The sequence below is a fragment of the Microtus pennsylvanicus genome, chromosome 16, assembly GCF_037038515.1.
Source record: "Microtus pennsylvanicus isolate mMicPen1 chromosome 16, mMicPen1.hap1, whole genome shotgun sequence".
NCBI classification, from domain to species: Eukaryota; Metazoa; Chordata; class Mammalia; order Rodentia; family Cricetidae; genus Microtus; species Microtus pennsylvanicus.
Window position 1 is genome coordinate 30881968 of NC_134594.1, and position 144179 is coordinate 31026146.

General features: G+C 39.1%; 3 protein-coding genes and 1 pseudogene across 3 annotated transcripts; 1 reads left to right on the plus strand and 3 right to left on the minus strand.

Annotated features, from left to right (window-relative positions):
* Nucleotides 1–576: 576 nt before the first annotated feature.
* Nucleotides 577–18717, minus strand: LOC142836461 (arylacetamide deacetylase-like 2). Its single transcript, XM_075950737.1, has 5 exons — nt 18580–18717; nt 17024–17246; nt 15783–15852; nt 13374–13545; nt 577–1419 (listed from the first exon to the last, which is right to left on the minus strand). The coding sequence occupies exons 1-5, from the start codon at nt 18715–18717 to the stop codon at nt 817–819; spliced, it is 1206 nt and encodes a 401-aa protein (XP_075806852.1). The 3' UTR covers nt 577–816.
* Nucleotides 18718–25488: 6771 nt separating this feature from the next.
* LOC142836539 (arylacetamide deacetylase-like 2) lies at nt 25489–37283 on the minus strand. Its single transcript, XM_075950828.1, has 5 exons — nt 37146–37283; nt 31547–31769; nt 30281–30350; nt 28076–28247; nt 25489–26091 (listed from the first exon to the last, which is right to left on the minus strand). The coding sequence occupies exons 1-5, from the start codon at nt 37281–37283 to the stop codon at nt 25489–25491; spliced, it is 1206 nt and encodes a 401-aa protein (XP_075806943.1).
* A 6598-nt stretch (nt 37284–43881) lies between these two features.
* On the minus strand, nt 43882–64725 carry LOC142836493 (arylacetamide deacetylase-like 2). The gene is made up of 5 exons (XM_075950787.1): nt 64588–64725; nt 57475–57697; nt 53052–53121; nt 51559–51730; nt 43882–44484 (listed from the first exon to the last, which is right to left on the minus strand). The coding sequence occupies exons 1-5, from the start codon at nt 64723–64725 to the stop codon at nt 43882–43884; spliced, it is 1206 nt and encodes a 401-aa protein (XP_075806902.1).
* Nucleotides 64726–137537: 72812 nt separating this feature from the next.
* LOC142836425 (arylacetamide deacetylase-like 2) overlaps nt 137538–144179 on the plus strand; it is a 7043-nt pseudogene continuing 401 nt past the window's right edge.

Here is a 144179-nt window from a genome sequence, read left to right on the forward strand (position 1 = left end):
GACAGAGAGGAAGCAGGAAGTAGGACTTACAGAATTTAAGAAATTTAAAAATCCTCTAGGCAAAATATAGATGAAGAATAATGTTTTAACTAGTAACAAGACTTAGTGGTAGAAGCATAAAATAAGGTCAAGAATTCATGAGTGATAACAAGTCTCCATGTTATGATTTGGGGGCTGGCAGTCCAAGAAAGCCTGCTACACATACATGGCTTGATCTTACTAAAGTTTAAATAAGGTTCAAATATTTAAGCTTTGGGACATCTGTGGTGAAGACGTTAACCTTGGTGCCCAATACACAGAAAAGTATATTAGTAAGTAATAAGCAATAAATAGACTTCATGCACAGTGAATGTATTAAATACTGATCTAATTTACAAGGACAAAATTGATTTTTTGTATAAACAACACACAACTAAAACTTGTGACTGAAATACAGTTTAATGATCGCTGCAAACAAATGCCACTACAATATTCTACCTCCTCATTCATCACCGCATTCTTGTCACTGCCTTGAATCTCCTGCCCTTTTAAATATAACAGTACTTACATTTTAGTAATGAACTATTCAGTTTGATTTCTCAAAGAGTATCTCTACTCATGGTGTTAAAGATGGCAACAAAATGAATATCTCCATTTTATTGAATTGAAAATTATCAAAATTAAGTAGCTTCCCAAATATACTAACCATATTTATTCCAATTAGGTTTTTCCAAAGATTAAGTCATGTTTATACTCTTTAATTTTGAAATACTTTAACTTATAACCTTTAGGTGAATTTGTTAGCTAACTGACTGCCTAGCTATATGTACAATTGATTTATAGATTTTCTTGTAGCCAACTTATATACTTATCTATTATTCTCAAACCTGAATGTAAATACATTGGTGCTGTGACAAAAGATATGGCTCCATGAATTGTATCCTCTATGTGTTCATGTGTAACTGGAACTCCTACATTTCTGAGTCGGGTGACATAAATAAGTCCATCATCTCTTAGGATGTCATGTTCACATGTGATGATATAAGTTAATGGCAAATTTTGTAACTGGGAGTCATTGACTAACAAAGGTGACAGTCTACTATCCAGAAGTGCTGGATAGGAAGCATTCAGCTTCCCAAGAACAGGCTCCCTATAAACATGGTTCTTCTTATACTTCTCAGGAAGGAAGTGACTCCAGTTCACAAACTTGAACAAGTCTCTTGATCCTTCAGGCATGTGCTCATTTCTCAGTACTGCCTCTGGCAGTTCTTCATCTTCTGTTACATATGTGGTTGCCAACTTAATTGCTAACTTCCTTGACAAAAAGGGACCGTTTTCATTTTCCTGATAAGATGGTGTCCAGGTATCAATCACCTGTAGGTAAGGGTATATTATGGCTTGTGCCTTAATTTTGTTTCTGTATTCTGGATCATTCCGTAGCTGTAAAGAAAATACATGGTGAGTGTTAATGAGTCAACAGCTTTAACGAAAAAGAATTGGTAACTTTGTTTTAATGTCCTGAGGTAAATAAATTTATTAAACTGAAATAGTGTCTGAGTATTGCTCTCATAATATTTACTCATGGTTTGAAAAATGAGACTCTCATTCCACCTTCTTCATACTTGGCAGCCAAACAAGACCTTGAGCTGGAGAATTCTACTAGAGTTGGCAGAAGGCTATATTCTAAAATACTTTTCGTTTTTGGTGACAAGTTGTTTTTATCTATCTATCACAGACTGTCCTCCTGTGTTAGCCTCCCATGTGGTTTTAAGCGAGGCGTGTGTCATCATGCCCAGCTTGTTTATGTTGACATACAGGAATCTACAATAGCAGAAACAATGAATATAGTAAAACAGCATATTGAAAACCCATTCAGATGGAGCATGAACATTTGTTGTTGCAAACAATTCTATCATATGCCTCACCTTTAGCTACTAGTGTTATAATATGACAGAAAACACAAAGAATCATTTACTAAAGTCAGATAAGAAAATGAAAGTAATGGATTGTTTCATGTGTAATCTGTCTCTGTCGGAAACGGGAAGAGTCCTGAGTTTGCAGTCATAAGAAGATCCTTCCTTTCATTTCCTAGTTAGCAAGCTGAAAAAGAGACCTTGCAGTAGGTCCCTGCAGCACATATGCTTTTATAGCAGACTGCAGCATCCCCAACTGTGTCTGCATCCCTCCACAGGAAGTTCAGGATGTGCTGAGCACAAGGTCATGCCCTCATTAGAAAGTGAATTTATATGAAATGAGAGGGCTAGTTGAAATCTCAACAGCACATCACAAGGAAAGTATCTGACCAACTTCAAAATGCACAACACATCATAGGTACAAAGTTCTTAGCCCGGCCGTGGTAGCACACACCATCACTCCCAGCACTTGGGAGGAAAAGACCAGTGAATCTCTGTGGGTTCAAGGCCAACCTGCTCTACAGCGCAAGTTCCAGTACAGGTTCAAAACTACAGAGAAACCCTGTTTTGAAACGTTCCCCCCAGCACACCCCAAAGTAGAAAAAGAAGAAGAGGAGGAGGTGGACGAGGAGATGGAGGAGGAGGATGAGGAGAGAGTGGAGTACTTGTATGAAAAATTATGATTTTCAAGGCCAAACTGACACACATATACTCCCATGAACATGGATCCACACAGAAACAAAAAAAGACAAGAAAAAAATGAATTAAATTGAATTAAGAAATTAAGAGACACTAGTGGCTTTCTCGGGAATACTTCAAGCTCCACAGACTTTAAATCAAAAGAAACAAAGACACACCAGTGTGTTTATGGGTTAGAAAATAGAAAAGAGCCAAGGTAGAGACAAGTGTCGGGGAATTGGAGGTATCTCTAACACTACTCTGATCCACACAGTTACTTCTTCAAATGCAAAGATATGAGTAAGTTTGTCCTTATCTCTAATTCCTTCCTAAAACTGCTGTTCTTTATTATTATAAACCCCAAAATAGCCCCCCCTCCCTTCCTTGGTGGCAGAGCGCCTCCTTGCTCTGCCTGCTTGGGCACTGGGTCCTAACCCAAAGCTGAGGGTAAAGGGGAGCTCGGTAGCTCCTTTGTCCCCATAGCCTGCCTGCAGCAAGCAGGGTGGGCCCTTTGTTTGGAGTGAACCAAGCAGCAGGAAGTTTCTATCCGGGCACCTAGTGAAACATCATTGTGGTGAGTGAGTGCTGCCGCACCTGAGAACAGCCCGCCTACACTTCCTGGTCATCCTACAGGGGCTATACTGCCCGGTACCTCCTCTCTCTTCCTATCTCATCCACCTTACATCTAGAATCCCCCCACCCCCTGTCTCCCTCCATTCCTCCCTTCTTGGGGCAGAGCGCCTCCATGCTCTGCCTGCCTGGGCGCTGGGACTGAACCCGAAGGTGAGTGCAAAGGGGAAGGTGGTAGCTCCTTTGTCTCCATAACCTGCCTGCAGCAAGCAGGGTGGGCCCTTTGTTTGCGAGCTAACCAAGCAGCAAGGAGATCCGAACTGGACTCCAGGAGAAACATCACTGGGGAGTGACATCACTGGGAAGGTACATCAGTCAGCAAGAAGACCTGATCCTGTAAAAGAAGATCCATAGGAGAATTTTGGGAGGTAGAGATGGGGAGACACCAATGCAAGAATTCACCCAACAATCTGAAAAACAACACGAAACCACCAGAAGCCAGCGACCTCACAACAGGAGGACATGAACACCTTAATCAAGAAGAAGTAGAAAAAACTGACTTCATGACAGTGATTGACACCCTTAAACAGCATATAAAAAACGCCCTTATAGAAATGGATGAGAAGTACAACAGAAAGTTCGAGGAATTGAGTAAATCAGTGAATGATACCCTAGGAAAGCAAGGAAAAACAATCAAGCAGATAATGGAAACAGTTCATGACTTGAAAACTGAAATGGAGGCAAAGAAGAAAACACAAACAGAGGGCCGGCTGGACATGGAAAATCTAGGTAAACGAATAGAGACTACAGAAACAAGCATAACCAGCAGAATACAAGAGATAGAAGAAAGAATCTCAGATTCTGAAGATAACATAGAGAAAATAAACGCACTGATCAAAGAAAACAGCAAGTCCAACAAACTCTCATCACAAAACATTCAGGAAATATGGGACACAATAAAAAGACCAAACCTAAGAATAATTGGAGTAGAGAAAGGAGAAGAAGTACAGCTCAACGGTCCAGAAAATATACTTAATAAAATTATAGAAGAAAACTTTCCCAACCTGAAGAAGGACGTACCTATGAAGGTTCAAGAAGCATACACAACCCCAAATAGGCTGGATCAAAAAAAAACCATCCCCTCGCCATATAATAATCAAAACACAAAGTATACAGAATAAAGAAAGAATATTAAGAGCCGCAAAGGAAAAAGGCCAACTTACTTATAAAGGTAAACCTATCAGACTTACACCTGACTTCTCTATGGAAACCATGAAAGCCAGAAGGTCCTGGATAGATGTACTGCAAAAACTAAGAGACCAGGGATGCAAGCCCAGACTACTATATCCAGCCAAGCTTTCGTTCACTATAAATGGAGAAAACAAAATTTTCCAGGATAAAAACAAATTTAAGCATTACGTAGCCACAAATCCAGCCTTACAGAAAATAATAGAAGGAAAATCACTAACCAAGGAGTCCAACAAAGACCTCAATAACTCAGACATCTAGAGACCCTTCACCAGCGCAACTCAAAGAAGGGAAACACACAAACCCTACTACTAAAAAAGTGACCGGAGTTAACAACCACTGGTCATTAATATCACTTAATGTCAATGGGCTCAACTCACCTATAAAAAGGCACAGGTTAAGAGATTGGGTACGAAAACAGGATCCAACATTCTGCTGTCTACAAGAAACACACCTCAACCACAAAGACAGGCACCTACTCAGAGTAAAGGGCTGGGAAAAGGCTTATCAAGCAAATGGACCTAAAAAACAAGCAGGTGTGGCCATACTAATTTCTAACAAAGTTGACTTCAAACTTAAATCTATCAGAAGAGATGGAGAGGGACATTTTATACTCATAACAGGAACAATTCATCAGGAAGAAGTCTCAATCCTGAATATCTATGCCCCTAATATAAAGGCACCCACGTATGTAAAAGAAACATTGCTAAAATTCAAGGCAGCCATCAAACCGCACACACTAATAGTAGGAGACTTCAACACTCCTCTCTCACCAATGGACAGGTCAATCAGACAGAAACCTAACAGAGAAATTAGAGAATTAATGGAGGTAATGAAGCAAATGGACTTAACAGACATCTATAGATTATTCCACCCAAAGAGGAAAAAATATACCTTCTTCTCTGCAGCTCATGGAACCTTCTCGAAAATTGACCACATACTCGGTAACAAAGCTAACTTACACAGCTACAAAAAAATATTACTAACCACCTGTGTCTTATCAGACCACCATGGATTAAAGTTAGAATTCAACAACAATGCTACCCCCAGAAAGCCTACAAACTCATGGAAACTGAACAGTCAACTACTGAACCATACCTGGATTAAGGAAGAAATAAAGAAAGAAATTAAAGTCTTCCTTGAATTCAATGAAAATAAAGAAACAACATACTCGAACTTATGGGACACTGTGAAATCAGTCCTAAGAGGAAAGTTCATAGCACTAAGTGCCCACTTAAAGAAAACAGAGAAAGCTCACATTGGAGACTTAACAGCGCACCTGAAAGCTCTAGAAAAAAAAGAAGCAGACTAACCTAGGAGGAGTAGAAGAATGGAAATAATCAAACTGAGGGCTGAAATCAACAAAATAGAAACACAGAAAACAATCCAAAGAATCAATGAATCAAGAAGCTGGTTCCTGGAGAAAATCAACAAGATTGACAAACCCCTATCCAAACTAGTCAAACGGCAGAGAGAAAATTTGCAAATTAATAAGATCAGAAATGAAAAGGGGGACATAACCACAAACACAGAGGAAATTCAGAGAGTCATTAGATCTTACTACAAAAGCCTATATGCCACTAAACTGGAAAATGTAAAAGAAATGGACACTTTTTTAGATAAATACCATTTACCAAAATTAAACCAGGACCAGGTGAACAATCTAAACAGACCTGTCAGTCGCAAAGAATTAGAAGCTGTTATCAAAAACCTCCCTACCAAAAAAAGCCCAGGGCCAGATGGGTTCAATGCGGAATTCTACCAGAACTTCCAAGAAGACCTAATACCTATACTCCTCAATGTATTCCACAATATAAAAACAGAAGGGTCATTACCAAATTCCTTTTATGAAGCTACAGTTACTCTGATACCAAAACCACACAAAGACTCAACCAGGAAAGAGAATTACAGGCCGATCTCACTCATGAATATCGACGCAAAAATCCTCAACAAAATACTGGCAAACCGACTCCAAGAACACATCCGAAAAATTATCCATTATGATCAAGTAGGCTTCATTCCTGAGATGCAGGGCTGGTTCAACATATGAAAATCTATCAATGTAATCCAGCATATAAATAAACTGAAAGAAAAAAAGCATATGATCATTTCATTAGATGCTGAAAAAGCATTTGACAAAATTCATCCGTTTATGTTAAAAGTCTTGGAGAGATTAGGGATACAAGGGTCATACCTAAATATAATAAAAGCTATATACAGCAAACCGACAACTAACATCAAATTAAACGGAGAGAAACTCAAAGCCATCCCGCTTAACTCAGGAAAACGACAAGGCTGTCCACTTTCGCCATACCTCTTCAATATAGTGCTGGAAGATCTAGCAATAGCAATAAGACAACATAATGGGATCAAGGGGATTCAAATTGGAAAGGAAGAAGTTAAACTTTCGTTATTCGCAGATGATATGATAGTGTACATAAGCGACCCCCAAAACTCCACCAAAGAACTTTTACAGCTGATAAACAGCTTTAGTAATGTGGCAGGATACAAGATCAACTCCAAAAAATCAGTCGCCCTCTTATACACAAAGGATATGGAAGCAGAGAGGGAAATCAGAGAAGCTTCTCCATTCACGATAGCCACAAACAGCATAAAATATCTTGGGGTAAATCTAACCAAGGAAGTGAAAGATCTATTTGACAAGAACTTTAAGGCATTGAAGAAAGAAATTGAAGAGGATACCAAAAAATGGATGGACATCCCTTGCTCTTGGATTGGGAGGATCAACATAGTAAAAATGGCAATTCTACCAAAGGCAATTTATAGATTCAATGCAATCCCCATCAAGATCCCATCAAAATTCTTCACAGATCTGGAGAGGACAATAATCAACTTTATATGGAAAAACAAAAAACCCAGGATAGCCAAAACAATCCTATACAATAAAGGATTGTCTGGAGGCATTACCATCCCTGACTTCAAACTCTATTACAGAGCTACAGTAATGAAAACAGGGTGGTACTGGCATAAAAACAGAGAAGACGACCAATGGAATCGTATAGAAGACCCGGATTTTATCCCACAAACCTATGAACACCTCATTTTCGATAAAGGAGCTAAAAGTATACAATGGAAGAAAGAAAGCATCTTCAACAAATGGTGCTGGCACAACTGGATGTCAACCTGTAGAAGAATGAAAATAGACCCATATCTATCACCGTGCACAAAACTCAAGTCCAAATGGATTAAAGACCTCAATATCAGCCCGAAAACACTGAACCTGATAGAAGAGAAAGTGGGAAATACCCTACAACAGATGGGCACAGGTGATCGCTTCTTAGGTATAACCCCAGACATTATTCTTAGGTATAAGCACAGACATTAAGGGCAACATTGAATAAATGGGACCTACTAAAACTGAGAAGCTTCTGTAAAGCAAAGGACACTGTCACTAAGACACAAAGGCAACCTACTGACTGGGAGAAGATCTTCACCAACCCCGCAACAGACAAAGGTCTGATCTCCAAAATATATAGAGAACTCAAGAAACTAGACTTTAAAATGCTAATTAACCCAATTAAAAAATGGGGCACTGAACTGAACAGAGAATTCTCAACAGAAGAAGTTCAAATGGCCAAAAGACACTTAAGGTCGTGCTCAATTTCCTTAGCAATCAGGGAAATGCAAATCAAAACAACTTTGAGATATCATCTTACACCTGTCAGAATGGTTAAAGTCAAAAACACCAAGGATAGCCTTTGCTGGAGAGGCTGTGGAGGAAGGGGTACCCTCATCCATTGCTGGTGGGAATGCAATCTTGTGCAACCACTGTGGAAGTCAGTGTTTCGGTTTCTCAGGAAATTCGGGATCAACCTACCCCTGGACCCAGCAATACCACTCTTGGGAATTTACCCAAGAGATGCTCTATCACATGTCAAAAGCATTTGTTCAACTATGTTCATAGCAATATTATTTGTAGTAGCCAGAACCTGGAAACAACCTAGATGCCCTTCAATGGAAGAATGGATGAAGAAAGTATGGAATATATACACACTAGAGTACTACGCTGCGGTAAAAAACAATGACTTCTCAAATTTTGCATGCAAATGGATGGAAATAGAAAACACTATCCTGAGTGAGGTATCCCAGACCCAAAAAGATAAACATGGGATGTACTCACTCATAATTGGTTTCTAGCCATAAATAGGGGTCACGGAGTCTACAATAGGCAAATCTAAAGAAGCTAAGTAAGAACGTGAACCCAAGGAAAAACATATAGTTATCCTCTTGAATAAGGGAAGTAGACAAAATTGCCGGGGAGAAAAGTAGGATGTTCGGGGTGGGGTGGGATGGGGGTAAGGGGAGATGGGGAGAGAAAAGGTTGAAGGGAAGGAGGGGGGACTTGGGGAAACAGGAGGATCGGGATAAAGGAAGGTTGGATAGAGGAGCACGGAACCACAATTCTTAGTTAAGGGACCCACTTTAGGGTGGGCAGGAGACTTGACCCTAGAGGGGCTCCCAGGTACCCAAGCTGAGGTCCCCAGTTAGTTCCTTGGGCAGCTGAGGATAGGGAACCTGAAATGACCCTATCCTAAAGCAATACTGACGAATATCTTGCATATCATCCTAGAACTTTCCTCTGGTGATGGATGGAGATAGAGACAGAGACCCACACTGGAGCACTGGACTGAGCTCCCAAGGTCCCAACGAGGAGCAGAAGGAGGGAGAACATGAGCAAAGAAGTCGGGACCACGAGGGGTGCACCCACCCACTGAGACAGTGGAGCTGATCTACTGGGAGCTCACCAAGGCCAGCTGGACTGTTACCAAAAAAGCATGGGATAAAACTGGACTCTCTGAACATGGCGAACAATGAGGGCTGATGAGACGCCAAGGACAATGGCACATGGTTTTGATCCTACGCAATGTGCAGGCTTGGTGGGAGCCTAGCCAGTTTGGATGTTCACCTTCCTAGATATGGACGGAGGGGGGAGGACCTAGGACTTACCACAGGGCAGGGAACCCTGACTGCTCTTTGGACTGGAGAGGGAGGGGGAGAAAAGTGGGGGAAAGGGGAGAGGGGTGGGAGGAGGGGGAGAAGAGTGGGAGGAGGGGAAGAAGAGTGGGAGAAGGGGGAGGTAAATGGGAGGCTGGGAGGAGGTGGAAATTTGTTTTTTTTTCTTTTCTTTATTCTCCTATTATCAATAAAAAAAGAAAAATAATAATAAATAAATAAATAAATAATAAAAAAATTAACCCCAAAATAGTGGCTCCGAGTGTACTAAAACACTCCCAGAATATCACCTGCCAGATCCCCCAAAAGCTCTGGTGAACAGACTTAAGGGTCCTTCTTAAGCAAGAGAAGAGTACTGGAAGACGTCTCACTGCCTGGTCTTATCAGCTCTGTGGAGTACAACAAATGTTTCATACCTTGAGAAGCCAGAGAGACCGTGGGCTCTGCCTTGGTCAAAGGGGTCCAGATCGGAGACATCTTAGCAAAACCATTGCCTTTTCCAACCTTTCACATCTCACAGCCGCATTTATAACAAATCTTTTGGCTGCTGTTGCTCCTTCCTCAGCATTCAAACAATTCAAAGAGAACATAATAACATACAGTATCCAGACTCTCTGTTTATTTTTCAACTTTACAAGGCTTTAGTTTATAACCTCTATTTTTTATTTTTATTTTTAATTGTTGGCTTTTTGAGACAGTTTCTCTGTGTATATCTGGCTGTCCTGGAACTCCCTCTGTAGACCAGGGTGTCCTTGAACTCACAGAGACCTGTGAGCCTCAGCCTCCCTAAGTGTTGTGATTAAAGGAGTGCCACCACACTGTGAACTCACGGAGGTCTGCCTGCTGGTCTTCTAAGTGTTGGGATAAAAAGTGTGTGCCACCATACCCAACTACTCTCTCTCTCTGTCTCTCTCTCTGTCTCTCTCTGTCTCTGTCTCTCTCTGTCTCTCTCTGTCTCTCTGTCTCTCTGTCTCTCTCTCTCTCTCTCTCCTCTTTAAGGCCTTTTCCCTTTTTCTTTTCTCTCCCAAGCCTGCATACGTTTTTAACACACTGTAAATATTTAGAGGTTTTCTTCATCTTTGAATCTCTCTTTACTGTATATCTCCCTTTTTCTCCACCATGTGAGTCTTTAATTTGCTAAGCAATATGGAGAGCATTAAAGCCATGCCTTTGACGGCTGGATCCAGCCCATTCCTTAGCTTTCTATTGCCACAACTCTATGGTGTTTCAAGGTCCCTGCCACCAAGCAAGCTGCAACAGTCTGCTCGAAAACCACATTAAAATGCTCTGTAGCCAGGCCTCCTGCCTGAAAGAGTCAGAGTTTGTGCTAGCCAGGTGGTCCAGAAAGCCAGCATTTTAAAATGGCACAGACTTTTTCCTGCTATGGCTGAAAACCAAAAAAGCATGCAGTCAGCTTCTCATCAACACCATTTAAAAGTTTCATAGCAGGGCTCTTTAAAAGAGCTACAAGGTTTTACAGCTAAAGCTTAATAAGGAAGCCTCTCTTAAAAGAGAGGCATTTGTGTCTAGGAAACAGAGCCCACCTTAGAAAATGTTGCTATCAATAAGCTGTGTTTAACTCTATTCTTTTTTGTCTAGAATTAATTCCCAAGCTCTCTCAGGCTTTATGTGGGTGCAGTTGTCCATGTCACACCCATGCTTTGGGGGGGGGAGTGGTCACTCTTACCCCAGAGTCAATGTGGTGTTAAATTTTGTATAAACATGGAGACCCTCTCTCCCACTGCCCTTGCCCTAGAACCTCAGAAGGAAAACCACTGCAGTTAGATTGCTATCCTCTGCCTCCTCAGTTAGAATAGTCAGCTCAGGCAAAGAGGTGTATAGTAACCACTGTGTCATAAATTGCTTCAATTATTTCTAGACTTTTCATGAAGATGCCCTTATAAATTGTAGGAGATTCCCCAAAGGATTGGAGATGCAGGAGAGGCAATGGTTTAGCAGAGATTCCTCATGCCTCCCACTGTGACTGACAAAGCAGGATATACAGGATGACAGCAGGCCAGGAGAGGGCCTGCTGGTAGGCACTATCAGAGCAGGTCTTAGCAAGCCAGAACCAGCATAGAATCGTTTCTGTGGTAACATAGAGCAATGGAAGGAAACACGGAGGATGGAGGGAGGGAGAGATTAATGTAAAATATCCCATTATCCTTAATTGTTGCTGGTGTGCAACTTAACATGTTTTGTCACAAATATATTAATACTAATAGCCATACATCTATCCCTATACTGCCTGCTAATATAGAATCCTATGTCTTCACCTATCTTGTTTCAAGATTTAAGTAAAATTTAATCTTCTTTAGTTACATGCGATATAAAATGTCCAATGAAAATTATTACATGTGCTGTGGCAAGACCTTTGGAGCCTATATAGTGACCTTGCAGTGTCTAACCCCAAGTTATCCTATTTTGGACTTTTATTTCACTTTGTTCTGATTGAGACATTGCTCTAATTCTTCCTTCTTGGAATATGAAAGTATTTAATTCATTTACTATCTTTTGGGAACCCACAGTAATAGACTTTGAAATTTTAGAGAAACTGGGTATTTTAGAGTGAAAACCATCAACATCTTTGAATTTGTAAAGATTGTGGGACTTTCAAAGTTGCAATATGTTTCATATTGATATAATGATATTAATATGAGATGTTGGGCATAAACAAGAAAGGGTAGGTTGCAGTTAAATAATGGTGTGTTTGTGCGTTAAGTTGACAAGCATTCAGTAGCTCTGGCTGGTTTGTCTTTCATTTTGTTTTGTCAGTTTGACACAGGCTAGATTTATTTGAGAGGGAAAAAAAAAGGAAATGTCTTTGTAGGTTTACTCTGTGGGTGAGACTGTGAAGATTTTCTAAACAAGTAATTGATGTGCCCAGCCCACTGTAGAAGGTTCTACCTCTGTACAGGTAATCCTCGATGATACAAGCAAGCAGGCTGAATAAGCCACCAGGAATAAGTCACTGGGCACCATTCCTCCATTGCTTCTGCTTCATGACTCTTGCTGTATATCCTCACAAAATGTATTAAAACAGCTTCACTTGTCTGCTCCACAGAGATAAACTCCTCCCACTGCCATGGATTTTCTGCCTTCAGTTTCTGTACCATGTTAAACCATAAGCCAAATAACTCATTTTCCATCTACCTTTTTCTTATTAGGTCTTCTAGTCAGAAAGACAAAAAACTAATCAATTTGCATCAATACAATGACACCAAATTCAAATTTATCTTTGAAAAGCTAGCAATAAAACTTATACTAAACAATTTTTTTATTCATTGATATATATATATATATATATATATATATATATATATATATATATATATATATATGTTTTTTCGAGACAGGGTTTCTCTGTGGTTTTGGAGCCTATCCTGGAACTAGCTCTTGTAGAGCAGGCTGGTCTCGAACTCACAGAGATCTGCCTGCCTCTGCCTCCCAAGTGCTGGGATCAAAGGCATGCGCCACCACCATCAGGCTGCTATATATATATATATGTATATATATATATATATATATTTTTTTAATTAGTATGATAAGGTAGGCTGGATGGTGTGACTCTATTCCAAGTAGCTGGGGGCTGATGAAAAGAGATTGCAAGTTTAAGGTATATTACAGTACAGATTCAAATTCAGCCTGGGATGCTTAACAAGAAACCAACTCAAGAAGAGCTTAAAAAGAGGTAGTTCCGTAGTTCCATGGTAGATCATTTGTCTGGGGAACATATATCCTTAGATTCAGTACACACTAAGCACACGTGCACACACACACACACACACACACACACAGAATAGGATTATGAAATTCTTATGCAACATCACCTAATTTCTTGACTAAAGCCACACCTAAATCCAAAATCATTAAAAAGTATAAACTGATTTGGTTATGTTACATTTTGTAGATTACAATAAAAACATCATTCAGACACAATAACTAAAGTACCTCCTTTGAGTTAGGAGTAAATTGTGCTGGTTCCAATCATACATAACACACATAACATACCAGTTGAGTCACTGATCCTACCAAGGCACCCCCAGAGCTCTCTCCTGAAATACAGATGTGAGCAGGATCCACTCCATATTTTTCCAGAACTTTATCCTGGAGAAAGAACTTGATCGCAAAAATACAATCTTCAAGGGCAGCTGGGAATAGATACTGCGGAGGAAGCCTGAAGCTTTAGAGGTAAATCAAACAAACAAAAAAAAAAAAAGAAACAATGAAATTAAGATACTTATGATTAGGCTAAAGTATCTAATTATCTCTAAAATATACTAGCAGATATACAAATAAATTTTGGCCCTACTTTGAACCTTTAAACCTATCAAATAAACCTAGTCTTAAAATAAATAATTTCTATTTTAAATAAGACACTGGTTTAGAAGTGTTTTTTTTTATATTAGTGCAATGAGGAGAAGAATAAGATAGCACGTATTTTCACCCTCATGAAGCCTGTAACTTCACCAAGCCCTGAAAATGCAGTTGGTGACTCAAAAGCAATTCATGATCATGGATGAGATTATTCAAGAAATTTAAAATCACAAAATCTGAGAGCAAAGTGTTGGTAGTTGTCTTCAATTAGAAATTTATTTGGCCAAAATTTCATAGAATTGTAGAATTTCATTTCCTAAGCATGAGGATTTGAATTAAAACAAGCAGATTGATATGTGGATATGTAAGCTATTTCAATGAGCATTATTAATATACTGTGATTCATTAGACAAAATATATAATATCTTCACTTCCTCACTCTTAATCCCATCTCCCTGTGCATTCTTTTATGGAATCATGTCCTAAATGCTCTATTTTATTTATTCTTACAATTTGCATTAGAATTTTTGAATTATTTATAGTTCTATAATAAACAATATTATTCAGATAGTCCTTGTGAATTTTTAAATTTTAAGGTGTGTCTAAATGTTTAAAAATAGCATAATATCAACCATGAAACATCAAAATACAATTTTAAATAATGGTGAAGAACAAAGGTTGCCTGCAATATTTTAGAATCCTTAAACTAGATATAATTTTACTCTCTTAAAATCTTATGTGAATTGGGCTGGAGAGATGGCTCAGTGGTTAAGAACATTGCCTGCTCTTCCAAAGGTCCTGAGTTCAATTCCCAGCAACCACATGGTGGCTCACAACCATCTGTAATGAGGTCTGGTGCCCTCTTCTGGCCTGCAGACATACACATGGACAGAATATTGTATACATAATAAATAAATAAGTATTCTTAAAAAATCTTATGTAAATTATAACGTGATAAAGTTGGTTAAATTATAATGATAAAGGCACACTTACGTTACAACTATACATTAAAAATTTCTTAAACATAACTGATTCCACTTGCTTTAAAGCATTGGCTATGAGCACGACAGTACTGAACCTGCTAGTTCATGCTACCTGATTTATTATACTGTCAGAAAAAATTCTTTCTAATGTTTCTGCAAAACTCTACAATTTTGTAAATCCATTCCTATGTTATAAAATTCGGAGGGAAAAGCCAATTTTCTCCAACCTCATAATGAGGCATAAGAAGTATAGAATATACCCAAAAGGTCATAAAACAATTGCAGGTAATCAACTTTCTAGTATATTGTTGAACATAGGAATAAAAGTCATGAATTAATAAGAGTTGTCATTGAAAAGGTTCTTGAGATGTTTGAGTGGTTTCCAACATTTGTTCTAATTGATATTACTTGGCCCAAAAATGACTATACAATATATTGATTGCTTCTACCCCTCATGATGTGGGATTTTCCTCTGTATGCTGTCATCATCATTAATGAATAGAATTGCTTTGGAACTATAGCAGGGCAGAACTTAGGTAGGCATGGAAAACTAAACTAAATGCTAGGAGAAAGAAGGGCAGAGTCAGAGAGAAGCCATGTAGACCTGCCAGAGACAGACAGCCTAACTTCAGCTGGTAAGCCACAGCCACATGGCAATACACAGATGAATAGAAATGGGTTAAATTAATATGTGAGAGTTAGCCAATAAGAAGCTAGAGCTAATGGGCCAAGCAGTGATTTAATTAATACAGTTTCTTTATGATTATTTTGGGGCTTAGCAGCCAGGAACTAACAAGCATCTTTCTTATTATCCCCTTAGGTATGATGAATATGCACTATAGGCGTATTACCTAAGTAGGATTTATGTTCTTAAAGCTGCCACTGCTCTATTGGCAAAGATGTTCGCATCTCTGCTTCTCATAAGAGTCTACCATGGCAGAGATGAATGCAAAATGGAGGTTTGTTGAGGAAATTTTGATATTATAAGGTTAAGAAAACAATTTTAACCCCAAATTTCCTAGCAGCAATCCAGCCACCACTGAGGGTTTTGCAACTTGTACTGTAAACTAGCTTAGGTGGGAGGGCAAGGGCACAATACTAAAAATAGCCAGTCTCTTACTCTGGGGCCACCACAACAGCATCAAGTCTGCTGGCTGTTATTCGGTTCATGAAATCATAGGGCCGCATCTCTGAAATGACAGACATAAATACAGACAGAGCTTTGTAAATGCCAGGCAATGGAAACCCAGACACATCTATGAATCCTAAGAGAAATCAGAATTGTGATTACTTAATTAAAATCTTGCAGTCTACACTTTGGCCAGCACATGTAAAAAAATCTCCACTGGAGTTAGAAAACCTTCCTTAACTCCTACGCACTAAATCCCTCCTAACCCAGGCCAGAAGAGAAGACTCTTGCTAGTTCACAATGAAAGAAGCTTGCTGTGCCTTGATGACCTGTTTGGGATTCTCAAAAAACTTGCTCTGTCTTCCTGTGTTGCCAGCTTCACCTGACTCCAGTTTCACAGCCTGGTGCGCTGTGACTGCTCTCCTGCCTCTCATTTCTGCGGTCAGTTCCATCTGGAGGAGGCTGTGGCTGAGCAATGCTGAAGGACCACACCAGGCATTGCCTCACAGACAGTGACTGACGAGCAGTGGTGATGATCACAGTCCCCAAGCTTAAATAGTAGCAAGCTATTGTATTATAGAGAGAAAAACGTTTATGACTTGACTCTCTCAAAGTAACCATGTCTATACCATAAAATTGGCTATAAATCAGGACTCTAGAAGTAAGTTGAAGATAATATTATAATCATTTTTATAATATTCATAAATTTAGGTAGTCACCTTAATTCATCTATCTTTAACTATTTTTAGAGTTCTCAGACTTTGTAATAAAGGGACTTTAATTTACCTAAAGCCTAATATAGTTTGCAGGATAATATTTTAAATGATTTTTTTCATAATAAGAAGTTTAGGCTTTAAAATACACTTTAAATTGCATTTTTGAACGTAATTGAAAATTTTAATTGTAGTTAAAATCAATCAGCATATTCTTGTTTACCATATTTTTTACATGAATTAACTATGGATTGAATTTAGTTGTTATATCAAGAGGTAGGGACAAAATAAGCTTATTATGATTAAAATCTTAGCAGATATCCATGCAAAATTTGTAAGTAACAACCAATTAATTTAAAAGGGAATTTATTATATAAAACATAATAGCTTCTGTTAAAAGCTCAATGGAAAAATTAACTCATTGCAGGAGAAGGTGTAACAAGATCATGAGATGCAGAGAATTGCATTTCATATAGCAATTGCAATCAAATTAAAACACAGATTAAAAAAGACACTTACTGCAGCTTCCCGTTACATAAGCACCACCATGAATGTAAACGACAGCTGGTCTCGGTCTTTCAGACTTTCTTTTTGGCAAATACAGACGAACAGGAATGTTACTGAAGTCTGTGTCAATCACTGTAAGGTTTTCATCTGAAATTGCCTCTATATTTTGAGTTCTCATTAATATGAAGAAAAAATCTTCAAATTTCATTAGACCCATATTTTCAAATAATGTGGCCTATCAAAACAAAATTCAAATGCATGCATTTTTTTTGTTTTAGTAACACTAAATTCACATAAAGATGCAATGTGAAAGAGAGTAAGTACTGCAACAATGCCATAGTGTGTATAGCACATCCTTCTCCAAAGGAGAAACGCACATCTCAGAAGATGGAGAAGAAAGGTGTGGAAACACAGAAGGGAAAGAAAGATGGCTGAAATACAATGTCTTCCTAACACGACAAGGCACTTGCACGTATCACCTCATAGATGCTCCTGTTATCTGTATGAGATGTGCACATGACCAAATCAAATAATTTGGAAGCATTCATTGGGGCTTTGAAACACAAGATCATTCACTGTTTTGTGTATGTGTTCTCCCTAAACCTTCCTCTTCCCAGAGTACCTATAAGACTTCCAGACAGAAGTACATTTTGGTAAAAAATAACATGGTGTACTCTTGAGTTCAGTTATTGAATTTGTCATTATAAAATCTGTATTCTAGCAACACAGACCTAATATAGAAAACAGCAGTAGCAAGTGCCAAGATGTGGCCCTTGAGCGTCAGAATGCCTCTGAGACATGTTAGGAAGCACATGTGTCACACAGCACACTCTCTGCCCATGAAGATGCAGTGCAGCTTGCCAGTGAGCTTCCTAGATGGGCTCCCACAGCAGACTAATTCAAAAGAAGATATGACAGCCAGATAGCTCCCACAAATAATTATAAAGTGATATGAAAAAATCAGAAATAAATTCCACTCTCGTGATGTTTTTTGATTATTAAAAGATACTTTATTTTAACATTAACACAGAACTTATATAAACCTGTATTGAAATCATCATCACCATTTGACTAACTATTAACACACTTAAAATTGGTCAATGTAAATCAAATATAAACTTTTTTGATATGAGAGTGTACAATTTTGAATATAGGAAGCCTAAGAACTACTTAAAAAGAAAAAAAGATACTAAAACAGTAGAAGGAGAAAAATAAATCAAAATTTTATGATATGAATGATTTTACATGTGAGCTTAAGAAGACATACGAGCCTTTCTGAGAGCCATCAAATATATTCAAGCATCTGAACAATTACTCAAATATTCCTTTAGTAATACTGGTTATTTTTGCTGTCAATATATACTTAACTTTAGAAGTACACATTTTCAAACATTGCATCTTCAGTAGATAATAAAGAATGTTAGCAATTAACTCAAATGTTAACTACATGAACTATAATATTATTTGTTAGGTAAAGCATTAGAAAAAGCAAAGTCTCTCTCAAAATACTGACTCAATACACTTCATTTGTAACAAGGCCTCCCAATTTCCCAGGAAAAATATATTACCGTAAGCGTTGCTATTTTCGTAAGAATGTCTATGAGTCTCACTTTCCAGGGTTCTTCAATGTTTTCTGGTATGGGTATATAAGTATAATAAGCAAGAAGGATGCAAGATAATCCAAAGAGCAGCGTTTTATTCCCCATGATAAAACTCCAAACCTCTCTCTGCTTATAGTCAAATTGCTACCTCATATATAAATCGCTAAACAGTCAGACAAAGGTAGCAGGCCAAGTCTTCCAGACAACACGGCAATAAAGCAACTCATTTACTATTCAGTTCTAAGATCAGGCCACTGTTGTAACAGATAATGCAGCTTTGCTTCTTTGTGTAACACAAAGTACCTTAAATAATCTATTGAAAATTGGGTCAAGAGTAAAACCATCACGAGAAGATCAATTTCTTTCACATCAGTGAAACACATCTTAGTGAGACTCACAGCACAGGAAAGATTAAAATCCACTTTCTGGCGTCATTTTAAAAAAAGTAGTGACAAGAATTTAAAAATAATTCATGAGTAACATTTAAACAACGCAAAGGCAAAAGCCTATAGAACAGATTATTTTATAAAAATAAAACCTACTATGTCAAGTAAGCACTAGGAGAGCACTAGAAGGCAGGAAACTAAATGCTGGACAAAATTATATAAATTATTCACTTAATGAAGAAATATGTGGGCAATATTAATCACACATTGAAGTTAAGCTTAGGGATACATAAGCTACTTGCATAATAATGAGAATATTATATTATATTATATTATATTAAGCAAACATTTGTAGCAGCATTGTAATATGTTCTGCATTAAGCAAGAAATAAATATTTGAATAAACCTGACATATATCTGTTCTTTTATGAAATTTCCTTGCTTTTCTTTTCATTGTTCTAAGCTCTGTCTATGAATATTCTCAAAGAATAAACTTCCTATTTGAGGCCACTTCCATGTTACTATAAGAAATTTGAGGCAGAAACTGTTAGTGGCATGATTAATTGTTCCATGTTGTTTTTTGCTATTCTTCCCAAAACTGTTTTCATATCTGCCAGAACAAAAACATGTGCAGGCCAAAAATGCCTTGTGCAAATAGAGAATTGTGCACTGGAGAAACCAGGAAAATTAAACACACAGCTTACCACTCTCCCTGGAATGCTAGGAATGATGTATTCTTACAATTAGGTGATCCATTACTTTTTGATGAGATAGACTCTGCCTGTATTTTCCAGAATTAGTTTTTCTTCAAGCCCTTTCTCCCTAAACCTGGAGCATCATTTACAGACCATAAACCCCACCCTTATGAATGATGTCACTTGTGTTTTACATAGGCTAAGTGACCCCTATGTTATCTTGAGACCACGCCAGTCTTAACACACATCAGTACTATGTTTACCTTAACACAAGCTTTCTACACACTAAATCATGGGTAGTATCTCTGAGACAAGAGTTTCCAGTCTTGTGAAAGAAATCTGATGTACTTTCGAATCTCAGTGTTAATGTCTTAAAAGTTGTTATTCAAAATAACAGTTGTTAAAAATGTTAAAAGTTGTGCATTGTGGACTGAATTAATTGTTATTGAAATACCTTATTAAAAAATTATACTATGCTTAAACATGGCTAAAACAAAATGATCTGGACCAGACGCTAGAAGTCCTGGTTTCAGCACAGGTTACAACAAAATCAGACTAAGTCATTCTTATCTCTTTGTGGACCATTTTCCCCCTACCTGCTATAAAGCCGGAAAGATAAACACTACAAAAAAAAATCAGAAAAAGTCATTCTTCCTCAGCATTTGGGCATAAATATATGACTGCTGGATAGAATATGCTGAGAAGAGCAGGGTATAATTATGCATTCCGGAGTATATATGCCTAGTTATTGGTTGTTCAGCTCTTTATTAGACCAACCAGGTGCTTTGGGCAGACAAAGTAACACAGCTTCACAGAGTTAAACAAATGCAGCATAAAATATTGCAGCACATCTTTGCATCATTAAACAAATATTCCACAACATAAGTAAAAGTAAAACATTTTAAATTAATATTTCACACTATTTTCCCCTTTTCATTTAAATTGAAACAAAAAGTTTTAAACTTTAATATAGTAAAACTAAATACAACAAAAACAACTATTACCTTTACATTATTTTGTCCATTTTATTTAGCAAATTCAGAGAAAATATTGCATTATCTATCTCATCTTAGTCATTCTAGCCGTTTTTAAAATTCATTATATTTAATTTTGAATCAGACACCCTATATGACATTTAAATACAAGTTAATATCCACATACTTATGGAATGAAATTATTTTTATATTATGCCTAGAAATGGACTGTTAATATGATAATATTTCCACTATCTATCTATCTATCTATCTATCTATCTATCTATCTATCTATCTATATGGCAGGATTGGTTACTGTGAACATGATTCCAACATTTTATACCTAATATATATTCTATCATTACTAAAGAAAACTATACCTCTAATTATTTAGTTTTTAACTCCATCAAAGATCCCAGAAGGAAGATGTAATGTTACCTAACAATGTAGATATCTGGTTGCTTGGACAATCACATGAGCTGTTTGGCAACATTGAAGCACTCATCTTTGACCTACAAGCCTAGAATATCTGGCAGACTTTTCAGTGAACCAGGAAATCTGAAGGGAAGGACAGTCACACGTTGTATTGACAAAGGTCATCAGTTGCTTTCCTCTGTTTCCTACAGAATGTAAGGCAGACTACTCTGTGAAATGGGAATCTCCAAGGACTGCCCTGCCATGTCTTGGTGAAGTGCAAGTCTTTTTTTTTCTGTCTTGCCTATACAGTCTGTATAACATACTTTCAAACAGTCAAGGCAAAAGCAATTTTTTGCCGAAATGGCTAGTGTTGCCTCACTGAAAGCAAATTCTATGCAGATTTTCGTTGATGCCCACCATCCTTTTGTGAAATAAATTGGTGCTGCCAGGAGTAGATGTTCCTTCTTCACATGAAATGCCCTATATTAGCAAAATACTTTGAATGCCATATTCTATAGATTTTTGAAGTGTTTGAAGATCATTTATCTATCTAAAATATATCTGTGTATGATCTTAAAATATACCAAACATATCTATGAATCTGATTGTTACAGAAGACTAATTATTGACTATTCAGTAGGGTGCATTTTTTGTCTTCTTGACTGTGTCTTTGCTTTACAGAAGCTTCTCAGTTTCAGGAGGTCCCATTTATTTATTGTTGCTCTCAGTGTCTGTGCTGGCATTATATTTCGGAGGTGGTCTAATGTGCCCATGCATTGAAGGCTACTTACCACTTTCTCTTCTATCAGGTTCAGTGTGATTAGATTTATATTGAGGTTTTTAACCCATTTGCACTTGAGTTTTGTGTTTGACAATAGATATGGATCTATTTTCATTCTTCTACATGTTGACATCCAGTTATGCCATCACCTTTTGTCCGGAGGCATTACCTTACCTGACATAGAACTCTCATACATACCTACAGTAATGAAAACAGCTTGGTATTGGCATAAAAACAGAGACATTGACCAATGGAATCGAATTGAAGACCTGGATATTAATTCACACACCTATGAACACCCAATTTTTGACAAAGAAGTGAAAATTATACAACGGAAAAAAGAAAGCATCTTTAAGAAATGTACTTTCAAATTCAATAAATAGGTAATGTTGATTTCAACGTATTTATTCTGTGTTTTAACACCTAGTTTGGTTCTATGTTCTTGAAATGGTTGTTTTAGTTCCTTTACTGAAGTGAAGGCTCATGAGAACAGACGTTTAGTCTTCTCCTCCACCTGACTGTCTTGGGATGGTGTGGGTGGAACATGTTTCTTCGTTTCTAGAGCTACTTCTATCTAGCTAATCAGTTCTCTTCTTGGCTTAGCTAGAGAGTAGAGTTTTTTGTTTGTTTGTTTGTTTTTTCCCCCATGCCCATGTCTTTGGAGGTTACTGGTATTTCATGCTCAAAATCTTGGCAAGATTAAACAGAAACAGACCCGGAGCAGCAAACCATTACAGTGTCCTTTGAGTTTTGAGCTCCTTGGCAGGTATTCTGCTTCTATTCAGCTTTTAGGTTCTCTGTACTTTATTCATCGGTGCCATTCACTAATTTTATTTATATTTGGTGGGAAAACAGAGTAAATCTTAGCTGCTCCCTTTCCCTGCATGCAGAATTTTGCTCTTCTACCTTTTAGTCAGTTGGAAACACTTTGGTCTGGTTTGTCCATTGTCAAGTCTACCGCTAAAGACTCTGATCTTGTTATAAGTCAAGTTGGGAAATGTTTTCTTTAAGTAAGAGAGTAGCATTACTCATCTTTATTGAAATGATTAGTATATATCAGTTATATTTTATGTCTATTTTACATTTGCTGTGTGCCCCTCTGTAAGATATAATTTCTTAACATATTTATTATTTTACCCAGAAGGGCTTAACTTTTGTTCTACCTGTTGTTTTTGTATTTATGCCTTTAATCACCTTTTTTTCCTTTTTATTGGTTTAGACTATTTCTACTCAGTATACTTAAATGCTTACCTGTTTCCAATACAGGAGCAGGCATTACCTACGTTCCTATTTCCTGGTCTAGCTGTTTACTCAATTGCTTGATATCTGCTTCGTGAAAGCATACAACATTTGGACCTACTCTTCTGCCCTCATCCACAGTTATAAACACACACAAACACACAAACAAATACATTTATTTTTTATTACTTTAAAAATAATACCAATCCAAATTTCCACTTACTCCCCTCCTCTCACTTACTAGTTAACTAGAAATTTGAAAATTATTTCATTTCTACCAAAGTAAATAATGTAAGAAATATTTTGTCCGTTTGGGTTGTTAGTTATTTGATTAGTGACTCCTTTGTTTTATAAATTCAGGAACAAAAAGATTACTGTAGATATTTAAATTCATAGTTATCATGAGTAAAATTAAAAATACAGAAACAGTAATTAAGCTTTCCTGGTTTGCCTATAACAATTTACTGTTCAAATGCCAAAGAAGAATCACATATGATAAGGTAAGAGAACAATGATGAGGTCACTGTTAAGGTGACAAAAATGTCAAACTGCAGTGAAAGAAAATTAATGAAAGTAATGAGGATAGGGGTTGTTTATCAACTGAATTCACAGATATCCATCATTTTCCAATTTGCTCAGCTGTAAGCTAAAGGGTAAAACAGGTGAAAACAACCATTTGGAAACAACAGCAATACCAAGACATCAGATGATTTGACAATGATTTTCGCGCCTCCCAGTGGAAATGGAGTTACTTATGCCTTGTTGGTACTGGCAGAGGTGTGGGTCCCATAATAACAGAAGCGAGTAGGCCTACATATCAACAGTTCAGATGACTTCCTAGGTCAGGCATGCAGTAGGCTAATGATGCACTTCAAAATATGAAAACAATACTATGAATAATTCTGACTACATAAAGAGTTGGCTAGGTATCATCTTGGATTAGGAATCATTGTCTAAAAGAGGATGAAGTTTCAGCTTTTTAAAAAATCAAATTGTAATTGCCTAACATCAGCGTCCATTTTCTCTTCGAAATTTATACGTCCCCTATTCCCCTCAAATTGCACACACACACACACACACACACACAAACACACACAAATGATTAAATATATAAAGAAAATGTGCTTAAGTTCTTTTAGTGCTACTTCCACATATGTGATTCTAGTGCTGACAACTTGATTTCAGATAGCCAATGAGGAGGTTCACTCCTGTTGTTGAATATTGCTTTAACTATGTGAAGGTGTGTTACATTTGTTTATGCTGCATTTGTTTAACTATGTAAAGAAGTGTTGCATTGGTTTTACTTTGGGTGCAGAATGTACCTGATTGGTCTAGTAACAAAATGAATGGTCAATAGCTAGGTAGTAGAGGGGTAGGTGGGACTGGTGGGCAGACAGAATAAGCAGGAGGAGGAATCTAGGCTCCAGAGAGAATAAGGGAGAAAGAGAGGGACATGCCCAGATCCAGCATGTCAGGCATCTACCGGCCAACAGACAGAGAGGAAGCAGGAAGTAGGACTTACAGAATTTAAGAAATTTAAAAATCCTCTAGGCAAAATGTAGATGAAGAAAAATGGTTTAACTAGTAACAAGAGCTAGTGGTAGAAGCATAAAATAAGGTCAAGAATTCATGAGTGATAATAAGTCTCCATGTTATGATTTGGGGGCTGGCAGTCCAAGAATGCCTGCTACACATACACGGCTTGATCTTACTAAAGTTTAAATAAGGTTCAAATGTTTAAGCTTTGGGACATCTGTGCTGAAGACGTTAACCTTGGTGCCCAATACACAGAAAAGTATATTAGTAAGTTATAAGCAATAAATAGACTTCATGTACAGTGAATGTTTTAAATACTGATCTAATTTACAATGACAAAATTGAATTTTTGTATGAACAACACACAATTAAAACTTGTGACTGAAATACAGTTTAATGATCACTGCAAACAAATGCCACTACAATGTTCTACCTCCTCATTCATCACCACATTCTTGTCATTGCCTTGAATCTCCTGCCCTTTTAAATATAACAGTGTTCACATTTTAGTACTGAAGTATTCAGTTTGATTTCTCAGTAGATTATCTGTAGTATTATATCTGTAGTATTATTATAGTAGATCAGTTTGATCTACTCAGTTTGATTTCTCAGTAGATTATCTCTACTCATGGTGTTAAAGATGGCAACAAAATGAATATCTCCATTTTATTGAATTGAAAATTATCAAAATTAAGTAGCTTTTCAAATATACTAACCATACTTCTCCTAATTAGGTTTATCCAAAGTTTAAGTCATGTTTAAACCATTTAATTATAAAACACTTTAAATTATAACCTTTAGGTGAAATTATTAGCTATATGTACTGCCTAGGTATATGTACAATTGATTTATAGATTTTCTTGTAGCCAAGTTATATACTTATCTATTATTCTCAAACCTGAATGTAAATACATTGGTGCTGTGGCAAATGATATGGCTCCATGAATTCCGTCCTCTATGTGTTCATGTGTAACTGGAACTCCTATATTTCTGAGTCGGGTGACATAAATAAGTCCATCATCTCTTAGAATGTCATGTTCACATGTGATGATATAAGTTAATGGCAAATTTTGTAACTGGGAGTCATTGACTAACAAAGGTGACAGTCTACTATCCAGAAGTGCTGGATAGGAAGCATTCATCTTCCCAAGAACGGGCTCCCTATAAACATGGTTCTTCTTATACTTCTCAGGAAGGAAGTGACTCCAGTTCACAAACTTGAACAAGTCTCTTGATCCTTCAGGCATGTGGTCATTTCTCAGTATTGCCTCTGGTAGTTCTTCATCTTCTGTTAGATATCGGATTGACACCTTAATTGCTAACTTCCTTGACAAAAAGGGACCGTTTTCATACTCTCGATAAGATGGTGTCCACGTATCAATTACCTGTAGCTTAGGGTATATTATGGCTTGTGCCTTAATTTTGTTTCTGTATTCTGGATCATTTTGTAGCTGTAAAGAAAACACACGGTGAGTGTTAATGAGTCAACAGCTTTAACGAAAAAGAATTGGTAACTTTGTTTTAATGTCCTGAGGTAAATAAATTTATTAAACTGAAATAGTGTCTGAGTATTGCTCTCATAATATTTACTCATAGTCTGAAAAACGAGACTCTCATTCCACCGTCTTGATACTTGGCAGCCAAACAAGACCATGAGCTGGAGAATTCTACTAGAGATGGCAGAATGGCTATATTCTAAAATACTTTTAGTTTTTGGTGACAGGTTGTTTTTATCTATCTATCACATACTGTACTCCTGTATTAGACTCCGATATAACTTTAACCTAGGCCTGTGTCATCATGCCCACCTTGCTTATGTTGACATACAGGAATCTACAATAGCAGAAACAATGAATATAGTGAAATAGCATGTCAAAAACCCATTCAGATGGACCATGAACAAGGTATCCAGATGGGGGACATCTTAGCAAAACTCTTCCCTTTCCCAATCTTTCACAACTCACAGCCTTTTGTACGGTCACACCCATGCTTTTGGGTGGAGTGGTCACTCTTACCCCAAAGTCAATGTGGTGTTAAATTTTGTATAAACATGGAGACCCTCTCTCCCACTGCCCTTGCTCTTAGAACCTCAGAAGGAAAACCACTGCAGTTAGAGTGCTATCCTCTGCCTCCTCAGTTAGAATAGTCAGCTCAGGCAAAGAGGTATATAGTACCCACTGTGTCATAAATTGCTTCAATTATTTCTAGTCTTTTTTGTGAAGGTGCCTTTATAAATTGTAGGAGATTCCCCAAAGGATTGGAGATGTAGGAGAGGCAATGGTTTAGCAGAGATTCCTCATGCCTCCCACTGTGACTGACAAAGCAGGATATACAGGATGACAGCAGGCCAGGAGAGGGCCTGCTGGTAGGCACTATCAGAGCAGGTCTTAGCAAGTCAGAACCAGCATAGAATCGTTTCTGTGGTAACATAGAGCAATGGAAAGAAACAGGGAGGATGGAGGGATAGATGAATCTAGAAGATCCCATTATCCTTAAGTGTTGCTGGTGTGCAACTGAACGTATTTTGTCACAAATATATTAATACTAATAGCCATACGTCCTCCCCTATACTGCCTGCTAATCTAGGATCCAATGTCTCCACCTTATTTTAAGAATTAAGTAAAATTTAATCTTCTTCATTTACATGGGATATAAAATGTCCAATGAAAATTATTACATGTGCTGTGGCAAGACCTTTGGAGCCTATATAGGGACCCTGCAGTGTCTAACCCCAAGTTTTCCTCGTTTGGACTTTTATTTCACTTTGTTCTGATAGAGACATTACTCTAATTCTTCCTTCTTGGAATATGAAAGTATTTAATTCGTTTATTATCTTTTGGGAACCCACAGTAATAGACTTTGAAATTTTAGAGAAACTGGGTATTTTAGCTAGCATTAAAACTTATACTAAACAATTGTTCATAGTTATTGTTGTGTAATTTTTTTAAAAAAAATAGTATGATAATGTAGACTCGATGTTGTGACTATATTCCAAGTAGCTGGGGGCTGTTAAAAAGAGATTGCAAGCTCATGGCATAGCCATATTACAGAACAGATTCAAATTCAGCCTGGGATGCTTAACAAGAAACCAACTCAAGAAGAGCTTAAAAAGAGGTAGTTCCGTAGTTCCATGGTAGATCATTTGTCTAGTGAACATATATCATTAGATTCAGTACACACTAAGCACATGTGCGCGCACACACACATACACACACACACACAGAATAGTATTATGAAATTCTTATGCTACATCACCTAATTTCTTTACTACAACCATATCTAAATCTAAAATAATGCAAAAGAATAAATTGTTTGGTTATGTTACATTTTATAACTTACAGTAAAAACATCATTCAGACACAATAATTAAAGTACTTCCTTTGAGTTAGGACTAAATTGTGCTGGTTCCAATCATACATAACACACATAACATACCAGTTGAGTCACTGATCCTACCAAGGCACCCCCAGAGCTGTCTCCTGAAATACAGATGTGAGCAGGATCCACGCCATATTTTTCCAGAACTTTATCCTGGAGAAAGAACTTGATCGCAAAAATACAATCTTCAAGGGCAGCTGGGAATAGATACTGAGGAGCAAGTCTGTAGCTTTAGAGGTAAATCAAACAAACAAAAAAAAGAAACAAAGAAATTAAGATACTTATGATTAGGGTAAAGTATCTAATTATCTCTAAAATATACTAGCAGATATACAAATAAATTTTGGCCCTACTTTGAACCTTTAAACCTATCAAATAAACCTAGTCTTAAAATAAATAACTTCTATTTTAAAATAAGACACTGGTTTAGAAGTGTTTTTTTATCTTAGTGCAATGAGGAGAAGAACAAGATACCATATATTCTCACCCTAATGAAGCCTGTAACTTCACCAAGCCCTGAAAATGCAGTTGGTGACTCAAAAGCAATTCATGATCATGGATGAGATTATTCAAGAAATTTAAAATCACAAAATCTGAGAGCAAAGTGTTGGTAGTTGTCTTCAATTAGAAATTTATTTGGCCAAAATTTCATAGAATTGTAGAATTTCATTTCCTAAGCATGAGGATTTGAATTAAAACAAGCAGTTCGATATGTGGATATGTAAGCTATTTCAATGAGCATTATTAATATACTGTGATTCATTAGACAAAATATATAATATCTTCACTTCCTCATCATCACGCCCATCTCACTATGCATTCCTTTGTAGAATCATGTTTCAAATGCTCTATTTTCTTTTATTCTTACAATTAGGATTAGAAATCTTGAATTATTTATAGTTCTATAATAAACAATATTATTCATATAGTCCTTATAAATTTTTAAATTTAAAGGTGTCTCTAAGTGTTTAAAAATAGCATAATATCAACCATGAAACATCAAAATACAATTTTAACTGAAAGTGAAGAAAAACGTTGCTTGCAATATTTTAGAATCCTTAAACTAGATATAATTTTACTCTCTTAAAATCTTATGTAAATTATAATGTGATAAAGTTGGTTATATTATAATGATAAAGGCATGCTTACATTACAACTATGCATTGAAAATTTCTCAAATGTAAGTGATTCCACTTGCTTTAAAGCAGTGTCTATGAGCATGACATTACTGAACCTGCTAGTTCATGCTACCTGACTTTATTATACCATCAGAAAAAATTCTTCATAATGTTTCTGCAAAAATCTATAATTTTGTAAATCCATTCCTATGTTATAAAATTCGGAGGGAAAAGCCAATTTTCTCCAACCTCATAATGAGGCATAAGAAGTATAGAATATACCCAAAAGGTCATAAAACAATTGCAGGTAATCAACTTTCTGGTATATTGTTGAACATTTGAACAAAAGTCATGAATTAATAAGAGTTGCCATTGAAAAGGTTCTTGAGATGTTTGAGTGTTTTCCAACATTTTTTCTAATTGATATTACTTGGCCCAAAAATGACTATAACATATATTGATTGCTTCTACCCCTCATGATGTGGGATTTCCCTCTGTATGCTGTCATAATCATTAATGAATAAAGAATTGCTTTGGACCTATAGCAGGGTAGAACTTAGGTAGGCATGGAAGACTAAACTGAATGCTAGGAGAAAGAAGGGCAGAGTCAGAGAGAAGCCATGTAGACCTGCCAGAGACAGACAGCCTAACTTCAGCTGGTAAGCCACAGCCACATGGCAATACACAGATGAATAGAAATGGGTTAAATTAATATGTGAGAGTTAGCCAATAAGAAGCTAGAGCTAATGGGCCAAGCAGTGATTTAATTAATACAGTTTCTGTGTGATTATTTTGTGGCTTAGCAGCCAGGAACTAACAAGCATCTTCCTTATTAACCCCTTAGGTATGATGAATATACACTAGAGGCGTATTACCTAAGTAGGATTTATGTTCTTAAAGCTGCCACTGCTCTATTGGCAAAGATGTTCGCATCTCTGCTTCTCATAAGAGTCTACCATGGCAGAGATGAATGCAAAATGGAGGTTTGTTGAGGAAATTTTGATATTATAAGGTTAAGAAAACAATTTTAACCCCAAATTTCCAAGCAGCAATCCAGCCACCACTGAGGATTTTGCAACTTGTACTGTAAACTAGCTTAGGTGGGAGGGCAAGGACACAATACTAAAAATAGCCAGTCTCTTACTCTGGGGCTACCACAACAACATCAAGTCTGCTGGCTGTTATTCGGTTCACGAAATCATAGGGCCGCATCTCTGAAATGAAAGACATAAATACAGAACAGAGGTGTGTAAATGCCAGGCAATGGAAATCCAGACACATCTATGAATCCTAAGAGAAATCAGAATTGTGATTACTTAATGAAAATCTTGCAGTCTTCACTTTGCCCACCACATGTAAAAAAATCTCCACTGGAGTTAGAAAACCTTCCTTAACTCCTACCCACTAAATCCCTCCTAACCCAGGCCAGAAGAGAAGAGTCTTGCTAGGTCACAATGAAAGAAGCTTGCTATGCCTTGATGACCTGCTTGGGTTTCTCAGAAAACTTGCTCTGTCTTCCTGTGTTGCCAGCTTCACCTGACTCCAGTTTCACAGCCTGGTGCGCTGTGACTGCTCTCCTGCCTCTCATTTCTGCGGTCAGTTCCATCTGGAGGAGGCTGTGGCTGAGCAGTACTGAAGGACTACACCAGGCATTGCCTCACAGACAGTGACTGACGAGCAGTGGTGATGATCACAGTCCCCAAGCTTAAATAGTAGCAAGCTATCCTTTCATAGAATTTATATTTTACTTTACAGGAGAGGAAAAAGTTTATAACTTGACTCTCTCAAAGTAACCATGTTCATACCATAAAATTGGCTATAAATCAGAACTCTAGAAGTAAGTTGAAGATCATATTATAATAATTATTATAATATTCATAAATTTAAGTAGTCACCTTAATTCATCTATCTTTAATGATCTTTTAAAGTTCTCAGACTTTTTAATAAAGGGACTTTAGTTTACCTAAAGCCTAATATACTTCTCAGGATAATTTTTTTAAATGTTTTTTTTATAATAAGAGGCTTAGGTTTAAAATAAACTTTAAATTGCAGTTTTGAACATAATTGAAAATTTTAATTGTAATTAAAATCAATCAGCATATTCTTGTTTACCATATTTTTACACAAATTAAGTATGGATTGAATTAATTGTTATATCAAGAGGTAGGGACAAAAATAAGTTTATTATGATTAAAATATTAGCAGAAATCAATGCAAAATTTGTCAGCAAAAACCAATTAATTAAAAAGTGTGTTTATTATATAAAACATAATGGCTACTGTCAAATGGAATTTCAAAGGAAAAATTAACTCATTGCAGGAGAAGGTGTAACAAAATCATGAGATGCAGAGAATTGCATTTCATATAGCAATTGCAATCAAATTAAAACACAGATTAAAAAGACACTTACTGCAGCTTCCTGTGACATAAGCACCACCATGAATGAAAACGATAGCTGGTCTCGGTCTTTCAGACTTTCTTTTTGGCAAATACAGACGAACAGGAATGTTACTGAAGTCTGTGTCAATCACTGTAAGGTTTTCATCTGAAATTGCCTCTATATTTTGAGTTCTCATTAATATGAAGAAAAAATCTTCAAATTTCATTAGACCCATATTTTCAAATAATGTGGCCTATCAAAACAAAATTCAAATGCATGCATTTTTTTCTATTTTAGTAACACTAAATTCACATAAAGATGCAATGTGAAGAAGAGTAAGTACTGAAATAATGCCATACTGTGTATAGCACATCCTTCACCAAAGGAGAAACGCACATCTCAGAAGATGGAGAAGAAAGGTGTGGAAACACAGAAGGGAAAGATGGCTGAAATACAATGTCTTCCAAACACGACAAGACACTTGCACGTATCACCTCATAGATGCTCTGGTTATCTGTATGAGATGTGCACATGACCAAATCAAATAATGTGGAAGCATTCACTGAGGCTTTGAAACACAAGAAGCTCCAACCCCTACTCAGAAGCTACTGACAGTTAATGTCTACTGGGTATAAAAGTATTAGATACCTTCACAAATATAAAAAGTTACACTGGCTCCAGCACATGGCTCTGTGTCCATAGGCAGCACTAACTGGATGCAGTGAGTTATGAAAAATATTTTTTAAAAAGACATGATGTTGTGAGGGCTATGCAATATGAAAGTTCTGGGAGAAGTTGTAGGTGAAAGTAGAATAAATATGATCAAATATAGATATAAATATAAACATGAAAGATAAATGATAGATATAGTTATCAGTAAATATATATTTTATTTATATTTTCAAAACAATAAAATACTAGTCAAGCACTATGTAAACTGAAATGAGAAAATATTTGCACTAAATATATCAAAGGATTATCTTTACTTTAAAAAAACATGAAAGTATTGCTAGACTAAAAAAATCAGATTTATTACATGTCCCAATGCATGTTTTCTTATTTTATACTCTAGAAATCTCAATAAATTCATCTGTAATAAGACATGCATAATATTAGGCCAATCAATATTTCATGAAAGATAAGGGACTTGTAAAGAAGGTCCCACACAAACCTCCGGGAATACTGACACTTATTGGTTGCTGAGAGGGGAGATTCCATTTTCAGTGGGGTAGATAGCCAGCCTTGTTCTGGTACATTATGCGCCCCCATGTTAAGGCAGGACATTAATTAAATTAGTGGGGATTCACAAAGAAAACTTAAGAGTATAAAGAGGAAATTTTGAGAACAGTTTCAGAAAAAGAGTTGAATTCATTATGTAAATTTATGAAACTGTCAAACAATAATAGCTCATTATGAATTTAAAATATATCTAAAACATACAAAAATTGAAATCAAGATAATCTCATTTGATACCACAAATTTTTGCTATTGTACTTTTCATTGGGTTGAGTTCTTATTAACTTAGTTTTACCTGAAAATACCAACTGGAAATAGCTCTTTATGCTTCTTTTCTTTGTATGTCTTTTCCCAATATTTTATTTTTATTCATTAAATTTAGTTTCAGTGTTGAAAGTTTAACTGCGTGTTTGTGTTTGTACATGTGTGTGTGTGTGTGTGTGTGTGTGTTTGTGTTTGTGTTTGTGTGTGCAGGCATGTGTGTACCATATTTATCAATGGGATCCAGAGAATACATTCAGATGTTGAATCTCAGTTTTCAACTTATTTGAGTTAGGGTTTGGTGTTCTTTGACACTCCATATGCCAGTTGAGATAACCCATAAACCTTCAGGGATTCTCATATCCCGTCTTCCCATGCTACTATGGAAGCTGTGGGGTCACAGATGGATACGACTATACGTACTTTTATGTGGGTACTGGACTTCCAAACTCATCTTTTCCTAACAAGTGATTTACCCACCAACCCATCTTCTTTGTCTTCAACTTATTTCAAAATTAAAATATAATGAGTAAGTAAGTATTGCATTGTAAGCAACATCCAAAATTCTAGAATTAACAAGCTACCCGGCTGCTTAGACAGTTACATAAAGGTTTTCCTTAACATTGGGACATCTTTACTCAGCCTACAAGCCTAGAGTGCCTTGCAGATTTCTCAGTGAAGTAGAAAATTCGAAGGACTCTTTTACCTATTCTGGTAAAGTTTGTCAGTCACTTTCTTCTGTGTCCTGCAGAATGTCTGACAGACTCTTTCATAAAGTAGGAACCTAAAGGATTGTCCCTCCTTCTTTTGAGAAGTTCATCAGTTATTTTCCTGTGAGTCCTGCATGTCCAGTTTATACAGCATACAGTCAAACAGTCCAGGCAAGAGCAGTTTCTTATCCAAATGGCTAGCTTTGTCACACTAAAAGCAAACTCTACAAGGAGTTTATTCAATGCCCATCATCCTCTTGAAGTAATTGGTGCTGCCAGGAGCAGATGTCTCACATCCAAAGAATTCTAAGTTCTTAAAACATTTTAAATGCCATATTCTGTAGCCCTCTGAAATGTTCGAAGATTATCTATCTTTCTGAAATGTGACTTGTCATATCTGGAAAACCTAACATGTCTATAAATTTGACTACTATAAATGACTGTTTATTTGTATTTCTTAGCTATATGTTACATCTTTAAATAAGTTGCATAATCACAATACTTTAAATAAGAGTGGAAATATACAAATAGTATAACAAAATATACTTTAAATTTGTATCAATAGACCAAAATTTATACTAATATAAAGTATTTTGAGTTAAACAGTTATTTTTTGGATTAAGGTAGATTTAATAATCTAAGTTTTTTCCCTCATTTCTTTATCATATTCCCCTTTTTTTCTTTAGAAATTGACTATGACCATTAACCATTTATAACCAACCTTCTTTAAATGAAATCAAAGATTTATAAACAGTGTTTTGGAATTTGGGTATAGTTTTCTATGTTACTTTCTACTGATTCGGGGCACTAGTAATCTTTTGGGGATCGTAAAAAAATGCAGAATTACATTAAAGTCCTGACTGGGGGTATTTTGTGTGGTTGGTCCATCTCTTCCAGTAGTCTTGAAGCTGTTGTGGATGTTGAATCACCTGGGCCATCATCCCCAGTGGATACCTTTCATAAGGTCTTGCTCAACCAAACCATATTAACCTAGAAGGAACCCACAGCTTTTCATCTCCTATGGAAACAAAAGCAGAACTGCTTCTCCCTCCAAAGCAACATATCTTCTAGTTACATCTTACAAATATGTTTATTTTTTACTTTTGTTTTAAAGTTATGACATTTTAAAAAAATATTTCAGTTGGTTTAATTTGTCAGTACCTCCTTCAATCTTATGTCTCTCAGCCGCTGTCCTTTGCTTTTGAGCAACCAAAAAAGAATCAAATTAACACAATAGTATACAGGATCCTAACTCCTTGTGTATTTTTTATTTTTGTCTGGCAATTTTTTTTGTGTGTGTGTGTAGTTTTTTCGAGACAGGGTTTCTCTGTAGCTTTGGAGCCTGTCCTGGAACTAGCTCTTGTAGACCAGGCTGGCCTCAATCCTCAGACTCACATAGATCCACCTGCCTCTGCCTCCAGAGTGCTAGGATTAAAGGTGTGCACCACCACTGCCACTGACTTTTTAAATAATACTCTATATCTCTTTAAAGACTTTGTCTTTTTAAATTATGTTTTCTATAACTGTCCAGACCCATTTTCTTTCTTTCTTAAGCCTAATCACATTGTTAAACACATAAAAACCTGTTGTGAAGTTCTTCTGTCTAGACCTCTTTTTACTGTGTATCTTTCAATTTTCCATCTATATTTATATATTTCATAATTCTATGTTACATTTGAGGACACAAAGGCCAAATTTTACAATCCTTTGCTTTCAAAATACATTTATATTGATAGATGATAAGTATTGAGTCGCTTCAATGATAGACGAACTAGTGATGGTTGTACTACTCCAGGACTAACCAGTGATATATGTACTAGTCAGGGATGATGTCATAACCATTTATAAAATGGCATTTCTCCACCCTCACTTCCCTACTGGTCAGTCAACAACATGGGGCTTTAAGAAGCCCAAACCAGGATAACTCAACTAACTTTGTACTCGGAAGAAAATGCGTCAGTTATTGTAATGATTAGTTTGACTGTCAGTTTCATACAACCAAGATCATCTTTGGAGAGTCTCCTCAAGGAACTTTCTAGATCATGTTAGCTGGTAAGCATGTTTATGGGGGAAATGTCTTGATAACATTAATTGATATAGTAATATACAGCCTTAAGGTAGGAGGTTCTGTTCCCAGATTTGGCCCTGATTGCTAGCTAAATATAATCATGCATGCATTCCTTTATCTTCTGTCTTGATTGTTAAAGTGATGGCACATCAATACCATAGCACCCCGATTGTCCTGAAATAATGGCCTGTATTTTTTTGTGGACTCTCACCTGGCTTTTTACCAGGGTATGTTATCACAGAAACTTGCGTGAAAACAGAACAGTTGTCTAGCTTAGGAAGATTGCCATTCGTCTCCAGCAGAGTAACCTGTGTCTTCATTTACCATAAATTTCAGTGTCTTCTCTGACCATTCACTGTTTTGTGCATGTGTTCTCCCTAAACCTTCCTCTTCCCAGAGTACCTATAAGACTTCCAGACAGAAGTACATTTTGGTAAAAAATAACATGGTGTACTCTTGAGTTCAGTTATTGAATTTGTCATTATAAAATCTGTATTCTAGCAACACAGACCTAATATAGAAAACAGCAGTAGCAAGTGCCAAGATGTGGCCCTTGAGCATCAGAATGCCTCTGAGACATGTCAGGAAGCACATGTGTCACACAGCACACTCTCTGCCCATGAAGATGCAGTGCAGCTTGCCAGTGAGCTTCCCAGATGGGCTCCCACAGCAGACTAATTCAAAAGAAGATATGACAGCCAGATAGCTCCCACAAATAATTATAAAGTGATATGAAAAAATCAGAAATAAATGCCACTGTCGTGATGTTTTCTGATTATTAAAAGATACTTTAACATTAACACAGAACTTATATAAACCTGTATTGAAATTATCATCACCATTTAGGTAACTGTTAACACACTTAAAACTGATGAATGTAAACCAAATATAAGCTTTTTTTGGAACGAGAGTGCACAATTTGAGTACAGGAAGCCAAAGAACTACCTAAAAAGAAAAAAAAAAGATACTAAAACAGGAGAAGGAGAAAAATAAATCAAAATTTTATGATATGAATGATTTTACATGTGAGCTTAAGAAGACATACGAGCCTTTCTTAGAGCCATCAAATATATTCAAGCATCTGAACAATTACTCAAATATTCCTTTAGTAATACTGGTTATTTTTGCTGTCAGTATATACTTAACTTTAGAAGTACACATTTACAAACATTGCATCTTCAGTAGATAATAAAGCTTGTTAGCAATTAACTCAAATGTTAACTACATGAACTATAATATTATTTGTTAGGTAAAGCATTAGAAAAAGCAAAGTCTCTCTCAAAATACTGACTCAATACACTTCATGTATATATTTGTAACAAGGCCTCCCGATTTCCCAGGAAAAATATATTACCGTAAGCGTTGCTATTTTCGTAAGAATATCTATGAGTCTCAGTTTCCAGGGTTCTTCAATGTTTTCTGGTATGGGTATATAAGTATAATAAGCAAGAAGGATGCAAGATAATCCAAAGAGCAGCGTTTTATTCCCCATGATAAAACTCCAAACCTCTCTCTGCTGATAGTCAAATTGCTATCTCATATATAAATTGCTAAACAGTCAGACAAAGGTAGCAGGCCAAGTCTTCCAGACAACACGGCAATAAAGCAACTCATTTACTATTCAGTTCTAAGATCAGGCCACTGTTGTAACAGGTAATGCAGCTGTGCTTCTTTGTGCAACACAAGGCACCATAAATAATCTATTGAAAATTGGGTCAAGAGTAAAACCATCACGAGAAGATCAAGTTCTTTCACATCAGTGAAACACATCTTAGTGAGACTCACAGCACAGCACAGGAAAGATTAAAATCCACTTTCTGGTGTCATTTTAACAAAGTAGTGGCAAGAATTTTAAAAAAAAATTATAAGCAACCTTTAATCAACCCAAAGACTAAAGCCTATAGCACAGATTATTTTAAAAAATAAAATATACTGTGTCAAGTGAACAGTAGGAAAGCACTAGAGGGCGGGAAACTAAATGCTAGTCAAAATTACATACATAATTCACTTAATGAAGAAATATTTGGGCAGTATTAATCACACATTGAAGTTAAACCTTGGGAATTCATATAGCTACTTGCATAATCATGAGAATATTATATTACATTAAACAAAGATTTGTTGCAACATAGTATTATGTTCTGTGTTAAGTAAGAAATAAATATTTGAATAAACCTGACATATATCTGTTCTTTTATAAAATTTCCTTGCTTTTCTTTTCATTGTTCTAAGCTCTGTCTATGCATATTATCACAGAATGAATTTCTTACTTGAAGCTACTTCCAAGTTACTATAAGAAATTTGAGGCAGAAACTGTTAGTGGCATGGTTAATTGTTCCATGTTGTTCTTTGCTATGCTTCCCAACGCTGTTTTCACATCTACCAGAAAAAAAATTATGTACAGGACAAAAATGCCTTGGGCAAATAGAAAAGCACTGGAGAAACCAGGAAAATTAAACACACAGCTTACCTCTCTCCCTGGAATGCTAGGAATGATGTATTCTTACAATTTGGTAATCCATTACTGTTTGATGAGATAGACTCTGTCTGTATTTTCCAGAATTAGTTTTTCCTTAAGCCCTTTCTCCGTAAACCTGGAGCATCATTTACAGACCATTTACCCACCCTTATGAATGATGTCACTTGTGTTTTACAAAGGCTAAGTGACTCCTATGTTATCTTGAGACCAGGCCAGTCTTAACACCCATCAATACTATGTTTACCTTAACACAAGCTTTCTAAACACTAAATCATGGGCAGTATCTCTGAGACAGCAGTTCCAATTCTTGTGAAAGAAACCTGGTGTACTTTGTAAGGAATCTCAGTGTAAATGTCTTAAATTGTGCAATTTGGACTGACTTAATTGTTATTGGAATACCTTATTAAAAATTATACTATCCTTAAACATGGCTAAAACAAAATGATCTGGACCAGACGCTAGAAGTCCTGGTTTCAGCACAGGTTACAACAAAATCAGACTAAGTCATTCTTATCTCTTTGTGGACCATTTTCCCCCTACCTGCTATAAAGCCGGAAAGATAAACACTACAAAAAAATCAGAAAAAGTCATTCTTCCTCAGCATTTGGGAATAAATATACGGCTGCTGGATAGAATATGCTGAGAAGAGCAGGATATAATTATGCATTCCGAAGTACATATGCCTAGTTATTGGTTGTTCAGCTCTTTATTAGACCAATCAGGTGCTTTGGGCAGACAAAGTAACACAGCTTCACAGAGTTAAACAAATGCAGCATAAAATATTGCAGCACATCTTTGCATCATTAAACAAATATTCCACAACATAAGTAAAAGTAAAACATTTTAAATTAATATTTCACACTATTTTCCCCTTTTTATTTAAGTTGAAACAAAAAGTTTTAAACTTTAATATGGTAAAACTAAATACAAAAAAAGCAGCTATCAAGTAACAATTACCTTTACAATATTTTGTCCATTTGTATTTAGGAAGTTGATAGTAAATATTGCATTATTTATTTCATCTTAGTGATTCCAACATTTTATACCTAATTTATTTTCTATCATAACTAAAGAAAACTACAACTCTAATTATTTAGTTTTTAACTCCATCAAAGATCCCAGAAGGAAGATGTAACATTACCTGACAACAGAGATATCTGGCTGCCTGGACAATCACTTAAAGCTGATCGTCAACATTGAAGCACCCATCTTTGACCTGATGTGGGTCTCTATCTCTATCTCCATCCTTTCCAGGATTAAGGCTCTAGGGTGATATTCAAGATAGTCATCAGTCTGACTACTGAACAAGGCCAGTTTAGGCACCCTCTCCTCCACTGCCCAGGGTCCTAGCTGGGGTTATCCCCATGGACTCCTGGGAACCCCTCCAGAGCCAAGCCTCTTGTCAACCCCAAAATGGCTTCCTCAATTAAGATATCTCCTTTTTTGCTCCCATATCCATCCTTCCTCCATCTCAACCATCTCACTCCCCCAGGCTCTCCCCAACCCTCCACTTCTCCTCTCCCTCTCCCCCTCCTCCTTTTCCTCTACTCTCCCTTCTTGCCCACATGCTTCCAACTTTTTTCTGGCAACCTTGTCTGCTTCCAATTTCCAGGTGGCTCTATATATGTTTTTCTTTGGGTTCACCTTATTACTTAGCTTCTCTAGGATCATGAACAAGGTTCAATTTCCTTGTTTATTGCTAGAATCCACTAATGAGTGAGTACATGCCATATTCATATTTTTTGGTCTGGGTTGTCTCACTCAGAATAGTGTTTTCTACTTCCATCCATTTGCATGGAAAATTCAAGATGTCTTTGTTTTTTATCACTGAGTAGTACTCTAATGTCGTAGATGTTTTTCACTTTCTTTTTCCATTTTTCAGTTGAGGGGCATGTGGATTGTTTCCAGGTTCTGGCTATTACAAATAATGCTGCTACAAACATAGTTGGACAAATACTTTTGTAGATTGATTGAGCACCTCTTGGGTATATTCCCAAGAGTGTTATTTCTGGATTCTGAGGTAAGTTGACTCCCAATTTTCTGAGAAACTGCTACACTAATTTCCAGAATGGTCGCACGTTTGCACTCCTACCAGCAATGAATGAGTGTTCCCTTTACTCCACATCCTCTCTAGCATAAGTTATCATTTATGTTTTTGATTTTAGCCATTCTGACAGATTTGAAATCAATTTTGTTAGATATTAGGGTAGCCACACCTGCTTGTTTCTTAGGTCAGTTTTATTGGAAAACCTTTTTCCAACCCTTTACTCTGAGGTAGTGTCTGTCTTTGAGGTTGAGGTGTGTTTCTTGCAAACAGCAGAATGCTGGATTCTGTTTTTGTAACCATTCTCCTAACCTGTGCCTTTTTATGGGTGAATTGAGTCCACTGATATTTAGCAATATTAATGACCAGTGGTTGTTAACTCCAGCTACTTTTGGGTGGTAGTGTTTGTGTGATTCCCTTTTTTGAGTTGTGTTGGTGAAGGTTTATCCAGATGTCTGTGTTATTATGGGTGTTGTTAGCTTCCTTGGGCTGAAGTTTTCCTTCTAGTACTTTGTGTAAGCCTGGGTTTGTGGATACATATTGTTTAAATCTGTTTTTGTTATAGAATATCTTGTTTTCTCCATCGATGGTGAAAGAAAGCTTGCAGACACCAGAACTTTACTCAGTAAGCCACAGCCTCATGCTCGTCATGATACACAGATTAGTGTAGATGAGCTAGTTTAGGATGTAAGGCCTAGCCAATAAGAATCTAGAGCTAATAGGCCAAGCAGTGATTTAAATAATATATTTTCTGTGTGATTATTTTGGGGCTGAGCAGCTGGGAATGAACAAGCAGCCTCTTACAACACACAACAAAAGCCATTCTTTGTAGTTTTAAACCTTTTCAAGTATCTCTTTTAACATTTTGTCTGATTTAAGGAGTCTCAGTTAAAAGGAGTCAAATAGAGATGCTTCTCTGCAGAGAACACCGAATCCTTCTGCTGACTGATGCTGAAGAACTTTCCTTTCCTTAAAGACTGAGTTTTGTTAAATCCTACAGAATGCGGCAAATGGTCACACTTACATTTAACACATAGTATGTTGTAGGGTTTGCTAAAATTGCTAGGAACATACTTGCATGCACATACATGTGTGTGCATGTGTATGTGTAGCGTGTGTGTATGTGTGCATGTGTGTGTAGTGTGTCTATGCGTGTAAAGGGGATTTATTGGAATGATGTATAGGCTGCAATTCAGCTATCTAACAAGGGTTAGCTGTGAACAGAAAATCCAAGAATCTAGTAGTTCCTCAGTCTCACAAAGGTGGATATCTCAGTTTGTCTGCTGTATATGCTGGAATTCCAAAGAACTAGGCTCCAATGCCAGTCAAGGAATGGATGTGCTAGTAAACCTGATTCAAGAAGAATCAGGCAAAGAGCAACAGCTTCCTTCTTCCATGTCTTTGTAGAGGCTTCCAGCAGAAGATGGGGCCCAGATTAAAGGTGGGTCTTCCAGCCTCAATATTCTCATGAAAGGTGTGTGTCTCCCTACCGCAAAGTCCATATTAGAAATGGATGAATCCACTTCAAAGCAAGCAGAAAATCTCTCACAGGTGTGCCATTCATTTCTGAATTGTAGTTCGTTACTGATGTAGTCAAGTTGACAACTAAGAATAGCCATCAATCACACTAATCTTTTGGTTTTCTAACTGTATGTTCTTGTTTTGTCAAAGCTACAAAAGTGTGATAAGCAAGCTTATTAATATAATAGGGGGTTTTCACATGTAGAGTAGAGATATTTTCAAATCCTGTCCAAATATAAAGTACTGTTTAAAAAAAGAAAAAGACTGTCTAGGAGTGTGCTGAGCTCATTCCATGAAAATGACATGAATGGAATCCAGAAAGACATAAGACCAAGAAACACAAAACAAAGTAACAGGTTGGTTTTAAAGCACACTCTTCCATATGGGAGGAATCTTAGGCTGGGAATCTGCTAATCAGGCTCTGGGTTAGGAGCTTTATGGGGCCTCTGAGTTCTTGCCTTTCCACTTTTGGTTATGTTTAGAAACTTACTTCCAACCCATCTCCCATTTTTTCTTATTTTATTTTATTTTACCAAATGTCTTCTCAAAGAATAAACTGTCGCTTGAGGAAACCCACATAGACTTTTCTTGTCTACTTGTGACCTTCTAACCTTCCTTCAATTTGTGATTAATAGTTAACAAAGACAAACAATTCTCATCAAGTCTGGTTTGATAAAAGATGACCAATATTCTTTTTCTTGTACAAATGAAAGAAGCAAAGTGATGTTAGTCACTCTTTAGTCTTGATAAATGTCAGTCTTTCCTGATGTTCTTGCAACAACTTAGTGTCTGAATGTCAGGGAAGAGGCTCATGTGATTAAACTGAGAGATTAGTGGGCAGCTCAAGGTTGAGATAAACAAAAAAAAAAATCCAAGCTGCGGAAAAGAACTAATGAAAATATGTTTGGAGATGAGGTCAGGTTACCAGCTAAATCCACAAGACACACTTAACTTCCACTTCACAAAGTTTATTGAACATTAAGAAAAAGCACAAGCAGCAGAATCACTGGGATATCAGAACATTAAACATTGATTTCACCACTTCCCAGCAGAAATGCAGATATTTATGAGGTTATTTGTGCTGATGGGAGTATGGGTCACATCATCACAGGGAAGCAAACAGGCCTGAAGATCACCACTGAGATAACTCCCCAGATATGCAGCCTCTGTGTGTACAATAATTCACTACAAAAATTCAAAAGAATATCTTAAATAAATCTACCTGCACTCTACAGTTGGCTGGGTACCTTTGTGCATCAAGGGGATTGAATCAGTGAATTCAACCCAGGTAGGTACCTTCAAGTTTGATATTATAAAAGTTTAAGCAAATATTTAAGCTTTAGGAATAATTTACAGTTCCAATATTAACCTTTTCCCTCTAATATACAAAGAATTCTTGAAAATCAGCTAGCGAGAGGAACAACTAGCTTAATTTACCTAGAGTAGACCAAAGTAAAGTATGGACAACACATGACTGGAAAATCCAAGGTTGAAGTACAGTATAAAGCTCAGTCCTTAAAAGATGTCTTTGCAATCCTGCTTTATCATACTTTCTCCCCATTCATGGTTTCTTTTAGTTACTCTTTTAAAGGATTTTTGTTTTCTAAGAGTTCATGCCACTATATAGCAATGAGTGGGCTCGAAATAGCTACATAGACCAGCCTGGCCTTCAACTTACAGAGATCTGCCTGCCTTATTGCCTCTAGAATGCTGGAGAGTAATTTGCTAACCCACCCTCCTCATGATTCCATTGAGGTTACGACCTTGAATCTCACCACATTGTTTCACATTATTCTACTGTTTTTGAATAGTCAGAGTACATCTTTCCTGACAAATAATAATTAATAGGAATAAGAAAGTGAATATCCTCATTTTAGCAATGTTTTAAGAATGAGAAGACAAAGCCACTCTCTCAAACATACACAGTAACCTTCATTCAAATTCAAATGTAGCTTCATCCAAAAGCCGGATCATTCTGTTCACATTCATCATAAAACATAACTTTCTGGTTACTCTACTGACTACCTAGCTGCAGGTACCATTGATTTATAGATTTTCCTCTAGCCAACTAATATACTTATCTCTCATTTTTAATCCTGAATGTAAAAACACCGGAGCTCTGGTAAATGACATGGCTCCATGGATTCCTTTCTCCATGTGGTCATGGGTAACTTGGACCCCAACATTTCTAAGCCGTGTGACGTAAATGAGACCATCATCTCGTATGATGTCATGTTCACAAGTCAGGATGTAGGTCCGGGGCAAACTCTGTAATTGGGAGTCATTGGCTAACAAAGGGAACAGCCTATGATCCATAAGCGCCACATAGGAAGCATTCAATTTCCCAAAGATGGGCTCCGTGTAAACATGATTCTTTTTATACTTCTCAGGAAGGAGGTCACTCCAGTTAACAAACTTGAAGAGGTGTCTTGACTCTTCAGGCATGTGTTCATTCTTCAGTAAAGCCTGGGGCAGTGTTTCATCTTCAGTCAAATATAGGCATGCCAACTTAATTATCACCTCCCTGGACAGAACTGGACCATGTTTATAGTCTTGATATGATGGCAGAAAGGTGTCAATCAACTGTAGGCCAGGGTATATCAAGGCTTGTGCTTTAATTCTGTCTTTGAATTCTGGATCATTCTGTAACTAAATATATAACGAATACTAATGAGTTAATAGCTCTCAAACGAAAGGATTGGTAGCTTCAGTTTAATATCCTGTGGTAAAATAAATTTATTAAGTTGAAACATTGTTGGTGAATTTCTCATAAAATTGACTTATTAATGTAGAGGCGTGAGTGTGTCACTTTCACCCGTACAGAAACAATGCATATTCTGTGGCTCACACAATTGCTCGTGTTTGACATCCAAATAGGAATATGATCAGAAAGATAAGAAGCATCCTAGGAAACTATAATGATTTTTTTGTTTGTTTCTTTTTTTTTTAAGATTTATTTATTTTGTTTACAGTGTTCTGTCTGCATGTATGCCTGCAGGCCAGAAGAGGGCACCAGATTTCATTACAGGACGTTGTGAGCCACCATGTGGTTGCTGGGAATTGAACTCAGGACCTCTGGAAGAACAATCAGTGCTCTTAACCTCTGAGCCATTTCTCCAGCTCCCTTGTTTGTTTCCTTTAAGAAATTTATCTTTTAGCCACGGGATGGTGGTGCATGTCTTTAATCCCAGCACTTGGGAGGCAGAGGCAGACAGAACTCTGAGTTTGAGGCCAGCCTGGTCTACAGAGTTCCAGGATGGCCAGGGCTACACACAGAGAAACCCTGTCTTGAATGCCCTCCTGCCCTCCCTTGCAAAAAAGAAATTTTGCTTTTGTTGTTTTTAGTAAAGTCATACTATGCATCTCAGTTTGTTCTGGAGCATTCTGTCACTCTGTCTCAGCCTCACAAGTGTCCTACGAATAAACATACATTACCAAATATAGTTTCCCTAAAATGATTTTTGACCTAAGTAATATAATGGGCCAAAAGTATAACTATAATAGAACACAAATACCAAAACTCACATATAAAATCTTATGGAACTTGACATGCTAAAGGAGACAATTAATATTTATCTAAGTAGTGTGGCATGATTGAAGTGACAGAAGATAAAGAATATAATTTATGAAAATCAGAAGATCTGGAAAGGAAGTGCAGAGCGACCTAGGTCAGAGCAGTTCTGAGATAGAGATTTCCAAAAGATCAGGGTTGAGCAAGTGACCTGGCCAAAGCAGGCCTGGGGCAGTGAGCTCTGCAGGAGTGAGATCAAACCAGCTCCCTAGGCTGGAGCAGGCCTGAGAAAGTGAGCTCCATGCAAGCAGGAGCAGATCCAGACCAGGGACATTTGTAGAGGCAGGACTGAGCTAGCAACCTGGGCCAGAGCAGACCTGAAACAGTGAACTCCACAGGAGCAGGTACAGGGGAGCAACTGATGAGTGAGTGGGCCAGAGACAGAGATCACTGTAGGTCTGGATGTGAATATGGGACCTTCAAGAGAGTAGACCTAAGTCAGGGCCCCTGTGAGTCTAGGTGTGAAGCTGGGACCTTCAAGAGTATAAGCAGGAACCAAAGATCTCTGCAGGTCCAGGCATGAGTCTGGGACCTCTGAGGGAGTAGGCCTGAGCCAGGACCTCTGTGGGTCTGGGAGCACCCAAGTCTGGGACATCCAAGGGAGTAGATTGGAGACAGAGACCTTTGTAGGACCAACCCCAAGCCAGGGACCTCTGCAGGAATGGATCCTGACAAGGGACATTTTACAGAAACGGGTCTGAGCTGTCGACCTAGGCTAGAGCAGGTCTGAGATAGCAAATTTCAAGGGAGCAGAGCAAAGCTCAGGAGCACTGAGTGACCTCCAGGAACACGGAATGACCAACGGGGTACTGACTGTCTCATGAGGAATAACCATCTGAGCCTTGGATTCACTGGCACCTAGAAGATTAATCAACAGAATCACAGACAGCCCCAGACACACACATTAGAGGAAAAGATGAGTAGAAAAGAGAACAACACACACAACACCACAAAGAGCAACATGACACCAGTGAAACCTAAAGAGCCTACAACAGCAAGACTTGAGCAACCAAATATAGATAAAGCAGATAAAAACGATCTATAAAATAACTTCAGGAGAGTGTTTGAAATTCTTAAAGAGAAAATGAGAAATTCCCTCAAAGAAATGGAGGAAAAGACAAACAAAAAATTAGAAGACATCAGCAAATTCCTTAAAACCAAGAAAAAGCAATCAAACATATGAAAGAAACTAATCATGACTTGAAAACTGAAATAGAGACAATAAAGAAAACACAAGCCGAGAGAATTATAGGAACAGAAATCATGAGAAAATGATCAGGAACCATAAACACATCATAAACAGAATACAAGAAATGGAAGAGAGAGTCTCAATCACTGAAAAATACATCATCAGTCAAAGAAAACATTAAATATAATAAAACTTAGCCCCAAATACCCAGGAGATATGGGACAACATGAAAAGGCCAAATATAAGAATAATAGGTATAGAAGAAGGAGTAGAAGTTCAACTCAAAAGCACAAAAAATATATTTAACAAAATCATAGAAGAAAACTTTCCCAATCTAAAGAAAGATATGCCTATGAAGACACAAGAAGCTTACAAAACACCAAATAGACTGGATCCGAAAAAAGTTTCCTTACCACATAATAATCAAAACACTAAACATACAGAGTAAAGAAAGAATATTAAGAGCTGCAAAAGAAAAAGGCCAAGTAACATATAAAGGTAGACCTATCAGAATTATACCTGACTTTTCATTAGAAACAATGAAAGCCAGAAGGTCGTGGTCAAGTGTTATGCAGACATTAAGAGACCATGGATGCCAGCCCAGACTACTTTACCCAGAAAACCTTTCATTCACCATAGAAGGACAAAACAAGATATTCATGACAAAACCAGATTTAGCCAATACCTAGGTACAAACACAGACCTACATAAAATAATAGAAGAAAAACTCCAACCCAAGGAAGATGGCTACATCAACAAAACCACAGAAAATTGATGGTCTCATAGCAGCAAATCCCAAAAAAGGGAAAAATGCACAAATTAACATCACCAATAATAAAAACTAAATTAACAGGAGATAGCAATCACTGGTCATTAATATCCCTTAGTATAAATGGACTCAACTCACCTATAAAAAGGCACAGAAAAAATGTAGAGCTCAATAAAAATCAATTTTAAAAAAGCACAGTCTAACAGATTAGATACAAAAACAGTATCCATCCTTCTTCTGCATACAAGAAACACACCTCCCTCTCAAAGACAGACATTGTCTCAGAGTAAAGAATTGGTAAAAAATATTCTAATCAAATGGACCTAAGAAACAAGCTGGTCTAGCTATCCTAATATCTAACAAAAGAGACTTTAAAATAAAATCAAACAAAAGAGACAAAGAAGGACATTACATATTAGTCATAGGAAAAATCCATCAAGAGGAAATACTGAACATCTATGCCCCAAATACAAGGGCACCCCCTTATTTGAAAGAAACACTTCTGAAGCTTAAATCATATATTAAACCCCATACACTAATAGTGGGAGACTTCCACACTCCACTCTCACCACTGGACATGTCAGTTAGATGAAAAATTAACAGAGAAAAAAAGGAACTAACAGGTATTATGACTCAAATGGACTTAACAGATATCTATAGAATGTTCCATCCAAACATAAAAGAATATGCCTTCTTCTCAGCACCTCATGTAACCTTCTCAAAAATTGACCACACACTCGGTAACAAAACAAACTTCACCAAATGCAAAAAGTGTGGAATAACCCCATGTATCTAATCAGATAAATTTTATATTGAAATACAAAATAAAGTGAATGGGAAATGACACTACTCTGTCAATAAAGTATTTGTTGATACACGTTCGAAGGCCTGCTTACAGATGGCCGGAACCACAAAAGCTGTGCATACCAGCATATGTGTGGATAGGGTGGACAGAGGGGGATCCAAAAAGTTAACTGACAGTCATCCTAGCTGACTCAGTGATCTCATGTCCGGTAAGAGATCCACTTTCAAAAATAAGGTAGAGAAATACAGGGGAAGACATCTAGTCAACCTCTGACTTCTACATGCGTGAGTATACACATGAACAAGCACTTGTAAACACATACATTTTTTGTAATGTATATACTCACATAAACATATACACAGAGACATCAAATGACAACTGTTGCACTGAAGGTGGAGAAAAGGAGAGAACAATCGTTCTCTAGGCAGTGGTTGAAAACTCCACATGCTTTAAACCAAAAAGAGCTAGAATAGATGCTATGATACACTCCCCATGGAGGACAGTTTCTGGGATTCAAATTTCACTAGTTCTCTGCTGTCCTGAGTCAATAAATCCCTGTGCTAAACCCACTGTGATAAAATTTTATGGTGAAAATATTGTCTTTATCTCTTAAGTTCTTAGTTTCAATGTTTATTATTATCAAAAAGATTTTCCAATAAAAACCATCACAGATACTCATTTATACCAATGTCTTTCATTATAAATTCCAAAATGTGGATTCTAGTACACATTTCTGAAGGATTTCTGAAGGCGATAAGCCAATTCCCCTATAGAGACACTGGTGATCAGCTAAAGGTTCCTTTTCACTGAAGTTATGAAAGAACTGGCCTTGTCTAAATTTACCTAGGACACTGAGGAAGACCTTAGGAACAGCAATGGAAGTCTTGACCTTGGCAAGTCACATGGAGCACAGAGTCTAACCTGGCCCAAAGTACCTGACTCTTGCAGCACAGAAAGGACACTTGGTGGCCACATCTCTGCTTTTCACGGTCTTTCCACATCTGACAGCCTGTTGTGACACCACACCTGGGCCTGTGGGAGAGGCTTCACCCTTACAACAGAATAAAAAGATGGCCTAACACTGTCCAAAGTTCAGGCCCTTATTCCAATTACCCTGATGCCAGAACCTTGGAAGAAAAAGCAGTACAGCTGTAAGACTGACTTCCGTCAGGCTTTTGTGAAGAGGACCATAATAAACACCATGTCTGAAATTGCTTGACTTAGTCCTAAATAGAATTCCACTAGCCACTCCAATGAAATGCCAAGGCAGTTTGGGTAGCAGTTAAGCAAAGGTTACATTTGGCTCCCAGTGCGGCTGGTGAAACATAGCGCACAGAGTGCAGCAGAAGGGCATAGTGGCAATAGCAGAGCGTGGGCCCTAACATCCCAGCACAGCAGAATCATCACGAAGGTAACTCTGTGTACTGGTTTCTTTATTCAGCCTTCCACTATATGCTCCTAATCCCAGACAGACAGACAGGTAGACAATCACAGAATATATATATATATATATATATATATATATATATATATATATATATATATGAGAGAGAGAGAGAGACGCAGACAGATAGACTACACACACACACACACACACACACACACGGGGGTGGGGGCAGACAGACAGAGACCATGGACGGGGAGGAGCATCTTTGTGCATGTGGAGGTCAGAGGACATCTTCCAGGAGTTATTCTCTTCCTCCAACATTTTGAATCCAATGACAGAACTTTGAACATCAGGGTTGGCTAACCAGCATTTTTACGCAGTGAAGCAACTTTTCAGTGACTGATAACTCATTTTGTTGCAGTTATTTCAACTTCAATTCTATATTCCTGAGCTTCCGTGTGAAGTTTGCTTGTCTAGCGTTCAGTGCCCCTATCTATTATATATCCTATCTATCTTAAATCCCAAGTCAAATTTAATTTTCAAAAATTAACTGAAGGATTAAAATGTACCAAGTTAATGATTCTGTACTAGCCAGAACCACAGGCTATCAGTCTGGCAAAAACTACTTCATTTTTTTGAGTATTTATTAATTAATTTCACCATAATCATGAGCACTTGTGTTTGCACATGTTAAAACTTCATCAAGAGCATCAGTTCCTAAACTCACAAGTGATTTACCTCGATTTCAATGATCATTTCCCACCTTATGTTAGACACTGTATGCACTGTGCCTAAAACTTGCTCAGTTAAGGGAAAGGTGATCCTGTCTTTATTTATCAGTTAAGTTTTTTTTTAATTCCTTTTCTCTTGACACTTTCTGAGCCATTGCAAATGTGCCTATCCTAGCCACACATCTTTATTGAACTAGTGCATCTTTCTCAAGGATTTGCCATCTTGAAGACATCACGGTTCTGCTCTCCACGGACGTGACAAATTTTAATCTCTCTTTGTTCGTTTTGAACCACATGGTTTAGAATAGTGTCAGGGTTTTTTTTTCCCTTGATGGTACATGAGAGAAAAATGTGGTGTGCCACCACCTGAAAAGGACAACTTTGAGGATTTGGTTAGTTTTTTTTTCCCCCACAGTGTGGGTCCTGGACGTTAAATCAGGCCTTACGTCTTGGCAGCAGATGCCTTTGCCTTCTCCACTATCACATCAGGCTGCCGTGTTTCTTTAAAACATGAGAACACACACGCTTTGCACTCTGGTCCATCTATATCTTGTCTTTCTACTAGAAAAACCTGACCTGCTTTAGAAGTTTCTTTAAAAAAAAATAGTTCTGTTATTCTGAGAGCCTGTTCATGCACCTTACGAAACAGAACACTGAAGTGACTCAAGAAAGATTTTGAGTATTTTACGGGCTTATATGATATGGTATTTCATAACAGTTGAATAATAAAAGGGATAGTAGTCTTAAGATGAGTTAACTAGTCCTAAAAAAGGAAACATTATTGATTGGACTAAATTTCAAATAAAAATAGAAGTATTTAGGAAAATTTAATAAATACATACTCTGAGACTACATCAAATATATACAAGGAGGTCAATCTATGTAATAGAAATGCTACAAAGTATTCATTTTCTTCTACAAAAGCATTTGGGGGAATATAGGTCATGTGTTGGAAGCTAAGTACCAGCAAGCATCATTCTCTGAATTCTAGCCTTGAGAGGTAAGAGCAAGCAGCCTTACGCTCCCACTGCCACAGGCAAAAGCAGCTCCTACAGCCATGACTTCACTGCCTTGACGCATTGAGTATTGCAAACAGGAGCTGTTATTGCAGTAGGCAATTAAAGCTAAATCTAAAGTAACATCCTGAAAAAATGGATAATCTTGTTTATCTTAAATTTCATAGCTAATGATTTGAAACAAATGCAAATACACCTAAAACAGTGCTTCTTTTGTGTTAGGATTAAAACATGTATATAATACACACAACATACCAGTTGAACCACTGCTGCTGCCAAGGTGCCCCCAGAACTGTCTCCCATAACGCAGATGCGAGAGGGATCCACTCCATATTCTGCAAGAACCTTATCCTGGAGAAAGAACTTGCTTGCAAAAACACAATCTTCAAGGGCAGTTGGAAATCGATACTGAGGAGCAAGTCTGTAGCTTTAGAGGGAAATCAAGAAGAAACACAACAGAGCCCTTGTTAAAAATATGTAACTAAATATCTCTTATACTCCCCAACAGATACACTGATATCTTGGCCCTACTCTGAATCACTAATGTCACCAATTAACCCCAAGATAACATGGTAACATTGGTCTTAAAAGTGAGGAGTAGATTCCGGTTCAGGGTTTCAGGTACTGATTCTAAGGAGAAATGCCTCAGACAGGTGACTTAACCCTATGAAGCCTGTATACTTCCATGGTCCTCAGTGCACTTGTTGACACAAAAACAATTTTAAAACGCTGATGAGATTACCCAGAATTTTTAAATGCCAAAAACTGAGAGTAAATTATTGACATATGACTTCAATTATAAGCATATGTAGGTCCATATTCTTTAAAATTGTAGAATTTCATATCACAAACTGAACATCAGAATTTAAGCCAACAATCATTATGGAATAGGAACATTCTAAGTATACCAAAGGATCTTACTCAAAATTTTTAATTGTTTCATAAGACTAAGTACTAACAGTAATACAGTGTCTTTTCATTTTTCGCTTTGCTTCATGTGTGTGTGTCTGTGTGTGTTCTGTCTTTGGAGCACACCTCCAGTGGGCTACAACATTTATAATTCTACCAGTTTAATATCTATTAGAATCAGTGAATTATTCACATGTTTATTTTAAACAATATCAATCATATGGTACATGTAGATATTTGTATTTTAATCTGGGTCTTACATATTTGAAAATTAGTATAATATGAGCAAATGACATACAAATATCATTACTCATCAAGGAAGACAACCACAAGTACCTAAAAATGTGCAGAATTCTAAAACATTGTACAATATATCACACCATTTAAAAAGCTAATTTAAAATGATAGTATGATAAATTTGGCTAAATTATTGCAGGAAATGCACACCATTATTACTATCTTAATTTAGATATTTCTCAAAACTCACACAATATGTCCCCTTAGCAATAATTAGTTATGAGTAGGGCAGAACTAATCTCTCTAGTATATCCTACTTGCTGACAATATACTCTCAACTACGAAATTTTGAAGTATTTGAATTTTCCCAAAGTTTTCACCAAAAAATACTAGACTCAAGAACAACACTAACTGCGCACTCTTTTATAACTAGGTCAAATAAAACCCATCATCTTAAGCATGTAATGAGTATGCTTTCTATGTATGTTGCTTGCAGATCAAATAATCTGCTCCTGTAACCTAGGCGGGTGTCAAGTCCTGAAAAAGCCAAGTTTAGGTAGTGAGAGCCAGGGCTGTGGTAAGACATGCTATCATCCCCTTACTCTATTCCCACCACAACAGCACCAAGCTTGTTTGCCGTCCATCTGTTCAGGTCATCACTGGTTGATATCTCTGAAACAATAGAAACGAATATCAATTGATGTGCTGTAATTAGAAAATAATGGGAACTCACCAATACCTATGAACATGATAGACATGTGCATTGTGATTAATGGCGGAAACCCTGCAATCCCCGCTTTTGTCGCCATGGAGTGCAATACTCTGTCAGAGCTCAAGAAAAAAAGGGATGGTCTGTCACTCATTAGCACCATATTTCATAAAACTCTTGGTAGAGGAATCGAGAAATCTGGCATTAAGTTAAAAATAACATGTTCACAAATTCAGATATTTTTCAAAGTTATTTTTAAAGAAACTTTTCAATGAAGGAACATCAACTTACTCAAAGCAAGGTGTAATTTTAGTGTAATTAAAACAAATGAGATTTTCCTTTGCTAGGCTTACATATTTATGTAAAGTCATGAATATTTATTTATTTATTTATTTATTTTGGTTTTTCGAGACAGGGTTTCTCTGTGGTTTTGGAGCCTGTCCTGGAACTAGCTCTTGTAGACCAGGCTGGTCTCGAACTCACAGAGATCCGCCTGCCTCTGCCTCCCGAGTGCTGGGATTAAAGGCGTGCGCCACCACTGCCGGGCTAGTCATGCATATTTAATAAACTTATAAGTAAACTTCATATTCCCTTTCTGCATAGAAGATACAATTCAATTTTTATTAAAATCAAATAATAACATGTTCTTAAATTTGTAGTTCATTAAAAAAGTTAACTGTGGATATAATCAACTTAAAAGAATTCGAAAGGTTAAAAAAAGAAAATGTTTTACTAAACTTTTAATAGATAGCAGTGACAAGATTCCTTTTAATTAGCAATATATATTAATTCACCTCAAGATCATAAATTGGTATTCATCATGTTAAATGTCAAAACATAATAACCACCAGCAAATAAACTAGATAAAAATCATAATTTTTGGTTAAAAAGTAATATGTTTATGTAAATATATGTAGGCAAACACAGTTGAAATACAGAGTTAGAGGCAGAAAGTAGGCAAAATAAGAAAATAGGAATGGAAGATCTATACTTCGACGTGTGACAAAATGTTTATTACTAGATGGCCAGTCCATCTGAAATGTTTCTTCACGATTAATGCGGTCATATTTCCACATTATGGAAGGTTGAGAGAGAAGGCAGCAGAAATGAAGAAAGAGTGGTGAGCAGCCAGGAATGAATGAACAGGGAGCAATCTAAGCAATAGTCTACGTAGGGAGGACAGGAACAAGAAGATGCTCAAAACTGTGTGGCCGGAACATGTCATAAAGCATAGGAGCTAAAAGACAGTTCAAATAGAGCACAGTGGTCATTACTGGGGGGCATTCACCTTTCTCGTGTTTGTGGAGTTATTTCCAAGCTTACTCTTTTTTATTTTTATTAAGTTTTTTTTTTAAATACAGTCTTTTCTTATTTTACATAGCTATCCCCATTCCCACTCCCTACCCTCCTCAGGCTCCTCAGAAATGGTAAGACTTCCCATGGGGAGACAACAAAGTCTGACTTCACATAAAGGCAAGACCAAGGCCCTCCCCGCTAAGTCTAGGCCGAGTAAGGTATCTGTCCAAAGAGATCGTGCTCCTAGATGCTATTTCAAGCACGAGGGATAAATCTTGGTCTCACTGCCAGTGGCCCCACAGACTGCTCAAGCCTCACAATTGTACCCGACATTCAGTGGGTCTAATTTGGACCTATGCCGGTTCGCCCGCTGTCAGTCCAGAGTCAGTGAGCTCTTACTAGCTCAGGTCGGCTCTTTCTGTGGGTATTACCATCATGGTCTTAACCCATTTACTCATATTATTGTTCCTCCCTCTCTTTCCCTGGAATGAGGAAACAGATGCGAAGGGAGGGAAGAGGAGAACATGAGGGAAGGAGATGCTCAAGAAGGGGGAAGGGCAGTGAGGGAGAGAAAGGAAAGAGATATCTTGATTGAGGGAGCCATTAACAGACAAGCAAGAAACATAGCACTAGGGAAATTCCCAGGAATCCACAAGGATGACCTCAGCTAAGACTTTAAGCAACAGTGGAGAGGGTGCCTACACTGGCCTTCGCTTGTAATCAGGTAGTTGACTACCTTAACTGTCATCAGAGAACCTCATCCAGCAACTGATGGAAGCAGATTCAGAGATCTACAGTGAAGCACTGTGCTGAGCTACCAGAGGCCAGTTCATGCTTACTCTTTAAAACAAGAATATGCTACATCTTCTACATTAAAGTAGATCACATGATCCGTTAATGGCCAGTTATAGCTGTTAAAGAATTCTCATGATCCATTATTGACCAGTTACACAGTCCATTTCACAGTAGAATTTACTGAACTTAAGTTCAGCAACAATGTTAGAGACTAAAAACAGGATGTGTATGGAAGAAACAAGTAAAGAATAAAGTAGAGAAAAACATGAAACCAATAACTAAAGAAGTGCGCACTAAAATATTAGAATATTAATATCTGTAAAGTCTGAATAGCTTATTTCACAGTGGTTTCAGCTTTTCATTTGTTTTAAAGTTGTAGCCACAAATAAAGGGATAATGTAAAGGAAGATGAATAAACTTATTTTATACAAGCTAACAGTAAAGAATATTAGTGCAGCAAAGGGCATCGCTTTCAGATTACACAGCTAAAAGAAAGAATCGAAAGGAGAGAAAGACAGACATGGGCACAAGTCTCTGAAAATAAAGCACAATTAGGTAATAACTAGAAAGAGTAACAGGGTTCAACAGAGGTGAAGGCAGAAAAGACAGCACATACTGACGAGTCAATAAAGGGGTTATAATTGCAGAAGAAACACAGTTCAGATGATGATTTGGAAGGAAATATGCTAAGGAAAGCAGACTTATCTTGACCAAAAGATAAACATGTCTTTTCCCAGGACATAAGTAGAGAGCAGTGAAGAAGGGATCAGTAAGATACTAGGAAGATGCCAGTAAGTGTGAAATGGGTAAGAAGAGAAGTGGACTGGGAGGTGACAAGCATATGGACTTATGTGCTGGAAGGAGCAGGTAAGGTTGGAAACAGGATGGAGATTTAGAAATGTCATTGGAGCCAAACAGAGGGACTATCTGCTTCTGAGAGGTGGCATTGTCCAGCCACTGTCACTTGGATGGCCTGGAGAACCGAAACCCTGGAGGAGGAGCTAGAAGCCCTGGTTTCTGCCAATAGGACTGTTGCTTCCTCCCTTTTCGAATTCTTTGAAAACCTTCCTTAATCATTTGCTTCTGCAAAACTAAAATGCTGGCGATAAAATCAATCCAAAAAATGCTTACTCAGTAGGCTGCTCAGCTGAACACATTAACATTTTAATTTATTATATTTTTATTTTGAATTTACTCTTCTCTCATTTATTACATCCGGACCACAGTTTCTACTCTCTCCTCTCCTTACAGTCCCCCTCAACTCTTCTTTCCCTCAAATCCACTCCTTCTTTCCCTGCAGAAAAGAGAAGGCCTCCCAGGGATATCAACAAAACATGGTATAGCAAGTTATACTAAGACTGGGCACACCTTCTCAGCTTTGCTTGTCTTGAAATTTTTTACAGCCCATGAAGAAAAAATACTGGTTATAACAAGTTATAGGCTCACTGAAGAAAGGAGTGTTATCACTTGTTTATTACATATGTTAAGTATACAGTATGATAGCCCAATATTTTGCTGTACAGTGAATCTGTAAGTCATGAAAGTTTAAAATGGTGTGTCTGTCTATCTGTCCATCCATCTATCTATCATCTATCTATCTATCTATCTATCTATCTATCTATCTATCTATCCATCTATCTATGCCTCTGTGTGTGTGTCTGTCTGTCTTAGCTACTACATTCTTTCCCCTCCAGAGATGAATCCCTGGGTTATAGTCAGTAACTGATTACTCAGCTTTATTTTATTGTATCATTTTAATACAAAGTTATGCTTTGGATTATAAGTGTCTATATTATTGTTGTATTACAATCTACAACTTCAACAAATGTTAACCGTGGTATGGCAGTGATTATATTAGTTCAGATCCAACAGTTAAAGAACTTTGTACACACACACACAGAGAGAACCTGGTTCACATCAATGTTTTATACAATTTGTGTCATTGGCAGCTTTTTGGCTCAATTCAGAGTTTCTTGTTTACACTGTCAAGTCTAGGCAGTATATATGTTTATTTAAAAGTAAATTTTTCCTAACAAAACAGTCTTAGTTCCACATGATGCTTTACTTACCAATATGTGTGAGCCATAACCCATACATTCCAATGTATCTCTGTTAAGAAGCAAATATTATTCAAGTCAACTTTATATTGTTAAATACTCTGTCAATGCATAGCACTTATTTTAATATTAATATATGAACAACACATATATCAGAAGTACACTTACTGCAACTTCCAAAGACAAAGATGCCACCGTGAATGTAAATGACAGCTGGCCTCTGTCTTTCAGACTTCCTTTTTGGCAAGTACAGACGAACAGGAATGTCACTAAAGTTTGTGTCAATCACTGTAATGTTTTCGTCTGAAATTGGTTTTGTATAGTGAGCTGCTGCTATTAATGAAAATACTTCTTCATATTTCATAAGACCTATGTTTTCAAATAATGTGCCCTATAAAAGCAAGACAAAATTTTGAACAGTGAGCATTTTTAATAGCAATAAATATGCACACATGTAATGATAAAATTAAACAGTGATCATACTCTAGAGGATTTATTTTATTTCCTAACAGTATTTTGGTAGCATGAAATTCTCAATACATTTATCAAGCACAAGATTGAGTTCATGAATAATTCATTATGGATAGCAGATGGCTCAATACAATACCATTGCATTGAGTAAATAGTGGTTGTTATAGGTTAATAAGAAGATGAGTCATTTTCTTGCATAGCTGTTAATGATTTACCCTTGCTATATAGTAAATCATCTCCTTCCAAGCCTCAAACAAGAAGCTATTAAACTCATTGGATCACACAAAAGAATGAAGACTTGAATGTTGTACGGAGGACACCACTTGCTTGTCCCGGCCTCCCAAAACCAAAATAAACAAACAGAAACTATATTAAAACCATGCTTGGCCCACTAGCTCTAGCTTCTTATTTGCTAACTCTTATGTTAATTTAACCTATTTCTATTAATCTGTATATCACCACGTGGCAGTGGTTTACAAAGATTCGACATGTCTGACTCTGGCGGCTCCATGGTGTGTCTCCCTCCACCTTCCTTCTCCCAGCATTCAGTCCAGTTTTCACCACCTACCTAAGTTCTGCCCTATCAACAGGCCAAGGCAGTTTCTTTATTCATTAACCAACAAAATCAACACATAGACAGAAGGACCTCCCACACCACGTGAAAGTAGGAGAAGAACTTGTTGAGAAAATGGATTCCAGCAGACACAGAACGAATCGAGAGAAGGGAATTAATCAGGGAAACGTATAAATCTATCAAATGATAAATAAATAAATGCTTGGAGATATTAAGCTGATATTGACCTGGAAGCTTAATTCCTACTTGCTAGCTTTTATAGGGTTTAAAGATGCTATGCATACTGCCAGAGAAGCACCAGTTTTGTTCAACTGTGAACCCTGTGAGCTACAATAACCACTGGACTAGCAAGACTTGCCCACTTTTAAAGCAGGGGTTTGACCATCATGGGGATAACCAACCACAATCTTACTGCATTTTAGTACCATCACGAAGGATGAAATTTATAACTAATTCCATGTTTCGTTAAGAATCTGTGGATAGACAGGCCATAGGACATGGGAGAGAATCTACTACTGCCACTGTGTTAAATGTAGATTATTAAACGGACTCTTAATGACTTACTCTTGGACCCATAGATCAGTACATCTCTTAGTCCTCATCAGAGAAGCTTCTGTTTGTAGTAAACTGTGATTAATAAAGAGAGGCAAAATGGACTAAGGTGAGGAGTATAAAAGACTAACGAAGGTTCAACTCTAAATGGAACATCCATAGTGCCTTCTCTCCTGCCCAAACCCAGAGACCATTGCAGAAGAGGGGACTGAAGGACTATATAAGCCAGAGATATTGACTGAATACAAAGGAAGAAGGTTCTCAAGGTACAAAATGACAGTTTAATGAATTCTCTGATTGTGACAGCATGCACCAACCCATGCAAATTCAAAACTGGCTAAATCCCATAGTGGAAGAGAGCAGTGAACATAAAGTCCTGCTCCCAGCCAAGGAGCTATTGGCATTTTTAGCCAGTCAAAGAGGGAGAATCAGCTTTTTTAAGGATGTGGCTTCTGGTACATCACCTGGCCTCCTGTGGATAGCCAAACATCCAAGAGTATTCAGGCAGTACAGACTGAACTTGATGGGTGCTTATGTGGTGTTGGAGGAAACAACACAGGTAAGGAACTTTGGAGGGTGAAGTAGGGCATTTCAGGAGTGGTAAATATACACAGTACTTCTCTGTGTAGCCAAGGCTGTTCTGCAACTCACCCTGTGGACCAGACTGGCCTTGAACTCATAGAGATTTGCCTGCCTCTGCCTCCCAAGTTCTGGGATTAAAGGCACGTGCTACCACCAGCTGGCTTATAATTTACTCTGTTATAATAATTTATTTATAAACTATAATTTTATTTAAAACAACATTTTCTGAAAAGTGGCATTTTATGTATGTTCCAGCATTATTTTATTTTGTTGGTCATTCAATTTAGTGTTATAAAATTATCTCTGTGTGTGTATGTGTTTGTGTGTGTAAACATGTTGGCCGTGTGTGCTTGTGGAAGTCAGGTATAAACTTGGCTGTTTTCCTTATCATTTGAACTTGTTAAAGACAGGTTCAGTTGTTCCATCTGTATAAGTCAGTCTTTCTGGCCCAGGAGCTTCTAGTGATCCTCCTGCCTCTACCTCCCCTCCTACTGTAGGAGATGCATGCTACCATATCCCACAGTCTGTGAGTTCTGGAGACCTTGGGGCAGAAACTAATGCTTGCACAGCAAATGTTTTGCCCTCTATGCTGTCTCCATCATCTCTAGTTTAGTTCAGTGTGTTAAAATGCTATCCAGTAACTATGTTACTCATAGTTCATGTCCTCTATGGAAAAGCTATAAAACAGCATCTTCTCTTCTTAAGACGACTTGAAGCCAGAAGAATTCACCTTCTATTCATGAAATTGAAGACAGGCTCTTTTTAGTATTTCTGATGTGCCATCTAAAACATTGCTGACCGATGTTAAATTCAGTTAAATCATTATATATTTTTATGTGTCTAGAATATTTCAGTGCATTTACTGCTGTGTCTGCTTCATGATGCTAAGGTTATAAATGAATACAGCTATTATGCCCATCTACATTAATGGTGAGGGTACCTACTCCAGAAAACCCCATGGCTGATCATTGTTACACAGATAGTAAGAACAAGGTAAAATGGTTTATTGGGGCCAGCAGTACATATGGTCTTCTTTGTAGAATTAGCTGCTACATTATATATCTGAAAAACAAAAGTTAAAAAAAGATAAATTCTAGAAGACTGTAACAAGTAGGAGATCAAAATGGTAGTTGTATAAAAATTATGTTTGAAGAGTGACAGATGGTATCAGAACTGTTGTTTCATTATATTCAAGATATTTTTAATAGTATAAAACTCTCAATTTAAAAACAAGTATACATATATAGGAACATACATATAAGAACATCTATTAAGAAAAATATCCACAACCAGATAGTTTTAGGGTAGAATTTTACCAGACATTCAAAGAAGAGTTAAAGTTAATACTCCTCAATTACACAAAATAGAAACAGAAGGAATATTGACAAATTTATTTTATGAGGCCACAGTTACTGCTGTATTTTTTTAAAAAAAAAGAAAGGAAGGAAGAAAGAAAAAAAGAAAGAAAAACGGCTCATGAGAGAAAGACACCAAACAACAGAATTCATGCAGAGGGGCTTTTATTAGGGTAACTGGAAAATAAAAAGAGAGAAGGAGGGAGACCAGCCTCTCTATGCCCTTAATATTAAAGGACCCACATATGTCAAAGAAAGAAACTCAAAGCATACATCAAACCCCCCACACTAATAGTAGGAGACTTCAACACTCCTCTCTCACCAATGGACAGATCAACCAGACAGAAACCTAACAGAAAAAAGAGAACTAATGGAGGTAATGAATCAAATGTACTTAACAGACATCTATAGAACATTCCACCCAAATAGGAAAGAATATACCTTCTTCTCAGCATCTCATGGAACCTTCTGGGAAATTGATTGCATACTCGGTAACAAAGCAAACTTCCACAGATAACCACCTGTGTCTTATCGGATCACCATGGAATAAAGTTAGAATTTAACAACAATTCTACCCCCCAGAAAGCCTACAAACTCATGGAAACTGAACAGTTAACTACTGAACTACCCCTGGGTCAGGGAAGAAATAAAGAAAGAAATTAAAAGTCTTCCTTGAATTCAACGAAAATAAAGACACGACATACCCAAACCTATGAGACACTATGAAAGCAGTACTAAGAGGAAAGTTTGTAGCACTAAGTGCCCACATTAAAAAAATGGAGAAAGCTCACATTAGAGACTTAACAGCACACCTGAAAGCTCTAGAAAAAAAAAACGCAGACTCACCCAGGAGGAGTAGAAGACTGGAAATAATCAAACTGAGGGCTGAAATCAACAAAATAGAAACACAGAAAGCAATCCAAAAAATCAAAACAAAAAAAAATGAAACAAAGAGCTGGTTCTTTGAAAAAATCAACAAGATTGACAGCTAAAGAAATCCATAGAATCACAAGGACATATTTTTTTTTAAAAAAGCCACACAAAAAGCATCCACCATAATCAAGTAACACTTGAGGGGTCATTGGAAAGCCACTGTTATAGAAGATTCTTAAACTTTTTACACACACACACACATACATATACATACACACACACACACACACGGAGTTACCAAATAACAGAGTTAACAATATCCAAATTAGACATCTTTTACCACCAACTAAAAAGTCCAGTGCCAGAAATAGGTTGGGTTTAATTGATTAATTGACCTAATCGGCCCCAAGAAAACCTCCCAAAAACTCAAGTCATTGCCAAGACTAATGGCTGCAATCCACAAAATAATGTTATGAAAATATCACCTACATACCTCATTCAACAGGAAGCAGTTGAGCTGCTGCCCAACTAGAGCTCTTTCCCCTACTGACTATTGTTCATGGTACTGGAAGGCACTCTGATTACCACCAGTAAAGAACAGTAAAGATTAACCCAGCTATAAACCCTGTGATTTACAGTGTTCCTGGTTGATAGACTCATGCAATAGTCGTACAAACATTGTGGGAGTTACCAACCACTCTCTGACCGGATTTTAGAACCCATGACTGACTCTGCTTCAGTGGCTAAGACCCTGAGACTGGATAGGTCAGAGGCTTGGGGAAACACAAATATTATTAGTTCGTTATAGGCTAATAAATGACTCCTAATGAAATTCTGTGATTCGCATAGATCTGTGTCTTGCTCAGCCATATTTAGAGAAGCTTCTTCCTGTGATATATGGGAACAAATACAGAGACTTACAACTGGACAATGTATAGAAAGTGAGAGACTTTTCTATATTCATTTTCAAGTGGGATGTCTTCATCAAACCCCTCCCCTCAAGTCTCAGGGAGCCATATGGAAGAGGAGGTGAAAGGATTGCAAGAGGCAGAGGAAATAGATGATTCCAAGGAGACAGTGTCTCCCAGACACAGCAGGACGGACATACATAGGATTCAGAGACCGTGGAAGCATGCATAGGGCTAGACAAGCTCAAACTAGATGGGGTTCTGGTGCTAGGAAGGGGAAATGCACAGGAGCTACTATCATTAATCAAGTAGCTATCTCAAACCAATCACTGCTTGCACTGTAAAAATTAGTTTTATCCAGTGGAGTCTTGCTGGGTATATAAACCACACTGAAGGGTAGGCCCATGTTCAGCACAGATGGTCAACACAAAACAAACTCTATAGTATTCTGCAGTTTTCTTTGTCCAATATTTTTTTAGGCATTTTAAAATATCTTACTGGTCTTTTCCTTGTAACTTATGGCTTTCAATTTTGTGTTTCTGTAGTTGTATATGTATGTGTTGTGGTTTTTTTGTCTGTTTCTTTGGGGTTTTTTTGCCTGTTTATTTTCTAAAGAAAGAAAGAAGGGGTGGAATTGAATGGATGGGGAGGTGAGGAGTGTGTGGGAAGTGATGTGAGAGGGGAACCATCATCAGAATATAGTATATGAAATTTCAATAAAAATATGACTGGGTTTCAATGCATATATATACAAAGCACTGTAACACTAGACTGATCTCAAAGTAAGTATTAATTTCATATGCTGATTTTTTAAATTGTGGGTTTTTAAAATTTTATTTATTTTTATGTTATATGCGTTGATGTTTTGCTATGGGTGTCAGGTCCCCTGGACCTGGAATTATAGACAGTTGTGAGCTGCCATGTTTGTTCTGGGAATTGAACCCAGGTCCTCTGGTAGAGCAGTCAGGCTCTTAACCACTGAACCATCTCTCCAGGCCCCCGTATGCTGACTCTTTATTTTCATGTATAAAATTGAAATAATAGTAACTTTTTCAGAGTAAAATTGTAGTAAAGAGATCTGAGAAAATAGACTAAATGCCACTATCACTTCTGTATGTTATTAAAACACATTTGGTATAATTGTAAATATATTGGTTTTACTAACTTATAATGACAACATCATTATCATTATAAAAATTTGTTCAATAGTTAATATTGACAAATATTATCCAAATAATATACCCAATATATACCCAAATAAAAATTTATTTGGAAGCCTCAGTAATGCAAAGAATATGCAAATTTTCTGTAAACAAAAAGTTTAAGAACCACCTTTAAAAAGAAAATCACTAGAACAACAAATGATTAAATGCATCAAAAGTTTAAACTTAATGGACATAAATGAGTTAGTTTTCAAGGACTGTATGAGCCTGGGTATTACTGAGAAGATTAAACATATCCAAACTTCCTGACAATTTCTAAATATTCTTTGTAGATAATACTATTTCTTTTATGCTGATGTTGATATATGGTCATTGCATGGACCGGTTTAGTAAACATTGTATGTCCCTGTGTCAGTAGGTAATCAGTTAGACACCCTAGTGATTAATTACACATCAATATTATCTGATGTACATATCACAAAGAAAGCCAGGTGGTGGTGAATGCCTTTATACCAGCACTCAGGATACAGAGGAAAACAGATCTCTGAGTTCAAGGCAAGTCTGGTCTACACAGTAAGTTCTATGACAAACAGGGTCACACAGAGAAACCTTATCTTGTAAACCAAAACCAAAACTAAAACTCAATCCAAAACCAAATGAAACCAACCAACCAACCAAATACCAAAAACAGAAACAAAAAAAGAAAAGAAAACAGAAATCTCTTTCAGACACTTTGAATTAAAAGAAGTTTCAAATATACTTATAACATGGCATCCCAGTTCCCCCAGTAAAAAATATATTACCACAAATGATGTCATTTTTATGAGAGCATCCATGAATCTCACTTTCCAGGGTTCTTCAATATTCTCTGGAACAGGTGTATAAACACAGTAAGCAAATAGAACACAAAAGAATCCGAAGCACAGAGTTCTGCACCCCATCATAAAAATGTTCCAAACCTGTGTGTCGTGATAGTCAACGGCATCTCATATATAGACTGCAGAGCAGTAAGACAAAGGTAGGTGAACTCTCTGAGGTAAAACGACACGACGGTTTTAGCAACAGGGCCATGACATTCACTTCTCAGATCAAGTTGAAATTGGTTATGCAATCGCATAGCTTTGTGGAAAGAATTTACTACAAAAAGACTAATAAAGCATGCAGCAATGGCGAAGTCATATGAGAGCAGGCCTCCTCCTTCACCACATAACACCAGGAGAGCAGAAGCGTTATGATCCTAAGTAGAGCACACCAAAAATAAGGACCAAGAGATCCCTTTGTTCTCTTGCCATTTTGCAAGGAGTAGTAATAAGAGTTTTAAAAAGATAAAATATTAGGTAATGTTCATTTTCAGCCTTGAGGCTAACACCTACACCATAGGTTATTAAGATCCAGCTCTAGCAATCTTGGGCATATACCCAAAAGGTACTCAGTCATACCAAAAGGACAGCTGCTCAACTCTGTTCACAGCAGTCTTATGTGTAATAGCCGGAACCTGAAAACAACCTAGATGCCCCACGAATGAAGAATGAATAAAGAAAATGTGGTTCATTGACACAACGGAGCATTGCTTAGCTGCAGAAAAACAATGCCATAATGAAATTTGCAGGCAAATGGATGAAACTAGGAAAAAAATTATTTTGAGTGAGGTAACCCATATCAGAAAGAAAAAGAAAACATGCTATGTATTCACTCAAAAGTGGATATTAGCTATAAAACAAAGGCTAACCAGACAGTAGTCCACAGCCAGAGAGAGGCTAAGTAACAAGGAGGGCTTAAAGAGAGACACACGTATTTCGCTCTGCAGAGATAAGAGATCTCCTAGGCAATCTGAGGGTGGTGGAGGAGGAAATGGGGAATGGGAGGATGAGAACATGAGCGATCAGGATGGGCAGGTTGGGGTAGGATGGAAGGGAAGTGTAATGAAAGAGATATCTTGATGGGTGGTCACATTTGGGTGAGGGAGAAATCTGATGCCCAGGAAACTCAGGAATCCACAAGGATGACCCCCGCTAAAACCAGCAATAGTGGAGAGGGTGCCTGAACTGGCCATCCAAGGAGAAGTGGATTGGGGGGAGAGGCGTCAGAGAGGGGGAGGGAACAGGAGGAGAGAAGGGAGGGTGCTGCTGCCAGCCAGCGCAGCCTGAATAGCCAAGACTGGTGGGGAGGGGGCGTGGGATTGAGACAGTGGGCTTCTTTTCAGGCGGAAGAACAGCAACCTTTATTTTGCCCAGCAACCTTTTATACCTCTACTCCTTTTGTGGAGACCCCTCCAGCCAGAAAGAACACAAACATCCTTGTCAATTACAGACCACAAGGAAGTTCCCCTGCTAGTCAGAGGGAGTGAGGGCAGCTGGAAAGGAGGGAAAACTGATCAGGAGGGGAAACTGATCAGGATGTAAAATAAATGAAAATTTTTAATTAATTAAATAGAAAAATAAAATTCAGATCTACTCTTACAGTGGTCTTAGAGACAATTGGAAATGAACTGCCTATTCTTTTCCAAATAATGAATGAATTCATCTAATGCTGAATTTCGTATGTGACTCAGCATCTATTAAACATAAAGTTTTCAAATTCATATAGTTATGAGTATGATCATGGAAAAAAACTACATATTGATTAAACAAAACACTTGTTGCATCCCGGTATTACATATACTCAGGTTAAGATAAAATATTTTAAATATTAATTAATTAAATTAAACTTGAGCATAACTTGACATTTGTCAGTTCTTTTGTTCAGATTCTTCTCTTACCCATATTCTACCAACTCTGCCATAGACTACTTTCCTCTGATGAGGGCTCTCCCGCTGTTCTCACTAACTTCTGGACAGAACCTGTTACTGGCACACCTAATTGTTTGCTGTGGTAATCTTCACTCAACTATGCTTTGATCTCTATCCCAATACCAGAATTTTGGTCAAAAGTTACTCTCCAATTTTGGGAACTAGAACCACATGAACAGTGGATGGAAGAGGGCTAAGGAGGTTGCAAAGCAGCTGAAAAGAAGATCCCACATGTGCGTCCTGGAAACACCAACCCACCATTTACAATCTCAGGTTCTTTTCACAAGCTCCTCCTCCATCTCTGCTAGGAACTGCAGAGAACTTACAAGAAATTCGATGGACCTTAGCCTCCCTCCCATCCAGTCAGGTATGCTCCAAATTTTCTTTCTTTCTTTTTTTTTTCTTTTTTTTTTTTTGGTTTTTCGAGACAGGGTTTCTTTGTGGTTTTGGAGCCTGTCCTGGAACTAGCTCTTGTAGACCAGGCTGGTCTCGAACTCACAGAGATCCGCCTGCCTCTGCCTCCCAAGTGCTGGGATTAAAGGCGTGCGCCACCACCGCCCGGCTTCTTTTTTTTTTTTTAATTTATTTATTTATTAAGGATTTCTGCTTCCTCCCCGCCACCACCTCCCATTTCCCTCCCCCTCCCCCATTAAGTCCCCCTCCCTCATCTGCTTGAAGAGCAATCAGGGTTCCCTGACCTGTGGGAAGCCCAAGGACCACCCACCTCTATCCAGGTCTATATATATATATATATGTTCCGAATTTTCAAAAACAGAATTTTTAATCAATATACAAAAAAGCTTTTTGCCTGTCTGGCTTCTGAAATCCCATATTTTTTTCTTAATAGGAAAGAATATAAAGAAACCATAAAATTAAGGGTTTGTTCGGTGGTTTTAGTAAAAACATGAAGGTGCGAAGGGCGTGCCAATAAAACTTATCTCAAAAAAATCAGAGAAAAAATTAAGGTAAAAAGTGACAAAATATGAGACATACTTTTGTCCATGGTCCACTGTTCATGGTTCATGTCTCTCAGGAGCACAAGAGAGAAGTGACGGGGGAGCTGGAAGAGATTGAGGGTGGCTTAGAGTCAAACTGGCAGAAGACACAAACGACACAAACCCACACTCCAACATCTCAGTGAACAGCAAGCAGTATAAACACAGAAGAATCCACAACAGACTCGCAACTGCTGGCAAAACAAAGACAAACCCTTGTAGTAAGCAGAATTTCAAGATGACTCCTCAAGAATCCCAGTTACTGGCAGACTCATACAGTCTAGTCAAAGAACAATCTTAGTCCTCGGTGAAGAAATTTTGTAGGTGGAATGAATTTTTCAAACACGGGCCTTCAGACAAAGTGACTAGATGGGTTAGCTTAACCAATCACCTGATCCCTTAAACCAAGAAGTTTTCTCCACTTAGACACGTGAGACAAGCCTGAGAGTGGAAAAAGGGACCCTTGAAGTAGAAAAGGTCACATGACAGCCTTTAAAAGAGAGAAAGCTGTTCCCAATCAAACAACTGAAAGAAACAAAACAAAATAAAGTTAAGTCAGGCAGGTGGGTGCAGCTGAAATCTCAAGGACAGGGAGTTCAAGGGAAGAATCCTGAGTTCACAGTGAACCTGGGCAGCATCCCCAGGGCAATCTGACTATGGGGCAAGACCTTTCCCAAATATGTAAATGAGGCAAGGAGGAAGGAAGGGACATAGGGAGATGGGGGAGGGAGGGCAGAAGGAGGGAAAAGAGGGCACGAGGGCAAAGAGGAAGACAGAGGAGGGAGAGGAGAGGGAAATAGGAAATGTCCTTAAACAGGAAGAAGCCATAGAAAACTACAGTATAACATCCAAAGATCCGCACCTAGCAGCCCACTTCTGCTAGCTGGCTTTTATCCCCCATCAGCCCCTAGCTTCTATTGCTACTAACAATACTGGAATGATGTTCTTGGGGATTTGAGCATTTTCAACCTAGGCTGAAGCTGCAGGGCTCTGAGTTTTCGAGAGAGGTTAGGAGGGCATCCCAGCTGCTGATGTAAATTCTGGCAGTGCCCAGGAATTTTCCTGCAGTTTCCATTGCCCCCGATCGATAAACCAAGTGAAGCGGGCACCAGGCTATCAGGGAGCAGGCAGTTCCTTTCAATACCAACAAATGATGTGTGTGGGGGAGGAGAGTAGGGGGTGGGGGGCAGAAAGTCAGATCTCCCTCCTCTCTCACTGTCTTTCCTCTAACATATGATTCTGGGGTTTTTGTCTAAAATCAAGGGGATGGAATCACATGGACTTATTTTCATGGCTTCAATTCCAATACTTTGAGTACTTTTATCTACATGTCTGTTTTTTAAGACTGTTACATGCTTGTTTCAATTGTATGGCTCTGCATTATACAGAATGTAGCATGAGGATTCATTGAGGAGTATTCTTTTTCCTAGGATTGATTTAGCTATGCAGGGTCTTTTGTGCTTCCTAAGAATTTAACATTGGTTTTATCTGTGTCAGTGAAGAAGGACACTGCAGTTTTAACAGACTGGGCTGAATCTATACATTCAATGATTTGCTTTGAATATTGGATGTTTGCTTTTGCTTTTGTATAATAGACATTTTCTCAGTACTTATTATTGATATTCTTAGCCATGTTTGGCTTTTCTTTAGTTTCTCAGTTTCTTTAAAGTTTGATCTTTTCGTTGTAGAAGTCTCTCCCTTCCACTATTAAGTGAATCACAAGGTTATTATTTTCTCAAAGTATTGATGATGAGATTATTTCACGGATTTATTTCTCAAAATGATTGCCAGTTGTACAGGGCAAGACTACTGATTTTTTATTTTAATTTTGACTCCTTCCTTGTAATTGTATTTACTGTTCTGTTCTTTGTGTTTTCTGGCAGAGCACTGAGCTCCCTTACATGTCAAATCATGATCATGTCCCCTGCAAATAAGGAGACTTTGACTTCTCATTACTACTCATATCTCTTTTATTTGTTTATCTTGTTATTTACCTATTCTCTATATATATCTTTTTAAATGTTTCTTTATACATCCTTTATTATGTTCATATCTATTTCTTCCTGTTTGAAGAATTTTATCATGAAGGGTGTTGGGGTTTTTTTGCCAAAATCTATTTTTATATCCATTAAGAAAATCCTATGATCTGGGCAGTAGTGGTGCATGCTTTTAATTCCAGCCCTTGGGAGGCAGAAACAGGCTGATCTCTGTGAGTTCAAGGCTGATACATAGAGAAACCCTGTTTCAAACAAACAAACAAACAAAACCAACCAAACCAACCAACAGAAAAACAAAGAGAGAGAGAAATGAAAAATGAAATCCTATGATTTCTTCCTTTTTTTCCCTTGAGTTCATTTATATTTTTTACAACATAAATTGATTTATGTATGTTGAACCACACCTTCACTTCTACAATAAAGCCCACTTGTGGTGAGCAAACAATTTCATGTGATTTTGAATTTGGTTTACACATTTTTTGTAACTATTTAACCATGAACATTAGTTTGTCATTTTCATTTTTCATGGAATCCTTAACTGGTTTCGGTAGCAGGACAACACCAGCGTGCTAACTTTGTGTTCCCAGAGACACCTTGGAAGAAGAAACAGAAACTGAGGGATGGGTTCCATCACATTGGCCTGTGACTGTGTCTGTGAGACGTTATCTTAATGAATGTTTGGGGGAGGGCAGACTAGCGTGGACCATCCTATCCCTGGGCAAGTGGTCCTGGGTTCTGAAAGAAAACAAGATAAACTGTTCCCAATAAGCAGTATTCCTCCATGGTCTCTCATTCCATTCCATTTGCTCGTTCCTGTCTAAAGTACTTGGTCTGGCTTCTCTCAGTGATCTCTCTCACACACACACACAAGCACACGCACACTCACGGCACACACGTACACATGCGCATATGCACAAACACACAGGTAGGTTGTTTTTAAGGTTTTTTTCCCCCCATAGTAACAGGAAACAAACTCGGTCAGAAATTGATACCCGTGAGTGGTAACCCGTGAGTATTATTTGGGGGGAAGAATTTTGATTAATTTTAGGGTTCTGGGATAAGAACTACCATTGTCTGCTCAGGGACTAATATCTGTTATGATCGTTAAGGAGATAAGAGTGTTGACGGAGGTCCAGATGGAGGAGGCTTGACCCGTGAAGTTTCTGAGTCAAGCAACTAGCATATCCGAGTCAGTTATGTGATATTTTCATTAGTAATCTGTGAAAGTGAAAGCTTTCCTTTATTAGATTATTGGTGCTGGACGTCTGGGGTAGAAAGTAATTGGCAATGCTTAATGAGGTGGCGCACACCTTTAATCCCAGTACGTCGAAGGCAGAAGCAGGAGTATCTCTGTGAGTTCAAGGCCAGCCTGGTCTATAAAGCTAGTTCCAGGACAGCTAGGGCTGTTATACAGAGAAACCCTGGGAGGGGGAGAGAGTGAGAGAGCGAGAGAGAGCGAGAGAGAGCGAGCGAGCAAGCGAGAGAGAGAGAGAGAGAGAGAGAGAGAGAGAGAGAGAGAGGAGCAGCAGCATGGTGAAATTTTCTGGGACCAAACAGCGTGATTTGTTCCAGTGAGGAGCAGAGTGTACTTCAAGCTGCCAACAGAACTTGTCAAATACCGTGTAGTGCAGAACTCTGTCACGTGGTACTTTTGCAATGCACGAGGGCTGTGGAGAGCTGCTGAGGCTCAGCACTGTGTGGCAGGTTCAGAGCTTCCCTGCAGAAGCCAGGCCAGGCCATGGATGAGGATGAAGCTTCAGTTGCAGTGGAGACCACAAGACGCTGGAAATTTCAGGATCAAAAAGTAGTTAGTTATCCTCATAACAATCATTCCACTATTGCACTGGGAAGCATATCTTGTTAGACCGCTGATGATGGCTGTAGCTCATAAATTTCTTTCCAGTGTATCTAGCCCTCAACCCCGAAGCTTGTAGATCAGTACTAACTTCGTTTCTTTATGCCCTATGTCTCAAATGCTTTCAGCAGTTGAGTTTCACCATCAGATTCTGGAGTGTATCCCAGAGAAATTGCAATAGCCTTTAAGGTTTGGGAGTGAGCTATAGAACCCACTGACTACCACCTTGGAAAGGGTCCTCCCTTACTTGACACTGATTCTTTTCATTGATAGAAGATGCTGTCTGAAAGAAGCTGTGCTCCCTGATACACAACACACAACAACTCTTTAAAACTTAAATTGTTTCCATATATATATGTATACCCACACAATATGTGTTTATATATATATATATATATATATATATATATATATATATCGGACATGTAAAATAGTACATTTCTATGAGACTTAAAAGGTTTTGCTTGTTATTCTTCCTCCTTCTCATACCCGCTCCTTATCCTGCCCTTCCGTTCTTCACCCCATATTCCTTCCTATTTCATTTTTCTCCTCTCACCCTTTGTACCATCTGTTTTCTTGAAATCCTCCCATGACCTTACCAGTTTTCTGATTTCTTTGTGTACTCCAGCTAAACACATTCATCTAAGAACTCAAGGATAACATGCACACATGAGGGCAGGCATGCAGAAGCTATATTTCTGGGCCCAAGTAACCTCACTCAGAACCATTATTTTCAGATCCGTCCATTTACATGTGACTTTCATAATTTCATTTTTCTTTAAATGGAGTGATATTCCTTTGTGTATATTTTACTATCTGTTCATCAGTTAGTGTATGTCTAGGCTGTTTTTATTTTATTTTATTTTTTGTATTGAGAACAGAACAGTAATGAAAATGGAATAGCATATTTGGGTAGGATATAGAGTCCTTTGGAGGTATGTCCAGGAGTGGTTTAAATGGATCATATGGTAGCTATATTTTAGTTTTTTGAGGAGACTTCATGCTGATTTCTGGTGGTTGTACTGGCTCAAACAGTCAGTAAGTATTTTTCTTTCTCCATTCCCATGCTAGCATTTCTTTTGAGTTGTTTGATCTGATAGAAGAAAAAGTGGAGAATATTCTTACTCTCATTACCGCAGGAAAGGTTGTCTACATAGTATACCAGTAGCACAGGCACTAAAACCAACAATTAAAAATAGAACTTCATGCCATGTGGTGGTGGGTGGTGCACGCCTTTATTCCCAGCACTCTGGTGGCAGAGACAGGCAGATCTCTGTGAGTTCGAGGACAGCCTGGTCTACAAGAGCTAGTTCCAGGACAGGCTCCAAAGCTATAGAGAAACTATCTTGAGAGACCAAAAAACCAACTAACTAACTAAATAAATAAATAAATAAATGGAGCTTTATGAAACTGAAAAGCTTTTCTATGAACAAAGTGACAGCCTACAGAATTGGAAAAGACCTTTTCCAATTACACATCTTATGGAGTGTTAATATCCAAAATATATAAAGAACTGAAAATGACATTAAGAAGGCAAATAATCCAAAAATCCAATTAAAAATTGAATACAATTTTGTGTCCAAAACTGCCTTTCAAATAGAAAGAAATGGACTACCGACCTCAGATGAATGTTTGTCTTCTGTTCTGTGGAGCCCCATTTTGATTCCAGTCTCCCATTTACCCAAATCACCAGAAAAAGGGACCAAGTCTGGGGATGTTTCTGTAAAGTATCCATTTATAAACAAACCTACATTACTCCTCATGGGGAAGTGTTTGGACTCTAAGAGATAAGAACAGTTCGTGTTTGTTAAGTACTTTCTTGGCTGACAAACCTCTCCGCCAACGCAGATAATCCCAATCAGACCAAGTTAAAAGATACCCAGGTTTAATAAATGGCAATACTCCCTCCTGGGGGATCCCGAGAAAAACACAGAGAGGGGAAGAGGGAAAGGGGGAGACCACCGGGAACTGGGAGACCATGTGCTCATTCTCTGGGGGCAGTTTAAATAGCCTGTGGGAGTGGTCTTGACCTTCCCTGGGGAGGGGTTAAAATTTGGTGGGTTTTCTTGACCCTCCCTGGGGATGGGTCACCATTTGGTAGGCTTTCTCAAAGGTAGGGTTTGGACTGAGGCAAATCTCAGGGGAGGGAGCTTGTGCCAGGAGATGGGGTGAAGCTGCCAGCTAAATATTCCAGACACTTTGTATAAAGGGGGGCCAGGGAGCTGAGGTGACACTTCCAACCAAACATTCCTGACTTTCTTTGGATAAAGGGGCTCCAGCTCAAGTCTGGCTACTTCCTTTGGGCATGGGGCGATGGGGGAGAGGTAAGAGCTAGACGTTGGTGGGCTCACGCTCAGCGAGAGGTGTGGCTGGAGAGGCATCCAGTTTACTGTCATCTTGGAGACATTAGGCATGTGTTTCTTGAGGGATATGAGAAGGCAGGTGCCTAGGAGAAAAACATATATTGTTATTATTGGCGCTATAACTGGGGCTAGCCATGGGAAGTCATTAACTGCCAGAAAGAATGGGACAGAGCAGTGCCCTGGTTGTACAGGTGAGGCTTTATAAGTGAGACACAAGAGCAGATATGCCCTTTTAAAACCAGAGTTTAGCTGGTTGGTGTCCTTTTGAGTTAATGGTGAAGTCCCGGGATCTGGTGCAGGTGTTGGCATTGTCTGGAGAGTGCTCTGTAAATTGGTCTTGGCCCAGACAGCAGGAGTGACCTGTAAAATATGCTTGAAAATGGGTGGGGTTAAAATATGCTCTGGACATTGTTAGTTTTTTTTGCCAGACCAGTTTTTTTGATAAAGCAGCAGGACATTTTTTTTTTTTTGGAACCTGCAGGTATCTGTAAGACAACTGGAACAGGAACATTCTAGAACTTTGGATCATTTAAGATATACCTAAAACCTGTTCATCCTAAACCATGAAATCTGTGAAAGAGGCACACTTGTCTATAATTTTAATAGGAAAATTAACAAATTAGCTAATGAGCTACCAGTACCTTAAGTCATCAAATACTATTAGACAGATCTAAGAGGATAAATGAGCAGAAATGAGACAGCTTTCTTTCTATACACAGGCAATTCCAAGTCTCTCCTTAGTCCTTAGAAGCAGTGCTTGCCATTAGCTGCGGAGTACAAGAGGCCTAAAGATTTTCCTGTGGGAGGAAGATTCAGTCTACCTCTCTTGGCAGGAAGAGACAATCGATCTTCTGGGTAGCATCCAGGAAGCAGAAGAGGTAGAAGGCCACTTTTTGCTGTGCGGGTGGCTTTGCCATACCCAAAGGCAAGCCTTGATTTGGAAGATCTTTTGCAACCATGCATCTTCTTGAAGGAGCTATAGGATGCTGTGGGAGCTGGCGTGTCTCTGTGCTAAAGGCTTTTTTGTTAAATGTCATAAGCTCAGATCTGTAAAGGCACTTGAGAATTTGGGTACCTGTTAGTTATATTTAAACTAGACATATAAGCTAAATTTAGACATGTACTTTACCCAACTAGTTACAGCTCACCAACGGTAGTAAACGTAAGAAGATTAAAAAAAATATTTTAATAAGTCAAAGAATACTAACATATGTGGGTACTCTTATCCAAGATGGTGGTGAGGTCAAAATGAAGGTTACCCATATGTTTGAATTTTTCCCAGAGCTGTTGTAATCTGGAGTTATAAGCCATATGGATCTTAAAACACACACACACACACACACACACACACACACATACACAGACATAAAACAAGCATACTGTGGCAATGGACACACATACACACATAGACATAAAATGTGCATACTGTGGCCACATTATTTTAACAGACAAACTTCTTTTAAGAACCTGTGTCAGCTGACCAACTTAAAAATCCCAGTGTAGGTAGGTGGCAGAAGTCGGGGAAGTACACAGGTGGTCCCATTAAGGACCAGATTAGCAGATGCTAAAAGAGGGAACAGAAAAAGGACGGAAGAACTATACAGTTTTAAAGTGGAAAAATGGGGGGGGGAGACACAGATCCAGATCCATTGTAGAGAACAAACAGGGAGAGACCAACACCCAGAGAAGCCAGGAGGAGAGTGAGGAATGTGAGTGGGGGCAGAAGTACCACATCTAGGAACCATGGGCTTTTGGAGTCTTGTTTATTTTTATGTTAGATGTTAGCCCCAATTTAAAAGAATTTTTGTAAAAATCAGCCCAAGGGCATTTAGAGGATCTGGCATCCAATCGCAAGAGCCCATTTTCGAAGTCTATGCCAAATAGACCTGGGACTCAAGCCTGTCACAATGCATCCACTGTGATAGGGCTCTTGAGTCAAAAACAGGGTGGGGGGTCATGAGAAATGAGTGGGCAGACATCTCTATCCACTCAGTCCCATCTCAGCGAGAATAGTCTCACTGCTTGCATTGGGCACCTGGCACGGACCGTGACTAACACAGGAAAGCCCTAAAATTGACAAACATAAACAAACTTAAATGGGCCCTGGGACCTACAGGCATGTACTCGAAAAAGGGGGACTCACCGAGACCAAGCCGATCTTAGCCTGGCAGAGAGCAGAGAGCATGGGCAAGAAGGGCATTTTCCATCTAGCCCTGGGCCAGTGGGAAAAACTACCCCCTCCCCCCACCTGTGGGTTCTCCAAATGTTAAGTATTTTCTGACCAATAAATCTCTTCATCGATGCAAATAATCCCAATCAGACCAAATCAGACCGAATTAAAAGATACCCAGGTTTAATGGATGCCAGTGCTCCAGGGTGGGGGAAGAAAACCAAAATGACCACTGGAAAGGAAAGAGGAGAGACCACAAGTTTATTCTCTGAGGGCCAGTTTAAATAGCCTCTGGGAGTGGTCTTAACCTTCCCTGGGTAGAGGTTACCATTTGGCGGGCTTTCTTGGAGGTGGAGTTTGGACTGAGGCAACTCCCAGGAGAGAGAGCTTTTGCCAGGAGCCAGGGTGAAGCTCCCAGCTAGATACTCCAGACTTTTCGTCTTTGGTGCCAGGGAGCTGAGATGACGCTTCCAACCAAACAGCATCTCCTTTCCCATCATGGACCTACTTCGATAGAACTGGCTTAGTAGCCATGAGCTTCTCTGGTTCTGTTTAGCACAGACGGTTTTTCTTTCTCTTCCAGTTCTGGTAGCTTTGCCAGAGACCTAGAGACGGTATCAGAGTTGGCAGTCCTGTCTGTCAGATGGAATATGTCATTCCGGATTCCTTGATGCTTCGTCTTCTCTTCTGCTGGGTTTTATTCTACTCCCAAGTTGCCACTTTTGTCTTGTTTGTTCTATGGCTTGCTCTGTGTTCTTGTCCCCTCAGGATCAGTTCACACTTGTTAAACCAGGTTTGTGAGTAGGCTGTACAGGATCCCAACAGGATGCCTCTGGGGTTGTTTTCTGCCTGAACTGAGCAGGGATCAGGCTTCCCTCATGAATATCTGAGCCATTCAGATATTGTTGTACCCCGATTCCAGGATATCCTCTTCCTTGCAGTACTAATTCTCCATGCGTTGGTTAAATTGGATTCCGGGTACAGATTTCAATGTCTGCAGTCCTGACCTGGCCAGACCCATATCTAGAGAAGATGGGGAATTCTCTCCTTTTCTGCTGTTGGTGTTCTCATTGGAGATTTTTCCGCTGAATTTGAGTCTGTCATTCGCCTTATAAATGTCATGCTTAGTATTTTCCTATTTTGTCTCTCATGTCTGCTGATTCCCGTGAGTGTACGTGGCTTTTTTTTAGGCCTCTCATCTTAGTGACACTCACCAGATACGTTTATTTCACATTCGTGCCTGTGTAGGGAAGTGCCGTTTCTCCCTACTGGCCATCTCCTCTCACATTGGCAGGTCTTACACCTCTTATTTACTTTATCTTTAGTAACACGTTGAATAGCCCTGGACAGAATGGATATTGCAAGGTCATTTGGAGAAATAAAAGCTTAGCAAAATTCAGAAAGCACCCCACTAGAAATGACTTTTTTTTTTAAGTTAGAAAATAGAAAAGCGTAACTATTGTTAATGGAATAGTCAAAAAGAAATGAACAATCATACCATTATCTTAACAAAGTGTTATTGTATATGTGCGAGGTGGTTTGTGTCAGCTTGACACTAAATTCGTCTGGGAGGTGGGAACCTCAGTGAAGGTGTTGCTTCCCTCAGATTATCCCGTGAGCAAGTCTGTGGAGGTCTTTCCTTGTTCAATGATAGATGCAGGATGCTGACTCAGACCACTGTTAGCAGTGCCAGGACTGAGCAGACAGTTGTGATTGTTAAAGAAAACACACCGAATAAGCCATGGAATGTAATCCAGTAAGCAGCTCTCTCTCTTCCATGGCTCCCGCTTCCGTTTCTGCTGGAGTCTTCCCATCTTCCTCTTTTTCTCTCCAACTCCTCCCTTGTTCATTCCTCTCTGCTCTAATTATGACCCTTTCATTCTGTAATTATTGTGATACCCTCAGTAATATATGTTTATGTATTTCAATCAGTGTTGCCCTTATTTGCATTTGAGTAGGGCTGATTAAGACTGGAGGTTCCTCTGAGAAAACAATGACTGCTTTTTTTTATCCTTGCATAGCTTCACCATTTTAATATTTGATAACATTTTGCTTCATATTACTTTGTTTGGACATTTTTTGGGGGTCTTACTGACCTTCTGCTTGTATGTTACAGTTTCTGATTTTGTGTTTGTATGTCTTATTTTTTTTTTTTTCGAGCTTTGGAGCCTGTCCTGGCACTAGCTCTCGTAGACCAGGCTGGCCTCTAACTCACAGAGATCTGCCTGCCTCTGCCTCCCGAGTGCTGTGATTAAAGGCGTGTGCCACCACAGCCCAGTGGTACAGCCTGGTGGTTTTTTATTTTTGTGTGTGTGTTTCTTGTACTTTCTCTTTGCTAATTTTCTTTATTCTTTTTTTTAAAATATGATTTGTTTGCTTTTTTGTTTGCTTGCTTGTTTTCTAGACAGGTGGGGAGGATCTGGGAGAAGTTTGGAGAAGGAAACAGTAATCAGAAAACATTGTGTGAAAAAACGTTATTGTCATTAAAAAAAGAAAAGAAAAAAGATTTGATAACATTGTATTGCATATATATTAGGCTTTATGATATATAAGTTGGATTTCCACTGGCTGAATTTCACAGATAAGTGCAGAATATTATTTCCAAATTTATTGTGAAAATTTTAATGTACATAGTTTTTGGAGATTTTATGAATATTTTTAGTGTTAGAAATTCATGCAACTAAACTCAATAGGAAAAGCCAACGTATTTCTTCTTCTGAAATAGCTTTCACAAGCCAAATTAAAATTTAAAAAATCAAATACTATAATATATTTCAAAGTGGATTAGCAGCTGAAAGTATAGTATAAAAAAACATTATTAGAAAACTGAAACATGAAAAAATTTAAGAATGATTTTAAATTAAATCCTATGTAAGGAATCTTACATGTAATAAAACAGATTTTTGTAAATTGCATTCGGGCTTAGCTGTTAATCAGTGCAAAGTAAACCATACTTGTAATTTCATAGCAAAAAATTAAGAATTCCAATTATAAATTTAATTTAAAATATGCTCGGTGGAGGGTGGCAGAGGGGGACAGAGAGAGACAGAGATGGAGTAAGAGAGATAAAGAGATTATCTAAAACTATTAACACGGTGTTTAAGCCCACCTGCACTTAAATTAAGTAATATCGCAGGCATAGAATACTAACTTTTGTTAAGATGATACTGTAATTTCATTCAATGAGCAATTCCATTTCTTGACTACTATCACATTTCACAAATTCCACGCAATACAGCAAACAGTATCAACAGTCACGTGCCCATGGTTACATAAGATTTTATTGAGAGTCTGTGTGGCTATCAGTGTAGAATGTTTATACGTTCACACATAAACTTACTCTGAAATACTTAACTAGGGAGAAAAATATATAATTATAAAAGTTATCAGCTATGAAAGTATGCTTTAAATAGTAAAAGCTAAGAGGTACTCTTGAACTGTAATCTTGCTTACATTGAAAGTTGTGAAAGGTATACTATAGCCAGGTAATGTGATTAAATTTAGCAATTCTTATGACCCCAAGCTGACATAAAAGTTTGCAAGACAAAATAATCTATCTCCACATGTAAATAACAGTACAATTTTCACATATTAACCTTACTCCATTTCATTCATTAGAATATCTGTTGCTTCTAGAAAATATGACTACTTCATACTATATTTGTCTATATTATGCCTAAACACCATAACTATGCAATAGCATAGGCATAAGTATCTTTATTTTAAAATCAAAGGTTAGAAGATTAAATTTTTATACATATTTTTATAAATGACTTTCCCAAGAAAAGCAGTAGCTATTAAAACTTTGATTAAAACCATCTTTGACTTACTCTCATTCCATAAGTTTTTCCCTTACACTCAAAGACATAATAGCTTCAATAAGATTACTTTAGATTGCTACCTACTAAATGATCTCTGTAACAGGGCCCTGATGTGGGAGTGATTTCTTATTAATAAAGAAACTGCCTAGACCCATTTGATAGGCCAACCCTTAGGTAGGCGGAGTAAACAGAACAGAAGGCTGGGAGAAAGAAGCTAAGTCAAGTGAGTCGCCATGATTCTCCCACTCCAGACAGACGCAGGTTAAGATCTTTCCTGCTAAGCCAGCTCGTGGAGCTACACAGATTATTAGAATTGGGTTAGATCGATATGTAAGAGCTAGCCAATAAGAGGCCAGGCAGTGTTTAGAAGAATACAGTTTCTGTGTAATTATTTCGGGGCATAAGCTAGCCATGTGGGTGGCCGGGTGCAGGGGACGCAGCCCCGCCATTCATATTACAACAGGGCCCTTGAGCTTAGTACACCTGAGAGAGTACAATTGAGTCCACGATGGAAATGCCATTCAGGCTGTCAAACCCAGCATGGAGACAGAACCACCTTCCAAAACTAAAACAAAGGTCTAATCTAGCAGAGTCCATATAGTTCTGGGAAAGCCTCTAAACATACTAACCTTGTTTGTTAGCTTCTGTAGCTCTGCTTCTGGCTAACTGTTCTTGTTAACTGAACTATGTTAACCCAGAACATGGTTTTTGTGCTTAAAGGCTCATCCTGAGAAAGGCTCAATGCTGCACTGGAACCCTGAACACCCAGTGCACTCACCAATCGGCTAATAAAGACTTTCTATTGTTTTAAGCCCATGTCTAAGCATTCCTCTCTGATGAATAACCCACAACCATGTGATGCTGGTGCATAGCATATATTCAGAAACTCTTATCCGGTCTATTCATGTATTTACCTAATGCCCTGCTCCTGGGTGTAAGGGAAAGGATCATGCTGTGAATGTTAGCAATTCATGGAGTCTTCCTCTAAGGTCTCAATTAAGTCAAGTGCCTACAATGGAAGTTTTGCAGCATTTATGACCCCGTTTTCTCATTTGAATTGATACGAACAAATGACAATACAGGCAGATTCTGTCACTAGGGATAGTTAGTCCACATGGGTTTTATCATCTATTACAGAGCCCTGGAAATGAATCACTGAGTTAGTTCCCTCTAATCTACTGCTTACTTCTCGGAAAGCAAATTAATAAACAGACTTGAACTGCCATTCTGATTTCCTAGGCTTATGTTTGGCTTTTCCCTTGTCAGTGAGTTGTAGTACAAACCTAAATGCCAGATAAAAACCATGCTCGTTTTTAAAAGAAAAAAAGTATAATATAAGTACCAATTGAATATAAACTAAAATGAGGGTTCTTCACTTTTTTTATATCTGTGCCATGCTCTATCAATAAAAATATTGATATTTTTATTCATTTTCTCTTTAAAGATCTCTATCATACTCATAAAGGTTTTTTTTCTTGGTCTTTTTCTTGTGCTTCAGCTATGTTGGCATATTCAGGGCCTACTCTGGTAGAATAGTTAGTTGAGCTCTAGTGGGTACATATTGTTTTGGATGTTGTTGTTTGTGTATTTACACTAGTACCTAGGTATCTGGGTTTGGGATGATTATATGTTTAGGTGCTCATTTCTGAATTTGTCTTTATTGAGTTGTTGGTTTTGTTCCTTTGTTTCTGTTTCCTCTCTGGATTTTCAGCGTGTGATGGCTGGTTTTTGCCTGTTTCCTGGCCTGTTCAGATAATGTGTTCACAAGCAATGCCCGTTGTTCTTGGAATCTGGGTAACTGAGATGAAATGGAGGAAGGAAAGTTGGAGAAAAAAGTCTTTGTGATTGATTGGGGATGGGATCAAAAAGGAAAGGGAGACCACAGCAGGTTTCCCACTACAGAGCTGAAGATGAGATAGGGGGGTTGGATTTTAGGAGCGGCATAGGTCTGTCTTCAGCCTGCTTGTTGTCCTGGGATTTGTGACCCATGAGTTATCAGGGGGTGCCTGCTGGAGTTGGAGTCTGGGACACAGTGACAAGTAGACAGAATTTAGGAGGGGATGGTCTGTGGAACCCCAGGAGATGTGGTAGGGAGAGAGACAGGTGCATCTGTTTTTCTGTCACAGCACTCATGACGTGACTGTGGGACTGGATCTGGGGAACACAGGGTAAGACAGGAAAAGTTCTGAGTGCAATCCATCTGGTTTTCTGGCAGATATGGTCTGTGGTTTAGCAGGATATGCCTTCTGGATTTGCTGGCTGGGATACAGCAAGGACAGGGAGAAGGGAGGTTAGGAGGGGATGGTCTGCGGGAGCCACAGAAGAAATGGACCACAGGGAGCAAAGGCTACAGCTGCTGTTCAGTTGCAGCGCTGTGGACGAGACTGAGGGATTGGTCTTGGGGAACAGAGTGCCAAAGATCTTTTGAAGTGCGGCTAAATCCAGAGTTATCAGAGCTCTGTAAATGTGTTCACCTTATCTTTCACCGTGTCGACCTCCCACAGAGAAGATTTATGTTCACTCACTACCCCTTCCTGTTCTATTATTCAAGGGACCTATTCTTACTCATCAGGGATTTGGTTTTAATCAATTTTTATTGGCGGGACAGTTATACAAAGTATAACCCACATAACAGTGTTCATGTGATACTCAAAGGACATATTACATTGATTGAGTCTTTACTTTCTGAAACCCTGTTTCTCTTTATTCATGAAGACAAAAGAATTTGGCCCTTCAAATATGGTTTAGCTGGGTGCGATCACTTCAGTTTAAGATATCTGTTAGTTAAACACCACTTAAGTTAAAACTACACAGCCCCATCTCCCTCCATGTGGTGGATGGCAGATGCACTGTGACAAGCCAGGACTCAGGTGTTTGGAAGGCTTACATACTTCACCGCTGGCTAGATGAGACAGTCTGTGTGGCCTGAAATAGAATGAAGGCTGAGATGACAGATGTTAGGTTGCCAGTAGTAGCCACAGCTGAAGAGAGACGAAGGCAGCTGTTTGGTTTCCAGCCTTTGGCATTGTATCTTTGGGATGAAGGAGATTGGCAAGTCATTGTTCCCACCACAAGGGAAACAGGTGTTCTGAGCCTGTCAATTGCGGCTTGACTTCAGTTGAGAGCACACCCTTAACTTCATGTCCAGTCCCAAGACTACTACTTCTGCTTGGCTAAACCAAACTTTTTGGCTACAATATCCAGTTGTATATTGTAGGAGTCTTTTAAGAACAAACTTTGACTCTCTGGCAGCATCTTTTAGAAGACTGAATTTCTTTAATTGGACTAAGATAATGTGTCAAACCAAAAGGAATGTGAGGAATGTGTCAAACCAGAAGCAAAGATGTAGAGAATATCACCCCAAATCTTAAATATTTTCTGCTTTTTTTTTTTCCTGTAGCCTTGCCAAACACTTGGGGAAAATAGCAATTATATCTGTATGTACATGGAGCTGAGATTAAAAAAAAACTGAATGAAATGCTGATAATAAATTCATAGAGATCCACTTAAGATGTTATAAGATGTGAGTTTATGGGTTTAAACATTTGTATGATGCATTTAAAAATATATAAGAAAAAATATTGGCCCCTGGCTGGGTATTGTTTAAAAGAGAGAAATTTTAGAATTTACTCAACATAACACAGAGATAGCTCTTTTACAACGAGAGAAGAATTCGGATAGAAATCCGAGGAGCCTGGCATTTCTTGCCAAATGGAGAATGAGCCACGACTGTAATCTCCAGAAGGGGATTTGTTTTAGCAGACATGAAGTAAGAACTTCAGAGATCTTGGCAGGTCCTGTTTGAGAAAAGGTCAGAAGTCGGTCTGATCTATCTCAAAAGTCCTCAGTGAGGACATGGCGAAAGTCTTAATTTAAAATTTCACTTATTGTGGTGAGAACATTACTCACTATAATAAACATTTCTGAGGTAGATTTTTTTCTCATAAACCTTTGGCCTGGCCTGGAACAGTGCCAAAACCTCCCAAGACATTTCCTTGGCACAGATTCTGTGTCACAAAACCCTGGGGAAGCTGCAACACTTACCTCTGCCCTAAGCAGTCTTCAGGCTGCTACATAAAGCTACAAAACACAGACGCAAAGGAAACTGTCATTGCAGAAAACCTTTCTTTCTCTCACTTCCGCTAGGAAAACAAGTTAAAGGTTTGACCAGCTAAAGACCAATAATGCTGGTGGTTCCTGCACCAGTCTAGGAAAATGCCCAACTTTTTGTGTGGGACATGGAATTGTCTTTCTACCTTTCAGGACAAGCAAATGATCATTTTAAACAGGGCCTTTGGAAGGGTATGTGTCGCTGCCAGAATTAATTACCTTCACAGAACCTAGGGCTAGGTCCACAGAACAGCAACACTGGGCATCCTTCTCTCTCTAGCTCCCCAAATGCTGGTAGACTGTTTCTCTGGAGGACACACCCCAAATCATCCCAGATGAGAGACATTCCTGTGTAAACTAAAATAGTCACTAAATAATTTATACTTTATTAAAATATAGATTAATTCTACATTTAATTAATTTCAATTTGAGTGTTCATTTTATGATTGGAAATGTAAACTTTTACGTATGGAAGCTAAAAATATTGAATTTTTAATAATTAGAGAAAATATCTCTGGTAAAAGAGATATAAAGAGATCTATGTAGTAGATGTAATAGGATAATGTTATTTCTTGTATAGTATTTGGGGACAGAAATATGGCATTAAATAAAAAGTGAGGAAAAGGATTGTGGACCTCAAGTCAGCATTATTATTTTGTTTTTTTATTTTTTATTGATTTTTCTCTGCTCCACTCCTTGCCTCTCCCCTCCCTTTCAACCATCTCCTGAGGTCCCCATACTCCCAATTTTCTCAGGAGATCTTGTCTTTTTCTACTACTCATGTAGATTACATCCATGTATGAAAATGAAGTACATCATTAAGCTTTAATACTAAACACAAAATGTCACAAATTTATAAGCTAGAAGGGAAAATATTCATAATACATTTCATTGATGAATTTAATGTCTATGTGGGGAGGCAGAAACTGACAAATCATGATGATTGTCTTAAGATCTTAAACCATTATATGGCAGTTAGCCAAATCATTAACTTGAAACAATAGCAATCGTTAATAAACGAGGTTACTGGAGCACGGTGCATAGAATCTCTTAGTACTGTGTGCTCATTTTTCTTTAATATAAATAGAATATATAAATCTAAACATATTGAAGAAGTCTTGGAAGTTTCGAAGAGTTATGGAGAAGAATTAAATTGGGAATGATAGGGAACCTCGGTAGGTGCCCCACCCCCAAATGCGAAACACCAAAACCACCAAAACCTCCATAGACCAAGAGAAAAATTAGGACCAGTAAAGCACTGCTTCCTGCAACTCTTGCTTTCCTTTCTTTTGAGTAGGAAGAAATCAGGTTTAAACCTGAGAGCAATGCAGCAGCTAGGAGCCCGTGGGAAACGTTCTGGGGGAGGAAGGGGTCGGAGGCATGGCTTCCTTGTTTCACACAGCTGATGAGCTCCCCCAGCTTAACTCTCGGGTTGAGTGGAGGGTCATGTGTCACAGCCAGAGTGAGACAAAATCTCAGGAGGTTCTCACCAGTTTCCGGCTGCAACACCAGGACGAGGCCCGCTCCTTTGTTTTTCTTCTCTTGGCCTTCATCCCAAATTCTTGTGACCTTAGACTGTTCCCTGGAGTGTTAAAGACCTCCACTGATAGTAGATGTAGTCAGGAAACCTCATCAAGGGACCCAGGCTACCAAATTATCTCCCTTATTGTCGATTTTATAAGAGAATATTAATATATGTACTTCTGATGAAACACAGACAGCCCCCAAGTGTTGTTTATGTGCCAGATGCCAGTGATTTGATTCACTTAGTTCAGTCATCGTATTATCTATATTTTGCCATCTTTCTAAAATATGGCAAGTATTTGATCTAACTTCCTGTGTTGTGATCCAGCTGCCCTCACTCCCCCTGACTGACAGAGGAACTTCTTTGTGGTTTGTAATTGATAAGGATGTTTGTGTTCTTTCTGGCCGGTGGGTCGCCACAGAAGGAGTAGAGGTATAAAAGGTTGCTGGGCAGAATAAAGGTTGCTGTTCTTCCACCTGAAAAGAAGCCTCCGCGTCTCAATCCTGGCATCCCCTGCCAGTCTTGGCATCCAGGCTACGCTGGCTGCAGCATTCCTGAAGTTGGGAATGAGAGGATACTGAAGCGCTAACAACTCTTGGGTTATCTGATGGACATGGTGGTTCCTTGTCACTGCTGGAGCAAGGGACTATGAACAGTGCCATGGTACAACACAAATTTATTACCTTAAAAGTGCTTGGGTCAGAGGTCTGAAAGGACCTTCTGTTCTAAGACAAAAGTGCTTATAAGACTCTCCTGCTCTCTGGTGTCTCTTGAGGAGAATTGGTTATCTATGGTTTGCTTCCGCCTTTCCAGTTTTTAGAGATTTCCTGAATTGCTTATGTTTTCTTTTCACCTTCAAAGATCAGAATGACTTCTTGGGACTTTCTTTTCTTATTGATTTAAAATGGATCTACTTGTTTACTTTTGTTGTGTGGGCCCGATGTATGTATGTGGACATGGGTGCACCGTGGCACATGCATGAAAACAGAGGACAAGCTTGTGAAGTTGCTTCTCTCATTCCACTTTTATGGGGGTTCCTGGGATTGACCTCAAGTTGCCAGGCTTCAGGAAGCACTGTATGATCAGAGACATCTTGCTGGCACAGAGAGTGTCTTTCTCATGTGACAGTGATCTTTTTGTCTCTGTTATCTTTCAGGAGCACTTGTGATTATGTTGAAACAGCTGGATATTCACAGGATAATTTCCCAATTTTATATGAAGTGTTTATCAGTTAGCTAGAACTGTAGATTGGGAATGTCAACTGTATTTGAGGTTTTGCTTAAAATAACAAATTGTATCACCGCAATCAAATTAAAACATCTCAGTGCATTATATACCTCAGTCTCATTTCCACTGACCATGAATTATGTTGGTAAAAGTTTTGGTTGTCATGTGACATATAAAATGTTTTACTAATGAGTTTTATTATAAATCTATTTATTATAAATCATATTACAATTTAATGTGGCTAGCCTTCCATATGTATTTTTTCCATTTTTCATTTTACTTATTAATTTTTATTTTGAGGCAAAGTCTTGCTATGTAGCTCAGGCAGACGTCAAATCCTAGGTTTGGAATAAACGCATGATGAACCCCTTGTCTTGGCTTTCCAAGTGTTGGGATCGCAGGCATGTATCATCATGCAAGGCCTTCTTTCATGTTTGTAAAATCATCGAGGCAGACAAATGCAGCAAATAGCTTATCAATTTAATGCTTCATTAGTCTTCGGCTACATATATTGTATTCCTCTGACAGTGCTCTTGAAAACTTATAACCTTTATCTGCATGTGCCGTATGCACATAATCTTCTCCTATCAATGCCCATAGACACCTAAGACCTTCACCTGTGTTAGGCTGCATGTACCTTCTTTAAACAGTGTAAAAAGCTATTCCGTTTAACAACCTCTTGATGACTCTCCACTTCTATTTGAACATAGTCTGAAACACATTCTGAAATCAAGGAAGATCGGCCTATCAATTCTAAACTAGCTCCAGGTGTATGTACAATCAGAAAACGGAGTGATGCCTTTGGAAGTTGCCTTATTGTACAGGATTGTTTTGGCTATCTTGGTTTTTTGTTTTTCCATATGAAGTCCTGAAAGTTGTCCTCTTTCATTCACGTACATTCTGTGGCATGCATGTGCTCACATTTACACATATTCATCATGCATACATAAACATACACATACATGTGCTGACACACAGAAGTAGCAATAATAAAATTAAATTAAAAAATAAAAAGACAAAATTCTCACAAAGGAATGGATAAATGACAGTTGTCCTGAAGTTTTTAATCATTTCCTCCAAAATGAGTATTATATAGGATATATAAAACAATACATATGTACATATAAAATAAGGCACATGGGGAGATGGTTCAGCAGTTAAGAGCACTGCCTGCTCTTCCAAAGGTCCTGAGTTCAATTCCCAGCAACCACATAATGGTTCACAACCATCTGTAATGAGATCTTGTGCCCTTTTGAGGAAAAGACCTAGTCAGTAGTCCTCATCAACTTAGACCATGAAACCCAATATAGACAAGTTCAACAGAACCACCATCTACAGGCTGCTCATGGGCATAAGAAAAAAGAAGACATATTAAAATGATACAATAATCAACTAATTCATGATTTGTGTACTATATTTGCGAAACACTATATAGATTCACAAATTTAAAATTTGATATACTTAGATACTTTATTTTATTAGTTTATGTTATAATATGGACAAGAATATTAGTTTCATTTATTTGTGTCTAAACCACGTTAGATGCAGCAGATTTTAATTTTCTTAAATTAGCTTTAGTGTTGACTATTATCTAACATTTTATCCTGTTTTTGAAGCCTTGCTGCAACTCTTTTCCAAATGGCATAAAAAATGGATTTCCTGGTTTTTCTTGTGCTTTCTTGAGGTCCTACTAAGATCAATTATGTTGTTTATTGTGAAATAAGAACCACCATCAGCTGCTGTCTTTATATTGTTTTCTCTTGATGCATACTTAGTAGATATGCTGGGAATTCAAATTCACAAAGAAATATAATTTCATCACCAGTGACTACCTTGATTTTTCATTCTGGAACCGAATGTTGTCAGTATTGCTAAAATAGATCTATTGCCTGAGAGAGTTTTCCATCTGCCTTTGTTGCCCAACTTAGCATTTTACATATGGATTGCGCTGAATTATTCACACGGACATTTGGAAACGAGTGAACATGGGTTGCAACTCTGTGCATTGCACTGCCTTGTTTTATCTTTGTATATATATATATATATATACTCCCATACCAGAAAATATTGAAGAGTGTTGGAACATTTGATTATGGATACCGTTATGAAAGTGGCAAAACTTACGCTAGTATTTTCCTGGGAAACTTGGAAGCCTTGTATGTAAATATGTAATTTATTTCAGCTAGTATTTTGAAACAGGCTTTGTTTTTTCCTTCGGGATTAAAAGCCAAGTAATAATGGTATTTATCTAATTAATCATTAACTAACTATGTCAAACTATGAAATAGAGAATCCTTGCTAAGCATTTATTTCTAAAATAAATATGCATATATTGCTATTGCAATAAAATAATATTATCTTTGAGGAATTACTAAGAAACTTGAATACATCTGAGATTTTAAGGAAGCCTAAGCTCATATATTTTCATAAGTTTTTCATATATATCATTATATATAAAATGTTATGTATATTTCATTATTTACTATTTTTTGAATATTGGAAAGTTTCCAAATTTTTGCCCTCAGAAACTCTGTTCATTTTATGAGTTTATGATGAATCCATAGAGTTTTAAATGTGGCTAACATTTATCAATAGCAAACACATTAATAATTAACTCAATGGTGAAGTGTGATCCTAAATTCCTGTTTCCATTTCCCAGTTGTACTGAGATTAAAGATGTGTCCTGCTACTGCCTTGCGTTTATGGTTAACTAGGGACTAACTCTGTCCTGCAGGCAAGCTTTCTTTGCCAGAACACAAGCAAGATATCATACACTACAGTGATAAAACAGCTTGTGAAGATGAGGTTTTATTGCTCTTAGCCATTCCAACAGGTAAAAGACCCAGGGGGTATGGAGGACACCAAGAAAGCAAGGCCCTTTAAGTCAACATGAGCACAGCTCATACGGACTCACAGAGACCGAAGCAGCATGCACAGTATCTGAACAGGTTGACACCAGATCCTTTGAATATATATTTTGGTTTCCAATTTTATTTTTTCTGGGATTTCTCACTGTGTGAACAAGTGGTGTCTTTGATTCTTATATCTTCTTTTTGGCTCTTTTTATTCTGAAGGTTTGTCTTGTCTAACTTTGATGTATTAGTTTTTGTTTTATCTTATATTTGATTTTGTTATTTGAAAACCTAGCTACTAGGGTAACTGTTAACAACTGAACTGTTACTTCAATCTGCTGGGAGAAGGAAAAATCAGTTTTCTCCAATAGAATGACATTAGGTATATCAACCACTCCAAGTCAGGTCTCACAGTCAGGAGTATGTGGACTTAGAGGCTTTTTAAAAAATGTCTGTGTGTGTGTGTGTGTTTATTTGATTACAATTTGGGGTTCTGTTTAATTTTTTCTTTTGGGGTGTGGTTTTATTTCGTTTTCTTGTTGTATTGGGCTTTTATGTTTTGAGCAAGAACTCAAAGTTGTGGGTGGGGGGAGCAGAGAGAATCTGGAAGGACTTGAGGGAAGGAAAAACGTGATCAAATAGGTTTAAATTTAAACACAATTTTAAACAGAAAAATTTCAAAAGTAATCAAACCAAGCCTAGTTTCAAGATGTATTTTAATCTATTTTGCTAATATTTAAATTATATTTTAAGGTTGAAAACAGTAAAATCTAATCATCATTTACTTGTTTAACTTTCATATTTTATGAAAGTTTAATCCTTGAAACACACATTTCTATCATCTTCTTTCCTGTCTACCAACTCTTATCAGCTCCTCCTCTCTTGATTTGATTTTCCACATTGCTCTATGGTTTTCATTGAGAACACCTCCAAACACCCATGTTAAAAGCATGTAGCCCAGGCCACATTACTCTTGGGAGGTGATGGAACAGTAGCAGTGAGCCAACATTTACCATTGGAAAGGCCACTGGCTTGAGGAGAAGATATTGGAGCCATGGAAAAGATGTTTTGGAAAAACTGTCAAACCAAAAAAGTTGGAAATGTCATCAACAAACACTGTTGTGCCATGGGTGTGATGAGCAAAGGTTTATGCAGAGTTGTGAAAGGCATATCACACAGGTGAGTAACAGGGCAGCTGCAAGCTCAGATTGGTCTGTTCACCCGAGGCAGAGACTTTGCATTCAAAGAGCTGTACTTTGAAGATCCCTAAATATTCTGTGTTATATAAATCTAAAAGTTGTTACCGATCAGAAAGGCTTATGATACATCTTTTTTTTGTTTGTTTGTTTGTTTTTGCAAGGAATAGTTAAATCTGCAGCTGTATGTCAGGCTACAGAAGTTACAACATGACTGTTTCTATGGAGAACAGGGAGGGAAAGAGAAAGACTGCTTTCTCCTAGAGCACATGGAAGATACTGGAAGAAAACATTTTTTTTCAGAGAATGGGAAAAGTGAACTGTTTTTGAATAAGATTGCATATTTCAGCTTTCTATAGAAATGCGTTAGTCATTTGTCTGGCTCTAGTCAGTGGTCTCACTGATGGCAGGGCTACCAATACATGAAGCCAACATATTGCTCAAATGTGTGGTCACAAAATTCGACTTGGACAACTAGAAGAATTTGCCCAGGGATTCCTTCTGTTATAGAGTGGCTCCCAGGTGCCCAAGCCGAGGTCCCCAGTTAATTCCTTGGGCAGCTGGGGATAGGGAACCTGAAATGACCCTATCCTATAGCAATACTGACGAATATCTTGCATATCATCATAGAACCTTCATCTGGTGATGGATGGAGATAGAGACAGAGACATACACTGGAGCACTGGACTGAGCTCCCAAGGTCCCAATGAGGAGCAGAAGGAGGGAGAACATGAGCAAAGAAGTCGGGACCACGAGGGGTGCACCCACCCACGGAGACAGTGGAGCTGATCTATTGGGAGCTCACCAAGGCCAGCTGGACTATTACCAAAAAACCATGGGATAAAACTGAACTCTCTGAACATGGCGAACAATGAGAGCTGATGAGACGCCAAGGACAATGGCAAGGGGTTTTGATCCTACGTAATGTGCTGGCTTTGTGGGAGCCTAGCCAGTTTGGATGTTCACCTTCCTAGATATGGACGGAGGGAAGAGGACCTAGGACTTACCACAGGGCAGGGAACCCTGACTGCTCTTTGGACTGGAGAGGGAGGGGGAAGTCACCATGCAAGGATATGTAAACAGATCCTTACCTATAACTCTTGTGACCACAGATCCCTATGAGTCTCCCATAATGCCAAACGTAATCACTGGAGGCTTGGTGCATGCAGACTGTGAGTCCGATTTATTTTATGACTAGCATACAAAGCACTGGGATTTGTGACTACATTTTCTCACATACTTCGCATTCTCTGATCATCATCTGCTCCATTCTCCATGTCCCTACCTTGACTCCATCTGGCATCGAGTGTCCCCATTCTATGTTTATGTCAGTTTATGCTTACTTACTCTCTTCCTTCTCTCCATGGTTTCCTCTCTTGTAGATATCCCCAAATAAGAAAAATGATATTGTGTTTGGCGGGGTGGACAAATTTTGTTCTTCTGAGTGAGCCCACTTTCAGATGGGTGCAGTCATCACGGTTTTGGCGGTGAGGAAATGTAGGCAAAGAATGCTCTTAAAGTCCCGTTGTTAGAAAGAGACGGAAGCAAGAGCCCTTCTTAGGCTTTTCAGCATGACCTAGGGCTTTAAGGGTCACATTCTTTATGAACAGCTCCCACTTCTTCTATATTTATTTAAGATAGATTCTTGTCTTGTGCAATACTTTCCCCTCCCTCCACTCCTTCCATCTCCTCCCAGATCCATTCTGCCTCTGTTTCCCTTCAAAAGAGAGCAGGTTCCCAAAGAGACAACAACCAAACACAGCAAAATAAGATACACTGTGACAAGGCAAAGGCCCTCATAAAGAGGCTGCACAAGGCAACGCAATAAGAGGGAAAGAGTCTTAAGAGCAGGAAAAAGAGTCAGAGACACACATGGTCCCACTATGAAAAGTTCTATAAGAACACCAAGCTAACAGACAGAACACAGTACCTGATGCAATCCTTTATAGGCACAGTATTTGCTGCTTCAGCCTCTGTGAGTCCATGTGAATCATGCTTAGTTGATTCAGTGGGAAGTGTTCTCCTGGGGTACTCTATCCTCTCTGACTTCCGCAACTTCCCTCCCCCTCTTTTGTGGGGTCCCCAGATCTCCAAGGGGAAGCTCCTCCATGAAGCCCTCTAATTTAGACTCTCTGCAGGAGGAAGCCTTTCTGATGACAAATTTACAAGGCAATGATCTATGAGTATAGCAGAATATCTTTAGGACTCAGTTATTTTATTTGCCAGTCATATTTGGTTCTAGCCTTGGACTCTGGGCTATCAAGCCGCTGGGTCCTGGCTATTCAGAGGAAGGCATGGGCTCCCTCTTGTGGCATGGGCCTCAACTTAACTCAGACATTGGTTGTTCACTCCCATAAGTTCTGTGCCACCCTTGCCCCAGCATATCTTGCAGGCAGGACAGACTGTAGATTGAGGATTTCATTGGCTGGGCTGGTGTTCACTTTCCTCTTTCCATACCCTGCAGAATACCTCCTGTGAGAAAATACTAGAATGTGTGGGTGAAGGCTCCATTTGGGTACCAGCTGGACCTCTGTGTTCTCAGTGTTGCTGGAAGATGCGGTCTCTCAAGTGTCTTCAGAATCATTTCTAAAACTTCTCCATTCCGAAGCCAACCACCTCATCACAAGCCTTAAGCTGACACAGTCAGCATCCCCTGGCCACTTTTTCCTTTACACATTTCACACCATCTTAAACTTATTGGCACCTTACTAATCCTTTATCCTTGTCTCTCTGCCTGTCTCCTAGGAGAAGGTGCAGTGTGTTGTCCTTTGGGTCAAGAGAGGCTGCATCTCCCTGCTTTGCTTTGGAGTATATTTTCTGCTATGCCATACTGTGAGTTTTTTCTTCACTCTTTGACCTGCAAGTGTGCTTTGTTTGCTGACTACTAAATTTGTGCTTTCTCTCCTACTTTGAGCTCCCATGACCTCTACTCGCTATAATCTTATCGTATTTCCTTTTCTCAGATTAATTTCCACAAACAAGAGTGTCTCTGTTTTTTTTTTAAATTTCTCTCTCATTTTTCAAGTGATCTAATTTGAAAATAGCCTTTGGTTTCTTATACACTGTTAGTACACATCTTTTTTCTCCCCCACTAACTTCCCTTTTCTTATTCTCCCTTAATTGCATCCACAGTTATGAAAAACAAAAGGCCATACTAAAGTAAATTAATGCATACACTTTCTGAATATTTCCATTTCCCAGAAATCCACATTCCTTCCCAGTTGTTGATTTTCAATGTTCTTCCATTTTTGGTCTCTATTCTTCCACAATAGCTCCCATGCCCATCTGTTGATACAGGGTTCTGCATTTTCATCTATAGCGTTGATCCTGAATTTCAGATCAATGAATGTGTTTACTGAATAATGCGAACCCATAGATCAATAGAAGGTCATAGATACCCAACATGAACTCTTTAACAGGAATCTTTTGTCCAAATCTCCAACAAAATATTTTCTATGCTTTACACAAAAAGCTCAGATCAATTGAGTTTATCCTATGGGAAACAGAGTAGAAAGGATAGAAGGCAAAGAAAGGGAATTGGATAATACAATGAAGATCAATTAGAAATAAAATATTGGACTAGAGAGAAGGCTCAGTGTTTAGGAATGCTTGGAGAACCTGGATTATCTTCTGAGTGCCGCGCCAGCATGGCAACTGTCATTCTTCTGAGCGAGGGACATCGGGATTAACACACAACACAACTTCAGGTTCTGCAGACAAGCCTTTTATTCCACTTGCTCACAAGTATATATAGCCCTCAGCAGGGGAGGCCAAATCATCAATAGCAGGAAGCTCATCACCCTAACTCAATGGCCTAGGGGTAAACATCCTTAGAAACATTGCTGAAAACAACAGATTGTTCCTGTTTTTGTTCCTGTTTTCAACCAACCTCAAGAGTGCAAAACAGATCAAGTGGGGTGTGCGAAGGCCTGTCCTCTAGGGACCCAACACTGAGCACTTACACCATAATACACAGCATCCATATCTCCAGCTGTAAGGGACCCGATGTGTTTTCTGACTTCTTCAGGCACCAGGCAAAGAGTATTTAGGCACATATGCAGGCAAAGTAATAACATACAGGAGGTAAAATAAGCATATCTAAAAAAAACATCTGAATAGAAGATTGGAGAGCTCTGGTATACCATGAAAAGATTATAATTTTGAGTTATTGAAACAGAAGAAGGGGAAAACTGTGTAAAGCATAGAAAATATTTTTAATAAAACATAAAACTTTCCCAGATTTAAAGAAAGAGATGTTGAACCATGTACAGTAAGTTTGTAGAACACCAGGGAGACAGGATGAGAAGAGCTCCTGAGGGATTATTATAGTTGCAACACTAAAAACATAAGGAAAATAAAGGGAAGTGAAGCTACAAAATAAGAGGGTAAAGTCATTTAAAAAGACACACCCATGAGAAAAATGTTTATTCAACAGAAACCTTAAAAGCAAACGGATCTGAGAAGATGCATTTCATAAAGTTCGTAAGAGTACAGCTATTAATACAGCAAAAAAACATTTAAATTGAAGGAGAAGTAAAAATATTGTTAAGAGTAAAATTTAAATGCTAATCAGCTTGAATTAATCAGTTCACAACATTTGCATATGTCAAAACACATGTTAACCCAAAGTATATACAATTATTAATAAATAATAGCATAATAAAACTATTAATAAAATGGGATAGAAATTAATGATTTTGCTGTCAAAAATCTAAAATAAATGGACAAAAAATTGTTTCATGAGAGAGCTGATCATACCACATTGACTCAAACATTGATTTCTTTCGTAATTAGAGAAAATGTAACACTTTTCCTAAAGTTGCACTTAAGAAATGCTTCAGACACCAAAGTCACTGTGAATATCATGTAATTGTAGACTAGTTCTTAGAATCCAGCAAGTGTATAGCTCATGCAAGCTAGTTTTCTAAAAACACCTATTGTCTTTAGAAACTGAACTTTTGCTGAACCTTGCAACTAAGTATATTGTGCCACAAGATCTTTGAAAACTATGTACTCAATTTGCTATCCAACTGTGGACACAGATCATTTAACTTGCCTTTAAGAAAAGGAACAGAGTCCCATCCCTAGCCAAGAAGCTATTTGAAAATAACAGTCATTGGAATGCAGAACATCAGTTTTCTTCAGAGGAGTGGCACTGGATGCGTCAAGTGCATGCCACGGCAAGTTCCATACTCGGGAGCAGCTGGGCAACACAAATTAGATTCTGTTTGTAAGTGGCTTTTTTTTTTTGGTTTTTTGAGACAGGGTTTCTCTGTGGTTTTGGAGGCTGTCCTGGAACTAGCTCTTGTAGACCAGGCTGGTCTTGAACTCACAGAGATCCGCCTGCCTCTGCCTCCCAAGTGCTGGGATTAAAGGTGTGCGCCACCACTGCCCGGCTTCTTTTGTTTTTGTTTAAGAGGCAAAGAATATGGAGTTTGGTGGGTGGAGAAAAAGGGAGGCTCTGGGAGGAGTTAGAGACAGGTAATAACATGCAAAACGATATTGTATGAAATTCTATAAATAATAAAAATAAAAATCACATAACCAACATTGCTGCCTTACACTTCCTAAGTAATCCAGTTTTTAACCTAAGCTAAATGCATAGATTTAATCTTAGATGATATAGTTTTCTATGCTCCTGACCTAAAGTATCCTGTGTGTGTATATGCATGCACACACACATTCCTGTGTACATGTGCATGTGTGTGTTACAGGATTCATTAGCTAAAAGCAGTCAGCATGTTAAAAGAAGGTTTAAACAAAACAGCCAGCACAATCATGGAAATCAACCTGTAAATATAGATTAATATCTGTTTGTGATTTTGAGGACTCTTATGAGCTTGTTTGCGTCAATAAAGTAACCTCCTCCCTTGTAAAACTATTGAAGAGTTCTTTACAAAAAATTTCCATCTTATGTTTTCTGTGCTGTTCAATAAATATAGAACAAAGTCATTAGTTAATACAAACATCAGTGACAAACATCAGACACACGTGACAGCTAGGCCACAGATTATAAACAACATGCAGACATAACACAGTAGGAAAATTGAAGAATTCAAATTTGGCCTCACTCCTGTTGTAAACTACTCCAGTATGAAGTCTCTTTTTAGTATTCCTTAAAGTGACATCAACCCAAACCATTATTTAAGGCTTGCCCCATCTTAGGTGGGCAATAACCAGAACTTAGCATAATCAGAACTACTTGACCTATGTATTGACCTGTGACTTTTCCTAGGAAACTGGACAAATGGTTTACTCAGCACTGATAGAATACCAACAGTAGAACAAATAGTGATTCCACAAAGCTCAAGCTTGGTGAACCAATATTCACTGGGTTAATTATAGCAGTGTGGGTAAGGGATAGTTTACAGGATCATAGACCACTCAGAGGTATTTGCATCACCAAAAATTCCACCTGGCACGGAAGAGCCTGTCCAGTGGCTACATCACTGAAACTCCTTAAAGGGCGTGTAGAATTTCGAGAGACCAGAGAATCACCTGCAGACAATTCAACTGATCTGAGAGCCTCCCCGCCACACAATTTTTTAAAATATATTTTTTTTGTTCTTTGAAAGTTTCATACATTTAAACAATATACACCAATCATACCCATTCATAACTAGTGTCTTCCAATAATCCTCAACTTTAAGTTCAACTTTAAAGTGTTGTTATTTTTAAAGACTTTGGGGACTTTTATAGTGAGAGGGTGGTGGGTATAAGATGTGGGGTTCAAGAGGAGTAGGAAATTTTTTAGAAGAGTTATAAGTATCATGCACAGGCAGACAGTGTAGTGGGGCATCTGAAAATAGTTAGGGCCCATTAAATTGGGTGGGAAGACTCCATTAAATCAGGTGGAAAGACTCCATTAAGTCAGGAGGGAAGACTCCATTAAGTCAGGAGGGAAGACTTGCCAGTGGTTGACGGCAGCATCGTCTAGGCAGGAGATCCTGGACTGGGTGAGAGAAGAGGAGCTGGCTGAGCACTAACACACACGCATTCATTCATTTTTCTCTGCTCTTAACTATTGATATGATATGAAAAACTGATTCACGTTCCTGTCATCTTGAATTCTATGCACCAATAGATCATGACCAGGAACTATGAGCCAAAGAAACCTTTTGTCCCTTCAGTGGCTTTTGTATTCGATCACAGCAAAAGGAAATGGAGCCAAGGCAATACTGGTGAGATTTCACCAGCTTCATTACTCTACCTAGCAGAGCCGTTAATGTTGTCCTTGCTCTTGAGACAGACTATGCCAGAAATTCTTTAAAATCTTTTCTATTTACTGATTATGCATTCTGTTCTTAAAAATATGAGGGAAGGGGGCTCACCTGGCTGCATGGAAGGAAGGACAGAACTCCTCCACGTAAGGCAATAGTTTCTCAACCTTCCTAATGCTTCATCCTTTCCATACAGTTTTTTTATGTTGTGGTGACCACAACCATAAAAATATTTTTATTACTACTTCATAACTGTCCTTTTTCTACTGCTATGAATTGTTAATATAAATACCTGTGTTTTTTAATGGTCTTAGGTGACCCCTAAGAAAGGGCTGTTTGACCCCCCGAGGTTGAGAACTGATGACGGAATTCTATGTAGAAGAGAGAAGAAACAGAAGGAAGAGCTTTGCAAATGGAATGTAATATTTTAAAACTTGGCTAATTCTTCAGTACATACACGTGGGAGTTTTCCCTTCAGATTTTGCAGTCTTCTTATTCTCTTTGCTTCTTCCGTTTAGATTCTGTATAGCTCTATTTTCCCAAATGTGCATGAGATTGACCTTTCTTCCAGATATAATGATGTTTAGATAGGCATCAAAGCACTGTTGGTAAAGGTTGCACCACAGACCAGCATGGAACAATTAAAGGTGTGCTAAGATCTTCTGTCCTCAATTAAGTGAAGAAGCCTGAAAGGGGCCTTTAATGACGACACGACTCTATGGCAGAGTTCATAGGAATTCTTGGAACAATGAACAATGACAAGATAGAGAGTGTTTCACAAAGGAATGGACAAATACCAAGTTTACTCCATATTTATCATATGATGTACAAGTATACAGCATATATCTTTTAAATATATGATATTAAATTATAAAAATAACTACATGAATTAGCAAATTTTAATTTATGGTGAAGACTGCATGAATGTTTCTGCCTCTGATGAATTAATTCTATAATTTTGGCAATAGCATCATTTTCTAATTTTCCTAACCTAAATATCACTTCATTCAGTAGATTTTAATTTTTTAAACCATCTATGTTCTACCATTAAGATTGATTAAATGACATCCAACACTGCATCTTTCCCCTTTTATTTCTTCTTTATTTAAGACTTTTTTCCACACAATGTGTCCTGATCACAGTTCCCATCCTTTATATTCCTCCCAGTTCCTTCTTATAGCTCCACATCCCCACATACCAAAATCCTTCCTTCCTTTTTTCCTTCTTTTCTTCTTTCTTTCTCTCTCACATACGCACTCTTTCTTTCCTTCTTTCTTTCTTTCTTGAAATCGAACAAAACAAGTAAGCCAGAATAGAAAAAATGAATAATCACACACACACACACACATACACACACGACAGAGAAAAACCTATAAAACACAAAACTGTATATGTGCCTCATGTTTTTCAAACCTTTGCAAAAAGATATTTCATGGATTTTGTGTGGTCTGTAAAGTCTTAATTAAGTGTTCTTTGTTGTCATTGTACAGATGAGAATTTCTAGCTGCTATCACAATGTTGTTTAATGTTGATATGTATTTGGATATGTGGTTATAAATTTAGTTTTAGTAGACATGCAATTGCAAAATTCAGTACAATATGACTTAACCATAGGCAAGTGTTGCTAAAACAGTCATATTACTTCAAAGTGCTTACATCTCCCCTTTGACTCAATATTGAGTAGTTTGTAAATGGGATAACACTAATCATTGCAGAGAAGTTGGGGAAAGACTCACCATGGAATACAAAACTCTTTGTTTTGGGTTGTCTTTTATTCTCTTTGCTTATTATATTTATATACCCATGCTTGAAAATATCGAAGAACGCTGAAAAGATGGGTTCCTGGTTACTGGTCTAAAAATGTTTTCATTTACGGTAATATATCTTAATATAATAGTTTATAAATTACTGAGAACTAATGCAACATTTTAAAATCGTTTTTCTATGAATCGGGGAGTCCTTGTTACGGTTATTTGATTTCTTCAATATTATTGATTACGATGATTTCTTTAATAGTAATTTCAAAGAGATTTTGGTTTTATTTTATTATATGCCAATCAAAAAATCTTAATGCTTTAGTTAATGCTTAGCTTGCTAATTCAATGTGCAGAAAGAGAAAGGCACAATGATTTCTAAGAAGCTATTTTGAAACTAGGAGACTGTCATATGCTGATATCAGAATAAAAGAACTAATCTTGTCTACATCAATACTTGAGGAATTTTTAAGAAGTTTAAATATATTCGACGCTTTTCAAAAAATAAGCTTTTAGATGCTACTAAAACTAGCATATACACACCAATTATAATATTTTATGTATATTTAATCATTGGCTATTTTTTTTGGTGTATGTAGTAAACATATTCTCAGGAAGCCTGCACATTTTTTGTGTTACTATAACTCCACAGAGGTTTTCATCTGTCAGTATTAACTGTTAGTAACTCACTAATCATGATGATGATGAGAATAAAGACCATTACAATCTAACACAGTGGTGTATTTGCATTAACATAAAATATACTTTCAGTAACAGGAAAATGAGAGGTGAGATATCTTTATTTCTCAGATCCATGCAACACATTTTGAAAAGGAAAACAGCTAGCTATCCTGTCTGCTTTTGCAGTAATTATTCAGTTGTAATACTCTATTTATGATATCTCCCTGGGAAGCATCACTGTATTCTTATGAAAGTGTTCTATGACACACACTCTCTGACATATGTCAGAGACCCAACAAGCTTAAAGACCACCTTGAGTTATGCTGCTCTTGGGGTCTATTTGGGGGCCTATGTTGCTGCAATTTAGGTTTAGTGCCTGCATCTGGACTCAAGCTTGTCACAGAGAAGATACCATGTCCCATGTTACCAAAACATACCTCTGTTTGGAAGTCTTATGGATTTTGCAAAAATAGGAAACTGTAGGGATAAGACAGGAGCAAACGATGAATGATCAGAGAAGACACCACAGGGTGTGGTAGGTGTGGAAGATGCTTCTTATTGCTACTGAAGAGACAACAGGCTTCCCAGGCTGGACCACTCTCTGTTCTCATTTCTGTCTCTGATAGTATGCTTTGACAAATGTTGTCTATTGTAGTGAAGTCAGGTGACAGGACCTTGAAACTGTGGGTCATCTCACATCCACCATCAAGAGCGCAGAGAAATGTGTGCAGGCCTACTTGGTACTCAGCTGTACTCTTACATCATCCAAGGCCTGAAAACAGGAAGCAGTGCTGCCCACTTTAGTGCTGGATTGTCCTACATAGATAAATGTACAGTATGTACAATCCCTTACTGAGAATCGAAGGTGACTCTACACTGTGTACAATTGATGGTTAAATCTAAAAAATACAACACATAACTCATTTTCTTTACAAAGTCCAAGGTTTTCAAAGTCACTTTTGATCTTATTTATTTCTCCTCAATTGCTAGTGTCTTGCTTGGTTTACTCCACAATAAAGGAGAAAGTGAATGAGCAAGTGACATTCTATTAAGAATGAATACTTTATCCTCCTTGAGTAGCTCATAAGACTTCAAATTGACTAACAATCATTTGCTCAAGTATATGGATGCATTCATAAAACACAACTACGGAACTTTAACTTTTCATGATACATGCTTTTGCTTATGCCTGTATGTGTACGAACAAAATATAAGTTAAATTATCAACCCAGTGATTGACCACCTTCTACCTAGAGCTCAGTCAATACTATTTGATTTTTAATACTAAATTATAATCTCATAATGCCTCAAAGAAACAATTTTTAGATTTATTTATTTAACTTTATGTATATAATTTCTTTTCCTGGGACCTCTGAGAGAGTAAGCCTGAGTCAGGTCCTCTGGGAGTCTGGGCGAACCTGAGCCTGGGAACTACAAGGGAGTAGATTGGAGCCAGACTCCTTTACAGGACCAACGCCAAGCCAGGGACTCCTGTAGGAATGGATCCAGTCCAGGGACATTTACAGAAATAGGTCTGAACCAACAACCTAGGCTAGAGCAGGACTGAGACAGCAAACTCCAAGGAAGTGGAGCAAAGCCCAGGAGCTCTGAGCAATTTTCAGAACACGGAGTGACCAGCGGGATAACTAGAACCATGGCACAGACTGTACCATGAGGAACAACCATCTGAGCCTTGGATTCACTGGCACCTAGAATATTAATCAACAGAATCACCAATAGCCCCAACCACACCTATTAGAGGAAAAGATGAATAGAAAAAGTAAGAACCCATGCGACACCACAAAGACCAACAGACACCAGTAAAACCTAAAGACCCTACAACAGCAAGACTTGAACAACCAAGCATAGATGGAGCCGATATTTATATTAGGATTCAAAGCAGTAGCAAAATTACAGTTATGAAATAGCAATGAAATAATTTTATGGATAGGGTCACTACAACATGAGGAGGGTTGTAGCATTAGGAAGATTGAGAACCACTGGAATAGATAGTTGTGGTAAGACAGGAGGATCAGATGGGTAGTGGGGAAGGAATATGGGAAGGGACAATGAAATTAAAGTCCACTTAGGAATTGTATAAAAACTTATTACACGAACTCACAGAAATCCTCCTGCTTCTGCCTTCCAAGTGCTGGGATTAAAGGTGTGCACAGCCACCACCCAGAGAAATAGTAGAAGCTTTTTAAAGTATATATATATTATAAGTATTATATATATATATATATAATTTAGATAACCTTCATAAATGTATGTGTATATATATATATATATATATATATATATATATATATATATGAAGGTTATCTAAATGAAATTACCAAGTAACAGGCGAGAAAACCCTAACTGGATCTCTCTCATCACCAAATGAATCTTCCAGTGCCGGGAAAAGGCTATAGATTTCTCTCCACAAACTGACAGCAAGGCTATACTGCTGCAAGTAACACACACACACAATTCATTGAACATGGGGACATTGATCTGATGCCTGCCTAGAGCCTTCATCTCTGCTGGCTAGTGCTCTTGGTACTGGAAGGAACTCTTCACACCGCCAAGGAGAAACAGAACCTCCAACCCATTTACAACTCTCTGATCTACAGTGGTGCCCTGCCTGCAAGGTACACTAGTGCATTTGGTAGCACAAAGGTTTCTGGGGTAACCAGCCGATGTCTGCTTTGACTTAAGGCCCACTACTTGAGATGGAACCCATACCTGATGCTACATGGGTGACCAAGAACCTGACATCAGATAGTCCAGGGACCACCAGGATCTGCTTAGTTAGGCCCCTGACAATGGGAGCAGAGAGTGAGGAGAGGCCACAGCAAAAGGTCTGCTGCAGAGCTGGGAATGGGACAGGGTGATCAGAGTCGGAGGAGTGGAGAGAGAGGTGAGGATCTGGAGTGGCCTGTGTATTCACAAGGATGCCTGCTGGAGTTGGGGCAGAGCGGTCACAAAGCAACCACTGGGGGAAGGGAGATTAGGAGGCGAAGATCTGTGGGATCCTCCACGGATGCAGAGGGGAAGGCTGCTGCAGGTGAGCTCTGCTGCAGAGCTGGGTTTTCTCTTTTGAGCTACTTTGTCCGTTCAGTGTGGTTTTGCTTTTCTTCTTGGATATCACTTTTTGTAAATATTATGTACTACACAAATATTGTGTATTATCTCCAAACTTCACATTTCAAACCTAGTCAGAGATCACAAAGGGTAGAGAAGGCAGATATTTTTCTCAAGCCTTTTTACAGTTACGTTTCTCATTGCTGTAACGATGCCCAAGAAGAAGCAGGGTAAGGAAGAAGTAGATTTATTTTCGCTTACCATTTGAGGGCAGACATCCATCATGGTGGTAAGGCATTGCAGCTGGAGTGGGAGGCAGACCACACCCACTGCGACTGCCCCCAGAAATCAGAGAGCAAGCAGAAAGCTGGGCCAGCAGATCGCCTCAGATCACTCCCAGCTGACTCACTTCATCCAGTGAGGCTTTTCCTAAGAAAAGTGCCCAAATGGTGCCACTAACTGGGGACTAAGTGATCGAGGACATGAGCCTGTGGGCACATTTCACGTTTGTACCACAACACCCTTCATAAAACTATAAAGGTCAGATCCTGCACTCAAAACTGATTGCACACTTGTTTTGAAAATCATTGGCAAGGGAAAATAAATTTCAAAAAGTAACTTAATCAAATCTATTCCCTAAGACAAATAAGAGTCCTAACCCTCCTGGACAAGCATGCCTACCCAGTTTCTAAACATTGATTCCTCTGATAGTGAAGAATAACTTGAAACAGGCATGAGGTGTGTGGACGATTATTCTATGCTCTTGCGTAGAGATCCATCCCTTCCTTAGCCCTTAGTCAACACTAATTTGTAACTAAGTTATGGAAGTCAGAAGTTTAAACAGGCTCAGTAGAGCTGCCTTGTTTCTCTAGGCTCTAGGAGAGAAGTCATTCCCACACCTGTTTCAGTTTCTAGAAGTTGTTTACATTCTTCTTGGTTTGTGGCCCAGCATTACCCCATCTTCTGACACAACTTTCATAACTCCTTGTCTGCTTCTGGTCACCCTCTCATGGGGGTATTTGTTAGTTCCTCTCTAGAAGATCCAGGGCAACTTCCTCGCTGCTAGTCCTTAATCGCATTGATAAAGACTCTTTTACAAGAGCAGACAGCATTGGCGCACATTGTAGCAACTGAGAAGTCTTTAAAGAATCATTATCATTGCGAGTCTGAGCCAGGAGGAATCTCTGTGGGTTTGAGGCCAGCCTGGTCTACAGAGTGTGTTCCAGGACAGACGAGCTACACAGAGAAACTTTGCCTTGTAAATAAAACCAAAACCCATCAGCAGCACACCCATTTAACATTTCACAGTGACGTTGCAAAGTGACCAGTTTTCTTCAAAGCATTATATAAATTTAGGGCAGCATTAGTCAAAATACCGGACAAATAGGTTAAAAAGTTAGAAATTTTAGTTTTAATGAGTACAGAAAATTAAAGTTCCCCTTATATGACTAAATCAGCTCTGGGAAAAATGCCCAAATGAGTGGGAAACTTCTTCTATGCAATATTTAAAATGACACTAGGAGTTGTCTCTACTGCATGTGCTGGCTTTGTGGGATCCTGTTCTATTTGGATGCATACTTTCCTAAGCCTGGATGGAGGGGGGAGGGCCTTAAACTTCCCACAGGGCAGGGTACCATGCCCTCTCTTAGGACTGGAGGGGGGGGGAGGGAGGGACACTGGTTGTGGCACATGCTTTCATTCCCAGTACTCAGGAAGCAGAAACATGTGGATCTCTGGGAGTTTCAGGCCAACCTGGTCTACAAAGTGAGTTCCAGGACAGCCATGGCTATACAAAGAAATCCTGTCTCAAAAGAAAACAATACAAAACAAAACAAAAGTTTTTTTTTTAAAAAATTGCTAAAAAAAAAGTCCCACTCTAGTTCCTCATGAAAACATAACACACAGATGATGTGTGCTCATATTTCACAGAGAACACACACAAAGTAGCCTAGAAGCAAGGCAACGTGGCAAGGGTTTAAGGTGTGCTGGACCTTAATTAGACTTGGGTTTAGAATTCCAGATGCAGGTCAACAATAGGAGCTCAGATTGTAAAGCCGAGGTGCTGCCTATACCCAGACATCCCTAGGAACAGTGGAATGGGAAGCACCTTTGTATCTGTGTCAAGTAGTGAACGTGGGAGGATGGAGAGGGTCTAAGAGACTTTTGGGAAAGCTTGTGTGAGGAGAAGACTCAGGCATGGGAACTCGAGGAGTGACCTCACTTCCTTAACAGTGACACCACAATGCAGAACCCTGCAACCAGGCAGCTAACTGATTAGAGACAGCCCAGGACGAGATTGTCTTGAGACGAGATTGGTGACCAGTCATGCCTTGCTACTGCTGTTGGTGTTGGGGGAGTAATGAGAGCTCAGAAGACACCAGTAATAGAGACAATAGAAGTAGAGGCTGTGGAGGTGCCTGGAGATGCCGTGTTCACTCTTGGGGCCAGTGTAGCTGGCCATACTGCAGGTTGAGACCGGAAGCCAGAGCAAGGCTGATGTAGGCCAGGTAACCACTCTGAAATCTCGGTTTTCCAAAATTTACTCTTGGTGTTTGGCATAGTGAAAGGGTCAGGAAAACGTGGAATGAAATAACCAATCATAACATTGCAGTTTTGTGCAGGTTTGTAACACCCACCCTGATATCTCCTCAGGATAAGAAGAAGCACCTTTGTATCTTTCCGTGTCAAATAGTGCACGTGGGAGGAGGAAGGGGACCTAGGAGACTTTTGGGAAAGCCCTGTGTGAGGAGAAGACTCAGGCATGGGTGGTAACCCATGAGAGATCTCACTTCCTTAACAATGCCCATAAAGATGGAGAACCCTCCAAGCAGGCAGCCAAATGTTTAGAGACAGGCCAGCAGGATCACTTGTCTTGAGACAAGCTATATAGGAGAAGTATGTTTGAATGATGCCTCTGCTGTTGTAGCAATAAGAGCTCCAACGAAACTGAAAGGACGAGTAGAAAAAGAGGCTAAGACCTAGGAGGTGCATGGAGATGCATGCTTCTCTCTTGGCGCCAGCACTTCTAGCCATTTGGCCAGTTGAGACAGGGTAGCCACTACCAGAACAATGTAGGCCAGGTAACCACTCTAATTTCTCGGTTTTCCCAAATTTCATTCTTGGTATTTGGCAGAGTGAAAGGGTCAGGAAAAGGTGGAATGAAATAACCAATCACAACATTGCAGTTTTGTGCAGGTCTGTAACACCCACCCTGATCTCTCCACAGGATAAGAAGAAGCACCTTTGTATCTTTCCGTGTCAAATAGTGCACGTGGGAGGAGGAAGTGGACCTAGGAGACTTTTGGGAAAGCCCTGTGTGAGGAGAAGACTCAGGCATGGGTGGTAACCCATGAGAGATCTCACTTCCTTAACAATGCCCATAAAGATGGAGAACCCTCCAAGCAGGCAGCCAAATGTTTAGAGACAGGCCAGCAGGATCACTTGTCTTGAGACAAGCTAGGCTCACTTGTATGGGTACAAGATTGGTTTAGAAAAATGTCTTCGTGTTGTTGGTAGTATTGGGGGAGTAATGAGACCTTTGAAAACACCAATAGTAGAATTACTAGGAGAGGCTAAGGCAGAGGCCTCGGAGAAACCTGGAGATGCCAGGTTCAAAAATGGCTCAGGAGGCTATGGCCATTGAGTCCTGAGGAAAGAGAGTTGTGGCAGAACAGCCAGAGCAAAGACCAGGTAGGCCAGGTAACCACTCTGATTTCTCTGTTTTCCCAAATTTCATTCTTGGTGTTTGGCAGAGTGAAAGGGTCAGGAAACCGTGGAATGAAATTACCAATCCTAATATTGCTGTCCTGTGCTGGTTTGAAACACCCACCCTGATCTCTCTCCACAGGATAAAAAGGTGTCTGCCCCAAAGGACCCTAAAGTATTCACACCAGAGGACCCTACTGAGTCTCCCTCAGGGACCAGGAGGAGTCCACACCTTAGGACCCAAGGGAGACCACCCCTGGGGACCAGAAGTTTTTCTACTTCAAAACTCTGAATGAGGTGGTGAAAAACCTGGTGACTTCCGTGTAGGATGGGAACTGCAACTCTTTCATTGCCTTCCTGTGCACATACCCTGCTTATATCAACATACAGTAGGTACTTGATATGCTCTTCAGGCAGTGAGTGACCCCCTTCTGAGCTCAGAGGCCTCACTTCATCTTGTCTTTTATGGGAAGCCTCTTCCTTTCTCTGAGCCTACCTAGTTGCTAGAGTCTTGTCAGAAGCCAGAAGCATGTAGTCAGACATTACTACTTCCAGGTTGGGCCCTTGGGACTACTGTGTCCACAGCTGAGACCCTATGAGTGTGGGTGTCCTCTGCACCTTCAGGAAGCTCTCTTTCCTTGGCCAGTTTTTCTGAAGCATTTGTCAAAGCTCTTCTCCCATTGTAAAGGAGGTTCTAGAATTCATATTGGAGCACCCGATAGATATGGGTCTTGCGTGGAGACCTGAGGAGGGTAATCCGAGGGAATCTGTGTCCACTGAAGTGTCCAGGTAGGCATACTTGTGATCACCCACTGCACAAACATATTTGAAGCACCTACTGAATGCAGGTGAACTAATAACCTGAGAGCAGAGAGAACTTCTAGGCTCTGGACTTTGATTCTGCTCCAGGAGGCAGCAGGACCCCAGATGTCTTTTAGTTAAGGAACTAGGACTCCATATGTAACATCCTTCCTGATCTCCTCCAGGTATGCATGCTTTCGCCCTGGCTGCCAGGAGGATGAAGAAATAAAGAAGTAAGTGAGTTTTACAACATGAGAAAGAAAGGCCTTGGTTCTGCAGGCTGGGCTGACTTGGGTACCAAGGGTGAGTGACGGCCGATGCTAGGGGCTCACGCTCCACGTTTCTACCACCATACACCATACTGAGGTCTAAGCATTGACTGGAGGGTGAAAAGAATCGCATGGGCTAGGTCCTTGCAAGTGGGGATGTGGGTAAAGCCTGTGGCCTCCGGTGGCCCTCTGAAACTGTCCCCTCATCTCAGTCCATGGCATGAAGGCTTGCTCAGCTGTGCTCCATTAGAACCTGAGCATGGGGCGTATGGAGCTCCCTGCTCCCATGGACCTCTCAGCCCTGCTCATTGTACTCGTATGGCTAAGGGCTGGATAGCCTCTCCTTTGCAGTCTCACATGCATGGAGTCTTGGGATGGGTGGCAAAGCAAAGTCCAGGTCACTAAGTGTCCTGTCTGTCCCTTTCTGCCAGCACCATCTGCACCCTCTTGGACACATGGACTAGTGTTTTCCCCAAGAATTTTGCCAAAACATCAGACATGTCCATTCTGAAGAGGGTAAAGAACTACTTGATCATACATTTGCCATATTCAGATGTCCTTGTCTGTGTCCACGAGCTCAATACCAATTTGCAGGGAGAAGTGGCAAATGATTCAGAGGATAGTGACTGAGAAAGTGCCAGGTAGATGCTTGACACTGTGAGGAGGTCTCAGGACCTGGTCTCAGGTCTCAGGAATGATTGGGGGATCCTTTAGAGGCTCCTCTTTGCAGGAGCAGTCACTGGACCCCAGCCTGGGCATGTGATCCTTTGGAGGATAGGATCTGGGAATCTAGGCAGACATGGTCTCTCCTATGTTTGGAAAGACTGAGAAAGAGGTCTCATCCTGGGCCTGTTGTCACCTGTGCCTCCACTGCCACTTCCCCTTCTAGAGATGCTTGCATCAGCAGCACATCTGTCTCCATCCTTAGATCCGGAGAGCTGCAGGTAAAACTGCACATCCAAATTTAGAGTTCCACGTCTGTCAACCAGCAATGAAGACAGCAACCCTCAATCCAGAACCAGCAAGAACTAGAGCAGCCGAAAATCAGATAATCCAACATAAGGTCCTGTGTCCCGTGTACAGCTGGAGTAGCAGCCGGGGCCCTATTCCTGTCAGCGGTCGTGGATGCTCCAGATGCTCGACCTCTTTGTCAGCAGGCACAGTGCAACTTCATCCGGGGGATCCAGGGATTGCCCCAGCCCACTTGCTCCTCTAGGCATCCCTCATCTATCTGCTCTGCAGACAGCACCAGTTCTATTGTTCCCCACAGAATCTTCCCCTTATTTCAACCCAGCAGCATTTCCAGACCCAAAGGCAGCTTCCCCTGCCCTTTTTATTCTTCTGGATGTTTTCAATGTTGTGTTTGCTTAAATACTGCTTTTAACAAATTGTCTGCTTTTCGTTGTGTAAATTACTGTTACAGTGTTCACTGTTGGGGTCCAGTGTCAGCCTGGACCATAAATTATTTCTCTGGATCAGACCCCAACATAAACTATCTCTCTCTGGACCGGCGTGGAGGCACAGGAATAGAGAGACATAACTCACATGGCTTTATCGGGAGGGAGATTCTCAGTGGTCCCTCATGAAGTCCTGAGTTGACATCTTGAAAATTTTTTTCTTTATTCTCCAAACAGCCTTATATATCAAAACATAAACTGAGGAGGAAGTGCATTAGATACTGATTTCTAGGTGTCAATTCCAGGTGAATGGCTTTTCGTCACGTCCACAACTGCCTGTGTTTGCAGTCACGTTTTCCTGGCCAGTGTTCTAGCTCAGTCACATAGGCTGAATTGGCACCTTTTTTCAGGCATCCTCCAAATTACAAAGACGGGGAGCAAAGCAACATCCTGATCTTTTGTTAGGGCAGCGGCCGCCTGTCTGGAAGGCTACGTGACCACTATGGCTTGAGAGCCTGGCTGCCATATCATATAGAAATATGGGCCTACAGTTCACTAGGCATGCTTGTACATGGATCCCCAAGCATATCACACTAGTTCTGGAGAGGCTCCATGGAGACAGACCATTCTGGAGAAAGGGAGGCAAGAGCCACTGCTTTGATAGGGACCAGGTGAATGCCTGAGAGAGGTGCTAGACATACAGATGATTGTGTCTCGTTGCCGTCTGCTGGGGAACTAAAGGCCAGGGTCATGAGCTTAGAGCTCAGGCTGACCAGTTGTCCTTCTGAGGGCCTTCTGCTTTAGGTGCAGGCTCCTGTAGCTGGGTAGCAGTACTATTGGTGCAGCAGATGAAGACTAATTGTAATCTCGTGAGATCCCTGCTTCCCATAAGCACAAAGCCAGGCACACACTCACAGTTGCCCATAATAAGTACAGTTTGAACAGATGAGTGGCCACATTTTCCAGAAGGCTTCTTTCATGCTGTTGACGATGTTTAAAAAATGCTGATCTTCTTGAAGTAATACTCAGCTTATCTTCAGTGTTTGGGACAGTCTATGAGTAACAGTGTCAAGTTATAAATAATAATATTAATAATTATAAATAAAATTTCCTCCAGTGTTCAGTGATACAGCTTGTAGCCACCCAACTGTCGTCCACTATGCTTTTCTGGCCCCTCCCCCACGAAATTCCATTGATGATTCTGTCACCAACTGTCACATATAACTGACCTTGGGCAGCTAAGGTGCTCACGTCTCCAGAGAGATTAACTCAGTGTGCAAGACTGATAGGGGACACATCTGCTCGGTATAGCTTCTGGGGATTAAGGGAACTCCCCCACCAGTCACCAGGACGTTTTTCATGGGAAAAGATAACACAAGTCTCAGTTCTCTGGAGTTAAGTGTCCAGCCATCAGAGAGTTCACATCATAGCACAGGGATTGAGCTTCAGTAAGGAATCCATCCATAGGGTGAGGGGGCACCAGTTGGGCAGGAAGTCTTCTGGGAGGCCCCCATCTTGACTGGACCAGAATCAGGCTTCCCGGTGAAAGACAGCTTCAGAGTGTGGCACTCCAACACAGCAGGGGCGGGAAACTGCCTGAAGTCATATAGTGAGTTCCAAGACAGACTCCAAAGCTACAGAAAAAGCCTGGAGCGTTGATATAATCTCATATCCTGGATCAGCCCCACACTCTGCGGTGCTGCTTGAGGCCTCCCTCAAGCCCAGAGGAGCCAAGGTGGTGGGTCTGGCCTGGGAGCCGGGCAAGTCAGCATTTGGCGCAGGCAGGACCGCTCTTTGAGCATTTTATCAGACTTACTGGACAAACCGATTCTACACACAAACTTACACAACATTAAAACACTATCTCTAACTTTGTGAACAACAGCTTCATCTCCCTCAGAGGGTACCCGAGACCCTAGCCCTTTCACTCATAGGGTCATTCATTTTCACGTCAACCCTAAGAAGTGGGTATAAGCATTCTTTCAGGATACAAATGAAGAAACTGAGTCAAATATCTTAATAATTGTCTTGACATCAAATGCTATCCTTTGCTAACCTGCACCATCCAGAGGTACATACATTGCAGTTACACTGGGAAATGTCTTTAAGATAATGTAGGTGTTTCTCCATGAAGTATTGGAAGAGGTTTCCAAGTAATATTTTATAGTAGAAATATTTATGAAGTATTTAATTCATTCTGAAATCAAGTTGAATCCATAAAAATTGGATCTGCATTGTTCCTTTTTTAAAAAAAATAATTCAGTTAACTTTATTTTATGTGCGTTGGTATGAAGGTATCATATCAGATTTCCTGGACTGGAGTTACTGGCAGTTGTAAGCTGCCATGAGGGTTCTGGAAATTGAACTTATGTTTCTGGAAGAACAGCCAGTGCTCTTAACCCCTGAGTCATCTTTCTAGTCCCAGCACTGGTTCTTTTATAGATAACACTTATTAATTTTCTCCTTTGATAGATGCATATATAAGGGCTACTCAGCCCACTCCCCCATCTCCCTTCTGACTCTGTCAACTCCCCATCACTCTTTACTCTTTACAAGTCCCTTTCTTGTATTTACATCTTTGTATTTGTTTCTGACCCACTGAGTTTAAGAAGGGCTGTTTGTGAATATTGGTTTTGAAGTAGTTATGGGAGCCTTTTGAACTAGTCACAGGTTCTTCTGTGAAAATCCAAGGGAAGACAATGCCTGCTTTCTCCTCAGAATCTACCAGTGGCCAGTATGTCATCGAGATGGGATACCGCCTCACCAATCTTTGTCCAGGCTTGACTGATGTCAGGCCCTACCCTGTGCAGGCCCAGTCAATGGAGGCAGGCATAACCGCTGCAAGACTGACAGCATAGCCGTGTCATGCCTAGAACACAGCATTTCCCAGCCCCCTTCTCTGTCTTCTAGCTCTTACATTCGTCTGTCTTCTCTTTGGGCATGTTTCCTGAACCTTAGACAGGACAGTATAGTATAGGTACTGTCTGTAGGAACGAGCATTCAATTTTCACATTTTCTCAGCACCTTGAGCAGCCATGAGTCTCGGCATTCACTACTATTTATTACAAAGGGAAGTTTCTTTGGGTATGACTAGGACTAGCATCTGTCTATTGGGTATAAACATAAAATATTATTTTTTGGTTTTTGTTTAAAAAGATAGCAATAATTGATGAAACAAGATAGAAGTCATTGTAGAGGAGAGAGAGAGAGAGAGAGAGAGAGAGAGAGAGAGAGAGAGAGAGAGGAGAGAGAAGCTAGGCTCTAGGCTTCTGTTATTCCGTGGTGAACATATGTGAAGAACTATACATTGTACCCTATTCCCAACCTTTTGACCAGAAAGATGGCTCAGCACGTGAGGACACTTATTGCCCAACCTGACAAAGTAAATTGATTCCTGGAACAACCACAGTTGAGGGAAGGAGCCAGTTTATACAAGCTATCCTCTAATGTCACACTCATGCTGTGGCAGTTACACTCATACATATGAATTAATTCATTAAATAAATAATGTAAATAAATATTTGAAATATGAAAAAAAAATCATATTGTAACAGTTCTGCAGCTGTCATATGCCACCAGATGGCAGCATCAGACATTCTTTTCAAGTTGCTCTGCTTGGTCTCACATTGCCAGTCAATGTACTGTACAACCTGGTTAACAACGAAGCAACTAAATCTTGATGGACCACTTCACAGACCCAACCTTACTGCACAGCTGTCTAGTTGCTCCCAGGAAATGAGGACAGGTTTCTGTGATCTCTACTGGCTCACTCTAAACCCAGACGTAGGAGGAAATGAATGCATTCAGTTTCAGTTTCACGAAGACAGAGAAAAGCAGAAAGCCTTTCTCTACCTGTTACAGGATGAATCATGAGGAACCCATGATTTTCAGACAGATTAGAGAACAAAATACAGCATCTGCTAAGTCTTCCTCGGTGCCACAGACTGGGTGGAGTTGGCAAGGAAAGCTCCTGAGCTTACACTGAGCTGTCTGTGGTTCCTCAGCAGAGGCAGGATGGGGTTGGAGAACTGGAAACATAGAAGTTGGTCGGCCACAAAATTCATGAACTTGAAAGGAGAGGCAGAAAATGGTTGTTTTCATGAACTACAGAAACAGTTGACCCCTGCCCGCCTGCCCCATGGAGGATCCAGTGGTGGTGGCGATGCTGTTGGTGCTAACATGGGTTTTGTAGATTCTTAGAAATCTCGTGTGTCTTTTCTGGTCACCCCATCCAGGCCATAATGCTGAAGAAGTTCAACCTCAAAGCCTCATGCAGGGATTAGGCCATAGAGGAGGGTGCCAAAGAACTTAAAGGCAGAAAAGATGTATATCATGGACTTCCTGGCTATTAGGTGGACTTGGTCCAGCAGACATACATGGCCAACCTTATGACATACGCCCTCCTTCGGAGCTCCTTATTCAGGGGTGACACATTCTGGAGGACTTTGGTGGCTAACGAGATCACAACTGTCATTGCTGGGGCCATGAGTGTGGCTGGTTAGAGTTTCATACATGTAACCAGCAAAGACTCAATGAGCCCATACTCGTGAGGTTTTGGGCATCCACACAAATTTAGGAAGCTAATCACTAAGACACATGGAACAGATAAAGTGTCAGCTCCTTAGGCCTCCAGTCCACAGAAGGAAAGTGACTAACAGCACGCACCAGTGGCTCATTCTCCCAATGTTGAGACAAGCTACAAAGGGACTCTCAGATGCTACAGTCTACTGTGAGGTGGGAAGTTCTGAGCTCAACTGGAACCAAACGCAGGAGATGGATGAGAAAGACTCTCTCATAAGACAAGGATAAGAAACTATCTTGCAATGGTGTGTTCTCTATGAGGTAGCTACAGGCATCCTGCTAAGCTCAGATGGAGGTGAAGTCTTGTCTGTATGACCTCATTGGAAACATACAAGAGTACCAGAGTACCACATGAAGCTAATCCCAAATTTCCTGAGCAAATCTACTCTACCCAAGTCATTCAAGCAGGAGTGGCCCTGGCCTCCCAGCTGGCCAATGCAGCCCACCACCATTGCAGGGCGTAACTAAGTCTTGGTCAGAGGACTCAATAGCTTTATTCACATTACCTGTTGTCCTCGTGACTATTATTACATTACTCTTTCTAGAGAAAGAGTGAGGCCCAGCTGACTGGAACCCTTCTAGAACTTTCTAGAAATAGCAAAAGTATCCTTTTTTATCTTCTGAGGTAGAGATCAATTTTTAAATATAGATATCCTTTTCTGTCATTATTCTGGTTGTTTTCCTACACAGAGATTTTCTACATAGAATCCTGTGGGTGCTACTACTCCCCTCTTCTACTTTCTATGAAAGTGATTTTCTTTAATTTTAGTAACATGAAAGACTAGTTTTTCCTCATAAAATGTGCAGAAAACTAATTTGAGAAAGTATGCTCAGATCAACCCCATGACATAAAATTTGAGTTTACTTCCAAATTTAATGATGCTATCTAGCTCTCGATTATCTTTCTTTTAAACAAGTATTTCTCCCCCTCCATAAAAGACTGTTTAATAGTTGTCCTCGTGACTATTATAGAGCTTTAAATCATCTTATATCTTGATATCACATCAATTTTGTCATATGCAAATTTCAGGTGTCAAAGAAGGAAAATTATTCTACCAAATGTAATTGATACCATCTTCTCACTAATTCATTAATAAACTAAAGTTCCATGATAAGCCACAGATCTGAACTGCTCTCTCAAATTGATATCTTTTCAAGTAAGATAAAGTTCAACAACTTTAACCTCCTCCTTAGCTTATGAGTTTGTGTTCTCTAAGAAAGCCCTAGCTGCTCCAAGCAGCACCTCAGGCATGCGCTTTGTTTCCCTTCCTCCCACACCTCTCCCATCCCTCCAGTGAAACATGTATCTTTTCTGTAACACCCTAGCAAAAGCTGTGGTTGTGAAGAGTGGCAGATGCCCTTCTGATAAAACCTGAGAGTCACACCTCCTGGTTCATCCACACAAAGGGTCCTTGAGCTCTGGCAAAGGACGGAAACCTTGGTGACGTGTGCTACTCCATGCTACAGATGTAGTTTTGAAGAGAATAATAATCCTTGTAGGGTTTTAATATTGTATATTTTGTACTCCTATCTGTTTTTAAATAATTTTTTACTTTTGACAAACTTGTCTTGAATGAGTCCAGAAAGGCCAAGGCCTCAGTAAAGTTCCCACAGACTGCCCACAATGGGCAATCTGCCCAGGGTCCTTGCTGGACTGCTCTTAGCACAACCTTCCATTGCATTTCCTGAGCATTTCTGGTTCTTTCCCACATTTTAAAAAGCATTATATCTCCTTTGAGGTTGCATATGTGGAAGGCACTGTGCTTTCTAACCTCTGCCTCAATCATTTTTTTTCATTTTTAGCCTTCCTAGCAAGCTAAGTCCGGACATTGTGGTTTTCAGCTTTGCCTGGAGATTGTAATTTTTTCTGCTCTGTGGAAGTTTTGAAAATGTAAAACAAGCTGTTGTGCTCAGACTCATAAAATCACAATCTCTGAGTGTGGGCTCAAGTGTTCCTTAAACCTCCGCAGGGGGTGATTCCATGTGTTCAAAGGCTGAGACTCACTCCTCAGAGGTAAACTCCTTCCTCCCTCCCTTCCTTCTTTCCGTCCTTCCTTCTTCCCCTTCTGTGTCCAAGGCTGCAGAATGATGAGAATGGGCTCATAATAAATGTCATCACTGAACTTCGTCCCCTGCATCACTTACCTACCCACTCCTGGCCTCCATCCAGTAACTGAAGAACTCAATCCCACAGCCGCAGTACAACAGGCTTTGGGTTCTTCCTCCATCCTTGGTCAGGTGGGGCGCCTTAGTTTGAAGGTATTGAAGCAATGACAGGAACAGCAGGGAAGAGGGAAAGGCTCTCCTCCTAGAAATGGCCCTGAACAGTACAGTGTGGTGAAGTAGGGGCTCTTATAGCCTGGGGCACCAAAATAGGGCCCTGAAGCCAGAGGAAATGATACAGGCAGCCCTGAGAAAGGGGGCACTGCGACCTCATATTCCTCTTATTGGGAATAGTGGATACTAAATCGCCTGCCCTTCCGGCACCGGTTATAAACCCGTACTCAGACCACATCGTTTCCCAACCCAAGATGCTGATCTGCTACAGGGTGGGCTCCGGGCACTGCAGAAACACCTTCTCCGGGCTCCCTCTAAAGCGGCTGTCAATCCTCCTCCGCTGCTTCCTCTAGCAGCCCTCACCAGGGCTCCGCTTCGCTTATCTTCTAAAGGCTGCTGTCAGCCTCCTCCGTCCTCTTCGTCAGCAGCTTACACATTCTTGCAACTGAGACGCAGGTCCTTAAAGAGGCAAATGGTCATCTGGGTGAAACTTTGCGACGAGAAGCCTAGGGTAATGTCAGATGGCATATCCACGAGGGGTCCCCCTCCGCTTCAGCAGCTTAGCAAACTGCTCTAGTTCTTTCTGCGGGGCCTTCAGGTTTTGGGACTCCTCAGGACTTGGTCCCACCTTCATGGCAGTGGGTCCAGGGGAGGCCCACTCTGAGTTGCTTTTCTCCCTGACCCTCAGGCTGTAAACTCTTCAAGACGATTGTGGACCTCAGGCCCACTCCAACCTGAGGTCCACAGTATGCCACCCCTCCACAGAACTCATATGGCAGGAGACAGAGAAAGGTCCTCAACAACTCTGAGCTTGTGCCAAGCCCTGGCTCATTTCCAGGTCAACTCGGAGGGTCTTGCAAGCTTAGTCAGATTGGAGGGTCCACCCAGCCTAGCTCCAACCCTCCTGATCCATCCATCACTCCTGGTGGGGTAAGAAGGCGATGTCTGAAGCTAGGTGTATGTCTATGGGGAAAATCAGACACCCCAAGCTGGGTGCCTGATGGACAGAGGGTTCACCTAAGGACCCAGAGGTAAAATTATTATATCAACTGCTGAAAAATTAATTTTCTCCATTTCCTTCCTCAGGCGAGTGCTTTTCAAGAGTAGTGAGGATATGTTGATATGCTTGCTCTTTTCTTGATGACACTGCTGTTAACTAGGGTATTCTGGGAGCTTTTTCTTGAATTGCTTTTAGTCAGTTTGCCAGACACCGTTAAAGCGTTTTTTCCCCACTGCCCACCAGAGGACTGTGGAAGAGGCGCAGACCTGTGGGCACCTGGGGACTATTTCTCCCCAGCTGCACCTGTGCTCATGAGAGGATGAATGGGCATAGAGCTCCGAGGTTCCCTAGAAAGGCTGCTGCTTGCATTGTCCTTAACCAGTGCTTCTCCATTTGTGGGTCACAACCCCTTGGGTCTAAGGACCCTTTCACTGAGGCTGCCTAAGACCTTAGGAAAACACGGGTATTTATATTTTGATTCCTAGCAGCAGCAATGAAAATAATTGTGTAGCTGGGGGGTCACCACAACATGAGGAACAGTATTAAAAGGTCCCAGCATTAGGAAGATTGAGAACCTGTGGGAGGGAGCCCATGTGTGACTCAGTTTCCACCTAATGTCCATTCTGACTTATAAGTCTTTTGAATTCAAGTTTGCCAACTCTGCTTTTTCCAATAAACTTGAGGGCTGTGAGAGACTTCTGTTGTAGCCCATGAGAAAAGAAAACTCTATCTAGTAGACAGTATACTGCTGATGACAAACCTCAGGAGCATAAAGATAGAAAGGAAGGCTGCTCCAAAGCAGAAAGCACATGTTGGGAAGGAGGCTGCTTACTCAAGGACAGACATGGTCTTGTGGTTAGACACTGACTGACCATCTGTGCTGTGCTTTGTTCTGCTTTTCTATACAAGCAAGTTCTGAAATAAACTCTGGGCTGTTTGGCTTCTTCAGCATGACCAAACAGACCTCCTGATTCTATCCTGTGTTTTCTGTGTCTGTCCCTTTCCTCTGACATTTATTCAGCCTTGATGACCCCCAATCCAGGAACCCCTAACTGACTTCGTAGGAACAGGCTCCTGTAAGAACCATTGCTTTAAACACTCCCATTTACTTTATAGTTATAGCATCATAAAGGAGGACAGGACTAGGAGTGGTTCTGGATCTTCAGAGTTAATCCTCCTATGCCCCAAGTTTCCACTTATTTCAGGCATCCAGGCACCAGTGTCTCTTAGACCCCGCCCCCATCCCACCTGACTCAAATCTATTAGCCTCTGATCATCTATCCTTGGGCTCGTCACCCTTGCGTGGTATGGTCTGGAACCCCCTCCCATTACAAACTCCCCCTACACACTCCATCTTTTTTGTTGACTACTTCCTTCCCTTCTTGGTCTAAGTAAATCAAATTACTCCATCAAACTGCAACCTTTTTCAACACCTATGGTATCTCAATACCTGAGATAAATTACCCATGAAGTGCTTAATGCAATCATGATTGTACCATGACAGTACCATTGGTCACCATTTAGACCTTGGGCAGAAGGCAAGATACAATGAGAGAGCAGTGGATAATGATAAGATTTCACTTCAGTTTTTCCAACCTGGAAATTCCTGAAGTGGGATGAAAAATAAAAGGTACTACAACATTATGATCCTCAAGTTTCTAATCTACATCCTTTTTATTTCTTTTTCTTGTCTTATTGTTCTAGCACACTCAACACTCTTTTACCTAAAATGACAATCCTCCTCACTGTTCTCAAAGTTTTTCATGAGGGTGCTCAACAAGTGTGTTGGGGATGTGGGAGCAACCTCAGCACTTAGATCTGTAAGCTAGAGGATCTGTCTTTGTATTTTCAAAGGCTCCTGAGTATTTGTCAACCTGCTGCCAATATTGGGGTGTTCATCTATACCCTTAAAAAGTCCTATAAAAGCCCTTCTGCCTGTTCAGTAGTAGGCTGTACGTTTCCACCCTGGCAGAGGCAGCCACTCTCCTGGAGTCCTCTTTTCCAAATAAATCTTTCTAAAAAAAGTCTTCCATGGAGATCTTTATTCACCTGAGCAGAACAGAAGAACCTTGTTGAGACAATGTTTCCAGCCTGAGCAGAAAAATACCTTGCTGAGAAGTTCCCTTGGGAGTTGAGCGAGGCTGAGCAGAAGAAAGTAACAACTTTTCCTGGTAGCAGAGGCAATTGTTTACATTTCTGCAGGGCTTTCCCTTTTAGCAGAGTGAAGCTGAAGAAGTAACATCTTGTGCCAGGGAGCAGTGGAGCTCTGATGGGAAATCCCATAGGAGGGGCCAAGCAAAGCTCAGCTGTAACAGCTCTCTAGGAGAGGAGTAGTGTTGCTGTATCCTGCCAGGAGACCATCCCCCACAGAAGCCCAGCTTCAGATATCTTCCCAACAAGTGAGGATAGTTTCCCTTAAGGGCTCAGCTGCCCTATTGAGGCTCTGCTCCTCCAGAGCTGTCCCTATAGCAGCTCTAGGTATATCCCCGGCTTCCTGACAACTCAAGATACCTTTCCCTCCAGAGCTGAGCTGTCCTGTTATGGCTCCAGCCTCCAGAGCTGTCCTATTGTGACTCTACATACAGACTGGCTTCCTGATATGTCAGGATACCTTTCTCTTCAGAGCTGTAACACTTGCTTAAAATGGTGGAACAGGTCTTCCTCTCAGACTACTTTCTGCCATGATAATCTTGAATAGCCCAGAGAAGGCATGGCCGAAACCACACTAAAATGATATTAAAATTACGATGAGGTCTTTTGAAGATAGAGACTTCTGACGTTTTGGATGAGGCTTTCCCCATAGGCTTATATACCTTGCTCAAGAATGCTTAGACACCAGGAAAAGAAACTCCTCTGTTAGGATTAGAAAGATTAGGGGGGGTGTCCTTGTTGGAGGAAGTATGTCATAGAGCCTGGGCTTTGAAGCTTCAAAAGCTCATGCTAGGCCCAGTCTCTCTCTTCTCTCTCTCTCTTCTCTCTCTCTCTCTCTCTCCTCTCTCTCCTCTCTCTCTCCTCTCTCTCTCTCTTCTTTCTTTCTGTCTCTGTCTCTCTGTATCTCTCTTTTTTGTGTCTGTCTGTCTCTCTTTTTCTCTCTGTCTCTCTCTCTGTATCTCTCTTTTTCTCTCTGTCTCTCTCTGTCTCTCTGTATCTCTCTCCTCTCTCTTTCTCTCTCCCCCCTATAAGGGTCAGGATGTAAAACTCAGCTACTTCTCCAGCACCATGCCTGCCTGCAAACTGCCATGCTCCCTGGCATGATGATAATGAAATCTGAACCTGTAAGCAGGTCCCCAATGAAATGCTTTCTTTCATAAGAGCTGCCTTGGTCATGGAGTCCCTTCACAGCAGTAGAATAACAGGATTTTTCGTTAGTATGTATATGTGGCAACTGGGAACGCTCCCTTGGTGCCTGCAGTTTCTGATACTGGAAGGAACCTATCTCCAGCTTCAAGGATGGTTAGCCACGAAGGGGCAGTCTGACCTTCAGGTGTAGAGCTACCAATAGACTGGTCTAGTCTCCTGGGTTCTCTCAAGTCTAACTTTCTGCTTGCTCAAACTCACAGTGACACCAAAGTCAGCTCTTTGGTTATAGTCATACCAGCACCTGAGTCTCTCTGTCCATTCTGGGGAGTGCGGGGTCTATTTTCTCTGTTTTGTTTAGATCGAGTCATTCTGTATTGTAAATGGTGAAGTTCACTGATTCTTGTTTTTTACTTCCTAACATTACTTCATTTATCAAGCTGCATATTTTTGGTTACTGTACTTTTCTTTTTTTTCTCTTTTTTTTAAAATTTATTTATTTATTAAAGATTTCTGTCTCTTCCCCGCCACCGCCCCCCATTTCCCTCCCCCTCCCCCAATTAAGTCCCCCCCCCTCAGCCTGTCCTGTGGGAAGTCCAAGGAACCCCCACCTCCATCCAGGTCTAGTAAGTTGAGCATCCAAACTGCCTAGGCTCCCACAAAGCCAGTGTGTGCTGTAGGATCAGAAACCCATTGCCTTTGTTCTTGAGTTGTCAGTATTCCTCATTGTCCGCTATGTTCAGAGAGTCCGGTTTTATCCCAGGTTTTCCCAGACCCAGGCCAGCTGGTCTTGGTGAGTTCCCAGTAGAACATCCCCATTGTCTCAGTGTGTGGGTGCACCCCTCGCGGTCCTGAGTTCCTTGCTCGTGCTCTCTCTCCTTCTGCTCCTGATTTGGACCTTGAGATTTCTGTCCTGTGCTCCAATGTGGGTCTCTGTCTCTGTCTCCTTTCATCGCTTGCTGAAGGTTAATATTCAGGAGGATGCATATATGTTTTTCTTTGGGTTCTCCTTATTTAGCCTCTCTAGGATCACTAATTATAGGCTCAATGTCCTTGGTTTATGGCTAGAAACCAAATATGAGTGAGTACATCCCATGTTCCTCTTTTTGGGTCTGGCTTACCTCACTCAGGATAGTGTTTTCTATTTCCATCCATTTGCATGCAAAATTCAAGAAGTCCTTGTTTTTTATTGCTGAGTAGTACTCTAATATGTATAAATTCCATACTTTCTTCATCCATTCTTCCATTGAAGGGCATCTAGGTTGTTTCCAGGTTCTGGCTATCACAAACAATGCTGCTATGAACATCGTAGAGCATATACTTTTGTTGTATGATAGGGCCTCTCTTGGGTATATTCCCAAGAGTGGTATTGCTGGGTCCAGGGGTAAGTTGATCCCGAATTTCCTGAGAAACCGCCATGCTGCTTTCCAAAGTGGTTGCACAAGTTTGCATTCCCACCAGCAATGGATGAGTGTACCCCTTTCTCCACAACCTCTCCAACAAAGGCTATCATTGGTGTTTTTTATTTTAGCCTTTCTGACAGGTGTAAGATGGTATCTTAAAGTTGTCTTGATTTGCATTTCCCTGACCGCTAAGGAAGTTGAGCATGACCTTAAGTGTCTTTTGGCCATTTGAAGTTCTTCTGTTGAGAATTCTCTGTTCAGCTCAATGTCCCATTTTATAATTGGGTTGATTAGCCTTTTATGGTCTAGTTTCTTGAGTTCTTTATATATTTTGGAGATCAGACCTTTGTCAGTTGCGGGGTTGGTGAAGATCTTCTCCCAGTTAGTGGGTTGCCTTTGTGTCTTAGCGATAGTGTCCTTTGCTTTACAGAAGCTTCTCAGTCTCAGGAGGTCCCATTTATTCAATGAGGTCCTTAATGTCTGTGCTGCTGGGGTTATACGTAAGAAGTGGTCTCCTGTGCCCATGTGTTGTAGAGTACTTCCCACTTTCTCTTCTATCAGGTTCAGTGTGTTCAGACTGATATTGAGGTCTTTAATCCATTTGGACTTGAGTTTTGTGCATGGTGATATAGATATGGATCTATTTTCATTCTTCTACAGGTTGACATCCAGTTTTGCCAGCACAATTTGTTGAAGATGCTCTCTTTTTCCCATTGTATACTTTTAGCTCCTTTATCGAAAATCAGGTGTTCATAGGTTTGTGGGTTAATGTCAGGGTCTTCTATTCGATTCCATTGGTCGACTTCTCTGTTTTTATGCCAATACCAAGCTGTTTTCAATACTGTAGCTCTGTAGTAGAGTTTGAAGTCAGGGATGGTAATGCCTCCAGACGCTCCTTTGTTGTATAAGATTGTTTTGGCTATCCTGGGTTTTTTGTTTTTCCATATAAAGTTGATTATTGTCTTCTCCAGATCTGTGAAGAATTTTGATGGGATTTTGATGGGGATTGCATTGAATCTATAGATTGCTTTTGGTAGAATTGCCATTTTTACTATGTTGATCCTCCCAATCCAGGAGCAAGGAAGATCTTTCCATTTTCTGGTGTCCTCTTCAATTTCTTTCTTCAAAGACTTAAAGTTCTTGTCAAATAGATCTTTCACATCCTTGGTCAGAGTTACCCCAAGATATTTTATGCTATTTGTGGCTATCGTGAAAGGTGATGCTTCTCTAATTTTCCTCTCTGTTTCCTTATCCTTAGTGTATAGGAAGGCCACTGATTTTTTGGAGTTGATCTTGTATCCTGCCACATTACTAAAGCTGTTTATCAGCTGTAGGAGTTCTTTGGTAGAGTTTTTGGGGTCGCTTATGTATACTATCATATCATCTGCAAATAACGAGAGCTTAACTTCTTCTTTTCCGATATGAATCCCCTTGATCCCTTTATGTTGTCTTATTGCTATTGCTAGAACTTCAAGCACTATATTGAAAAGGTATGGAGAGAGTGGACAGCCTTGTCGTGTTCCTGATTTTAGTGGGATGGCTTTGAGTTTTTCCTCATGTAATTTAATGTTAGCTGACGGCTTGCTGTAAATAGCTTTATTATATTTAGGTATGACCCTTGTATCCCTAATCTCTCCAAGACTTTTATCATAAAGGGGTGTTGAATTTTGTCAAATGCTTTTTCAGCATCTAATGAAATGATCATATGTTTTTTCTTTCAGTTTATTTATATGGTGGATTACATAGATAGATTTGCGTATGTTGAACCAGCCCTGCATCTCTGGGATAAAGCCTACTTGATCATAATGGATAATTTTTCTGTGTTCTTGGATTCGGTTTGCCAGTATTTTATTGAGAATTTTTGCGTCGATATTCATGAGTGAGATAGGCCTGTAATTTTCTTTCTTGGTTGGGTCTTTGTGTGGTTTTGGTATCAGGGTAACTGTAGCTTCATAAAAGGAATTTGGCAATGACTCTTCTGTTTCTATATTGTGAAATACATTAAGGAGTATAGGTATTAGCTCTTCTTGGAAGTTCTGGTAGAATTCTGCATTGAAACCATCTGGTCCTGGGCTTTTTTTGGAAGGTAGATTTTTGATAACGGTTTCTAGCTCTTCGCGACTAACAGGTCTATTTAGATGGTTCACCTGGTCTTGGTTTAGCGTTGGTATGTGGTACTTATCTAAAAAAATGTCCATTTCTTTTGCATTTTCTAGTTTTGTGGCATACAGGCTTTTGTAGTAAGATATAATGAGTCTCTGAATTTCCTCTGTGTCTGTGGTTATGTCCACCTTTTCATTTCTGATCTTATTTATTTGCGTGTTCTCTCTGTGTCGTTTAATTAGTTTGGATAGGGGTTTGTCGATCTTGTTGATTTTCTCCAAGAACCAACTTTTTGTTTCATTGATTCTTTGGACTGTTTTCTGTGTTTCTATTTTGTTGATTTCCGCCCTCATTTTGATTATTTCCAGCCTTCTACTCCTCCTGTGCGTGTCTGCTTCTTTTTTTTCTAAAGCTTTCAGGTGTGCTATTAAGTCTCCGATGTATGCTTTCTCTGTTTTCTTTAAGTGGGCACTTAGTGCTATGAACTTTCCTCTTAGCACTGCTTTCAGAGTGTCCCATAGGTTTGAGTATGTTGTCCCTTTATTTTCCTTAAATTCAAGGAAGACTTTAATTTCTTTCTTGATTTCTTCCTTGACCCAGGTGTGGTTCAGTAGTTGACTGTTCAGTTTCCATGAGTTTGTTGTCTTTCTGGAGGTAGGATTGTTGTTGAATTCTAACTTTAATCCGTGGTGATCTGATAAGACACAGGTGGACACTGATATTTTTTTGTGTCTGTGGAGGTTTCCTTTGTTTCCGAGTATGTGGTCAATTTTTGAGAAGGTTCCATGGGCTGCAGAGAAGAAGGTAAACTCTTTCCTATTTGGGTGGAATGTTCTATAGATGTCTGTTAAGTCCATTTGCTTCATTACCTCCAGTAGTTCTCTTACTTCTCTATTAGGTTTCTGTCTGATTGACCTGTCCATTGCTGAGAGAGGTGTATTGAAGTCTCCTACTACTAGTGTGTGTGGTTTGATGTCTGCCTTGAGTTTTAGTAATATTTCTTTTACATACGTGGGTGCTTTTATATTAGGGGTGTAAATATTCAGGATTGCGACGTCATCCTGACAAATTGTTCCTGTTATGAGTATAAAGTGTCCATCTCGATCTCTTCTGATTGATTTTAGTTTGAAGTCAGTTTTGTTAGAAATTAATATGGCCACACCTGCTTTTTTCTTAGGACCATTTGCTTAAAAGACCTTTTCCCAGCCCTTTACTCTGAGTAGAAGCCTGTCTTTGTGGTTGAGATGTGTTTCTTGCAAAGAGCAGAATGTTGGATCCTGTTTTCATATCCAATCTCTTAGCCTGTGCCTTTTTATAGGTGAATTGAGACCATTAATATTAAGTGATATTAATGACCAGTGGTTGTTTACGCCGGATATTCTTATTGTTTTTGGAAGTAGAATTTGTGTGTCTCCCTTCTTTGAGTTGTGCTAGTGAAGGGTCACTAGATGCCTGAGTTATTGTAGGCAGTGTTGGCAATGTTGGATTCCTTGGGTTGCGGTTTTCCTTCTATTACTTTCTGTAGGGCTGGATTCGTGGCTACGTATTGTTTAAATTTGTTCTTATCCTGGAATGTCTTGATTTCTCCATTTATAGTGAACGAAAGCTTGGCTGGGTATAGTAGTCTGGGCTTGCATCCATGGTCTCTTAGCTTCTGCAGTACTTCTATCCAGGACCTTCTGGCTTTCATTGTTTCCATAGAGAAATCAGGTGTAAGTCTGATTGGTTTACCTTTATAAGTTACTTGGCCTTTTTCCTTTGCAGCTCTTAGTATTCTTTCTTTAACCTGTATATTTTGTGTTTTGATTATTATATGGCGAGGGGATGTTTTCCTTTGATCCAGTCTGTTTGGTGTTCTGTATGCTTCTTGAATATTCAAAGGAATATCTTTCTTTAATTTGGAAAGTTTTCTTCCATAATTTTGTTCAAAATATTTTCTGGGCCCTTTAGCTGTGACTCTTCTCCTTCTTCTATTCCTATTATTCTTAGATTTTGTCTTTTTATTGTGTCCCATAATTCCTGAATGTTTTGTGATGAGAATTTGTTGGCTTTGCAGTTTTCTTTGATCAGAGCGTTTATTTTCTCTATGGTGTCCTCAGAATCTGAGATTCTTTCTTCTATTTCTTGTATTCTATTGATTATGCTTGTTTCTGTAGGCTCTGCTCGTTGACCTAGATTTCCCATATCCAGCTGGTCCTCAGTTTGTGTTTTCTTCCTTGCTTCCATTTCAGTTTTCAATTCTTGAACTGTTTCCTTTACCTGTTTGATCGTTCTTTCTTGGTTTCCCAGGGTATTATGTACGTATTTACTCATTTCTTCAAATTTTTGGTTATACTTCTCATCCATTTCTATAAGGGCATTTTTCACATGTTGTTTAAGGGACTCTACTGCTTTCATAAAGTCAATTTTTTTCCACTTCTTCTGTGTTAGGGTGTTGGAGACCTTCTGTTGTAAGATCATTGGGTTCTGGTGTTTTCATGTGGTTTTTCAGATTATTGAGTGAATTCTTTCCTTGGCGCCTGCCCATATCCTCCTATTGATGCTATCTAAGGGGTCTTTTAAAACTGGTTCAAGTTTCCCTGCTGGCCAGGGGCTCCTCTTACAAAATGCCCTTGCTCTGTTTCCTGGTTCCTGCCGGGGGGCCAAGATCCCTCTCACCCCTCAGAAGGGTCTTCAGGAATAGGACCCGGCTCCTCCTTTGCCAGGGACCTCCCCAACCAAAGGCCTACCTCTTTGGTTTAATTGTAGTGGGTTGATCTGTTCTCGGTGTTGCGCGTGGTCCCTGCAGCCTGCTTCTGCTGCTGGGACGGTTCCCGCCGCCAGCAGCCTGTGTCCTCTGCTGCCGCTCAGGTCCCAGTCGGTCCCAGCCGCGTTACTGTACTTTTCAATTCTCAAGTTTCTACTTGATCTCTGCTGTACTGTATCTCACTATGGAGCTCAGACTAGAGTGAAATTCACCATGTCACCCAGTTTAGCCTTGAAATTATGTTTTCCCAACTCATCTCTTCAAATGACAGGATTCTGGGTGTGTAGTGTGCCCTGTTAAAGCTTACTTTTTTTTTTTGTTGTTGTTGTTTGTTTTTTACATCCTAGAAATTAACTGCAGAGATCTGTGTATACCGGGCAAGTGTCTACCTGTTTTTCCAGGTCCCCAACCCCTTGACTTTTCTTTATATCTTTTATTTTTTTTTCAACTTGGACTTTCTGTTTGGCTTATTTAAAGTATATTTATTATCACTTGTTAATTTTTTTATGCAAAGGACAGGTTTTTAATACATCTGGATTTAGGAGTAACAGGGAAATGAGATGGCAGTGCTTCACAAATGTCTTTATTCAGGTTCTTTCCAGAGCAAGTGTTTAGAAACACACACTACACATAGTAAACAGTCTCTTACAAGAGAACTTGACAAGCGAAATAAAAATGAATGACAGTAAACCAATAATGACAGCATCGGTTGCTCCACAACAATTTAAACACCTACAAGTCTGAGATACTTTGGGTTTAAATTAGTCTTTAAATTTTGTCTTACAAACAAACAAACAAACTGTTTGGTTTCAAAGGTCCATCATGAGTGATGCTTCCTGGAAGGGAGAGACAAAGATCCAGACTGTACGTTTGGATTGCTGCAGTCCATGCCAGCAAGCAAACGCTGAAGAAGAAGAGGCAGAAAGATTGGGAGTTCAAGGCTAGTGTGGGCAAATCAAAACAGTAAGCAAAACAAACCACACAGAAGTGTGAGCTCATGGCTTTCTGTATACTGCAGGGCAACAGACCTGGGGCAGTATTTTATAGCTCACTTACTTTTCTCTCTCAAGTGTGGCTCATTTTACTACATGTTTGGGAATCTGAAGTATTAGGCTATGAGAGTTTAATTCTAACTAATTTGGTTCTTGTAACTTTTGCTGATCTCCACGGTTGTAAACCTGAGGAAAGTAGAACATCACAAATTGTGTCTGGGTGGGGGTAAGTCTAGTAGCAACGCGAGAGTCTCAAAGTTTTCTCACTTGCCCAGGATCAACAGAAGTCTTGTTTTGCTTTTGTTTTTCCAATTTCAAGGTGATGGCTCCAGATACTTGGAAAGAGAAAATGAAATTTCATGTAAAATTATTTTCATCATATCTACCTCCCCACCACCATCATCACTGTTTCAATATTTAACATCCAAATACCAAGAGTTATATAATTCACAGTGATTGATAGGACTAAACTGTCTCTGATTCACATGTTAAAGTGCAGATCACATGTCTTGGAGGGGTCTCTAGGAGGTAAGATGGAGTGAGTTTTCAGGGTATGTCTTAATGCATTAGGACTAGTCTTAGAACAAACAGTGCAAGACCCTCTCTTCTCCCTCTCTCCTTATTTTTCTCCTTGCCCCAACAAAGGGGCGAATGAGACACAGTGAGAAGGCACACATTGGCAAGCCACCAAGCAAGTTACCGGGAACCCTGGTCTTGAACTTCTAACACCCAGAACCCAGAGAAGGGAAGTGTCAATTGTTTAATCCATCCACAACAGCATTTTGTTACAGCTGTCCAAGCATACCAATGTCTCTACAGTTTATAATTTTGCTCCAATCCCTTCTTTGGTTAATAGTGATCCTATAGACACATATATCTTATTTTTATTTTCATTCATGATACTAAACTAGTTGGCAACTCTAAATACAATATTATTTATGCATATAACTTAAATATTCTGAAATTTTTCTGACACCCTCATGCAACATGGAAATGGATTTATCTACAGCTGGTCCCTACACCTCCTCATATGTTATTATAAAACAAATACCTCATATGGGATTGTTTTATCATTTAAAACGCTCTGAAGGAAGCTGAAGCCCTGATGGTTGTAGCCCAGCCTTGCTACCTTACATGAGTGATGACTCACATCTGTGACCTCACTTCCTGACTTGGAATGGAAGGCTTGGGTCTGAAAGACCGGTCGTCAAATGATGGAGGAAGAGGTAGAAAGACATGCCCCTCTCTCTCTGGTCCTTGTGTTGGGATCAAGGGAGCCCAGTAGTGTAGTTGCAACCCTAGTCCTATCCCCAAAGTGATCCAGAAAGGTGTCAGCTAAAGTTCTCAGGGGAAAAAAAAAATTGCCATCCTGGTTTTCTTAGTTAGGATTTCTATTGCTGTGACGAAACACCATGACCAAAAGCAAGTTTGGGAGAAAAGGGTTTATTTGTCTTATACACGTCCATATCACTGTTCATCATCGAAGGAAGTCAGGACAGGAACTCAAACAGGACAGGAACCTGGAGGCAGGAGTATATGCAGAGGCCTTGGAGGGGTGCTGTTACTGACTTGGTACCCATGGCTGGCTCAGCCTGCTTTGTTAGGCAGGCTTTGTGGGTGTGGCACCACCCACAATAGGCTGGGCCCACCCTCATCGATTACTAATTAAGAAAATGCCCTACTGCTGGATCTTCAGGAGGCATTTTCTCAATTGAGGCTCCTGTTGGAGTGCCTGCTCTGGCAGGAAGCAGCAGGGCATCCCTGGGAGGGGTGCAAGGTTATAGGAAATGGCAGGATGGGAGAAAGGAAGAGAAAACACAGAATAGACCAGGAGGACAGCAGTCCCAAGTTTATTTCCCAGCCAGCATATATACTAGTTATAGGCAAAAGGCAGAACAAAGAGCAGTATAGTCAGCTAACCGCCTCCCTGCACTGCCCTTGGGAGGAAGCTCAAGCAGGTGCATTATCTCATACAATAATTCAGTTAGCAAGCAGCTTCTAATCTCTAATGAAAAGTGTCCCTCTGACTGGCATACACCAGCCCAAATCTTAATAGAATAATGTGCTCTCTCATCTGGTCAAAAATGCTCTTTCTTAGGGTCTAACTTGGACGTTTCTGACAGCCCTCAAGGTTGCAGGCAGAAGAGGCAAATTTGAACTCAAATGACTTCTTTAAATCAGTAATGACTCCAGATGGAAACTGAGTCACACGTGGGCTCCCACAGGTTCCCTCCTATCAGGTGACTCTAGCTGTGTCAAACTGACATAAGACTAGCCAGGGTACCGATGTTTATACATCGGTGTATATGTAAGACTCAATGACTGACTAGAAGTTTATAACTGGAAAGAGTTGGAATGTTGCTGGCCCAAAGATAAGTTATCTTGAGCTGTTATTTCTGGTCCTTATTGTCCACCCATTGCCTGATTTAACATCCTGTGACTATGAAGTAAAGCCTTTAGAATGTATTCTTAGGAGAATAGTAGTTTCCACCAGTCCAAACTGCAAACATGGGTGAAATTGCATTCTCTCATTAACCACACTTTTCACTTTTTAAATTTTATTTATTTATTATTTATTTATTTAATGTGTGTTTTGCCCACATGTTTACATGTGCATTATGTGTGTGCAGATCCTGAGGAGGTCAAAAAAAGAGCATCAGGTGCCCAGGACCTGGAGCTAAAAATGGTCCATGTGGGTGTTGGGGTCCAAACTCAGGTCCCCAGAAAGAGCAGCCAGAGCTCTTAATTACTGAACCAACTTTCCAGTGACGTCAACCATGCTTTTTAGTTGTGACTACTCACGCAGACTTTCTTCATTTCCAAAACCAACACATCATGATTAGAATGATTCACTTTTTTTACCCTTTCATTAAAATTATCTTATTAATCAGTATATTTTAGATAAAAAATTCCAGAATTTAGACTGGAAGATTGCTGTTTTTAATCTCCCAAAGGGAACTCCCTCTTTATCTTAGATCTAAATTCCTAGAGCCCAAAACCAATACAACCTCTACTAAAAATATGTTACCTTAGTACAACCAGTTAGATTACTGTGCTAATTGTACAGGTTGGAGATATGGCTCCGAGGTCAAAAGACTGCTCTTGCAGAGAACCTGGGTTCAATTACTGGCATGTGCTTGGCAGCTTATGTCTGTCTGTGACCCTGGGGGATTTCGTAGACTTTTCTGGCCCCTGTGAGCACTGCATGCACCCAAAACACAGACACACATACAGGCAAATGCTCATACACAGTCCTTTCCTTTTTAAATGAAAAGAGTTAAGATGAGGTACCAACCATCAACTGAAGAGGCCCTGGAAATTCCAGTGAGGCACTCAGACTTCTGCTTCCTTGGGGTAAGTTTGCATCTACAGAGAACTTTCTCTATACAGATTATGAAGAAATTACCAGTTTCCAACACCAACTTACACAGTGGTTTGTATCAAAATTGCCCAAATGCAAGCCATAAGTTAGAACAACTTGCTTAATTTCTTTAAGATCATTCATTCCTATAGGTATCCATCAACCTTCTTTGGATCCTTTTGAGCCTTTACAACTTGATGCTTTGTCAGAGTAAATTACAGGGTAGGAAGCTAAAACCCTGGGTAAGTCATCTCTGACAGCCACTGGCGATGCTGAATCCTGTCCTTGTGCCTTCTTTCCCTGTTCATCAGCTCCAATAATTTCCTCAATCATTTCAAATCTTTTTATTATTGTCGTTTGTAAAGCCTGAGTCTCCTGGCCTGTATATATTTCTAGCGATTTCATTGAGGCATCTAGTCTAGTCCCTGGTCTTCATTCTGCACCTGTGATTCCAAGGTTTAAAATTTCTCCTTTAAAGATAACATCTCCTTCTTGGACTTTATTTGAATATTGTGCAGATTGCCATCCTGGAGATACATTTTTTTTCTGTTAACTTATAACTTTTTCACAACTTATGATTGTCAAATTCAACAGTATGAATTCTTTCAGATAACTTCTTAGTAACCTTGGATATGGATTCAGTTTTGTCTGTAATATTATTAACTTGTTCAGATAACCTTTGATTTTTGATTGTATTAATCCTGTCAACTAGCTGTTCATAATCAGTCTGACTACAGGACAAGGCCAGTTTGGACACTCTCTCCACTATTGCTTAGGGTCTTAGCTTCTTTCGCAAGTCACAGATCCTGGACACAGAGATATATGATTTGGTTTGCACCTCTGAATTTCAGCCTGAGTTCAGTCTGACCACTCCTCATGACGCCAATTTTAACCTCTGGGCAAGAGGGTTTGCTTTGTGTCATTTGAGCCTGGTCATCTTTTGTCACATTTCCTTCTGTGTGCTCACCCCGCAGAAACAAGTCTCTAAGCAATCACATTTGAGAAGTGGGGAAAGTCTTCAGCTTCATTTGCAGCTTGGGATCTTCTTATCAGTATGCCTTTCCACAAGCTGAGACTTTAGAAAAGATGATCTTACCCTCAGCACATTTATCTTCTTATTTCTGTGCAATCACAGTTTCTGCTTCAGCACGGGCCTTGGTTTCAAAACTCACATTGCTCAAGATAATTTCCTTATTGACAAATTGTGCAATTTTGATACCTCTAAACAAATATTTTGTTTTCTATCGCCTCAGGGAAGTCCCCAAAAATGTAACCATACCGTGGGCTGAATGCTCTCCTGTCTTAAAATTTCCTCTTTAAAACAAATTACTTCATTATCCTTAAATTCAACTTTATTCCAGTTCTCAGAACATGGATAGAATGAAACCATGTTCTTCGCGAAAATAGCACAAGAATTTCCTTAATTCCTCTATGTAACTTCACAAGCTGAATGTCAGCTTACCGCATTTCTGTTATCATCTTCATATATATTAGTACTTTTGATACCCAGAACTCTCCTTTCTGTTCCCCTGGTTCCTCTTGTTCTTTGGTCTCATTAGTTGCCATTCTATTTTAAACTCTCATATATTATATAATCCCCCTTTTTTCATTGTCTTTTCCTTAAGGACTCTTTTTACACCTCTTACCATCCTCTCACTAATTTCCTCAGCTGTGTCTGCCCACTTATAATACATATAAAATATTGAAATCTGAGGTGCGCATGTGAAAAAGGCTTGCAGATGGTTTGATTTTACGGAGCAAGTTGAAAATTTTATAATTTCCATATCTTGCTACAGACCTGTAAATTTCATGATTTCATATTCCATTAAAACTAAATTAAATCCCCTTGTACACGTATACATTTTCTTTACATTTTGATCACTTCGTAGACATCTATTCAGGTTCTAGTACTGAGCCACTGTGAGGAGTGCATCAGTATCCACAGATGTTCAAGTTTCTCTGTGACTAATCTTTTTTTTTTGATTCTTTTTTTTAATTTATTTATTAAAGATTTCTGTCTCTTCCCCGCCACTGCCTCCCAATTCCCTCCTCCTCCCCCAATTAAGTCCCCCCCTCCTCAGCCCGAAAAGCAATCAGGGTTCCCTGTCCTGTAGGAAGTCCAAGGAACCCCTACCTCCATCCAGGTCTAGTAAGGTGAGCATCCAAACTGCCTAGGCTCCCACAAAGCCAGTGCGTGCAGTAGGATCAGAAACCCATTGCCATTGTTCTTGAGTTCTCAGTAGTCCTCATTGTCCGCTATGTTCAGCGAGTCCGATTTTATCCCATGCTTTTCCCGACCCAGGCCAGCTGGCCTTGGTGAGTTCCCAGTAGAACATCCCCATTGTCTCAGTAATCTTTATATTCCATTGAGTACAGACAGGAGTAGTAGGTGATGTAGAAATTCTATTTGTAATTTTTTTGAAACCTCTACTGAGCTTTTTCACAGTGTCTACTCACATATTTTCATCATCAGCAGTGCTAGAGTTTTTGTTTCTGCACATCTTCATCAGCATTTGGTATTCAGCATTTAGATGTTCTGAGATGTCATTCTCTAAGGGTTTTAATAGACGCAGACCTCGGACTTTTTTTCAGAAAATTATTGACAGTTACTGTCTCTCCATCTGATTGTGCATTTACTTATTGCAAATTTTGTAGTTTAGTATTTACTATTTTCAGGTCTTTGTATGTTCTAGATAATAATCTGCCTCTGAGAGCACAGTTATAAGTGCTATCTGCCACTCTATATAGGTTGTCTGTTTATTCTACAGAGCGTTTCTTGTTCTGTGCAGTAGCTCTTTCAATTCCTTTCATCCTATTTATAAATTCTTGTGGGTATTTCCTGTGTTTTAACAACTTGAAATCTTTTGTCTATCCATATAAATTTTAAGTTTGTTTTTCTAGATCAGGAAAATAAAGAACTACCATAAAACTTAGCAAACATAGAACTGCCACAAAGCTCATATAACCTTTTGTCACAGGCAAAAGAATGAGACCTACTCATCCATGTTTACTGCTTCTTCCCTTCATAACAGCAAGGGAATGGATTCATCACAGATGCTCACCAGGAAATGGAAGCATCAGAAATGCCTATATACACACAACTGAATTTTATTTAGCCATAAAGAAAAGTGTTATTATGCAATTTTCAGGAAATGCCAAATAGGCTGTTGATGAAGGCAGCCCCAGGATCAAAACAACAACAAGACCAAACAAACCTACGTTGATACGTTGGTTATCTTCCTGGAGTGCTCTTCACTTTACTTTTTTGAGGATTTCTCATTGAATCTAGAGTTCCCTGATTTGACTAATCCTAGCTAGCCAGGTAGCTTTGAGGAGACTTGTTTTTGGTTTTTCAGTGTTGGCATGTTACATTTTCTTTCTCACTCTCTTCAGATATTTACATGGGTAAGAGGCATTTGAACTCCAATCCAATGCTTGTAAGTGCTTTCCCCACAGAGGGACCACCACCCTAGAGTTCTTTCTTCTTTATTTGTACTCCTTTATTTCTTTCTCTTGTCTTGTTACTCTAAGCCTTCTAGCTATTTTGAAAGATTGAAAGTAGTGGCATCTCTGGATTGTTTCTGACTTTATAGGAAGCATGCCCACCTTTTAACTGGGTGACCACAGATTTCTTCTCTGTAGCCTCTATTGCCTTGCAGTACATTCCATTTTTACCTCTTCCTAATTTTTCTATGTCATTTACCAACAAGTTTTGTAAACGACTAAACACGTCTATTTAAATAATGTTCTTAACTTTGTTTATATGGAATGCTGCAGTTACTAGTTTTCATATGTTGAGATAACCTTATATTCTACTCCCAGGATAAAACCAAATTGAGAACTATGAATGATTCTCTTAATGTAGACTTGAGCTTTCTGTGCATTCATTTTATTCAATAAGTTTTGATCTATGTTATACAGGAAATTTTATTTGTATTTGTGTGGTTGTATGTGCATTCATGTGTGTGTGTGTCTGTTGTTTTATTTTACGCTATTTACTGGATATATGGAGTTAGTATGGAAATGCTACTTCCCTTTCTTTTGTGGAGAATATTTTGAAGTTTATGATGCTGGGCCTTCCTTAAAGGGTTAGTGTCAGGCTACAAATGAGTTCACAGCAAAAGTTTTATGTTGTTATTTTCCTTTCAATTTTTGAAAGGTATTGGTTATTAATGCTAATAGTTTAATAGTATTCAACAGTGAATCCCTCTGATCATGGTGGAGACTATCGATTATCATATTTTCTTGCTTTAAATCTGATACATTATAACTTCTATTGGTAATGCCAGTTTGGAATTTTTTCCATTTTTTTAAGTCTTCAGATTTTTGAAATAAAAGTTTCAAAGCATTAACAACTTGTCCTATCAATTTTTTTGAGTCTATGTTAAAGACTCCCTCATAATCTATTATTTTATTTTGTATAACTTTGTTATTTTATTAATTATGGCATCCTTTTACAAATTTATTTGGGAATTTCTTTATCTTGATTATCTTTCCAAAGACCCACTTCTTTTATTTATGCTATGTAAAGATTTTGTAAGTCTATCTTTAACTAATTTCTGAACTAATATTTAATATTTCTTGTCATCTCATGCATTTGGTTTGACTTATTCTTGCTTTTCTAAAATATATTGGTGCCTTATTGGATTATATTTTTTTTGTAAAGGTTCAAAGATATGGTAAATTTGGAAGAACCAAAGAATGGAACATTTAGCAATTCTGGGACACCATTTAAAAACAAAACTAAACTAAATTTATGAATGATAAGTGTAGAAGAATGACAAGAAACCCATGTCAAATGCACAGAAATATTTATAACATAAAAATATAAGAAAAATACCAAGTTTAAAGAGATGCCTATCAAAAGAAAAGATGCATTACAGAATAACAATTAGATATGACAACAAAGAGAAGCTTCAAGGAAAAAAGAGCATGTCAAATGTAAGACATGATTATCAGAATAACACCAGATTTTTTTTTTGTTTTTTGTTTTTTTTTTTTCAAGACAGGGTTTCTCTGTAGCTTTGGAGCCTGTCCTGGAACTAGCTCTTGTAGACCAGGTTGGCCTCAAACTCACAGAGATCCACCTGCCTCTGCATCCCCGAGTGCTGGGATTAAAGGCATGTGCCACCACTGCCCAGCAACATCAGACTTTTCAATACAGATTTAAAAGTCAGATGGGTTGGACTTGCATTCTACAGGTTCTAGACCAAACTACTACATCAGTCATAAGTAATAACTAAAGGAGAAAGAAAAATTTTCCAAGATTTAAGGAATGCATATACTACTAATCTGCTCTAAGGATTATAGTCAAAGAAATATTTGGCTCTGAAGAGAAGGTTAAGCCAATCCAAGAGAATACAATGAATAAGTATATAATTCAGAAGAGTTAGCTAAAAGGCATCTAAGAAAACATTACCACACTAACACAATGACAGGAAATGGTACAATGTAGATTAATAACTCTTAGTATTAATAGTCTCAGTTCCCCAACAGACTGACAGACTGGCTGAAAAACAGGCTAACAAACCGCATTATAAAGCAGGATCCAATTCTTGGCTTCTTCCAAAAATCACACCTCACTAGCAGCAATAGATATTCCTTATGGTAAAATGACTGAAAATGGTATTCTAAGCAAATGCCATCAAGAAACATGAAAGCATTCTAATGCTGAAAGACAGACTTCAAAACAAAACTAGATTTTCATACCCATTAAACAAAATCTCAATCAAGAGAATATTACATTGGTAAACATTTATGTCACAAACAGAAGCACACGGTTTCAAAAACAAATTTGTATTAGACATAAAAAGTACAGATTGGCCCAACTTAACCCAGGGACAATGCATAACTTCCATACCTGACTCTCATTAATATACAGGTAATCCAGACAAAACTAAACAGAGGAATTCTGATGTTAAGTGGCATCATAAATCAAATGGATATAAAGACATCTGCAGACCATTCCAATTAAATCCTAAAGAATATACTTTCAGTGCCCCACAGAACTTTCTTCCAAATCCACCATATATAAGGACCCAAAGCAAGTTTCACTCAGTATAGGAAAACAAATAACACTCTGCATCCTATCTGATCAAAAAGTAAGAAGCAGGATAGCAACAATAAAAAAACAAAAACAAAAACAAACAAATCTACAGTGTCAGAGCCTGCTGATGACTCAACTTGGGTACCCGGAGGATGGCGTAAGGATGGAAGAAGAGGCAGATGAAAGAAACTGAGACAGATACAAAGGGTGGATTCAGGAGGCCTGTTGGCCAATGCCAAGGAGCCCAGAGTTGATTTCAAAGCCTGCTTCTACACGAAGGCAGAGCAAAGCCTAAGAGACAGTCAGACAGTATCTAAAACCACAAGGCCATTCTTGTTCCTATCTATCATGAGCCTACTGCTGGCAAACAGTTTGAATTTCTACTTCGATGTGCCCTTAGCCTGGCACCAGCAGTACGCATGAATACTACTAGACAATGTGTTCTTTCTATTGAGCAAAGTGCTCTTTCCCACTGGCTTAATCAGTGCATTCTCACAATCCTCAAGGAGACTGAAGCAAGCCAACTTGAATTCAAATGGCTTGTGAGTCAGAATGGACTCCAGATGGGCTCCCATACTACAGACATTACACAAACTTTTTGAAAGTTAAATGACACACTACCCAATGATAATTAGGTCAAGGGAGAAATCAAGAAGGTAATCAATGTTTTACAATCTTCTCAACAGTTTTATATAAATTGATATGATGAAGTACCTCTCTTGTGATTCTCCCTTTGTTGGAAGCCTCTCAACAATCTCCTCCTAACATCATACCCTTCTTTTATGAGACACCATGGGTTTAATTAGTTTTGTGCATGAGTGTTACTTACAGGAAGGACTACTTAAAAGAAGGGTAAATTATCAGTATCTAAATCGCTAGAAAAAGTGACATCACCTCGTACAGAAAACACTGACTGACAGACCCTGGCATGTTCATGAGGAAATGCTGATGAGACCCAACTGTGTAGGTGATAGAAAGGTAACCAGACTGAGACTTATTTAACTCATTTTTACTTTTTGCTTTGAATCTAAACAATTCTGAATAATGTAATCAATGTTGTTTCTGAAGTAAGGATGGCAACTCTGATTTATTTGTATAAATATTGTCTGCATGTATTTGCCTTGGGATTGTCTAGTGATGTTTTAATACATATTTATTGATTCTTTGAGAATTGTGTACGAGTGTATAATGTACTGCAATCAAATCTATCTTTCAACCCCTCCCCCATCGAAATACTTCCAGAACCAGCTACCCAATCTCCCTCTCAGTTTCACATCTTTAAAAAAAAAATGCTCTGAGTCCATTTAGAGTTGTTTCTATGTGCATGGTGGTAGGCCCATCTGCAGGAGCCAGAGGAACTTCCTAAGAGTCACCCCCTAAAGGAAACTGACTCTCCATTCTCCACTAGCCAATAGCTTCCCTACTGTGGAAGCAGCCTACTGAGCCACTCAGCCCTCCCTCCTTACTAGAAAGTTGGCATTCACACTTGTGTGCGGGGAATCACAGTTGGTGTGAGCTCATGAGTATAAGGGTCCTGTAACATCCGGCGGACTGGGTGCTAGCAATCCTCCCCAAGTTCAAGTTCAGGGCTTTGCACTCTGCCTTCTCTTTGTGGATGCTTCCTTAGGCCAGGGGAAGGATGCAATATACACACATGGTATTAGCACATCAGTTGCTCATGTTTTACATTGTATCTGGATGTCCATTTGGTCTTATGAAAGTTAAACAATGTTTACATTTTTATTTAGATAGGCCACATTATTTGAAAACATGGGTCTTGTGAAATATGAAGAATTTTTGTCCATAGTGGTGAGAATTCAAGTGACAAAGTCAATTTCAGATGAAAACGTTTCAGGGATTAACACAGATTTCAGTGACATTCCTGTTTGTATTTGTCAAAAAGGAAGTCTGAAAGACAGAGAGCAGCTACCATTTATATTCACGGTGGTGCCTTTTCCTTAGGAAGCTGCAGTAAGTGTATTTTCTGTGTCTATTGAATAAATTACATCTAGCCACACTGAACTGAACTTTGGTCTTTTATGAGCATAATACAGTTTTTTTTCTGCAATGATTTCATTTTCCCCCCAAGAATTTAATAGTATTTAGTATGTTTTTGTTTTGATTAATAAAGACCATTTTGTGCTTTTTAAGCAAACTGGTTTACATTTATAACTAAAAGGAATTTTGACGTTGCTTTCTGCAATCACAGAAATTTAGCTCCATTTTTCACTTCCTTTAAAGTGTATAATTAGATTCAGTTCATAGTAAATTTCTATGAGGAATTACCGATATAAAAATATGATATTGCTTATTTTAATGAACATGAAATTTTATTTCTGTTTAGAAAGCAAACAAAGTTTGTTAAGAAAATTGCTAAATATGAATGGTTCTATGTAAGCGTTTAAGCCCATGACTCTAGAAAAAGCTTATTTTAAAAAATTTACAACACCATGTACAAATCTCAAAGGGCAGCAACAATACTCATGCCAAGGTCATTTCAAGAGTTCCCCAAATAGCATTTCTTCATGTATCATGACTTTGGCCCAAATTTTCAACCTTACACCAAAGATGGGAAATGCACATTACTCTAATACTTACTGGGTGTTATCCATATTCAGGAACGCTTCATCATGAGGGTGAATATATTTCCTTCCAACTCCATGGTGTGGAAATGGATTTGCAGAATTATGGATATATCTGAATACACTAAAAATATTTCTTGGGTGCAGTAAATGTACTGGAGGGGCTAGTGCTATGGTCATGATCATTCCTTGAAGCAATCAGAATAATAATTTGTGTTTTAAGAAATATCTGACTTACAATCTTAAGAATGTCCTGCCTTTTCCACTGTAATTTAAATCAAAGCAACCACATTATCATTTTATATAAGTGTTTAAAATGGTGGATTATGTTGCACTTACTTTAATAATGGTACATATTTTTAGTTACTTGCAATTATTTACCTTGCTGTATGTTTATATTTTTAAATTTACTTTATTTCGATTTTGCTATTTTTAAAACATTTGGATACCATTTGAAATATAAAAAATTCAAGAGGACCATCTGACTAACATTGTTTATATTGATGTATAAATAATTTAAGAAGTCTAATGGTTTAAAATGATAGAGATAATTAACAAGACAGTCCAATTGAGGTGTGCTCCTATAGCACACACAACCTCACAGAATAAGAGGTACAATAGTATTTTATCTTAATAATTAACTTACAGTGTTTTACTAAGACCCACTAATATACTTAAATAATTTGAGGATGTGCTTTAAAATACAGAAATACTTAAATACTAGTATTAAATAATATTGAATAATTAAATATTATACCAACATTGACTCAAAATCTCAAGTTTGTGACTTGATATTCTACAACTTTATAGAATTCTGACTTAAATAAATTTCTAAATGAAGATCCCCATGTATATTTGGATATCATGTTCTCTGATTGCACATGTTTCTGGGAACTCTATCAATAATCATGGATTGCTTTTGAGTTGCCAGCTTCTCTGTGAGCTGGGCAAATCTAGTAAACATTATGAGAGTGAAGAATAATTCTCTTGCCGTCATCCTAACAGAGAACCAGCATCTGAAACCCTTTACACCAGAATCTACTTCTTATTTTAAAACAGAAATTTTTAGTGACCTCAGGTTTAGTTGATGATATTAAGGGTTCAAAGTAGGGATGCATTTTATTAATACATCTGTTGGTAAAATTGGGAGATCATTTGAATATATAAGTTTAATAATAGTGCATTTTGAGGTGTTTGATGTTTCTTTAAAGCTATAGACTTGCTCCTCAGTATCCATTCCCAGCTGCCCTTGAAGATTGTGTTCTGTGGTCAAGTTCTTCCTCCAGGACACAATTCTTACAAAATATGGAATAGTTCCTTCGCATTTGTATTTCTAGAGACAGTTCTGGGTGTCCATCGGCAGTATCAGCAACTCAAGTGGTATGTTTTTGCTATAGATGTTTGACTCTTCTGCCCTGGTGCGGACACGCGGAGGTCTTCATTGCGCCTGTCTGCCTTTTTCTTTGCCTGCTTCTGTTCTGTGCATCTCACATCGCCAGCTATCCAGGTACCCCAAGCAAACTTTCCTTGATGCTTTCCCTACCTGACTCTACATTTCTTTGGAATAACTAATGAAATTCCATGAGGTGGTCCACAAGGCAAGTCTAGAAAGAATTCAAGCATTTTTAGGACACAGCATTTGATAGCTACTTCTTTGTCAGAGCAAAGCTTTTCGGGTTGAGGAGACACTGCTTATTCACCCACTACTGTGCTTTTCCTTCAAGGTGCTGACGGACAGCAAATAAGACAAAGGGTCTTTGTATCTGTAGCCTTGAAAGCTATGCATCATCTTCATGGCAATAACTCCGGTCTTTGCACAAAGTGCATAGGTGACCCCACAAAGGGCTGTCAGAAAAAGTTGTGGAAAGCAGATGTTTGTTACAGACGCACTTCTGTAGCTGTTCTTCAGGTGTCCACAGTCCTAGATTAATTCAAGCAATGAAAAGTTTTTCATAATTGCTATTTTACGAAAGAGCCTGCACTGTAGGTCCTGGTTATCAGAGTGTTTCAGGAATGGCGCGTATGTGATATTCTGGAACGGTCTCAGTGCACTGGGAACCACTATTTGGATTTCTAATAATAAATCACAGTACTTTGAATGCGCAGATATATTCATATTTTGAAATTTTAGTAGCTTCAATACGATGGGTATTGAGAGAAGAGACCCAGTGTCTCAGGCCTGCCCAGGAATAGTAAAACTTGAATTCCAGGTACTGCCTTCTCCCTTAGTTCTTTTCTTTAGGACTGCAAGTTTAAACTATCATGTTAATGTACTAGTATTTCTTCCTTCTTCTTTTAATCAAAACTTGTGAAAATTTGAATTACTGCACAGGCAGCCATTATTCTTTCCTTTTCCCATTAAATGTGATGACTGTCCCTTAATTTCTGTATTTTTTTCATGTAAATGTGTATACATGTGCCTGTGAACGCACATATATGCTGGTTCATGTTCATACGTGTACTCAAGCATGAAGAAATCAATACATTCCTCATTCAGTCTTGATGTCTTTTTTGAAGTGAATTGGTGATTGACCCCTGGGGTGTAGGCATTCTGCTAGGCTAGGGGGATATTGGACTCCAGGAATGAACTTGTTTCTACCATAAACATCTACTGCCTTCCTTGGGTTCCACACCTGCTTGCGTGCAGAGGAGCTCTCCCTTGAATCTGCTTAAGTATTGATACAATGTGCCATGCTGTTTAATCCCTGACCTTTATGACACACTGAATTATTTTTCAGACCAAGAACCTAGATAAGAGTCTCTTAGGAAACTATTTCTTCTTTGAACTTGTAGAACTTTCTATCTGTTGCGTGCATGCGCGTATGTGTATTTTACGGCTAGCCAGTTATTTACTTACGCTCTGTTGAGATCTAATCCTTTTATTTTACACCAACCAACCTTTTGATGAGGGCGTGACCTTGAAAGCTCTAGCTCTATCCTGACCTTCCATGGGAAAGGCTGCAGATATAGACAGCTGTAGATAGGGCACTGTCATCAAAGCACAGGTACTGCCTAGGTGATGAACCTTAGCACCCCACTGTCGTTCTCTTCTGTAGTGTGCAGGAGAAGAAGAAGCTGCAAAGTGAGGAGACCTTCCATTTCTGGTAAAGACAGTGGCTAGGCACAAACCACTCCACATCATTTCGCACATTTTAAATTTTATTTATTTATTTATTTTGTTTTTCAAGACAGGGTTTCACTGTAGCTTTGGAGCCTGTCCTAGAACTAGCTCTTGTAGACCAGGCTGGCCTCGAACTCACAGAGATCCCCCCGCCTCTGCCTCCCAAGTGCTGGGATTAAAGGTATATGCCACCATTGCCCGGCTTATTTTTTATAAATAATTTTGTGTGTTTTCCCAAAGGTAGGATGCTTGTTTGAATATTTTAATATGTTTAGGTTCCATTTGAATATGACTTATATGTCAATATTTAAATTACTTCTATATGTTGTTTCTGCTCATTCAGGTTATATGCCTATAACCTGAGCACCTGAAAGGCTGAGACAGGGAACAGTATGTTCTGTAAACAACCTGGTATAGATAAAAGCACACACACACCCTCTCTTCCTCTCTCTTTCTCTATGTGTTTGTCTCTCTCAGGTTCTGTCTTTGTCTCTGCCTCTGTCTCTCTGTCTCTGTCTCTCTCTGTCTCTCTCTGTCTCTCTCTGTCTCTCTCTGTCTCTCTGTCTCTCTCTCTCTCTCTCTCTCATACTATATACCCCAAAACAAAACACTCAAAATTTGAATTTTCAGTAAGTAGTCTGAAACACAGTTCATCCCATCTTCTTCTCTAGGACTCTCCTCATCATGCTTCCGTTTGATTATCCTACTGTGAACAATTGCATGTGAGCAGGATAGCAGACACCATTTCCTCACTGATGAGGGTGGAATGTCAAATCCCCACATCTCTAAAAGAGCAAATGTGGAAAAAATCATGAGTGTTTACATTTTTTTAAATTTATTTACAGTAGGTTATTAAGGAAAGGTTGTGACTCCCTTTGTGTGAAAGCCACTGAGTATTGTTTCTGCATCCACAGCTCCAGATAAATTCAAAACACAGAGATAAAATTAACCCACAAAGCCGGGCGATGATGGCGCATGCCTTTAATCCCAGCACTCGGGAGGCAGAGGCAGGCGGATCTCTGTGAGTTCGAGGCCAGCTTGGTCTACAAGAGCTAGTTCCAGGACAGGCTCCAAAACTACAGAGAAATCCT

Excerpts from the sequence above, each read along its gene's own strand:
- LOC142836461 (XM_075950737.1), bottom strand. The coding sequence starts at position 18,717 with ATGGGGAATAAAACGCTGCTCTTTGGATTATCTTGCATCCTTCTTGCT. Across the intron at positions 17,247-18,579 it reads CGAAAATAGCAACGCTTACG|GCCACATTATTTGAAAATAT; the intron begins GTAATATATTTT and ends TTGTTTTGATAG. Across the intron at positions 13,546-15,782 it reads GCTGTTGTGGTGGCCCCAGA|CTTCAGGCTTCCTCCGCAGT; the intron begins GTAAGAGACTGG and ends TTACCTCTAAAG.
- LOC142836493 (XM_075950787.1), bottom strand. The coding sequence starts at position 64,725 with ATGGGGTGCAGAACTCTGTGCTTCGGATTCTTTTGTGTTCTATTTGCT. Across the intron at positions 53,122-57,474 it reads CTTTGTCTTTGGAAGTTGCA|AGATATCAACCAGTGATGAC; the intron begins GTAAGTGTACTT and ends CTATTGTTTCAG. Across the intron at positions 51,731-53,051 it reads GCTGTTGTGGTGGGAATAGA|CTACAGACTTGCTCCTCAGT; the intron begins GTAAGGGGATGA and ends TTCCCTCTAAAG.
- LOC142836539 (XM_075950828.1), bottom strand. The coding sequence starts at position 37,283 with ATGGGGAATAAAACGCTGCTCTTTGGATTATCTTGCATCCTTCTTGCT. Across the intron at positions 28,248-30,280 it reads GTTGTTGTGGTAGCCCCAGA|CTACAGACTTGCTCCTCAGT; the intron begins GTAAGAGACTGG and ends TTACCTCTAAAG. Across the intron at positions 26,092-28,075 it reads TAGGATCAGTGACTCAACTG|CTACAAAATGATCCAGAATA; the intron begins GTATGTTATGTG and ends TTTTCTTTACAG.